This window comes from Harpegnathos saltator, unplaced genomic scaffold (assembly GCF_003227715.2).
Source record: "Harpegnathos saltator strain DR-91 unplaced genomic scaffold, Hsal_v8.6 scaffold684, whole genome shotgun sequence".
NCBI classification, from domain to species: domain Eukaryota; kingdom Metazoa; phylum Arthropoda; class Insecta; order Hymenoptera; family Formicidae; genus Harpegnathos; species Harpegnathos saltator.
The window spans coordinates 20,635-159,595 of record NW_020230520.1 but is presented as its reverse complement, the minus strand read 5'-3'; the positions used below and the strand labels follow the sequence as shown (position 1 = coordinate 159,595).

At 40.4% G+C, this 138,961-nt stretch overlaps 18 protein-coding genes across 40 annotated transcripts in view; 7 read left to right on the top strand and 11 right to left on the bottom strand.

Moving 5' to 3' along the window:
- The window catches only part of LOC105188468 (protein prickle), a 145,131-nt gene extending 114,092 nt beyond the window's left edge, over nt 1–31,039 (bottom strand). The window contains exons 1-2 of the mRNA XM_011149949.3: nt 30,972–31,039; nt 20,820–20,945 (exon numbers count right to left, since the gene is read on the bottom strand). Of these exons, the coding sequence (XP_011148251.1) occupies nt 20,820–20,944 (125 nt within the window). The 5' untranslated portion in view covers nt 20,945; nt 30,972–31,039. The remainder of the gene's footprint in view (nt 1–20,819; nt 20,946–30,971) is intronic.
- Nucleotides 31,040–34,312: 3,273 nt separating this feature from the next.
- On the top strand, nt 34,313–41,074 carry Taz (tafazzin, phospholipid-lysophospholipid transacylase). The gene is made up of 5 exons (XM_011149950.3): nt 34,313–34,589; nt 37,333–37,461; nt 38,607–38,850; nt 39,275–39,529; nt 39,646–41,074. The coding sequence occupies exons 1-5, from the start codon at nt 34,475–34,477 to the stop codon at nt 39,680–39,682; spliced, it is 780 nt and encodes a 259-aa protein (XP_011148252.1). The 5' UTR covers nt 34,313–34,474; the 3' UTR covers nt 39,683–41,074.
- LOC105188470 (PX domain-containing protein kinase-like protein) lies at nt 41,063–47,227 on the bottom strand. Of its 2 annotated transcripts, XM_019843787.2 has the most exons (9): nt 46,803–47,227; nt 46,215–46,403; nt 46,027–46,123; nt 45,353–45,777; nt 45,088–45,264; nt 44,420–44,830; nt 44,152–44,308; nt 44,030–44,074; nt 43,538–43,645 (listed from the first exon to the last, which is right to left on the bottom strand). In XM_019843787.2, the coding sequence occupies exons 1-8, from the start codon at nt 46,902–46,904 to the stop codon at nt 44,058–44,060; spliced, it is 1,575 nt and encodes a 524-aa protein (XP_019699346.1). In that variant the 5' UTR covers nt 46,905–47,227; the 3' UTR covers nt 43,538–43,645; nt 44,030–44,057. The 2 variants fall into 2 exon arrangements, with proteins under 2 accessions (XP_011148253.1, XP_019699346.1); XM_011149951.3 differs by lacking the exon at nt 44,030–44,074 and having other exon boundaries at nt 41,063–43,645; nt 46,803–47,225.
- A 529-nt stretch (nt 47,228–47,756) lies between these two features.
- Nucleotides 47,757–53,766, top strand: Hyccin (PI4KA lipid kinase complex subunit hyccin). Of its 5 annotated transcripts, XM_025305260.1 has the most exons (10): nt 47,761–48,494; nt 48,902–49,036; nt 49,393–49,518; nt 49,653–49,691; nt 49,783–50,000; nt 50,066–50,212; nt 50,409–50,539; nt 50,662–50,778; nt 51,715–52,216; nt 53,176–53,236. In XM_025305260.1, coding segments are annotated over exons 1-10 (1,566 nt in total). In that variant the 5' UTR covers nt 47,761–48,344; the 3' UTR covers nt 53,177–53,236. The 5 variants fall into 5 exon arrangements, with proteins under 5 accessions (XP_025161042.1, XP_025161045.1, XP_019699348.1 ...); XM_025305257.1 differs by lacking the exon at nt 53,176–53,236 and having other exon boundaries at nt 47,757–48,494; nt 51,715–53,169; XM_025305259.1 differs by lacking the exon at nt 51,715–52,216 and having other exon boundaries at nt 47,987–48,494; nt 53,176–53,766.
- A 2,830-nt stretch (nt 53,767–56,596) lies between these two features.
- Nucleotides 56,597–58,767, top strand: eIF2Balpha (eukaryotic translation initiation factor 2B subunit alpha). Of its 2 annotated transcripts, none has more exons than XM_019843779.2 (8): nt 56,597–56,924; nt 57,033–57,103; nt 57,183–57,322; nt 57,742–57,858; nt 57,953–58,065; nt 58,157–58,301; nt 58,378–58,503; nt 58,616–58,767. In XM_019843779.2, the coding sequence occupies exons 2-8, from the start codon at nt 57,058–57,060 to the stop codon at nt 58,763–58,765; spliced, it is 837 nt and encodes a 278-aa protein (XP_019699338.1). In that variant the 5' UTR covers nt 56,597–56,924; nt 57,033–57,057; the 3' UTR covers nt 58,766–58,767. The 2 variants fall into 2 exon arrangements, with proteins under 2 accessions (XP_019699338.1, XP_011148255.1); XM_011149953.3 differs by having other exon boundaries at nt 57,002–57,103.
- A 1,759-nt stretch (nt 58,768–60,526) lies between these two features.
- On the bottom strand, nt 60,527–67,918 carry FER (tyrosine-protein kinase Fer). Of its 7 annotated transcripts, none has more exons than XM_011149956.3 (16): nt 67,434–67,918; nt 66,944–67,364; nt 66,691–66,864; nt 66,445–66,541; nt 66,165–66,360; nt 65,775–65,912; nt 65,485–65,694; nt 65,108–65,291; nt 64,620–64,790; nt 63,805–64,038; nt 63,438–63,614; nt 63,146–63,359; nt 62,871–63,023; nt 62,379–62,501; nt 62,179–62,301; nt 60,527–61,795 (listed from the first exon to the last, which is right to left on the bottom strand). In XM_011149956.3, the coding sequence occupies exons 2-16, from the start codon at nt 67,154–67,156 to the stop codon at nt 61,653–61,655; spliced, it is 2,550 nt and encodes an 849-aa protein (XP_011148258.1). In that variant the 5' UTR covers nt 67,157–67,364; nt 67,434–67,918; the 3' UTR covers nt 60,527–61,652. The 7 variants fall into 7 exon arrangements, with proteins under 7 accessions (XP_011148258.1, XP_011148257.1, XP_019699359.1 ...); XM_011149955.3 differs by having other exon boundaries at nt 66,944–67,349; XM_019843800.2 differs by having other exon boundaries at nt 67,440–67,918.
- A 3,353-nt stretch (nt 67,919–71,271) lies between these two features.
- Nucleotides 71,272–78,687, top strand: Ns2 (nucleostemin 2). Its single transcript, XM_011149961.3, has 3 exons — nt 71,272–71,407; nt 71,674–73,938; nt 78,406–78,687. Exon 2 carries the CDS (start codon nt 71,677–71,679, stop codon nt 73,903–73,905), a length of 2,229 nt encoding a protein of 742 aa, XP_011148263.1. The 5' UTR covers nt 71,272–71,407; nt 71,674–71,676; the 3' UTR covers nt 73,906–73,938; nt 78,406–78,687.
- Nucleotides 73,913–77,607, bottom strand: LOC105188476 (uncharacterized). The gene is made up of 2 exons (XM_011149962.3): nt 76,924–77,607; nt 73,913–75,037 (listed from the first exon to the last, which is right to left on the bottom strand). The coding sequence occupies exons 1-2, from the start codon at nt 77,402–77,404 to the stop codon at nt 74,280–74,282; spliced, it is 1,239 nt and encodes a 412-aa protein (XP_011148264.1). The 5' UTR covers nt 77,405–77,607; the 3' UTR covers nt 73,913–74,279.
- Nucleotides 78,367–81,008, bottom strand: Oscillin (glucosamine-6-phosphate isomerase Oscillin). Of its 2 annotated transcripts, none has more exons than XM_011149964.3 (6): nt 80,821–81,008; nt 79,928–80,077; nt 79,461–79,745; nt 78,992–79,350; nt 78,718–78,799; nt 78,367–78,522 (listed from the first exon to the last, which is right to left on the bottom strand). In XM_011149964.3, exons 2-5 carry the CDS (start codon nt 80,049–80,051, stop codon nt 78,722–78,724), a joined length of 846 nt encoding a protein of 281 aa, XP_011148266.1. In that variant the 5' UTR covers nt 80,052–80,077; nt 80,821–81,008; the 3' UTR covers nt 78,367–78,522; nt 78,718–78,721. The 2 variants fall into 2 exon arrangements, with proteins under 2 accessions (XP_011148266.1, XP_025161038.1); XM_025305253.1 differs by lacking the exon at nt 80,821–81,008 and adding an exon at nt 80,621–80,814.
- Nucleotides 81,009–81,171: 163 nt separating this feature from the next.
- On the top strand, nt 81,172–85,396 carry Rtel1 (Regulator of telomere elongation helicase 1). Of its 2 annotated transcripts, none has more exons than XM_019843795.2 (12): nt 81,172–81,465; nt 81,653–82,070; nt 82,179–82,434; nt 82,547–82,804; nt 82,880–83,193; nt 83,271–83,477; nt 83,559–83,716; nt 83,819–84,063; nt 84,137–84,376; nt 84,448–84,909; nt 84,991–85,135; nt 85,201–85,396. In XM_019843795.2, the coding sequence occupies exons 1-12, from the start codon at nt 81,333–81,335 to the stop codon at nt 85,272–85,274; spliced, it is 2,910 nt and encodes a 969-aa protein (XP_019699354.1). In that variant the 5' UTR covers nt 81,172–81,332; the 3' UTR covers nt 85,275–85,396. The 2 variants fall into 2 exon arrangements, with proteins under 2 accessions (XP_019699354.1, XP_011148265.1); XM_011149963.3 differs by having other exon boundaries at nt 83,559–83,721; nt 83,806–84,063.
- Nucleotides 85,397–85,461: 65 nt separating this feature from the next.
- LOC105188479 (T-complex protein 11-like protein 1) lies at nt 85,462–89,126 on the bottom strand. Of its 3 annotated transcripts, none has more exons than XM_025305251.1 (9): nt 88,954–89,126; nt 88,757–88,851; nt 88,552–88,677; nt 87,818–87,946; nt 87,449–87,743; nt 86,849–87,370; nt 86,587–86,771; nt 86,274–86,440; nt 85,462–86,195 (listed from the first exon to the last, which is right to left on the bottom strand). In XM_025305251.1, the coding sequence occupies exons 3-9, from the start codon at nt 88,560–88,562 to the stop codon at nt 85,948–85,950; spliced, it is 1,557 nt and encodes a 518-aa protein (XP_025161036.1). In that variant the 5' UTR covers nt 88,563–88,677; nt 88,757–88,851; nt 88,954–89,126; the 3' UTR covers nt 85,462–85,947. The 3 variants fall into 3 exon arrangements, with proteins under 3 accessions (XP_025161036.1, XP_011148270.1, XP_025161037.1); XM_011149968.2 differs by having other exon boundaries at nt 88,757–88,872; nt 88,954–89,111; XM_025305252.1 differs by having other exon boundaries at nt 88,552–88,673; nt 88,757–88,872; nt 88,954–89,111.
- A 389-nt stretch (nt 89,127–89,515) lies between these two features.
- Nucleotides 89,516–96,438, bottom strand: Cat (catalase). The gene is made up of 8 exons (XM_011149970.3): nt 96,163–96,438; nt 92,084–92,258; nt 91,851–91,992; nt 91,441–91,591; nt 91,166–91,345; nt 90,879–91,070; nt 90,541–90,777; nt 89,516–90,335 (listed from the first exon to the last, which is right to left on the bottom strand). Exons 1-8 carry the CDS (start codon nt 96,421–96,423, stop codon nt 89,934–89,936), a joined length of 1,740 nt encoding a protein of 579 aa, XP_011148272.2. The 5' UTR covers nt 96,424–96,438; the 3' UTR covers nt 89,516–89,933.
- A 1,231-nt stretch (nt 96,439–97,669) lies between these two features.
- Nucleotides 97,670–107,912, bottom strand: syd (JNK-interacting protein syd). The gene is made up of 18 exons (XM_025305261.1): nt 107,584–107,912; nt 107,360–107,480; nt 106,508–106,915; nt 106,225–106,419; nt 106,093–106,128; nt 105,893–105,910; nt 105,527–105,584; nt 105,383–105,439; nt 104,967–105,302; nt 104,712–104,891; nt 103,548–103,595; nt 103,005–103,206; nt 102,039–102,937; nt 101,730–101,949; nt 101,285–101,570; nt 101,014–101,211; nt 100,808–100,897; nt 97,670–100,044 (listed from the first exon to the last, which is right to left on the bottom strand). Exons 1-18 carry the CDS (start codon nt 107,875–107,877, stop codon nt 99,911–99,913), a joined length of 3,780 nt encoding a protein of 1,259 aa, XP_025161046.1. The 5' UTR covers nt 107,878–107,912; the 3' UTR covers nt 97,670–99,910.
- On the bottom strand, nt 107,900–114,975 carry mle (dosage compensation regulator mle). Of its 2 annotated transcripts, XM_011149975.3 has the most exons (10): nt 114,726–114,975; nt 114,152–114,656; nt 113,521–113,567; nt 113,195–113,430; nt 111,430–113,074; nt 110,997–111,364; nt 110,639–110,908; nt 110,291–110,536; nt 108,160–110,120; nt 107,900–107,914 (listed from the first exon to the last, which is right to left on the bottom strand). In XM_011149975.3, the coding sequence occupies exons 1-9, from the start codon at nt 114,802–114,804 to the stop codon at nt 109,785–109,787; spliced, it is 3,732 nt and encodes a 1,243-aa protein (XP_011148277.1). In that variant the 5' UTR covers nt 114,805–114,975; the 3' UTR covers nt 107,900–107,914; nt 108,160–109,784. The 2 variants fall into 2 exon arrangements, with proteins under 2 accessions (XP_011148277.1, XP_019699351.1); XM_019843792.2 differs by lacking the exons at nt 114,152–114,656; nt 114,726–114,975 and adding an exon at nt 113,809–114,136.
- A 1,138-nt stretch (nt 114,976–116,113) lies between these two features.
- LOC105188483 (protein regulator of cytokinesis 1) lies at nt 116,114–118,355 on the bottom strand. Its single transcript, XM_011149976.3, has 2 exons — nt 118,263–118,355; nt 116,114–118,199 (listed from the first exon to the last, which is right to left on the bottom strand). Exon 2 carries the CDS (start codon nt 118,174–118,176, stop codon nt 116,257–116,259), a length of 1,920 nt encoding a protein of 639 aa, XP_011148278.1. The 5' UTR covers nt 118,177–118,199; nt 118,263–118,355; the 3' UTR covers nt 116,114–116,256.
- Nucleotides 118,356–118,621: 266 nt separating this feature from the next.
- Nucleotides 118,622–132,500, top strand: LOC105188484 (golgin subfamily B member 1). 2 transcript variants are annotated; one of them, XM_019843794.2, is made up of 13 exons: nt 118,622–118,760; nt 118,838–118,999; nt 119,157–119,361; nt 119,466–121,232; nt 121,314–121,539; nt 121,665–122,167; nt 122,298–122,521; nt 122,594–123,997; nt 124,298–124,461; nt 124,746–124,912; nt 124,985–128,915; nt 130,338–130,420; nt 130,497–132,500. In XM_019843794.2, exons 3-13 carry the CDS (start codon nt 119,230–119,232, stop codon nt 131,232–131,234), a joined length of 9,339 nt encoding a protein of 3,112 aa, XP_019699353.1. In that variant the 5' UTR covers nt 118,622–118,760; nt 118,838–118,999; nt 119,157–119,229; the 3' UTR covers nt 131,235–132,500. The 2 variants fall into 2 exon arrangements, with proteins under 2 accessions (XP_019699353.1, XP_011148280.1); XM_011149978.3 differs by having other exon boundaries at nt 118,622–118,999.
- A 1,553-nt stretch (nt 132,501–134,053) lies between these two features.
- LOC105188486 (uncharacterized) lies at nt 134,054–137,731 on the bottom strand. Of its 2 annotated transcripts, none has more exons than XM_019843799.2 (7): nt 137,643–137,731; nt 136,356–136,594; nt 136,010–136,202; nt 135,838–135,935; nt 135,593–135,729; nt 135,187–135,528; nt 134,054–135,059 (listed from the first exon to the last, which is right to left on the bottom strand). In XM_019843799.2, exons 2-7 carry the CDS (start codon nt 136,401–136,403, stop codon nt 134,744–134,746), a joined length of 1,134 nt encoding a protein of 377 aa, XP_019699358.1. In that variant the 5' UTR covers nt 136,404–136,594; nt 137,643–137,731; the 3' UTR covers nt 134,054–134,743. The 2 variants fall into 2 exon arrangements, with proteins under 2 accessions (XP_019699358.1, XP_011148281.1); XM_011149979.3 differs by lacking the exon at nt 137,643–137,731 and adding an exon at nt 137,108–137,278.
- A 26-nt stretch (nt 137,732–137,757) lies between these two features.
- Nucleotides 137,758–138,961, top strand: part of LOC105188487 (uncharacterized) — a 4,148-nt gene continuing 2,944 nt past the window's right edge. Inside the window, exons 1-3 of one of the 4 annotated variants that reach the window (XM_025305248.1) lie at nt 137,758–137,807; nt 138,469–138,586; nt 138,716–138,961. The exon at nt 138,716–138,961 is cut by the window's right edge and continues 42 nt beyond it. In XM_025305248.1, coding sequence (XP_025161033.1) covers nt 138,485–138,586; nt 138,716–138,961 — 348 coding nt within the window. In that variant the 5' untranslated portion in view covers nt 137,758–137,807; nt 138,469–138,484. The other 3 variants (XM_025305247.1, XM_019843797.2, XM_025305249.1) reach the window with 3 other exon arrangements.

Below are 138,961 nucleotides of genomic sequence, written 5' to 3'. Positions count from 1 at the left end.
CCTGCGTGCGGTGTTTGCGGGATTCGCGCGGCCGCGGCTGTTGACGTTCGAGCGCGCTTCGAGGATGACGCGTTCGTCGCGTTCGACGATCCTCGGCTTCTTCTTTTTCCGCGGAACACGCAGACGTCGACATGAGGACTCGCGTGAGGACGGCTCGGTGACGCCGAAACACCTCTCTCTCTCTCTCTCTCTCTCTCTCTCGACTTTGGCCTCCGTCGTGGTCGTTACGGAATCATTAAGCGCGGCGCGATGGCTATTTACGAGGAATAGATATATTGCGAAAGCGTCACGAAGTGACGATCACGGCAGGCACACGGCGACGTCAGATTTATTTCAACGCCGTAATTGCCGCGATCGATCCTACTTCTGGATAATTACGCGGATAGCGCGTTGAATTAATAACGTTACGCGCCGTATACGACGAGGCGCGGGGTAATCACGCGGACCTGAGAGAGGCAGGGACCGCTCTGAATGGCACGACCTGTAATCCATCATTATCTCTCGGAATGCCCCACGGCCGCCTCAAAGCCACTTATCGTTTTCTAAAGCCCGATCAATTTCGTCCCTACCGTTGTGTACGTCGCGATGACGCAAAGAGACGCGCGAGATTCTCCGCCGACAGGGAGAAAGAGAGAGAGAGAGACAGAGAGAGAGAGAGAGAGAGAGAGAGAGGAAACGAGAACATGCTTTCGCAAACAAAATTTTAATCCTGCTTTCAGCCTCAATTTTTCATCTAACGCTAAATTCATATTCTGAGGTCCACATTGACCCGTTCTTTTCCGAGAGAACAACTGGTGTACCTGCGGAATTTAAAAGGAAACAAGTACACTGCTGAGGTTTGGTGTTTAAAAATCATTTTTAATTATACAAGGTGGACACAAGGTATGACACAAATTGGAATTAAATAAATGTGATATAACATTGATGACATTTTTCTACATGCGAGCATACACGGCAGGCTTTGTGTGCTCAGCATGTCCCACGTCCCGGGAGCAGAATCGGGGCAAGTGGCGACTCTGCTCGAGGTTGGAAAAGGGGCCACCATTTCAGCTCAGAATAACTGATAATCTCTCGTCTCCACGAAATTGCCATTCGTCGAAATTGCAACGTGGTCTACATCGGAGATCGCGCCCAAATTGCCGCCGTTGCCTCTTCGCCGTGGAATCGATAACGCGCCTTCCCGCGCCTGGAACCTCGCGAACATTTGGCAGCGAAACTCTCTCTCTTTTTCCCTCTTTTCTCTCTCTTTCTCTCTCTCTCTCTCTCTCTCTTCTTTCCTCTCACCGACAGTCTCCGTCGACTTCCTTCCATTACAGCGGCCTTTTTCCTCCGCAACGGGACACGGTACTTGGCCGAAGTACCTCGAAAATACATAGGCACGTCTCTCACCGCCCTCGACTCTCCTCTCCTCCCTCGACTTGCTCTCCGTTTTCCGCCGTTTCGCCCGACAAATACCGCGGTCGTTGTCCCGGCAAGTCTAGGACGACCGGCGCCCGGCGTCCGCCGGCGTCTGCCGTCTCGGCGCCCGTTTTCCCACAGCCGCCGCCGCCGCCGCCGCTGCCTCCACCCTCGATCCTCGGGTCCAGCCGATCCAGTCGAGCCGCCGGCCTCGTTGAATGGACCGCGCGACTCGCGTCCGCGGAAAACACGACTGCCATTCTCTTTCTCTGTCGCTCTCTCTCTCTCCTCTCTCTCTCTCTCTCTCTCTCTCTCTCCCTCTCTCTCGTCGGGAGAATGCCGGCGTCGCGACGTCTGAACACTGAGCATCAGCGAGACTCGACGAGATGTAAGAAGGAGATACGAGGGGAGCGAGGAATAAATGCAGCCCGGCGTAAATTAAAGCGCAGGCAGCAGCGAGATCGAGATAAGGAGAAAAGGGCCGAGCCGAAACGAAACCGGGCCGAATTCGTAGCGCATTCCATCGCGAATTTCACATCATCACGTCGAAAAAATGCCAATCGCGTGTAACTGAATAGGAATCAGACGAAAAGTCCACGTCTGAGAAACGACGTATCTGCTTTTACCATCAGTACGAACAGCTCGTCTCAACACATTCAGACTGCATTGAAACTCGATTTAAATAACCGGGAGCGGGTTGATCGAGTGAAAGTCTCCTGTAGGAATATTCCGTTCCTGCAAACGAGTTTTCGTCTGGTCTCCAGGCAACGGAAAATTCAGTTACACTAACCGAGTGGTTTTCTCCGTGCGTGGGAAAAAAAGAAGTCGGCTCGTCCAGCCGAATGAGCACCGGGCGAAAATTCGGCGCCGCGAGACGACGTTTTGGTTACCGCGAGCGAAAAACACACACACGGTTGTATCAAAATTCGGTTGAGATAACTAAAACAATAATCATAATAATGGGACCACGGGAGGAAGCCGTTACCATCTGAAAACCATTAACTAATCAGAAAGAATCTCTGCAGTCGAATTTCCCACTTGGTCCCTATTCCTCCCAGGCAACGGAAAATTCAATTCCACTCACTTGCTCATTCCCTCGTCTGCAAAGTTTAAAAAGCTCTAAAGCCTGGCTCGAGTCATCGCTCGAGCGAGCGAGAGAGAGAGAGAGAGAGAGAGAGAGAGAGAGAGAGCTATATTGCGCTGTCCAGGGAGATTTTATAGAGGAGAAAATTACGATTCCAAAGTCCCCGGACGACGAGGATGTTTGTCGCGAACGTGGGCAACGAGTGTGGTGAGGATTTCGATGGCGTTGAGTTGGAATTTCAGTGACTACCGCGCGCGAGAGAGCTAAGACTTCTTCATGCGCGAATGACATCAACACCGCGCGCTCTAAAGTCGAGTTTCTCTCGGCGATGTCGTTGCGCTTTGCATCAAGCCTAGCAGCAGTCAGCCGTGGAGTTGAGATAAAGATAAGATAATCCTCATGGCATTTCGCGAGAATTTATGCAGGAGACGTGACAGACAGTCGATTATGCACGCCCGATTTCTGCACGTGTGTCAAGACAGCACGCGAGGAGAGTACCTCGCGCAGAACCTTGGCAGAACAAACACACACGCACACGCATCGCATCTAGCACGCGCGTACTTCCCAGCTCGCGCAAAAACTCCACGCTGACGCTGTGTAAACCTGGGAGGCAGAAAGAAACGTAGTTTCACTGGCATAATGTAGACAACATTCCTGAGGACTCGCACCGTTACGACTCGGTCAGGCCAGGCGCGAGCTCGAGCAACCGCGCTCCGCGCGGACATTAAGCAAGGAAATTAACCCTTCCGTCCCGCGCGCGCGCGCACACACTTCCAAATATATCTGCGCGTCCCGTCCACTGCGTCTCTAACGAGCGCAATTACCTTAATTGCGCGAGCGGGGAGATTGCGCGCGCGCGCGCGCGCGCTCGCGTGCGACGCGCTAACGCGCGAAAATTTGCATTACGCTCTCGAAAATCGCCGCGGCCTCCTGTTCGCTTGCGATTTCGAGCGTCGCTCGGTAGGAGGAGAAGAGAGAGAGAGAGAGAGAGAGAGAGAGATACGCGAGCACAGATAGACGGAGAGACGGTGAAGAGGGCGAGATGAGAGAGGAGGGAGGGATTCTCGCATACGTATAAAATTACATTAAGCTCTATCAAAAGTCACGGCCGCTAAAGCCCGCTCGCCTTTACCGGGGATATCCGGCAGGTTTCACGACTCTCTCGTCGATTACCTGCAGCACATTCCGCGCCGTTCTACCCATAGGGACGGCTCGTGATAACCTAACGAGTAGATCGAGTTCACAGCCGACACTTAAAGGGTTAACGGCCACGCGAAGATCGCCTCGTTTCTCCTCTCCTCTCCGTCCGGAGAGATAGCGAGAGAGCGGCGAGGATGAGGGGTACGCGGGGGGGGGGGGCAGTGTTGAATTTTTAGATCCGCTCTCGGGCCCCACGTCCAATCTTAATTCGCTCGTTGTCGATCGCCAAGACTGGGCTCCCTCCCTCATCCCTCCGTCGTTAAGGTAATGGCGCATAATTAATTATTACCACTGAAATAACCGGATTCGTGCGCGCGCGCGCGCGTTTCTTTTATCCGCTTCCTTCGAGCCGGTTTAACGCCACGGCAAAAACAATGCTTATGGGCACCCTAATTTTATCTGTTACACACAGGAGATCGGAATTGTTAGTCGGACTACCGCGCCGGCTCGCCGGCTAGATAAATCCGACGTGAGTTACGGATTTTGTGGGATTTACGAGTGAGATAGCCCGTGATTCGATGAGAAAATCTTTCCGCGGCCGGCGGGTAGTCTCTTACAGAGCTCTTGAAAGTTACGTCGCCATCACAGACTCCATTGCATTGATCGTTAACCAAAGGACGTAACACGTTGAAATTCCACTCGGCTAAGGTTTGCTCGTAACAATGGAATCGTCGGATCAGATTCTGTCGTCGACATTATCGCGTGCGGAGTCTTTACCCCGCGTCGCGATCGATGAAATTCTACCATGAAAACCTAACCCGCGTTTTGCATCGGAAGATCTGTTTTCGCTGTCATCGGTGAAAATTTTACAGGAAAGAAAATTAATTTAAGTTTAAGAAAATTGATTCTTCGAGGAAAAGGATCGAGATTTTCTGAAAATCCAATCGAGATCGAGACCCGTAATCAGCAAAAACGATCGATCGAAATATCAGGTGATCAATGCCCGACGTTGACATCAAGCTGCGGAAATTCCGCGGGAATTAGCGTGTTCTAATTTTACACGGGACAACGGTGGGAAAGTTGCGGGAGTGTGACAAATTATGCGGGTCAGCTGACCCGTCGCTCGTCACGCGCGGTGAAATACGACGGAATACTCAACATATTATTTCAGACGAGCGCGGTGTCTCGAACCTGATCTGAAATAGATAGCGCGGACGCTTGAGCTTGATTATGGGATGTAAATCGCTGTTATCAAGCCCGAGATCGCCGCGTCGCTGCGCCGCGTGGTGCGCGAATCGTTATTGCAACTCGCGCTATTACACGCTCGTGTGCGTGCCACGCTATTCGCTAATAGCGGAACACGCGCTTCAAAGCGACAAAGAAACGCGCGCTGACACGCATCGCGGGAACGATCCGTTTATTCCCGCGGTAAGTCAGCCGGCTCAACTTCGTCAGATACGGACGACGGATGGAGTATTCTCGCTTAAACTTTAAGTAACCGACCCGAGCTTAATCGGCACGGTGGTGTTAATTTCGAACAATTTACCGCGTATTAATCCCTCGTCAGGGAAATCAGAACACAGTCGAAGGTATTAGTTCAAAGCTAAGGCAGTCAAGATTATCGCTTCTTCGAAGCGTCTTCTTCTTCAGAGAGTTCAGGCTCAGATACTCATCCGTCTCAATTTCTCGTAAAATTATTCACTTCAGCAAACTGATCCCAGCTGCTTACTTTCACGTTTACGTGCGATACGAGCTGTGGAACTGTTCGTTTTAAATTAACCCCCGCTCGTTTCCAAGTGGCATTAATTGAAGTGAAGCAATTAACGAATCTTGAAAAACGAAGAGACCGAGTGGACGAGGGGACTGATGGGACTGAAAGTTTGTTCAGGGCAGCGAATTGCACCGACCGCGACCACGAGTGTGTGTGCGAAGCGAAGCGTGAGTAAGCACAGCTTTTCCATACAAACAAGCGCTCTGACTTTTTGTCATTTCCGCTCTGTGGGCGGACTGCTGAACGTGTTCTAGCGCAGAAGAGCGAAGGGGATGCATGAAGGAGCATCGAGCGCGCACCGCGAGGACATCGGGAGTGCGACGAGGAGGAAAGGGGGGGGGAGAGAGAGAGAGAGAGAGAGAGAGATGACAGGAGGAGGCAGAGAGGAAAAGAGTGGCCAGTGGTCCGACGCACAAGGCGCGTTTATGACGGGTCTGGTCTCTGAGTTACGATCTCAATACCGCAATAAGTGCTCTTAGCGGGGCCATGTTTTTTTCTCTCACTCTTTATCTCCCCCTCCTTTGCTCCCCCTCCTCTCTCTCTCTCTCTCTCTCTCTCTCTCTCTCTGTCCCTTTCCCCCTTCGAGATGCGATTTCCTCCCATGGCTCTTATCGTGAGCTTTACGCCGGTGCTTCCCGCGGGCTTCACCGAGAAATATTATTTAATTAACGGGAAGCGACCGCCGGCGTGGTCGAAGGAGGCCTGGATCTTCCTTCGGTCGTAAATAAAAACGGTACATTCGCGTAGTGGCTCCTCTCCCGGTAACCTTTGGCGGCCCTCCGTCTGTCCCTCTCGTGCCACTTTTCTCTCTCTCTCTCTCTCTCTCTCCCCCTCTGCCTCTCTTTCCGCTTTGCTCTTTCTCGCCCTTTCGGAGTCGCCTTTCTCCACGCCGACGAAGAAGAAAGAGAGAGAGAGAGAGAGAGAGAGAGAGAGAGAGACCTTTCCTCGCCACAACGATATTTTCGGTAATCGCCGCGGCGTTTCTGAAGGTCGGGGTAGAAAGGCCTTTAAGCGCGACATTACTTCCGCTAGGAACGCGCACTTTTGGTCGATTAGCCCTGCGGTGAATTTAAGCCGCCGCTCGAATCGGCCGCACCGTCGCCTACGGACGCGCGTCCCGACGCGTTTTCTCGCTTTCTCCTCCGCGTCCTCTCGTCCCGCAAGCCCGAAGAATTTCTTCCTTTAATTGTCCCCCAACCCCGAGACAGGGCGTAGGCGAAATATATACTGCACCTAGCCGACTCCGGAGTAAGAAACCGGGACTCGAACGACTCCGGAAAGTAATCTGCCTAATTACCCAGCAAGAGATTCATTCCGCCTGGAGAATCGGCGGAGGGTAGACCTCGCAGTAAAACGGCGGCGAACTCGTTCTCCCTCTGTCTCTCTCTCTCTCTTTCTCTCTCTCTCTCTCTCTCTCTCTCTCTCGTATGTACGACGTACGACGAGAGGAGATGATTTTCTCGAATAGCGCGAGACGCACCGCGCCGGTATATCCGCGCGCTCGCCGGCAGCGGTCGTCTTCGCCGACGAGCGGAATTCCATCGCGACGGCGATAGTCGAGAAGGTTGGATTAAAGGCGCCCGAAGGTGCCGCGCGCAAACTTATTTAACGCTTGGCTCTTGAACCGAGAGCCGTGAGACCGAATTAATTCGTTTACCGTCACCTCGACTATCCTCGAGACTTCCGAGTCGGGTTCGTGCGTTACGCGGGATTTCTTTTCGCTTGTAGTGCGTCAACGAGCGCGAGTCCCACATTTATCAAATCCCCTACTCTCGTACTCTTACCCCTACGTCTATGAAATTATTCAAGTTCACGCGCATCGCGTGATGTTAAGCGAGCTTTCATTTCGGCTGAAAAGAGATCGGTCCAATTTACGTAACGTAAGGAAGAAATTCTCTCTCCTTCGGCCAGAAGTGCGTTCGGCCCGTTCATTATCACGCCGATTCAACCGGCTTTCTTTCTCCGTGCGTCATTTTTTTTACGTGGCTGCATTCTCCCGGAAAGCATTTCCGTACCGCGGTGTAGCGCGGGAGTAATACGGCAAACTCGTGCGAAATTATTCCATCACCGCTCGCGTGTTGCTACTACCCGGACGAGATATGGCGGCGCGTCGTGCGCATTGCACAGCATTTTATACCGCGGTGATTCCGCTTTCCGGCTTGTTTCCACCTGACGCGCGAGTTACGCGGTCGCCCGGTCGTCGTCGTTTCGGCCGGCGCGCGAATAAGAGCGAAAAATACAGCGGGACCGTCTCTCTCGTTGTCGGCGCCACAATGGGACACGAGAATACGTATGTCCAGTATATGGGACACGCAGGCCGCCAACCCTGTCCCGACCGATCACGACGAACCGGATTCGTTGGTCGCCTTCCTTCTCTTATTCCTGCCCCCTCTTTTTCCTTTTCTCTCTCTCTCTCTCTCTCTCCCTCTCTCTCTCTCTGCTCTCCTTTCTTCTCTCCGCCTGTCCTCCTCACCCTGTCACGCTCCGTTCGCTCTTCCCGCTGCTGGGGTAACACCAACGACGAGGAGAAAATATTCATAATGCTGGATTAAGCGTGGGAGTACCCTCGGGTAGTCCTGCGACCCGGGGTGGATAGCCAAACTAATCAAGAGCCCGCCCCATTTAATTCCCACCCTCGCCCTCTCGCCGTCTCGCCGACCGTAACTGCACGCCAACGCGGCCGAGTGCCGCGACTCTTTTGCTCCGTTTCTCCTTATTACCTCTCTCCCGCTCACATCTTCCTTCCCCTTCGTCCTGCAGCCTTCGTGCGCACCTTCGCGTACACTCCCCTGCCCCCTTCGCGCCGCCTGTTCCCGCTCTTGCGCTTGCGCTTCTTCGAGGGGCCCGTTTTCTCTTTCTTCTTTTGCTCGCTCTCGGGCCGCGGAGATCGCCCGCCGGAGAGTTTCTTCTTCCTCTCCTCCTGTTTCTTCTATAATCATCAGCCCGGTATCGCGTATCGAACAGCTGCGATACAACTGCGTAACGAAGCTGCCCACGATATGGAAGGGCTCATACGCGAGGGGGCCCATTAAATCCCCTCATGCCCATTATCCCGAGGTCACTTTCGATCCTAGGCGTTCGGGGCATAAATTTTTCCAAGTGCTCATTACCCGCCCGACGTCGCGTCGTAACGCGAATGACGCGCGTAAAGCGCGTAAAGCCGCGCTGGAAACGCGCGACTTTTCTCCAGCCGCGGCGGACGTTCGCCCTGCGTGAACGTTGACGGGCAGGGAAATCGCATACCAAGGAACCAACGGAGAGTTTGTTGTCAAACGAAGAGAAGCATCGACAATGTTTCGTCCTCTTCGGCATTAGCGGCCTTAGTCGAAAAGAACCGGTCTGTAATCCCGCCAGCGGAAAAGCGACGCGAATATGCGCGAACGATGCTGGTGTTTTATTATTTTCAACGGGGACATTTCCGTTATGAAGAGCGAAACGGTCTCGCTCTCGATCTCGTGATCACGAGGTGAACACGCATTTGCGTATTCCACTATTTATATGGGTAAAGAGACGAAAAGACCGAGTAATTTAATATCCAATTAACAGCGGGACGGAGGGTGGCTCGATAACTTGCGCGGTAAAACGCGCTCGTTTGCTGCTCGTGTGTGCGAGAGGATGCCACGGGCGTGCGGACGTTTCCATTATCGCGCCTCTTTATCAAATGACGCACCGTCATGCATTATCGAATTCGCGACGAATTTCATCGGAATGCCGGCGCGCATTCCCCGAGTTACCTATCGCGTCATCGTAATCGTCGGCCAAGCCGACATTCGATTCGGATTTTACACGTCAGGCCTTGCCGCACGGCTTGCTCCGCCGCTCAAGCTACGGCGCAAGCTTCATCTCGAAATATGAAGTGCAAAACCAAAGCTACACAATAATCTTCGACGAGCAGCGCAATTAATGAACGCGTCTGTATCTGTAAACTGTCATTACTTTATTATTTTTCTCCTCCTCCCGGGCGTCTTTATCCGACAACACAGACGTGAGCCAAGGAGAAATGTCAAGGACTGAAAAATGATTCACTTAAGCAGACTTGGGAAGCTACACGAGGAGCAAAAAGTGTGCGAACAAAGTGAACGGTAGACAAGACGAATCGCACGAGAGAAGGTGATACGAACGGAAAACAAATTAATAACACCTAAATATATGGCGCTCAATTCCGATGTGCAAACAACAAGACTGGCGCAGAGTCGTCAGACGCTGGAATTTACGAGTCTCTCTCCAATCGGAGATTCTCGCGGAGATATCGCGAGAGGCAAGCGTGACATTCGCGCTGCGCAGGATCGACACCGATTACACCGAAGCTTCGCGCAACCCGTGACGAAAGAGAAAACAAAAATCAGAGAGAGAGAGAGAGACAGAGAGACAGAGAGAGAGAGAGAGAGAGAGTGAGAGGAAGAGAGACAGAGGATTACACGCGCGGGAATCCTTACTTTAATCCTACTTCACCCGGCACGTTTTATTAATCTGCCTTTGGAGGCTCAACGCTCTGCAGTTAACACGTACATAAATTGGATTCTGATGTTCACCGAACGCGCGCGCGCGGAAAAAACACGGACCGAGCGTACACGTATATGCGGGTTAGAGACATTCCTGTAATCCAGAATGTAACAAGAGCACGGCGGCCGCCGCTTCCCGCTCTCCGCAAAAATGTCGTCCGCGTTCGCAAAGCGCTCGGGCGAGTGATTAACTCGCCCGACAACTCGCGGCGGACTCGCGCGACCGCGCCTCGCAGTCGATTAGGTATGCCGGTGCGGCGTCAGTCCGTTAATAATCACGCGGCACTGGGCAAAAATGATCGCGTGCTCGACATAAATGTTCCCGCTGGAAAGAGAGAAACTGCGCGCGGGAGAGAGAGAGAGAGAGAGAGAGAGACAGAGGGAGAGGGCGAGTGAAAAATTCGCTAGCCGCCGCTCACCGCCGGCCGCGCGCTGCTTATCACTCGCGTGTATCGATCGCCAATCGATACGGCGGAGCCCGCATTAAAACGATGAGTCTGCGGGGACACACCGCGTATACGTACGCGCGATGCGACATGCGTATATGCGTGCGTGCGTGCATACGCCGGTGCAGTCAGAGTTAAAGCCGAACCAGACGCATTACTCAATGTGCGAACGAAGGCTGGGCGGCCGCTCTCTCTCTCTCTCTCTCTCTCTCTCTCTCTCTCGCTCTCTCTCTCTCTCTCTTTTCCTCTCTGAGGCCGCGTACGCAATGACCTCGGATTTTTATCGAGGGTGCTCGCTCTTTTTCTCTCTCTCTCTCTCTCTCTCTCTCTCTCTCTCTCTCTCTCTCTCTCTCTCTCTCTCTCTCTCGCTACTTCTCTAGCGACAATAGAACCGTCAGGTCCGGCGGGTGAGCGGCTGACCGCGCTCGCGGAATTGCGCCGTGTCGAGAACATTGTGAACAGGTTACTGACCGATCTGTGAAGTGCAAAATGTCGAACTACCTTGCGCCAGTCCTCCTCCCTTCCCCGTTTCAACAAGTCTCGACAGGTGCGTGGCACATATGTTTCCCTTCAAGTTTCGAAAATGTCCACTACTTGAAAGCTTAAGTAACTCGCGTCTGAGCAAACACGCGAGCGCGTTCGCGAAATCTCGCGCCCCCGCGCTCTCGACTCACACAATAATCCGCCGAGGAGGGTGCAGGGCGCAGGGCTCGTTAGGGTTCATCTCGGCGGACGATAGCGCCGTTGAAGAGCCGCCACGACGCCGCGGCGCGGCGCGGCGACGTGGCAGTACGGCGATGACGAAGTACCCGCCGCCGTTCTTCCTCGATACCGCGCGCGATGCGATGCAGCCGTCACGTCGTCGTCGTTGTCGTCGTCGCCGGGAGATCTCACGATCGATCGTCAAGCAGCGAAACGGGGCCCAATCAAGCGTGCCGCCGCGCACGGTTACGAACCGGTGTTACGTGTTCCCCCGAGCTTTTTCCCGCGCGATAGTCCCGGACGACGGCGCGGCGGCGAGCGGGCATTAGCGTGCATTAGCGTGCGCGCTACTTACGTTCGGTCGTGCTCCTTCTCCGGCGCGGCGCGGCGCAGCGGTTCGCCACGCGTTTTACGTCGAGGTCGCATGTGAATCAATTCGCGTAAAACGCGCGCAGTCGGCGCGATTCACGGAGAGAGATGCACGGAGAGAGAAATTTACGGCGACTTCCCGGCGAACGTCGCGTCGCTGCGTGCCGAGCGATTAATCGCCCTGTCTCTCTCTCTCTCTCTCTCTCTCCCATCGTTGCGGAAGACCGGGAAATGATATCGGCCGGTTGCTACGTTAACTTCGCATGGCATGGATCTCTCTCTCTCTCTCTCTCTCCCTCTCTCTCTCTCTCTCTCTCTCTCACTCCACGCTCTCGTCGTCGCCTGGCAGTTTTTTATACAGCCGATCGCCACTCGCTCTCTCGTCATGCGTGCGAATGTAGGACGTGTCACGGGTGTCTCATTATTTTAACGAGTCTCGCGCGGCACGCGAGAGCTGCGTCTCTCACTGCGAGGATCGCGTGCGCATTGCAAGGCTGAGTCGCGCGATGCTAAGCTGAAAGACACGAGCGTACACCTTGGTCTCGCTTCGATCGCTCCGGGCGTGCCGGTACCGCCGTCGCGTCGCGTCGCGTCGAAAGCCATTGACGGGGAATGGAAATTTCACTCGGCCAAATTTCGAGGACATCGATCGAGACGGGGGGGGGGGTGCACGTTAGGTGAGAGAGACGCGAGAGCGATCTCGACGATCGAGCGGTGGAAAACGAGTCGCGGAGCCATCGGTCGGCTCGCAATATGCAGTAAAGCACAAATGCAACAATGAGATCTCCCCCGCAGTGGGAGCGGAGAGAGGGTCCCCGCCGGGGGCCGGATATATATGAGGTGTCTCGTTAATCAAGAGAGCCGCGCTATCGGCCACGAGGTGTGGGGGAGAAAATGGGCGAGGAGCGAGGGTGAGCGGTGTTTAACGGTTGACAAACGACCGGCGAGGTACGCGGCCGCGTAAACAACGCGTCGCGGGTGAAACCGGCCGCACGCGCGAGCGGAAGGAAAACGCGGAAACGGCTGCTCGCGCGCGGCCGTCGGAACCGTTCCGACGCGACGGCAAAAACCCCGTAAATCTGCCGATTAAATTACGATTAACGATTTGCGGAAGGCACAGGACGCGCGAACGCACGGAACGCCGGCAAAACGCGCCGCACGCACGTACGTTGCGTACTTTTTGCCTTTTCGCGGTCGCGGTCGAGGCTCGCGTGCCGCTGCACAACGCCGAAGCGGCGCAGCTGTGCGAATGAAAATTTATTAACCCACCGGCCGGCCGGCCAGCCGGCCGGCCGCGCGCCGCACCGCGCCGCGGCGTAACAAAGAGACCTTCGCGACATTTTTTCGCGCGACGCCCGTCCACGCCTGTCCAGCTCGCCGAAGCTCGCGGTAATCGCGCTTAGACGCGCGAGAAATGCGCGCGAGGGCGCAGGAAGAAGCGCGAGAAGACGCTGCTCGCGATTTCAATGAGCATCTCTCCGACACATCCCAGATATATCTCGCGTGTCTACTGAAATTTCCCGTTTCCGTCTAAGGGAGAGCCTTCGGTCGCGTCGATCGATCGATTCTGTCGCTTTTCGGACGGAGAATCCAGGGTCCGATTATTAATAATCGTCACTTGACACTTCATCTTGCACGAGTACACGTGACACGTTTATGTTTGCGGCTCGACCGACTCACCTGAGAAACTCACGCCTGACTAAAAATCAAATCTGAATATTTCACTCGCAGAGACGCAGAGTTTCAAGCAAGCAACGACTGCGCGTTAATATACGCCCGAGACACCTGACTCCTTCGCGATTAGATTGAGATGTTCGATAATTATATATCGTCGCTTATAATAATCATAGCGATATCATAGCATCACTCCCGCTCAGCGTTCTCATCGACATTGGCATCGTCGAGTCGTGCGTGCGTACGTGCGACGGTTACTCGATGACGCCGGATTCTCTCCGTTTGATTAGGGACGCGCTTTATTAACTTCATCAGTGCGAACGGAGCCGTCCAGATAGCGAAGGGCGCATTGTATCATCGAAGCGACGCTGAGGGAAAGCATCCGGCGTGTACCGTTAACGCGTTTCTACACGCCTGCCCCTTCGGCGCTCCTTCGGCGCCGTCGATTCGCTCCCCGTATATACGTCCGAAATTCTTCCTCTCTTCGCCGGCGTAGCCGGGGAATTCCGGCTGCGCCGATCTGAGAAACTCTAACGACATCACGGTAACGGAAAACGGCCGGAATGCGACACTGAGCTCTAATGGTACGTGATGCCTCCACGTCGTGGCGATAATGATGTCGCGATGTCTTGGTATCTACGCGTCTCATCAGTCCTTCCGCGTCGAGATCTTAATTCCAAATTAAGCATCAGCGCGACTGCAGAGACTCGTGCCTTTCTTAGTCTCGTTTAGATACTCGTCCCCTCCGCGCGCACACCCCCCCCTTGCCGCGAATTAAAATACTTGCACGTAACGAAAACGAGCGCTCGAACTCCCGTTCGGACCCGTTGCGGAATATCGACGATCACGTGAAAGACGAATTCAAAGATTAAATCGTGACCCAACATCCCAAACAATATTCTCTTCGATTTCGAGCAATAGCTCGCGAGTCAAGTTTTGGACTTTTTCGCCTCGGTTGGAATAATTTCTAGGGCAAACGGATGACTCGCTTCCTGCAGAAATAATCCTGCGGAAATAATCGAGAATCGAGCACGATCTTAAGACATACTCCACTAGCGCAGGACTTGAGACTCACGTCGATGTAAACTCGACGATGTAAACGAAGAGTGAATATCTGTCGACTCAAAGACCCCTGAAAGCTTCCACTCTTCTCCACTAGCCTCTCCGCCAAAGGGAAGCATTCACGTTCGGTCCCATGAAACAACGATCACGAGACACGTTTGCGGCCTTGAACGCGATTTCGCGGCTGCATTGGGCCCGCGTGCGTGCGGTTTATATCGCGCGGATTTGAGATCGAGGCGAAAGCGGCGTTCGGGAACGCCGCGGTCGAACGAGGAGAATGGAAGACGAGGGCCCGAAGGAAGAAGAATGTCGCTCCCTGTTGCGGCTCTCGCATGCGTTCGACAAAAACTTGAAGACCTTTGGGTCCTCTCCTGACGTGCTCTGCGCAGCAACAGCAACACAGCAGTACAGCTGGCTCGTCCTCTTTCGCTTCGCGTGGCGTTCCTCCGCGACGGCAGGAAGAAGGCCAGGGGTGCTCGAGCGCAAGATCGACTTTTCGCTCGTCTTCGGCGATTTTGCGCTCGCCGATCGCCGCCGATCGGCGGACGCGAACGAAGCGCCTCCGCCTTCGCTCGCTTCTTTCCGTTATTTTCGCCGGCGCGACCGCGACCGCGAGAAATCGACGCGGCGCGGCGACGCGACGCGACGAGCCGTCCGGCAGTTCGGCAGAGCTGAAGTTTCGCTCGAGAATTGGCGGATTAATTAGCGATAATCTCAACACGACGACGTATGGAACGAACGTCTCCGGCGACACGACACGTCGTATTTATATGCGCGCTGTATCACCGCCTTAACAACCTCTTATCTGCCGTGAGCGCCGTGTCGCTTCCGAAGTACGTGGAGGAATGCGTATGCAAATCGCATATCCGTTACCGAGGATCACGCAGCAACGAAATGTTAATTATGAGAAAGACCGCTGTTGCAAACGTTTCACAGCCCGTAGCCTCAATCGACCGTAACGTGTTTCCGAATCAACCTTCAGGTCTTCGCGCCTCGCCTCGGAGTTTCAGCTTGCGAAGGTATCCGGCGCGCGCGACCGGCAGTGGAGAAGCTGCGAGAAGCGGCTCTCTTTCCCCGAGAGGGAAGAGGAGTCCTTCCGCGAACGCTTCTCTGAGCGACGTCTGAAACCGTAGTACGACTGCAAACGAAGCGAAAGTCTATTTATGATCGAACATGCTGCGAGCGAGACGGTTAGAGACGAACTCACGTAGTTCATCACGCGCGGCGCAGCGCGGCGCGGCGCGCGGCGTGAAAAAATTCATTATCCCGCTTGAACGCGTATAAATGGCTCTCGCGCGTCGAATATCTCTTTTCGTTAATGAGCAGGCCGGGCTTCGTTTATGTCCGTTAAGTGATTTAAAGGATCTCGATGATGAATGTCCGCGGCGTGAACGGCGCGCCGAGCTGATAGACACGATTGGGGCGCGTCGGCGCGCATGAGAAAACGCGCGCGCGCGCGCGCGCAGGAGCGGGCTTTTCCACGGTAAATTCCACGGGGCTCATTTAGCCTAAGCGCCCGCGTAAATTACACCGGCCGCCGATTAAAAAATGAGAGGCCGACGCGACCGACCGACCGACCGACCGACCGACCGACCGACCGACCAGGGATGCCTCCTGCCGGCTCGGAAACGCTCTTATCCCGGAATGATTTTTATGGCAACGGATCCGGCCGCTTTTTCTCGTTCTCTCCGAGCTCCTCCTCTCGCCGCGTCTCTTCGCCGGGATCCAGCGTGCCCTGCCTTTTACGGTACACCGCGCGACCGCTTCGGAAGCCGCTAATTAGGTCTACTCGCGCGTTCATCTCGGGACATTAAACCGTGGCGGCCTGCTCGTATTCACAGAGATGAAACCGGGTGCTGCCCGAAGTGCGCTGCGCTCCTCCGATCTCGAAATATCGCGCGACGCCGTTCGCCTCCTCGCGTACGTATTTGCACAGCAGCGCGCATCGCGCCGATCGACTCGGCCGGCTCCGGTTGTCCTGCATCCCGTGTGCGAGCCGACGACGGGAATCGGCCCCGGCGGTTGAGAACTGTGCGCGAGGAACCCACACGCGCACCTGCATCCTTAATCTCGCGGTTTCGGCCGAGCATCGAGAAGTGCGTGCGCGCGTCCACGCACTTCTCTCGGAAATGCGTTCGTTCGGAGGTCGATCGAGTGACCTTCTTCTGTTAAAATCATTTCAATGTTTTATACAAAGTGACCGATTTGAAATGTCCAGCTGGGATATATATATATATATATCTTGGGAGAAATGTCCTATATTGTCGAAAAATCTCCTGTATACGCGCGATTGAAGCAGCAGCGTTCCAACAGGGAGGAAACTTTAGTTCAGTAATTTCACAAGTTTCTAAAAAGAAGGAAGAATTGGTGCGGCTGTAATATGTAATATTTCGTTGCTATGTAAAATTTAAAATTACATGATACATGCGCGCGCACGTCCGGTCGCTTTGTGGAACGAGCCGATAAAATAACTCGCAAACTCGCGGTTAGCGGCCATGAATCAGGCGATTCCGCGGGCTTCCGCGTCTGCGTAATTTCACTTTCCCGCATCATCGGGACAAGACATCGACGATGATGATGGGAGACAACAACGTCGGCCGTAAAGAGCTCGACGTTTGAGCCCGGGCTCAAACGTCGAGAACGTCAAAGGCACTTCAGACGTCCATAGAGAGAGAGAGAGAGAGAGAGAGAGAGAGAGAGAGAGAGAGAGAAAGAGAGAGACTTGGACATTTTCGCGGCTATTCCCTCGTGACGAATCGAATTGGAAATAACGGATGTTCATTATGCGCTACTTTCCTCGTCAAGCTCGTCGAGCCGCCATTTCTTCCCAGGCAAGCTCGGCGAATCGCGCGAGACCTCTCTTTTTTTTTCAATACACCTGTATCACGCCGTGTAGTAAATGCGAAACACAACAATCGAAGGTCATAAAAAAACGGCTGCGCTATGGCGACCGATGATTGCCGGATCCCTCGAATGGTCATTTTTCAGTTATGGAGAACTTGATGATATTGACGAGCCGCGACGAAGTCAAACCGCAGACTATATAAGTGCGACGAAATTTTATAACGACGCAAGATCAAATCACCGACGTCAAATCAATGACGTCTTCCGCCGATTATTTGCAACGCTTCGGTAATCTTAGGTATATTGGCAGAGACTTCGACGTATTTAATCAGTACGATCTTTAAATTCGATAAGAAAGCCTAGTAACGTTTTCGTTTTATATTCGCTCCGTGTGTGCTCCTCGTGTTGAATAAAAAGTTAATTATGAGTAGAATTAACCCTTAGAAAGTCCTGCTCATTTTCACGTCAAACTGAAACGAGAGTGCTTGGCTGATAAGTGGCTTTTCCTTTGCGGTCTGTGCGAGAGAAACATACATTGCGCAGAATATTACGGTAATCAAGTAATCTCGCAGCGGAAATTTTTTCAAGGAGCTACGATTGAGAAATCAGCAGGTGGTGAAGCGCGGCGCAAGATCTCGGCGAATTTCAATGATAAGATCGGACTAAGCGGACGCAGCGCGTCGCAATTCTCCGATTCAGATTTGAGCGTCTGGCGTCGTGGCGGCTTAGAGCGGAGTTTCAAGCGCGACGTTTATGTAACGAGACATTTAGCGTTGGAAACGAAAGTCAGCCGCAGGAATTCATTATTCACTGGAAGAAACGTACACTGGAAGAGACGTTTGACACGCCTTGCGTAGCGCGATGCTCCGGATAAGATCGCAAGCTCGCGCGCGCCTTCCGCAATTAACGCAGCGTCAATGTGAGAGCGCACTACGTGCGTGGAGTACACTCGTGCTCGCGTCGAGCATTCGCGTTACTTTCATCATCAATGAAAGTAAAACGCCGACCATTAGAGCGTTTGCGTCAGTTCCGATTCAATGCCCACGATCGCGCTCCCTCCCCCCTCCTCTCTCCTCTCTCCTTTCTTCGGACAGGCGGAGATGATGCCATACATCAGCCAACTACTCTTCGTCTTTAGCAACGAGAGGGTAAACTCTCCCTCCCTCCCTCCCTCCCTCCCGCCCTCTCTCACTCTCTCTCTCTCTCTCTCTCTCTCTCTCTCTCTCTCTCTCTCTCTCTCTCTCTCTCTCTCTCTCTCTCGAATCGGCCACATCGGCCCGCGCATTAACGGGCGCGAGAAGGGCCGAGGATGTGAAATCCGTCGGCGCTGCTCCAAAGCGATAATGGTGGCTGGATGTTGCGCTACGAGGTGCGTTTCGCGAAGCAAGGAACGAACGACCCTGTGAACGAACGAACGAACGAACGAACGAACGAACGTACTGCCGACCGACCGGCCGGGCCAGCGCGCGCGCGCGTTCAAGGAAGGTTCGGTATGTTAATTACAGACCAACATACGTATCCCTCTCTCGTTCCAACGCGTCCCATCCCCCCCTCCCCGTCCCACTTGCCGTGGGTTACCTCGGTTGCCAGCCGATTCGTCTTGGAACGGCCCATCGCGCCGGTCTCGTTGCACGCAGGGCTCGCGTGAGACCGACGAGTCGACCCTACGACCCGAAGTCGAGAAACGCTCGTTTTGCCTTCTTTCGATCTCGCTGCGAGAGCAAAGCGGCTCCGAGAGGAACCTCGGCGAAGAACCCTCTCGGGCGCGCGCGCGGGCTCTCCTCTCCTAACCGCCTTCGCCGTCTCCTCTCGCCCGATTTCTCGCGCCGAAGGCTAACCTGATCGGGAGATCGGCGGCGGCGGCGACGGGAGAGTCGACGCGGCCGATGTCAGCCGGTGCATCAGAAACAAAACGCGACGACGGAGAGATCCGTTGAGAGCGCGTCGCGCGACATCCTCGAAGATGCCTCGCGGACGCGCTCGCGGACAAAGTCGGTCCCCCGACGGTGGTTTCTATAAATTAATTGAACCTCGGCGAATGGCTCGATTGTGCACCTGCTTGTTTGCGAGCGGCGAAAGCGCTCGTGCGAGAAACGCACGAATGTCATTAAGTCGACGCACGAAGTATTGAAAATAAACATGCGCAACGTCGAAATGGATTTTTAGGAGTCGATTTCAGGATACTTGCGGATATTTTTTCTCATACATCTGGCGAAATCTTTCTCTCTTCGCTTTTTTACGATACGAATGAAAAACCCCCCCGTCAGATTTATTTCAAGCAAAATTTACCTTTGAAAGATAGAGGGACGGCGCGACGGAGTTTTCGCACCTAAGATGATCGCACAAATATCGCGCATAATGGTTATTACGAGGACATGTCTAATCATTTTGTCTCATTTACGATCATTACAATCGCACGAAGGGAGAAAAAAAAGTCTCCTCAAAGTCTCCGTGAGTTAGCACGGTCTTGGGCGATGATAGAGAAAACCTGCCGCAGTCTAATCGCGGACTTTTTATCTCGAGTCTACGAACGACCGACGAATGTAAAAGCGGCCAACTCGCCGCTAAGCCGCGTTAATACGTGGAAACCTATGCTCTCGCTGGGTTTTACCCGAGATTGTAGGAGAAGATAATCATTGAACTAATCTATCTCTCACGCGGGGGGGGGGGAGTAACTACCATGTATGATAACGATCGGAGCCGGGGCTCGGAGGATCCTTACACGCGCGCATGGTACTAATTCGAAGCTATCGTCTATCACAAAACAAACGCAATCCATAATAATGGCCCATAATCGAAGTTCTCGCTCGCGGTGGCTTGTAATTAACCGAAAGCTGGCCCCGCATTATTAAATAGATCTTATTGAAAGTCGCTGCAGTGCGAAAGGAAGCGCGCGCGCGCTGGAGACGTAAGTGCCGCTCAAAGCTTCTCATCTCTCATCAGCGCGGTTCCTGCGTTCCCTTCTTGCTGCTCTCGGCAAGCGTGATTTCATAGTACGCGATAAACAGTTTCTATCCGTCCGTTCGTCCGTCCGTCCACCCATCCACCCATCCATCCATCCATGCATCCATCCATCCATCCATGCATCCATCCATCCATCTGTCCGTCCGTTCGTCCATCTACCGATCCGCAATTCCTCTCGCGCAAATTTGCGCGTTACTGCATCGGATACACTTATTCGAGATCGTAGATAGAGAGGCACATCGGACCGATTCACCCAGCGCGCAGAACGAGACGGGTGCCACCCATCGCAATCATTTTTCCGGTTTCGCGCGAGGAATGTTTTTATTTTCTTTTTTCTCTTTACTGACCTCTCTTTATCGATCCGCCCATCACGTGCGCAGGGCTGACCTCAAGATCTCAGCCAGGTCACCCCTCTCAGTCGAGATCTTTTTGCAACGTGACCTCGACCGTCCCCCTGCCGACTTGCGGCGGGAAAATCGACGGTTCGCACCTGCGCTTGTTTACGAGCGGCGAGGGCGCTTGCAAGAAACGCACGAACGTTATTAGATCGGTGCGAAAAATCGGCCGTACTCGTTGGAGAAAAATACAAAGGAGCGTGCGTACTTATCGTGCATCGGAATTAATTTTTAGAAACTCAGGTAGAGGAGCGGGGTTTTGCAGTATACTTTTTTCATGCACAGCCAGCGAGATCTCTCTCTCTCTCTCTCTCTCTCTCTCTCTCTCTCTTCCCCTTCACTCCTTTTATAACACACACACAGATGAAAAGTTTATTCAGTCAAATTTATTTCGGATGAAATTCAATGGGCAAAATTTTCGCACCGAGAGCTAACACAAAAGTATGCAAGCATGCAAGTGGTACTCACCGCCAGAAGTGCGGCACGTATCCGGCGGGGCACAAGTCTCGGCACTGACCGCACGGTGCTCCTTGGAGGACGACATTGCCGGAGGAGTAATTATTGGGCGGTGCGTCTTGTCCCGAGGACAGCATTCTGAAACAAACACGAATTTACGGTGAGCGTGACACTTTAGCATGCTTCTTCTTGATGGTCGACCCCTTTGCCCCCTTCGTTCTTTCCAAGAGTGTTTCTCAACCTCTCTCGACACGACAATAAATATATTACCGAATGACAAAAATATGATCGCGTAATGCATATAATCACACGACATGAAATTACTTCATGTCAGCTGCTGAATAATTTTTTTTTTTAAATTTTAAGAGGAAGCTACAGAAAGAATAATTTATATCGAAAATATAATTAAATCTTCGATCTTCTTTCCGTGACTTCTGATAGCTGCATTGAGAGGAAAAAGCATCTAAGAAATAAAAAATATTTACTCGGTGGATACTAGTAGCATACATTTTTTATATTAGAAAATGTATACTTCGTTAAGAACGTAGTTTTAATTAATTAATAATAACTAATAAGTATTTTTTCTTTTTAAATACTTTTCCTCTCTCAGTGTGCAGGTGTGCAGGAGGATCATAAGCGAAAGTGTGCCTTGTCACTATCGCAAAATACCAACTTGACCATCGTGCAAGGAAGGGATCCCGCTTAATTATCGTGTCACCGGGGTCATCGCGAGCAAATGAAATTAGTGCAAAGTGCACAGACACGCGTTCCGTCACGCCTGAGTAGACGATGAGTTCGTCTTCTCGCAACGCCGATCGGAGTACCCGCCGGCGACGTGAAATCGAAGGTATCTTCGTGCGAAGCCGCGAGCTCGCCTTACCTACAACGCGAGCGGAAACTCACATCCGATATAGCATTACCGTACTCGCGTAATTATCGTCATTTTGTGGACGAACGAGGTTTCCATGGTCTCGTTTAGCTGCGTTTAAAACCGTAACGGGACATTACGGGGCGTTAAAGTATCATTTCTTTTCCTTAATTCGACCCTTCCCCGCTATGCCCTGCTGTATGCCTCTTTTTACACCTCGTGATCATATTCGAACGCGCAGCCGCAAATGCTAACGTGTGCACGCATTAATTACGACGGATTTTACGTATTATCGTCGCGCAGGAGCCGTTTACGCAGCCGCTCTTGATCGCGCATAAATATTCATCAACGAGCAATTTGTCCGACTCTATATTTATTTATCATAATTAAGACGCTCATCCGTTTCCGATATCCGCGGGTGATTTCACGAGCTCGTAATTTATTCGTTTTCATTCGCAATCCTGTATCTCAGACGTGGCAAAAATAATTCGCTTAGTGTTACTTCATTTTCTTCTATTATCCTAAAGGCCGAATGAAAAAAATTTTGTTATAAATAACAGAAAGTTATATATATAACAGAAAGAAGAGAGATAACGGATTCCTACTTGATTAATTGCTTTCAGAGTTATCTCAGGTTCAAATATTGATGTGTGTTCTCGGCTCACGAACACAGCAGAGATGTCATTCCTCGTCACCGAGAGTTTTCGTCTGGTCCCCATTAAGTTACACGAATTCAGATCTTTTTTTCCATGCGGGAGTATCTGTCCCGTATTGATTTGCTACTACAATCTTCCAGAAAGTACTTTAGACTCAAGAGAACAATAGCTTTGATATTCCGGTCAAGGTCGAAAACTCGACGTGTCTTATCAGTACGGCACGAACCTATTCATGTGCATTCACACACGTGCAAATTGCTCGACTTATCGCAACATTCGGACGCACAGAGAGACGTAGACGATGTCCGATGATGTCGGACGCGCGAATCGGAGGAGACTCGCGGGTGCGCGCTATGAACTCCCCGCAACAGACAGATCCGCAACGGATCGAAACTGAAAGTTAGCCTAAGATTCTCGCGGAGAAGCGCATTCCTCAAACGCGATCACTTGGCGTTCATTAACCTCGTCGAAGAGTACGGCCGATCGTCGTAAAACATCGGGAGGCTCGGAAACAGGTTTGCAACGTGCGACGCGACCGACCGACCGACCGACCGACCGACCGACCGATCGATCGATCGACCGACCGATCGTTCCGCTGGTAGATGGATAGCTAGTTACATTAGACGGACTCATCGAATTAAGTCAGAGCCGCGTCCGTAATAAAGATCTCTCGACTTTGCGACTAACACGAACATGCGAGAGAGAGAGAGAGAGAGAGAGAGAGAGAGAGAGAGAGAGAGAGAGAGCGAGAGAGAGAGAGGGAGAGAGAGGGAAAACGCTCTCTCGCGAAAATCCTGGGCTCGGGTGTCAATCCAGGATGAACTTACGACCGTCGCCACACCCCTCGCACACGCAGCCTCGACGCAGCCGCATCGATCGTCGTCTTTTAAGTGTCTGCGCATTATGCGACAAGTCGTGTCTCGCGAAAATAATTAATTAACGGCGCTATCTAATACCGGGTACAGCGAGAGGAGGAGAGAGATGGCGAGGAGGGGAAGACGGTTATAGGCCTCGGCTTGAATTAATAACCGGGCGGCGTAATTAACGGGTGAGCGACATCGCGACGCAGCCTCCGATCGTCGTCGATTAACTGACGTCGCGTAATTACACCCTCTGGAACATTTTATTGGGACGGAAATCGCCGGCGACCTCGTCGCGCGCCTCCGCTCGCTAACTGCCTTGTTGCTGCTCGTTCGCTTGTTTGCTCCTCTCTATGGCATAATGCTAATAATATCAACATCTGCCATTCCGGTCGCATAATTTCACCCGGCTACGATGGCGATCATCGGCGAAAAAACCAGCGTAAGAAGAGAGTCCGGCTGATGAGATACGCCGGGAACGGGTCACGCGCGCGTACTAATCAGCGAGTCTCTAACGCGGCAACCTTAATGAAATGTAGCTCGTAACAACCTTTAGATGGAAACTCACGCCTGCGCGGGAAATGTGTAACAAAGATGACGCTTAAAGGGAATTTATGAAATGCGAGATGCATCGCGACGGAACGCGACGGTGCTCGCTGTTGGCGCGATTCACTTGAAGCGCCAACGTTCCGTATCTTATCACACGTGCGTTTTTGAATATTTTAATTTGTTAAGACCAATCTCTTTGCTCTTTTTCGCTCAATTTTCTCATACACAGATACTCTAGAGTGATGCGTGTATTTTAATAAGATGTATTTTGCGTTACTACTTTCAACAATTAGAACAACAGCAAACGAGAAAAGCTTCTCAGGAATGTAAATTTTCGCAAGGTGCAATTAAATGGCACTCGTAAAGTGTTCACTCTCTCACGTTGCAATTAACAATGGGCGATTACTGTCATCCGCTAAACCGCGTGAATGGTTTTCACGGATCATCATCGACTTTATATGTAAAATAAAATATGCAGATTCACACGCGATCGTCGCGAAACAGGCTGGTAGCCAGCAGACGTGCTAAACTATCCCAGAAGGAGAGCCGTCGGAGAGCGGTCTCATATTACACGATGTTCTCTCCGTAAAAGCGGACGGGGGGAGCGCTTATGTACCGAATGGTCTCGTACATATTCGCTTATGTGTATCACAATTGCAGAGCTGCTCGATCATGGAGTCGCTATCGCTGCCAACGTTTACGCGATTTTAAGCGACGATCTATACGCGGAAAGCGGACCAACGGTATCAAAACAGCTCGTTACGGCTGAGTTACGATTACTCGTGCGTACGCGGATAAATTTCATATACCGCGACGCGTACGCGCTGTCAATTTTTTCGAGCCGCTGTTGCCGCGCAATCGGAGCAAATCGAATCGTCTTGATTCAACTCGCGACAACGCGCGCAAAGAATGATCTCATTAGAGTGTAACTCTGGATTCTAACTGCGACCCTCTTGAGCTTAGATTACTCATTTGTGCGTTTATGTTTTGCGCTTTTACGACTAATGTACACGTATTTGCCGTTAATCGTCAAGAAAAAGATTGGCTGATGATAGCTTCGATTTCTTCATTTTTCAACTCGGGACTTGGATAGAGAACTATGATAGAGCTTCGATATTTTCGTGACAGTAAACTCAACGTCGCATTTCAGGACTCTAATTTTGTTCGTCACTTAAAAACATCCTACACCTCTTAATGTCTCCTCCATTTCGCCGTAATGTCCCCCCAGATTCGACTGAACTGGACTGAACGCCCACGTGTCGTGTATTATAAATCGTAGGACAGCCTTGAAAGACATCGCCACGTCACCTCGCTCGTGTCGAGAGAGTGCCCGCTTCTTTGTGTGACGAGCCTGGTAATGTAAATGCTTTCGCCTGTATTACATTACTCAATATTTTGATATCGACGATACACCGCTCGCGTCTCGCCGAGTCATTCGACCCGAAACATTCGTGTTCTTCTTAGGCTCGAATAATAACGTGAAACTCGATCCGATTATTAGCGTACGTCAATTGATACATTCGTCACAGAGATCAACTTAGTAGCTAATTTCTTCCAGAATTACAGATGCTTCAAAATAAATAATAGTTTCTAACGGGAATTTCTCTTGACTTGAATATAGAAAGTAACGAAACACGTTGAAACCAGTTTCTAATTATAGCCGCTTCTCAAAGAAAAGAGAAACTCTTATTTTAGAAATACTATAACACACAGTGCATTAATCACTATTCATTAGTTGAACACGACGGAGCTAACAAGGGAATGCAAGTGAAGTTATACTATCTTATAATTTAGCAATATTTGCGACACACACACACACACACACACACACGATTGATAATCAGTGCCGGTTTTACGCGCGAAATCGCGCGAGAAGCGCGGAAATAGGTAGAATAATTTGCTCGACTCTCTGAAATAAGGAAGATGCGAGTAACTTGCCGCTTGATTAGGTCTCATATCTTAACAGGATATATCCGGTATTAGCGACTTCGGTATTATTAATCATTGCGAACTCCACGTATGCGGTATTAGCGAGAGATTAAGCGTGCAATAAAAGACACGGGCGGTCCAAGAGTTTGTATGAGATCGCGACAGGTAGTACAAGGTTGACCGCGGTGAGTGTCACGCCGAGATTCGCGGATCTCGAAGGACATCGAGGGAAAAAAACGAGTAACGTAACCGCGTCGGATTATGGCACGCTCGCCGAACATCCACTTTCGCACAAGCATGCACACACACACACACACACACATGTACATACAGGTAACATTCTTCCAGCCACCGTTCGAATATACGTAGTCAACTTTTTATTCGGATATGCGAACGTAAGAGGCTTACTTTTGACATAATTGACGCGGGGACACGCGATGCGCTCTCTAGAAAAATTACCCGACTCTGTGACGACAGAGTGGAGTCATGAATCATAAGCTGTTTCTCACAGAGTCAATGAAATTTCTTCGCTTCTGCGACTAAAATTACAGCGCGGTTCGTCGTCCACGAGGATTAAACGGGAAGCCCTCCGACGTTAAGCGCTAGAAACAAATAAGATACCCCAGAGAGTCCATCTAGTTTGAAAACAAAATGTGAGATTATGATATCATCGTAATCTCTTTCCGCGATGGAAGAAGATACCGCTGAAAGATAAGATACCCGTCTCGCAACAACTCGATATAATTAGATCGAATTCAATGTTTTTCCGCTCGAATCGATATCACTTCCACGTCCAAAGGATTACGCGTACGCGTCGACGCGTAAGTACGTAAATGTGGAAATTCTGTTAAACTGAGACGCACTTGACTCTGCCATTACGTACGAAGAATAATCCACCCTTTGTCCGTGCAGCCGAACAAATGGCTACAGAGCTGCAGAGCGGAACCCTTAATTTTCGATGATGAATAACTCTGTAATCACGGTCACACACATACACAATTTTAGCCAACTAGAAATCATCTCGAGGCCGTAGAGGATGTATCTCTCTGCGAAATGGCTCACAGAGAGCGGCGCGCGGCCGCGTCGACTTTCCCGATGCATACCCTCCTCCCCCTCTGGCCGTATCTGCGCGCCTCTAATGCCCCGTATATCACGCACAAAAAGCCGGATACAATTGCAATCTGAACTCGATTCAAATAACCGCGGAATCTCAGCGGCGATAAGGGACGCCAGGCACCGCCGCAGTCCTGCCAGCGTCGGAGCCACCATGAGCCATTGAAATCTAATAGCATCACCGGAATTGAGCGATAGACGCTCCGCGCGGCTACAGCTGACGCCGCGCCGGAGAGCGCGCGCGCGCGCGCGCTCGCGCGAGTCTCTCTACCCTACCGCTACAAATTACACTCGGTAATTCAGTTCCTTGACCGCGAAGTCTCACAAGAAGTTAAGTCTATCTCGCGGCGAGTGAACGACCGCAGCTTCCCGTGTTGGTTCATAAGTCACTGTGTGCGCGCCGTTAGAGCGCGCAAAGCGCGAAAAGAAGTTGCCGAATGTCGGCCGCGCGCGAAATGCCTTCGCTGAGAGAGATGCCTTCGCGCGTCGTGAGATCGCGGTCGCGTCTCTTTTATAATCGAAAATGTGCATTCCCACGACGAAAGTCTTTCTCGCGGTTCAACTCGAGACACATCTAATCGCCCAACCACATTTCTACAATATAAATATGATGATATGATAGTACACAGAGGAGACATTCCTTTTACTCCAAATTTCAGAGACGAATTTCTTCTCTCCGAAGCAATACCACGAAATAGCGAATTACTCAAACAATGCTTTCACTACATAAATACGATACGAATATGAAAATATAAATAAATAAATAAATAGAAATACGACGCAGATAATGATCGAGAAATTCTTGGTCCGGTGCAAAACGGATTTTTTTCCAAACAAAAATCTCATAATTCGGCTGCGTTCGGCTGATGCAGAAAACCGAATATTTTTTTCGTTTACCTGAAAAAATCATTATTACAGAACAGAATTATTGCTCGACAAGTGAATGCTCGAGAGTTCAGGCCTCTGAGCGTTAATTTCTGAGCGGACATTTCAATGAAGGTGTCAGTAATTTCCTTTTCATACACTTGTATTGTGATAATATCGAGAAAGCTGGGACACGGGCGGGGATAAGAATCGCTACTTTATGCAGAAGTTAATGACCGCGAATGGTAGGGACCGCCGTATAACCGATCACTAGGAAACCGTATGCGCCTCGAGCTTTGTCTTAACGACTCGTATGCGCAAAGTTACCGCCGATCGTCGACTCATGCTCACGGACATGCTCCCCGCGTATACGTCATAACGCGAATCATCGCCACCGTACATGCGCACAGATCCGGACATGCGTTCGAGCGCGGATGCACGACAATTCGTCGCGAGAGCATGCGTGCAGTCATGAAAAGGGTCCGTAAAAAGAAACAAGCTTGTAAATGTCGAAGGCAATCTTATCGCGATGTACATGAGTTGCGTCGACGGAACGCCTCGTCTCACGATGTATTCCCTGAGCGATCAATGTACCAATTTGCATATTTTTTTTCGCGGGAGGAAATAATTATTTTCACGAAGAGACGAAAAATTTTCTTAAACTTTTCCTCGTGCAACATCTGTGTTTTGTGCAAAATCTAAAATCACCTTGCGAAAAAATAAAGAGGTGCTAAAAGACTAAAAAAAAACACCATTAGCAATGTTATCGCAGCGACGATATTGAGTACTAATCGGTTAAAATCACAACTGACTAAAGTAAGATCAATAATTGAAATTAATCAAACCAAAGTCATGTATGTAATTATGAATAATTTAACCGACGATGATGAAATTGATCGGTGGTCAGTCAGTGCGTGATCGATCAAATCAAAGTGATCGATTGAAACAATCATTATGTATAATCACGATTTACTCGATGTTAATTTGAATCGTTTTAGCCCGCCAAAATCGCCGATCGATCAGTGCCGAGTGTTGCCTTCATTTACAAGCGAAGAATTTCCTTGCCTGAACACCACCCCCCGTGTTCGCGATTAACAATGATGCGCGGTCATACGCGCCGCGGAGTCGATTACCATTTGCTTAAAATTTACAGCCTTGTTCGCTCTCGCGCGGAGAGAAAGAGAGAGAGAGAGAGAGAGAGAGAGAGAGAGGAGGAGGGAGAGGAGATATAGCAGGGGAGCTCATTCCGCGGACTAGCGCGCAATTAAACGCGCGAAGATAATTTATGCGCCCGGTCGGTGTCCGCCGCGGCTCCGCGGGCATTATATGCCGGGCTGGGGTCAGTTCGGGCTCGGGGGAGACTGCGTTGACTCCGAGTAAACAACGAGTCCTTCCCGCGCCAGATGTAATTTTCCGCACCGGCGAGCCTCGTCGTGGTCGCGCCAATGACGCGGCGCCGTCGTCGGCGTCGTCGGCGTCTCGGAAGGCTCATAGACGCGGCCGCGCGAGATTATCACAATTCTAAAATCATAATTTTCACCCCTCAAGTGCCGTAAGATAAATAAACGCTCGCGTAATTACACCGTAATTACCGTGGCACGGTCGGCCGCCTGAGAGAAGACGCGCGGAAAATAAGGAAAACGGGCCATGCGGCCCGCGCGACGACGCGCGGCCGCACGTCGTCAGTGGAGAAGAAAACTGCGCGGGGTTGCGGTCCGCGCGAGCGGCGGGGGAGGGGGAGGGAGAATAATTAGTATCTTTTTGCCGTCATTAGCGTTTAAGCGAAAAGAGCGACGTTGATGATAGCGCGAAGCGCAGGCATGTTAATGGGCGCGATAGAGAGTGCCCGGCGAGTTCCCGCGAGTGCTCTGCCTCGTTGTGCTTTATAATTCGTGAAACGACCAATTAACGTTCTGGAAGAAGGAGAGTAGGTGGTCTCCCCTCCGTCCTCCCTTTACTCGTTCACCGGCGAACCGCGCGTTTCGACCGCTCTGTGCAGGTGGCACGTTGGCTGATCGCCACGAACTTCTTCCGACGTTGAACTTTGCGTGCTTTTTTGCTCAGCTGCGCTCTGAACTATCTCAAGTAAAAACTATAAACACGAACTTCGGACGATCCGCAACGCGTGACGTAATTTCCAGCGAAATTCTATCTGTATTTGTGCGTCGCGTAATATAGAAAGTACCGAAAAACAGATATGACGGAGAATACATATGTGTATGATAATATATGAAAATATATTTATGAATCAATATAAACATGCTTGTGGAATTATGGATTTGCAAACGTGTTCCCTCTCTTTCCAATGTTTTCATATAAATATAATTCTGTCCCGACTTCTCCAGTGAAATATAGGTATTCGTCTGACGTAAACTTAACTGTGTAACTATCGTGCACCCAGTGCGTAACTGCGTCGTGCGTTTCTATTTTCTAGACAGCCCGGATAAAGATGAAAGTAATTGCATGTTAGGTTAGGTTAGATTAAGTTAAGTTAGGCCAGATCGGCTACTTCTGACGTCGGGTGCACGCGATTGTTCTTGTTTCTCGAGCAGAAACACGTCCCGACATTTTAATCTCAATAATTACGAGATACGTAAATTCGCGCGCGAGCGGACTTCGAGGAGCCTGGTCGTGGTATTCCAGGCAGATCGCAGGTGCATGAGAGAGAATCGCAAATCCGGATGGCGGACGATAGAGACGTATGTTGCGGGATACACTGTCAAGTTTCGGGTTAAAGACCACTGACAGGAGCCCATTAAAATCCCCGCAGCGTACGGCTGGATCGTCACGCATGACTCCGCGGTATCGGCGACGTTCACCAGGAGTCAGCAAACTATGACTCGCGCGTTTTCCCAGCACAAAGGCTCGCTCGCACAAGAGAAAAGGAGAGGAAAAGAGAAAGAGAGAGAGAGAGAGAGAGAGAGAGAGAGAGAGAGAGAGGGAGAGAGAGAGAGGGAGAGAGCGAGAGAGAGAGAGAGAGAGCGAAAATCCCATACCGATTCGTCGTCTACAAAACGCGGCTTGCAGATCGCGCCGCGAGATGCGTCTTATCTGCACTACGCCGAGCTTCGCTTCTTCCGCGACGAAAGAGGCTAGCACGCGTTCCGCAACCTCCGCCGCCGCCGTCGTTGAGTCGGGGCCGAGTAGAGTCGAGAGACGACTCTACGCGAACCGTCCGCGTCCGCGTTCGCGATATCTTCGATCGAGAGCATGCGCGCGCGCGCGCTTACAGCCCGAACGTCGTGCAACTCGAGGGAACTTCATGCGGCACTTGCATACACACACACGCACATGACATACGTTACATATACATGCGCATACGTACCTGTTGCTTTCCCTGTGCAGCGCGACGCACTGGTAGCGTCCGGCACGTCCGTGGCACGTCCAACGAGATCACCGGTGAACGATGCGGGCTCCCGTTGCGATCCCGCGATGCAACCCGGTGCCGACGAGGATGCCGACGCCGACGACGACGACGACGACGGCGACGCCGACGACGACGACGACGACGACGACGACGACGTCGGCGACGTCCACCAACACCACAACAACGACGACGATAATCCTCTGTCCGCGGCGTAATCGCGAGTCGCGGGGAAGCGTCGAACGGTTGACGACGCGGAGCTCAGGTCGCGGATGATTTCGCGTATCGCGTCCCGCATCGCCGGAAATCGCCGGAGCGAGCGTCGTTGCTCCGGACGGCACTGGCCGGTTTCGACGCACCTGCACCTGCACTTGACGCCGCGTCGCGCCGCGAGTTTACGGGCCGCCGTGTCGCCGTGCGATACCGGGACGCGAGCACGAGCCGCAACGGCGACGACAGCATTCTGGCGGCATCACCGCGCGCGGCGGTCCGCGCTTTTCTTCCCTCTCGTCGTCGTTTCTTGCCTCCGTGCTCCACCGCGCTCGCACAACAACAAACACACGCAGCAAACAAACGCCCGACTTCTGACCTCTGCCAAGCGCGGACCGATTCAGAGCGATCGGCGCACCACGCTATTGGCGCACGCGTATCGATGCGCGTCGACTCTCTCGCTCGCTTATGCGCCGGCAACTTCGCTCCGATGAAAGGGCCGGCGCGTCAAAGTCCTTTAACCAATAAATCTCGCTCGAGAGCGAAAGCGGAAAACTCACGAGAAACAAGACAAACGGGGGACAAACGTCTCGACAGTCACATCGCGGGGCTCACTCGTCAGGCTAACTTGACACCTCGAACGAGGAGACGGCTCAGGGCGATCGCGCAGATCGCGATGAGTGCACGCGAACGGGGCTGACACACGACGGCCAAGCGTACCGCGGTCAGGTCGTTGTCGATGATAATGTCGCGATCACTTGCGCAAAGAGAGAGAGAGAGAGAGAGAGAGAGAGAGAGAGAGAGAGAGAGAGAGAGAGATAGAGTGAGAGAGAGAGTGAGAGAGCACGAGCGCGCGACACGCACTCTGGAGTTCGCTCGCACGCCGCTGCGAGGCCGTCTGTGTGCCCTACGAGAGTGCACACGCTGGTGTTCGTCGCGATCGCGCACCGATTTACTCGCCAGGGATGCCCCTTGTTCGATGGCGCGGCAACACGCAGTCGAGAGAGCCCGAGTCGAACTGGCCCCCGAGATGAGGCCCGCAACTCCCTACTCCCGGTGCGCGAGCCTCGACTGGTCTCTTCTCTCCTCACATCGGGCCCCTCTTCATGCCCCTTCACTTCGTCCTGTTCTCCGGATGCCGCTGAACATTCTCCTTCCCCCGGCCTCCCTCGACTCACCTCTAACATCATTGTATATCTCCTCTCTGCGCCGGGCGCGCGCGCGCGCGCGAGCGCCGGCTCCGCTCTTGCTCTCCGAGTCCGAGCATTTTCCTCCTCCCTTCGCCTCGCTCTACCCCCCGAGACGTACGTTGTACGCGCGCGAATTTGAGCTCGTGACCGTAATGAACGTGCAATTCGAGTCGACGACCCGATAATATAGTTCGCGTGTCGGTTCTACACGCGCGCGTTTCACGGAAAGTTATCAGCGAGCTGCCGAACGTCCGAACGCGTAATGGATCCGAGACCCGGTTCCGTGAACACGGAATTAACAGTGATCGTCGTCGAGACTCGATCGCTGCTCTGATACCTCACATCGAAACCGGCTGCGATACGGACGACGTATCGCGGTTGACGATGTAATTGACTATGATTAGGAACTAACCGGCGTACAATGTCGCCTCGATGGGACTGCTCGCTCTCGTTGCGTTCTTTCTGCATACTTTCAACGCTTATGTTACAATGACGAATAGCGATCGCGCGCATTGACGAGAGGAAGAACGAAGGGTTCGGAATGATTCCCTTTTACTCAACTCTCGACTCGCTCTCTCTCGATGTTCGCCTCTCGCTTCTTCCTCCCTGTGCCCTGCTTCTTCTCTATATGCTTCTTTCCCACGCTTAATATTCCACGTTTGCCTTACCTTCCTACGCCACTTCGTTCTCTACTTTCTGCTCGCTCCGTTCCCGACACTGCGTGCCCGCTTCGTTACACGCCGCCATCTCTCGTTACACGCGACTTGACCCTTCAGCCAGCCTTCAGTTGCATAGCTGCAACACGCGAAAGAGACCTCCGTGAAACCACGATATCGAGCTACCTGTATCAGTTTAATTAAGTTTTATTAAGTTGTTGAAGTAATATCGCGTGGCTCTTCTCGACTAGCGTTAATAACTATATGCAAGTTGATAGGTACGGGGCTATGCCACAATTTGCTGCAAATGATGAAGATTGCCTTCGAATAAGCTGTTTGTGTACAAAATCCCCCAGTAGCACCCACTGGTTTCAGTTTTACATTTCGTCACTGAGATATTATTCAAGACGGAGACCAAGGGAAGTCAAAGGAAAAAGTGAAGTCAAATATACCTTACAAAGACGTAAAAGTCATCCTCCCTCGCTCCGAATTACTCGTTTTCAGTTTTTTCTCCTCATCTTATTGATTAATCATCTGATTGATTAAGAGATTTTAAGAGAGCGGCATCTTTTCAAGCGGTTTTTTCATCAAGTCGACTCGAGGGTGTCTCTTGGACTCTCTCGCTAATCTTTCCTCTCGAGTATCCTATCGAGTAACGTGTCGAGTAACACAAATAATGATAAAACACAGAGTGATCAAAAAGTCACAAATAATCGCGATCCAATAAAGCATACTTACATACGCAAATGCGTGACTCGCAACGAAGCATGACTAAGTTTCACCTTGACCGCCAGATCAAAGTGAAGCAAAAATGCGCTTGGCACTGCGTAATCGTTCGCGCGATCTTCCTGCATCGTCAACTAAGGACGCCATTGTATCCGATAGTGGCACCCCCTGAATACCAAATTTAAAATTTCGAATTTGAATTTAAAATAGCGCCACTCTCGGTTCCCACGCGTACTCGCGCGAACGAGAGCGAGATGAAACGCGACTTCAGTCGCGTGTCATTGTTCTGTTCTTTTTCCGCCGCGCTGCACTACACACCTCGCTGCACGCGCGACGAAGCGAGTCGTATACGCACACAAGCAAGCGAGCAAGAGAGCAAGAGAGCAGAGAGAGAGAGAGAAAGAGAGAGAGAGAATAAACGAGACGTGAAAGTGCGAAAAGTGCAGGTGGAACGAGCAGCTCGAACAAGTGTTGTGACGTGCGATACGCCGCTACGCGATGTCGCTCGCGCAGCCACGTGACTCACGTCGCAAAACATGGCTCGGACTCGCCAGGAAGATGGCTGCCACGCGTTACGAAAGAGCGGACGATTTCTTACGGGTAAGCCGCTGCCCGACCGTCCAGAAAACCGCCGCGTTGCCGTACGTCCTCTTAGTCACGCTCGGTGGTGGCTGTCGACGCGATGGTATATAACATTAAGTGGATCATACCGAAACTTCGGAACCCGTCGAGGCTCTGGAACATCGCGAGTAGCATAACCTTCGCAGCAGTGGGCATTTTCTCGAAAATCATCATAGGTAAGAGCTATTCGCTTGCCGGTTTCTGCCCGAGACTCGTCGGCTCGTCGACGTCGCGCGATTACCGACAGCGCGTACGAACGACGTAGCCGCCGGAATCGTCGCGATCCTCTTCGACGACGGGGTGCTGTGTATGTGCGTGAGACGGATTTCTCGACATATTAACGCGAGAGCCATTTGCACGTACCTTCCCTATGGGGCAACATCGCGCGAAGGTTAAATGAAAATATATAGCGCTCGTTATGGCATCTTGTTACGGTTGACATTGACGATGTCCGTCATCGCGCGGAAATGCAGATACGGCCGTTACGCTCGAAATGTACATGAGGAAAAATTAATTGTCAGTTACGACTCAGTTACGGAATAGACGCGTGGTACAATTGTATACGTTTGCTACCACGTACCAGCTGAGACGAACCTTGTCTAATGATAACACTCTTAGTAGACAGGGGCTTCAAAGTCACTATCTATTTAAAAGAACAGAGGTCTGATTGCTAGTCATTTAGCTTGATTGCATGTCATTAGCTGTGGTAGTATTGCTTACTGAATGCTTACGCAGAGCATGAGAGTTCTCAGAATGTGCCCTTTGTACTTACATATCATGTGCTGGTTTAACATCACAGTGACTATTGTAATATACTCCTTGCTAATAGATATATGTTATGTGTGTAATAGAGAGGGAGAGAAAAAGTTTCTAATTGGACGAACAAGGCCATGCATTCTTAATAGCCTATGAACTATTGTGCACAACTTGTCATGTAACATATAGTGTCACAGTATGTCCTAACCAATATATTCTTCGTAAAAGTAAGGAAATGATATATGATTTTTAATTAAAATTTAGTTTTAATTTATGTTCACTAGCAATTTTTTACATGATACTCGAAGCAAAAATCATTATATAATAAGGATATTTAAAATGATAAAACAAGAAAATTAGCAGAAAACAAAAAGTAACCACATATTATTTCCAGTTAAAATAAGGCTGACTCACTGAAGAAATAATATATGCCCATTTTAAGGTAACCTTTGACATAGCAGCTATTCAATAATTAATAAGCAGTGAACACTACAAAGAGCTGAATACTAATCATATTTCTGTTCTTTAAAAGCAACTTTCAGTTATGTCTTTTTAAATTTTCTAGCTTTGAAATAAATTTTACTATCTCAGAATAGTAAAATGTAAATGTAGTAGTGTTACAAATAAGTTATATTTGTCTTAGTGATATTATCAATCAACAATGTCTTCGTGTTTGTGTTTGACTTGAATTTAAATGCTAATATATATATTAACAGCATGACACTATCAGCAACCTCTTATCTCTATATTTTATTACAGTTATAAAAAGATATAATAGTTCTATATAAAGTGCTTGCTCACTTTGAGCTGAAGTTGAGCATTTTAAATTTCTCACTTGTTTTTGATAATAACGAAAAAAACGTCTAAAAAAAAGTTACGTTGTTTGAGTAAGTAATTATAATGACGTGAAATTTCTTTTTTCAAAAGATTTAAAAGTCAATGTAATCTTTTTAAATGGAGCTATATATTTATAGCCAACATCAAGAAGAGTTTAACGTTGACAACATGACCTCTAAATGATCTTGAACATGGAAAATTACATTTGATTGTTAAAAAGGAAAAGTCAAGCATTCGTGCTCTTTAACACGAAAATTTGTTTTAGGAGATTCGAAATAATGTTTCTCAACTTGAATATATTTTTTAATACAATATATAATTCATGCTCTTGTCCTTTCTATCATTTCAACATCAAACATAGATATCTATTATTATAGTATCAATATGATAGTTGCCCATCCATGTGCGATTGCAAATTCAGAAATGATATTAGTAATTTGTACGCTGAAGACACTCCATCGCATGCGAAGTTTTCCGAAATAAAGCTATCGTAATATGCACAGTTTGAGGTAAAATTTATATTTAACTCCTGGTCTGATTCCTGGATTGATACTGCGTCCATCGCGAATTTGTTTCCGATGTTTCGTGAACATTCCAGGAAGTTCACTTCTTCAGGAAAAGAAACAATCTAAAAATGCTTATATTTAAGCCTTCTCATACGTTCCCATTACTTGAAATGCTATGATAATCGGTAACATAGCGAATAAATTTTAAATAAATAAATAAATAAATGGATGACAATACTTGAATTTGTATGAGAATAGGTCATTCGCTTCTTGACATGTGACATTATGTTTATATGCAACAGTCATGCTGATTAATGTATAAAATCTAGTGCAACGATAACATTTCCAGTTGTTGATATTACGCTGTTGAAAAATAGAAGTGTATAATTTGTTGATAGAGATTCATATTTCATAGAGAATATAGGTTGCCGATAATTTTGCTTATTTATATAATTTTTGAAGCAATCGCAAGCGGAGCGTATAATTGCGCGCAGCGTCGCGATAACGACGTACTACCGCGTAACTACCGTAATACGTATAACATAAATCGATATACATTTTCAAGTGGAGAACTGATCCTCTCACGACGTTCCGGTCGTCTCATGTAGTCGGGGTGTCCGATTATGCATGGCGGCGTAGACGAGATTCTCCGGTTTCCCGCATCGGCAGGAAGCGGTCACGCGCGTTGAGTCGCGATCGCGAGGCGTGCTGATTAGACAGCCATTTAAGCGCCAGGGGTGGGCAATTTTGGGGACAGCTGGCCGGCTACTGCACGCACCCCCGGATTAATCTAACAAAGGATTTCTCCTCTGCATTCAAGAATGGCTGAACAAAACGACGGTGTACAACAAGCACATTATCGTGCGCGCCTTAGACGTCCGGCCGAAAGACGTCCCGCTCATTACCGTGTCGAATCATCACAGTTGCTTCGACGATCCAGGCATATGGGGTAAGCTTTTTCACTCGTTTGTTAAATGCCTTTCGGCGCGCATAACGCGCATCATCAATCCCGCGCGCGCCGGCGGGACGCGCGGAGCTCGCGCGCAGCTGTGATTTATCGTCGCGAGAAATCGAGGAGAAAGGAAAGAAAAAGAGCGGAAAAGAGGAGAAACAAATAAAACGCCGCGTACGAGAATCGTCGTCGTGCCAGGTGTAAAGCACCATTCGGCCGCCGTAAAACAGCATGCTCCGAGGTGCTTCTTTATGATCTCGAAGGCACTCAAGGCCGAGATACAATGAAACGCAAGAATAAAATTTAGTGTTGTACGTAGTACGAAATCGAAAATGAAATAGACTCGACTGGAGTGTCGGATAAAACGAAATTCAACGGAGGTATCGAATTGTTCAAGTCGGCCGCGAAAGATCGACGTCATTTCTGCGATGCAAATGCTGAATTGAATTTCATGAAATTATTTCAGTATCTCGTTTCTTATCAGTTGCTCGAGTCATTTTCATCTACATATTAGCTTTCGAGACGGTATGAAATTTTTTTTTTTTTTTAACTTTTGAGAATTCCTCAGAAACAAGTTCTCTCGTTGGACCATGAGAACAAAAGTGTTCCAAACCGTTTTGAAACTCAGTGTATGCGAACAATTTCCGCGAAATATCTTCTAAAGTGCGTAAATTCTATCTAACAAATCGATGTCTTACCGATGCATTGTGGTTGATATGCGATAAGATAATAGAAAAGGATTACAATCAAGATAGATAAAAAAACCGAACGTCTTTCGGTGATCAATGATATTCATTGTTTCTCGACGTTGATCTTAAAAGTCAGAATATAATAGGCGTGAGTCATATCTGACATCGTTTATTGGGCATTCTTACACAGTCGTTTCTTCCTTCCTTCCTGCCTCTTATCTCGTTCTTGATTCCATTGTGTCTCAGCCGTTTAATCATGCACGAGAAACCGTGCCTCTCATCATCTCGTTGTCTGGCCCTCTTGCTAAGATGAATTCTCGATTTTGTGTATTCTCGATGACTCTCGACGTGCATTCAGGTCCCCCTTCTGAGATGTATTTTTCTTTCTCAGAACGACGCCGATATGCAATCGAATGAAAGAATTTAAGACAGAAAATCTCTAAACTCATTTAGCATCACTAGACCTCCAGCATGGGTTCAATCGACGTAAGATGCGATGGTCGCTCGCTGCACACGACATTTGTTTCACAAATGTTTGGCATTCCTACTTTTTTATGCTTGGCAAGTGTATACCTGTCGTTAGAGGCGACGGCGTGTATCAGGAAGCCATGGACTTCTGCATCGAAAGGTTGGCCCTTGGGGAATGGGTGCACGTCTTCCCTGAAGGAAAAGTGAACATGCTCAAGGAAGACATCAGGTTCGTACTGAAAAGTTCTTGCTCAACTTTTTTCGATACTTTGAGAAATAACTCATGATGACGTTGCAGTTTGTTGTTTTATATATATATATATATATATATATATATTTATCTTGATATAATTAAAAATTTTTTAAATACACGGGACCGCTATTAAATAAAGATTGGGTAAAAACCATTAAATTAGAGTTAGAGCTAGAGTTCGTATCTGACGTGTTAGATCGTCGAATCAAATATTATGTATTATTCATTCCTGAGAAAACTTGTAGAACCGTAAAGATCATCGTTCATATTCAGTATAGTATATGCAGGAAACGAAGTATACTTGCAGATAAACATATTGTGTAATAGCAGAGATTTGATGTTACTAATACTAGGTACCCAGGTGTCGTTCGATGAGGACTAAATCGATGATACTGTTTAGGTTGAAATGGGGCGTGGGCAGATTAATATTAGAATCGCCCGTCACGCCTATCGTAATTCCTATCTGCCATCTCGGTATGGATCAAGTACTTCCTAACGAGCCGCCGTATATGTTAAAAACGGGGAAGAGAGTTACCATGAATTACGGCGAGCCCATAGACTTTAGCGGATTGTTGGACGAATTGCGGGTGTCGAAAGCGAGCGAAGTGGAAGCGCGGAAAGCGATAACCGATCGCATACAAGAGGAGCTTCAAAGGTAGGACGGGGCAATATCGAAAGTTTTTACATTACTTTATATACGTTGCCGTTTAGTGATAATTGCGAAAAGCTATGATGGAAGAGAAACACAGAAGGCATTTCGTACACTTTCAGATTGAAAGCAGCAACGGAAAAACTTCACAAGTTATGACGAAGATGATCTTTCTGCGTCATCTCTCCGTCTCTAGCCTTAATTTGCCAAATATTACAAAAGGAAATAACCATTCGTGTAGAAAATGAGACTTGTACGTGATATGTACGATCTGTATGATAATGATTAGTTTCCTTTTTTTTAAGTATATATTCGTATTGTAACTATATTCGTGACAATATCGATTAACGTAAGCATCTATTGTATAGAAAGTCGCTCTGTATGCTACGAAAATTTCATCGTTTCTAATTGTTTCTAACAAACTCTTCGCGAAAGATTATCTAATGCTGGTACATGTATTCGTACATGTTGAAGTTGCGTACCTTCTCGCAATTGTACGCATTCTTGAAATACGATATCGACCATTTTCCGATAAAAATCTTTAGACAAACGAGATTGATTGAATGGGATATTGATTTAATTTTAGGAAGTTGTTTTGGTAAAACTTTTTTACTTAAATTTACTTAATTTTTAACCTAATTAAATTCAATTTATCTGACTCATCACTAAGATATTTAGCGAGTTTTAGAAATTATGCGCGTTATTATCTATGATAATAATTCAACAGGTATTTAGCAGGTAATTAGCAGGAATAATGGACTGTGTAAACTCACTAAAAGAATCGCGAAAGAAATATGCAAGTTTTGATACACGTTACACATGCATTCATTCCGAGTCACACGTTTCTCGGGCGATGCACGCCTTGTAAAATAATTTATATATAAATATATATATGCATGTTACGGTGTAAAAGTGATTAACCGATGTTTTTATAAAACTGATCATTGGCACAATATATACGAAATATTGGCAATCCTGTAGAAACATAATCAACGCGCGCTGGTCACTTTCACCGTAACATATAAATCATACGTGTACATAGTACGATTAATAATCATAACTGACATACGTGCTCCTTTTATAATGATTGTCAATAAAAAATTTTGATAGTACAAGCGGGGAACACGTATAAAGTGAATATATAAAAGCTGTGCCAGTGTACCTCATTAATTATTCTATTTCCAAAGTCAATTTAAAGTGTCATTACAGTGCGGATGTAGCACACTTGGCCATTAATTATATACTCCGCGTCCTCGTTTACGAGCACCGTGCCAATTAACAGATTTGCATTTGTTTTTACTAAAGAACGCATAGTAAACGATCGCACAGTTAAGCAAGCACTAACGTACAGCGTGTCTCGTGTCTTATAATTAGAATGTTAGTACTGTTTTTGTAATAATATGACATGTGAATTTCTATGAAGAATCGTACGATAAACATATTAGCGAATATAAAATATAGCTAAAAAGTAAGCTGTATATCTTGTTTGTAATTGCTTGTGATGAAAACGATATGATTACTGGCTAATTACACGATTCGTTTTTTTTTTTTCGTTTTTGAATATTTATTGCAATATATTTAGGTTGCAACAACTGTCACGATGACAATCGCGTGTCTACATGCGTTCCCGTGCGTATATGCGCATATTGTTAATATACATACTTTTATACTATAAGTATAACACGGGCTGCTATCAAAATTCTGGGCTACCTGAACGTGATAAATTTATATAGATATTATATATTCTTGTTGAATATATTATTAGGTATTAAAATAGCGTTTCTTTCATCATGAAATAAAATCGTCTTGTTTGTTTGACCACTGTTTCGACGTTTCTCTTATTATCAGAAAACATAAAATTTGTTCCCTTTCCTAGAATACATAAGATCCTTATACAGCTTTTGCATGCTATATACACTAATTGTTTGTACAAATACGTAAGCTGTTGTGACTCTCTACAAGGTGAAATCTAAAATAACATATCGGAAGTACGCTATTCTCGAAGGACTCTAAGAGTTTGGTATCCATTGGTTCTAAAATTTTTATTACTATGTGCATAAACAGAATTATAACCATAAAAGAATAGTGTTTTTCTTGCCGGTAAATGCTAATTCTGTAACCTGTCGTTTGAGTTCATTGGATCAACAACAATTTTAAACAATCTTATGTAGTCGCACATATGAAATATTGGATTGCGGCAATGTCATATAGTGTTGTACGCATACGTGTAGATGGAATTTTGTTTAATATAAAATTTCATAATGTAATAAAATCTTGATGTATTTTTTCTTTTAATTTCTGAAAATGGATGTGGTTGATGCAGTGAACCCGAACGGCAGATTACGGCAGATTGACCGAATGGTCAATAATCTATTTCCATTTTATCATTGATACATTTTGTTGTTGTTATATCTTATACACCAAACGTCATATTTAACAAGAATGTCACACTGCTGTCATATGTATTTAAGACAAGTGGTAAGTGTATTAAAACGTATGGTGGTTATATTACAATTTTCGTTATAGCATCGACAGACAAACGTTATACGAGACATGTACTTATGATTGTGTTCTCTCGACATATAGAAATAGATCACACTATAGTCTACCGGTGTATCATATTATCCGTCAATACGAAGATCATATATCCCTTGGCACGTTTTTAATTCGTAAAACTGAACATTCTCCTGTCTCACGAGCGATACAAAAGCGGCGTACGATCCTCGCATTGCACTGCACGAACACGAGCACGAGAGAACTATATATGCGTTCATATATTTATATATATTATGTATATCATAAACTTTGTATAGACAGAACAGTAGATAAGTATAACGAGAGAAAATTCATTTAATATGCATACGTACTATCACCCCGTTGTATCACTCTTTTTCTTTAATTTTCACATTTTGTATCCAGAGAAATTTTATACTTATATACATGAAAGAAAAAGAATAAACGAGCCACGCGCGATTATTAATAATAATAATAATAAGTTATAAATCGATCGCGAAACTTGACTCGCATTTAAATTATACATATGTATATTATCAAATCCGTAAAATTCTATGGCGCTATCGATTGTTGTATAAGACCGGGATATGTATTGGACTAGAAAAACGTGATTGCTCGAAATGGTACACACGCTTGATTTTAATTCGTCGTAAACGAATGGTAAACGATCAAAACAAATCTAAAAGGGTCCGATTGCTCCCAGCAGAAATTACCGTACGTTCCACGTGTAAAGTCATTTTCATTTCATGATTTACTTCATGGTTTACTAACTAGATAATATATATATAATTGAATGGTCCTAATTATTATATATTATCCAGTATATCTTTGTAAATTAGCTAATCTCCTAAAACTCGTATACTCGTATAGTTATATATACCGGAAGAATATAAGATGATTCATAAAATGGCAAATTTTCAAAAGCATCTTGGTATTTTGATTGGTTGTTTCCGTTCGTTTAGGCTCGTTCCTGGACGGCAGGTCTAACACGGTGAAGCAAGCATTGTATTATATCTCATATAAACGTAGGCCAGACGCTAAAATGGACCAGTATATATGTATATCACAAATTTGATATATTGTACTCTCTTAATTTAATCGTGATAAGCTACAAAACCGCACGTATTTACGTGGCGCGAGCATCTATATGAATAATATATCGAAATCTGAAAAGTTTGTAAAATACAAGTATCGCGATCGAAATGAAAGTTACTCAGTACCATTAGGAGTCACGAGAAGCACGACGAAGCTATCATTCAGACAATCCCTTACAATCCAACGTAATAATCTATAGGTACACATCGTCTGTTCTAATTTAGCAGTTCTTTGTTCGTAATATAATTGTATCGCACCAGCAATCTCTTGCGGCGGATTCTTTTTTACATATCTGTTTTACCTAACGCATCTAACGATGTCCATTCGCGATCCTTCGCAGTCTAGTCTTGTCGAAATTGCAGATGCTACCGAGCAGAGCAGCGCGCTCGTTCGTCGATTTTGATACACTGTTCGACGCAACACCAGATGCTTCAGACGACGATGGCAGCGCAGGAGGTGGTGGTGGAATGGCTTTGCCAAGAACTGCATCTGCTGGCGGAATTTCTACGGAACCTTCAGCGAGAGAGAAAGACAGAGAATGTGATACAGTGGGCTGCGCTACGCTCTGTGTACGCGTTTCATTCTAAGGAATTCAGGAAGGAATCGTCTAAGAGTAGACTAATAGTCTAAATATTATCTAGAAATCTCTGAAAAATTGGATGAAGATACGGACAGAAATGTATATATGACAAAGATATATCACAGATAATATTAAAATATCTAAGATATGCAGAATAAGCTAAATAGCAGCTCAGTAGAAAAGGAAAGGATGAGACCACATAATCGACCTGTAATCAAAGCATTGATGAAGAAAAATCTTATAAAACAAACATGAGTGTAGCTATGAAGAATTTGATAGACATTTAGAAGAGAAATCTGAATGCTCGGGTGACCTACGTGAAAGGAATGACCTCAGTACGCGCCATCAACTTTTGTGCCCAGCTAATCAAGAGATGTAGAAACGTAAATGTCAATTAGCGTCAATGGCAAACAGCGTGAGGAGCATTGTGGTGACTTACGAAGCGACGGAGGAGTCAACGTTCCAACGCTGGTAGCCGTGGAAGTACTTGTCGGGCTGTCCGAGCGTTCTGGACTCTTACCGTTCACTTGTTTCATGCCGTTTGTACCCAGTTGCGATGCGGAACGTTGTTCTTGCGCCAATTTCTGCTCTTTCTTCTGCAAAGGTAGAAATCGCATTGACGCATCTCGTCTTTTGTTCAGCAACCGTTTGCTCTCCCGACGTTTACTTCTCCCCTCCTTATTTTTTTTTTCCCCCTATATACTCACCAATTTATGTTTTCGTTTCTTCATCTCTTCCTCGGAGCTCATCATCTCTTGAACCTTAACCAACCTCTTCTGATGCCGGGCGACTTTCTGTTCATCGCGCAGTCGTTGCTCGGCTTTATTTACAGCTTCCTGCAAAGCTTCCTTCAAATGATTGCTCAATTTGAAATGTGGCTTTTCCACGGCGCCGATAGCTAACGCGGCGCGCCTTGCCGATTCGAAAAATGGATGTTCCAATAGTCGAGCCACTATCGGCAAATCTTGTTTCAGAGCTTCCGGCGACAGGATCACTTCCAGTAAATTTTTTAGATTTGCTTCGCAATGGGGCAATTCGGAGCATGTAGCCTCTAAAAGTGGCCGTCCGAACGCCATTTCGTACAAAACGTGCCCGAATGAATACACATCAACTTGGGTCTGTTGCGAAAGACGTATACAAATGTACAAACTTCACAGAAGTTCTCGCAGGTTGCCTTGTACTTGATGATACAATCAAAGTGGTAATAATAATCTTATATGAAAGGACAAATATAAAATCTTTTCATATGAAATTTTTTTTAGAGAAAAATTTTTTAGAGAAAGATAGCATTGAATACTATAAAAAAAAAATCTTTTCTTTTTTGAAAAATTTGAGTGTACTATCGAGAATAATTTGAGATGATGTATTATATTACCGTGGCATGTAGCTTGCGCCTCTGCACTACATAAGGCCGATAAAATGCTGGCAATCCGAGCAATCCATTTTCTATGTCCAATAACTTGGCGCACCTCTGGGTCAAGAGTATATTACCAGTGTGCAAATGTCCGTAGGGTAATCCCTTCTCATGAAGGTATCCTAGAGCCTCCAATATCTACAAATGATATTATTATCGTTATATAGAACAGTTGTGTTCACACGTGTTGTTTTACCACGATTTTACTTGCGTAACGATTATTAACCTGATAACCATACGTAGCAACTTCTGACGTAATTAACGATTTGATTTGTTTCGGATTTCCATATTTCTTTATGAACGGTTGCTTAGGCTTGGTGACGCAAAGAATATCATGTAGAGTTCCGGCCGGATGGAAATTTCTTATTATTAGTGCCCCATTGTCCGTGACATGTTGATGTACCATCGGTTCGATGTAAGTGTGTCGTAGAGAACCTAAAGTTTTAAAAACTCCTTGTATATCCTTGTCTTGCAAATGTTTATCAGGACCGAATTCAACCCAGGCTAATAAAAGCTCCTGCTTCGGATTCTGTCGATTTTTCACTGTGTAGTAATGTTTTCTTAGTCGCCATCCCATATCAGGGATGGGCTTACATACTTCATAATTCGCATCACTTCGCAACGCTAATGACACTTGTTGCAGTGCAATTTCTATAAAAAAATAATTCTTACATTAGTACTTAGATGCTGTACACAACAAAAAATATATAAACCAAGTAATCTTTTCTCTTAGCAGTCGACATTTTTCTCCTACGTATTTAGAATTTGGAATCAGATTATTTTTGTAACATCCTAATCACTTTCCCAAAGTTATATGAAGACCAATCCAATATCAGTTTAACAATTTATATTGTACATTACTCCCTATTACTTTACTCCATTTATTGTCCAGAAACTTACCATGTAACGGTGCTGTATAATTCTCAGGGTCTAAAAACCTTTTCATAGGAAGTGAAGATGCAAGTATAGGATTCATTAGTACTATGTTTAGATAATTCTGAAAGAGAAAAGGAAGACTGTCATATGTTCCGCTCAGCAGTTCTGTGTAAATATGCGTAAAAATAGGATATCCTACATATCCAACAAACCTGCAGTGCTATTTGTCGCTGAGCTATAAAGTCCGGTTCCATATTACCAATAATTCTTTTTGGTGGTAATGGCAGATCAAAGCCAGATATGGATAAAGCTGTATTGAGCTGTACGAAATCATTGTAGCGTCTGCTGACTCTCCAAGATCTTTCAGGAAGTGGACCTCTTTGTGTTTTTATAACGTATTCCTGAATAATACAAACGGCACACGGTGCGCGTTATTAATGCGAGGCGTATTTATTGCGTCAACGCAAAAGTGAAAACAAACTTCAAAAATACAACATGGCAGCTGAACTGTCGAACAGAATATTCTTTTGTACACAAGGTTGACGTCTGTGTTGTAACAATATACAACTATAGTCCCATTAGGGACCGACGATCCCTATATACGCACACTTTAATTAAACGAGACAAACAAATTAAGGTAATGATAGGATAAAACGAAAAGGTAGGAGAGAGAGACGAAGACAACGAGAGAGAGAGAGAGAGAGAGAGAGAGAGAGAGAGAGAGAGAGAGAAAGAGCGAGAGAGAGAGAGAGAGGGGGGGAGGGTGACAGCGAAAAGCGAAAATATTGGAGAGTACATACCGTATGTCCATCGATGGTCCTCGCATTTTCGATTACGCTCATCAGCTGTTCCGTGTCATCTAACAGCACTTTATTCGTGTATCTCTTCTCGAATAAAGCCATTGATCGTTAGTCCGCAGGTAGGCAGGGCCCGTACGGGGCGAACTGCGTCTGTCTCTCGCACCGTCTACGCGCGTCGCCATACATGACGCGCTTCTGCTTCATTTCAACATCGGTGAACGCGCGGTGCGGCCACTTATCGCGGATAATTCTCAATGTCAGCTATGTCAGCAGCTCCGGAACGGTGCGCCGACACACGTAGGAGGAGCGAACGCACGATGCAACCACTATCTCCGGCGCGGTGTGACGTTCTATAGTCTCCGTCGACACACACTCACCTATCACTCACTTATCACTATCTGACGTCATCATTGTGCGCGCGGCCAGGCCAGGTAAGGTTTCTAGGGAAGTTATCTCGTTTCTCTGACTATACACCCGATCTCGCAAAACTGTCGTGAGCAAGCGCTCTCTCTCTCTCTCTCTCTCTCTCTCTCTCTCTCTCTCTCTCTCTCTCTCTCTCGGCCCGCCGCCGGTAGAGATCGATTTATCTCAATGCCATATCGCGCTGATTCCAACGCGAGGCTCGAATATCAAGCCCGGAAGCCAGAATAAGTTGCGAATAAGTGCAAACATCCAGTTGCGAGTTGCGAAAGATGGCAACCGCTAGTTACAAAGTGCTATTTTCGGTTGTGAGAGACAGTTGCGATTTACCGATTGCCGTCGCCAAGAAGTTACAAGTTGGGCAACTCTCTTTAAGCAACCGCAACTGTCTTACGATCGAAAATAACACTTTGTAACTAGTATAGTTGCCATTCTTCGCAACTTCGGATGTTTGCAAGCTATTCTGCTGGAAGCCCGCAGGGCTTCGCAGCGATAAAATGTATCTATGAATCGCAGATTATGATCATCGATATTATTCATAAAACATATATATCACACCAACTGCGATAATACGCAACGTAAAAATAAAAGATCGAGAATCACACGTCTCCGACTCAGCTGATTTATTCGAGGATGAAGGAAAGAAAAGGAGAAGGGAAACAGCAGCGGGGACAACAGGTACAGAAAGTGCAACTGGAAAGAACGAACCGCCAGGCCAGTCATGCCGCATGCGCGCGCGGCCGTCCAATGACATGTAACATTATCGGTGGGTATCGCGCGATCAGTTGCCAGCGACAGCGACTGGTAATAACGTGGCGTGAGTCGTTCCAGATCGCTCGCATGTAACGTGTACGAGCGTCCAGATCGAACGTCGCGCCGCGCGAGCGTATCAACGAGAAAGAAGCAAAAAAGCAAAAGAAAAACAGAACAGCCATCGACGAGACATGTAACCGAACTCGCGCAGCTCCGTTTTGTTCGTCTTGATGCAACGGTGCGTCGCGACAATTTCACGATAAACCTGTGTGATGATTGTCACGGTGACAGCCAGCGAGTCGAAGTCGAAGCCGCGATTTCTCATCAGCAAGATCCTGATTTATTGACGAAGGCGAGAGACGTCCGAAAATGACGGAGAGCTTGATAAACGAGTGGCTGGCGGACTGCAAGGATGTCTCGCAGTCGGAACTGCACACGTTCGCCAACACGCTCTCGCAGGATAACGAGATCGTGCGAGCACTCTATGTGCTTCTGGAAGAGCGCACTAAATATAGCGAGGTATAACAAGTGTGTCCACCACCTTTAATCGAATTAACGAGTGTTTACCTCTCGCCTAGGATCTCGGCCATCTCGTATCGCATGATGTCGAATGATTATATCTTGCTCTTCCAATAACAAGCTTCGTTTCTTATCGCTCTACCAACACTCATAAGCATTTTGACAGCTGGTGTGGTTTTATACACACCAGTTGAAAAACTGTCATATTCATTGAAGTTGTAGTAAATTGGTTGTAATAAATATGCAAATAATTTATATAATTCATAGTTATTTACGAATATATGTAACTTTATAATAACAATTTCAGATATTTGTTAGAAAGATTTTAAACATTGATTCATTGTATTGTAATATATTTGCATTCTGAGGTAAGGATGACTGTATTTCTTTAATCTTTTTGGTTACAGTTGATGGATACAGTATGTAATCAATTATATAATTTCTACCGATCTCGGGAAATAGAGTTACAAAGGTTCACTCTGCAATTTCTACCTACATTGATATATATTTATCTCAATTCTGCCGCACATGGTGATATTAAGGTAAGATTACACCTCTATTAAATTAGAAATAAAAATCATCGATAACAATGATATGTTGTCAACTTACTCATAAACTATATGACCTACCTATGGTTCTTTGTACAATCATGATATATGATTGATAGTTATGAGAAGTTACATAATATGAATGAAAATGTAACTTATACAACAAATAATCCCAATATCTTGTAGTATTTGGTTGTGATACAATAAAGAATAGGAAAGTTATTTAACTGGAAAATTTATTTATTTTAATTTTTTTTATTTCATTGTAGTTCTTATAAACGACTACTTCTGGACATATTAAATGAATTTAATAGCAAAATATAGTATACCTAATGTTTAATTTTCAACAGAGTTGTCGTTCCCTTGAAACTTTATTGATTGGATTATACAATTTAGAAGTAGTGGATAAATCAGGGCAACAAAAAGCAATCTCATTCAGATTACCATCTCTTGCTATGTTATCCATATTTCATCAGGTATGTTGATATATATATTTACGTTTGATACATAAAGTACAATCTATAGGAAACAGATAGAAATTAGAAGTCAAGAATTCTAGAATAAATAGAAATTATAAATAGAAATTAATAAGAATTCTTGCATAATTTAGATGCCTTTCTCTCAGCAAACTGCTGTAAACAGCAGTCTGGTAGGAAATTTCTTAATTTTATAAATCATGCACTTCTTATGAGCTCTTGGAATAATTATCTATGATTATATTGCAATATTCTTTGGAACAGCCTGAAACTCTAGCGCCAGCGTCATTAACAGTAAGTGCGGTACGTCGTTTTGAAGAATGCAACTCAAAACTTGTGAGCTGGGGTCCATTGCAACAAGTTGAGACATTGAATGCACAAAATCGATTAAAAGTCATGACAGCTTTACTTTTCATCTACAATCAGCAACTCGGTTATATAAATAAATTTGCCATGGAACAATTGTGTAAAGTTGCAACAAAGTGAGTTTAATTATAATTATTAATGAAATTATTCTGAATATATTAATATAATTCTGTCTTTGTAGGCTTGTCACTCAAGGATTTATGAAGCCAGGACATCATCAACGTTCTTCGTATGGCAGTGAATCTAGCTTTGTTCCAAGGCTTTTACCACGCATACCAGTATCTAGCCAGTTTCTATTGGAATTCTCACATGCTGTATATTTTGCCATGTATGTGACATACATTTACTGCAGATTTTATGAAATTTCTTAATCCATATTTTAACATTGATAGAACATTGATTTTACTACGTATCTTAATTAGTTATTTTGATGAAATATAACATTTTGGAATTAATATCGTTCTCATAGAGTATTTTTTCTTAAAAGATGGAAGTATATTTCACAATGGAATATCATTTTTTAGGTACAACGAATGTTGGTATGTGGCAAATCAAGCCATAGAAGATATTCATAATAGAGCATGTTATGAAGCATATCCGAGTGTAATGTTAGTTACTAATGCTATACGCAATTCTGCCAGTTCTGGAGCACCAGGTAATTAATTTAATAACATAACATGATGCGTCTAATGTCAATTCTAGTTAGAGAAATTTACTACATTAACATTTGGCATGTACGAAAATAGATATTTTACAGCCTATTTTATTATTTCACAGGTCAAGCGAATGATGGACCAATTGGAATTAGCGTTGCATTGTCTCCAGCAACCACTACACCAACTGTTTCAAAGTCTATGATCACAAATGCTTCTTTCCGTACTAAGAAATTACCAGGTATGTTCATATATTTTGTATATCTCTACTATAAAATATTAATCTGGTGTATGACGTGTCGCGTAAGATAAAAATTTTATAACGGCAACAAACAAACAAACAATGTATTAAATTTTGAGAAGATATATATATATATATTGTTTTAATATTATGTGTATTAAGTAACACTTTAAAATTATTATCTAAATACATAAATACGCGATAAGAAACATCTAATCTGCCTACATTTCTATTAAATTTCTATTTAATTTCTCTGGTATTTCTCCAAAAAATTTATTTCATTTTCTCGATTACGCTCAAAATTAATTTGTAAAACCAAGTATGATTAATGTATTTGATACAAATTTTGTACATTGGCAAATATTATTGGTGGCTAATAAAGGTATCAAATCACTAACAATCAGTAACATCACAGCTATGTTCCATTAAAATAGCTAACACGCATAAATAAGATTTTAATGGTGTGTTTAAATATTAGCTGCCATACACATCCTAATATATATAACAGGCATAACTAATACACAAAGCAGATATGCATGGACATGAATGTGTCGAGTATTTTTAGGCCCAAGCTTGCATGTGACATCCCTCTGAGTTTTATAAAATTATTGCTGAATTGAAAACGTTTCTTTTTTTTCCATGAGTGAATAGTTGCCCATTAATAAGCAGATATCGATACAATACTTGCCCACATTTTTGTGAAAACCATGTGCAATGTACTATTTACATTTCCTCACGTTTGTATTGTGTGATACCCTTATACTAATAGATCGCAAATCGTACTATACATTTACATTATAGACACGTACGAAATATCGATCCGTGAATTCGCATATTACGAAGTATTTGATCTTAAAATATGTATATCATAAGTTAGAGTTACAAACGAAAACGAAAAGAATCCAACAAATGTGGATTGCGCGCCTGTGTCATTAGACGATCTGGATGAGAAGTTATTTGCGGTCGAATTGAGCAATTGTCAAGTCGAGAAGCAACAGCAACCGACAGTGTCCGGGAGCAGCAAACGTCGGCCGTGGCATTGGAAGCACACGCTTCCAAGTTCCGTTGACATTAAGAAGGACATGGGCGTAGGAAAGGCGCAATCTTCCTCTTCATTGGAAGGCTCCAGACGTGGCAGTGTATGCAGCAGCCACAGCTCGCCGATAAAGTCCTCTCCTAAAAAGAGCAAAGATCAACAGTCAAAGAAAGCGACTCACGAGAATAAGGACGACGCGAGTCAGAAAGCTAGAAAAGATAGTAACGTAAAGTGTGATTCTACCTTTGCCGACGATAGATTGGCCACTAACGCGCATCTGTATAGCGTATTAGAGGAGCAGGCGTTGGGAGAGATCATTCGAGAGTCGGTGGAAAATTTGTATACGGAAGGCAATAGATCGATCAATTATTGCGCTACTGCCGCACTGTCATCAAACATATGGTATTGTCACTTCAGTTACAACACTGTAGGATGGCGTAAATCTCATCACGCTACAATTCTTCATCAAACTTTACAATTATGTTTTCACTTGGTGTACACTAGCACACACAAAATCAGCTGATATATACATATATATGATACCATATATAAGTGATTCATGTGATCGTGGATGTATTCCTTTCAGAAACACCAATCCCAGCTATAACCAGACATTCGCATAAAAAACAGAGTCTAAACAGAAACGTGCATGACCGGGAAAATATGCATGTCGACACGGCACATTTATCCACCCGCACCGAAAAGTTTCAAGTACATTGCTTGACTAGAAAATGTATTTGATATTTCTTTCCTACTCTAATTGTACCTACTTCTTGTATGTTTCTTCGCAAAATCCTTGTTTGAATGTTATCTTTACTTGCAATCTTTTCTTTCTCTTTCGTTGGATTGTAACTTCTTTTGCACTGTATACTCTGTCAGACAAGTGTTTAATATTATTTATATAATAATACTCCTTATGTTCGACGTGTTTTTCAAACGGTCGAGAGCCCATTCCCCTACCAAACGATATATCTAACATATTATAAAAATAAACGCGATCAATAGAAAAGAGAGACGCCGATTGGTGAAATATTTCCATTGAGAACGAAGATGCATTTCTCTATCGTATGTACACGATACGATATGCTACTTAAATAATTAATTTTATCTTCCTCACGTGTCGTTGCCAACATACTATATTATAGAACAAATTACATCTGTACGGAGTGTCATATCTCACACGCGTAAATTAAGCCGATCATTGTGTAGAATGTATCGATATGTATGTTTCTCCTTGCCTCTATCTGAGATGCTTATCAATTTTTAATATCGCTTTTATTATTGCCAAGTCCAATTTGACGGTAAATGCTTCCCTTCCTACGGAAAACAATATTGTATAAAAAATTCTCTTTTGCCTTCAGATGACATACCGATACAAGTTGTAAAAGATGATGCTACTGGAGAAGGTAAAAGTAACCTGGTATCGATCACGGAGGAGCAAGAAACAACGGAGCCGAATCGCGTTGGTTCCATGAGACAATCAAAGGATCAAAAGACTGTTTCGAAGATTACCAATTTTCCAGTACTCGGTAAGAAACCCAAAGAGAAAGAAAGCAAGGTAACGAAGAACGCTCATCTGATGTCCGACAAGGAGAAGAAACTGGACTCTCAGACGACGTCGCGGGAGAACATCAAGGGGAGCTTGTCGATGTTGAACAATGATCAGACGGAGGTAGACGGGAATGTTAACGGATGCGCGATCCGGAAGAAGAACAACAGTATGGAAAACAACGCGATCATAATAGACCCGAATGTTTCGTTGATAGATAGCGAAAGACTGGCGTCGTTAAGCGGTGACGCTAACGACGGTGGTAGTATCGAAAACTCCATGAATCTAAGAGCGCATAACGAAACGGAATCTATGGCTTCTTCGATTCAAGTTAGTTCAGTTTAACGAGGACAGACATGTCTGTCCGACGGCGGAAACGTTACCAATAGTAATGGGCTGAACACAAATTAAACAGATAAACTCTTCCATCTAGCAGATCTTGAATCCGTGTTTAACGTGTACATGTTGTCTTTTTTCGTAGAATTGTTTAAGATCACGCACCAATGGGGGGTCTCTTTATTATACCACTGCAATACTTAGGATAAGAATCGCATATCTCTATTTTATTACACATAGTCGTTTTTCAGTCAGTCCATTACTCCACTGATCTCTCCATGGTATATCGGGAAAAGAAAGAAAAAAAGGAAATGAAAAGGAAAATGGGAGCGGGAACAATGAATTAAAAGTGGTGCGCTGTTGTTTTGTTAAGTGACTTGTAAGACTTGTGTATACTGGGATATATATAGAGTAGTTTTTATAATTTATTCGATATATTTTATAAGTATACGCCGGTATTTAACACACACATCATATACACACAAACATACACACACACACATACACACATATATATTTGACATTGTGTAACGTCTTTGTTCATAAATATGGTTATTGAGTTTCACTTGTAGAGATTATAAATTATTATGACGACGGAAAGAAAAAAAGAAAGATCGTTACATTGCAATACATATAATGTTCTATACACATGTGTTTCGCCCAGATGTGCCTGAATACTTGGAGTATTTTTTCTTCCATATCTCGAATGTGTAAATAAATTTGTGTCTAAAAATACGCGTTACACTGCCGAGAGAGCAGTACAAAGAAAAAGATGGAGATAAAAACGTGACGTTTAAAGTACAGTCGCGTTGTCACTTAATTTTAAATAAGATGAAGATGCGCATTACGACAAAAGTATCAGGCGGCATATCTGGGATGAAGAATAGAAACCTGCTATTACTTTCTGTCATAATTGTTCCAATATGATATTGATAATTCGTGGTGAGAACAATCTGTTTTGCAAATATAGTTATGAATATTGATATATATATATATGTATGTATGTATGTATATATGTATGTGTATGTGTGTGTGTGTGTGTGTATGTGTGTGTGTGTGTATATATATATATGTATGTAATTGTTGGAAATAATTACGAGACTCTCGGACTCGAAGAGACTTTATCCTTATGTGAAAGTTGACTCACGTCGAAAATAGTCAACTATACGGGAAGTTACGCCTTTTGGGCATGGAGAAGCAGGAATCGTTTAATGGAGACGCATTGTTTAACATTTCTCCGCACTCGATACTCCTTCGTGTTTCACTGTAGATTTGCGTTTGAACTCGTCTAAAAAGTGGGCAAACTGTGTGATCGTGTATATCGATCTCATGAGAAACTGTCTTTGTGTGGGGTCGATATGCAACTTTCTAAACTTTCGTAAACTTTGTACTGGATTGATGACGTAACGTTGACGAGAGACAGTAGAAAGTAAAGCTTCCAGACGCATTACGAAGTTCTGTGTTTACATGAATAACAAAAACGTTCTATTATGTATGCGTGAACACAAAACTTCATGATACGTTATAAAAATTAATATTACTCATACAAGTTTTTTTAACTCTATTATGTCTTTACATGTCTTTTTATCAAAAGATAAGTAAATATTGACAAAATTGACAAGCATGTATCTGTAGCTAAAAGAGAAATATTTATTCTATATATATATATACATTATAGTTAAAACTTAATATTTTATTGAAAAGAAACTTTCCACAGTCGTGAAAAGATATCGTGATTTCTTCTGTCAGTTCCCGCTACTCTATGCTCATTTTGGGCAAAATTGTACTAATCTATTAACGCGCGTGTAAATATAAAATGAATAATGTATAGAAAAAGACAAAAAAGTTTGATTCAGATGTAAAAGGATCATAATATATCGAAAACTGCATTTGTTAAAATATAGGTCGAATAAGTGTTCCAAACTATGAAATAATATATTGTGTGAGAATGAAGCAAAGCAAAATTAAGCTTTGCTCGTTTCAAGGATCAGTTATTAATTGAATTACCCTATGGCCTACATTGTATATTAATTAAAATGTAACATGAAATGTAAAAATATACTGAAGTTATTGGAAAAAAAGCAATGATAATAGCAGTAATAAAAATAAATGCTATTCTATTTACACAAACCTTTTTAAAATAACTTATAAATAATATCATATGCATTATATATATATATATATATATATATATATATATATATCACACACACACAGTCTCACGTGTATTACATAATTAATTTATTTTCAATTTTTTATTGCATATTCGCGAAATTCTCAGATTTTATAATTATTTACAGAAATTAAAACATTTTTTCTTTTGACAATGGAAACTAAGCAAAATTTAAAGTTATAACTTTGGGAAAAATAATGGTAACGAGTTGATTCAAGAAAAATTTTACAAATTGAAGTACCTAATTTTCAGTCGTAATGTCGAATATGAAATCTACTTATATGCTCTTTTACAAAACTACATGAATATAAATCAAAATTCATTAAAGATTTTTAAGATATCTTTCAAACCTTATTCACCATGTGCACTTTGCTTCTTGTTTCTTGATATATATATGTATAAATGAGCGCACATGCATGGGTTTAAATATAGCGCGTATCCTTATTCCGTGTCACGTGATCTATTTTAATTTAAACACATCCGGGTACAGACGATGGTGGCGCTGAAAAACTTGTCATACTCGTTACCACCCAAAGAATCTGGTGGTCTGTTCTTTTCAGCTGCACTACTGAACTGGTGCAATAAGTTAAAGTGAGAAAAAATATAGTTGTCTCATGTTAACTTATTGCACTAGTTCCGCAGTGTAGCTGAAAAGAACAGACCATCTGTCTGTTCTTTACAGCTGCACTGCTGAACTAATGCAATAAGTTAACATGAGACAACTATATTTTTTCTCACCCTAACTTATTGCACTAGTTCGACAGTGCAGCTATAAAGAACAGACCCTCTGTATCCCCTACTCTGTTTCAATTTGGCAACGTGATTAAACACATGGGCATAGATGTGACACTATCAACAACTACTAACATATTTAGTCAATAACAAGAAATAGATTTTGCAATATTAACGTTGATTTAATATATTGCATAAAATAACTATTAGCTTAATTAATTACCAGAATAACAGTTGTTACAAAACTAAGACGAAACGAGTGATAGATATTAACAACCAAGAACCAGAGGATTAATAAATTAAGACAATGGAAAAAGACGGTATATATTGATGTTCTATGTTGTTTCTCTCTGTTGTTTTTGTTAGATAATGAAATAAGTCCAAAAAATATTTTCAGAGATTCGTCAATATTTTAATGATATCATTAGAAATGAAACGGATGTATCTGCTGGTATGGCTGCTATTCGTACTTTATTAAAAGTTTTGGAACGTTCCAAGTGTAAGTGTATTATTAACTAAAGAAGAAGGCAGAACTTTGCTATTTACTCTACTATCATATATTGCTATTTTTATTGCAGCAGAAACAGTTCAAGAACTTCGGATTTGCTTACAAGATGCAATCGATGCAATCTGTTCTACAGAAAATCCTGTTACTCCAATTGCTTCTGGAAGTGAATTGTTTCTTCGTTTCATCACATTAGCAACACTAGATACACCTGTAATAATCCTTTATTAATATTGTATGACACTTTATAGTAGTTTTTTGCTAAACAATCTTTTTAAGATATATTGCCACTATCTTCTGAAACTTGCATTGAGACTCGGTGGATAGCTTATTAATCATTTTTTTCATGCAATTTTTCTGATGTAATAAGTATAAATTATTAGCTATTGCGTCACATACTTATACTATGAATTGTGCAATATGAAGTATCAAACATCAATTGCAGTACTATTTGTTAGATATATCCAGTAGTAAAGCATATATACAACAATAAAATTCTATGTTGAGCTAAGTTAACTGTAGCCAAAGGATCAATGATAAATTGCTTATCATTGCTTAGATATTGCTTAGACTATTACAAGTAAATTTGCTGAAATTTTTTATATCTAAATGATATTTTATTTATGTTTTAGTCATTTGCAGTGTGTAAACGTATTATGTTGGACAGAGGTAAGGTGTTTTATGAGAAACTTGTTGCTGCGCGAGGAAAAATTGCAAAAGTAGCAGCCCAGTTTATTACGGATGGCTCAGTAAGTTAAATATGCATCAATTGTGAAGAAATTTTATGTATATCAAATATCTTAAATATATCAGTCTTCTGTTTATACTGTACTTATGTTTCAGATTATACTCACACATTCGAAATCAAGAGTAGTACTGCAGGCAATGAAAGAAGCTGCTGCGAGCAACAAAATATTTGAAGTATATGTGACATCATCATCACCTGATAATAGCGGGTATAAAAGTTCACTTTAATCTTATGACATGTAATAACTACATTTATTGCAACTATTATGAATTCTGAGATTTGCATTTTATCTTAAACAGAGAAGAGATGTGTCAAAACTTGACAAAACTAGGAATATCTTGCACAGTAATCTTGGATTCTGCAATGGGATATGTAATGGAAAAAGTAGATATGGTAATGGTTGGAGCAGAAGGTGTTGCAGAGAGTGGTGGTGTAATCAATAAGGTATAGCGATAATTTAATTAAACAACAACGCGAAAATTCTTATAGTCTAAAAGTATTTTTTCTGATCTTTCTACAGATAGGTACATATACAATGGCTATATGTGCAAGAGAGATGAAGAAACCATTTTATGTATTGACAGAAAGTTTCAAATTTTCAAGAATTTATCCTTTGAATCAGGTAGACCTACCAAATGAATTTAAGGTAAATTGGAAAATATATATACATTGTTCCTTTGGTAGATGGTTTCTTAATGAAAAGTATGCAAGAAATTTGATATGATTAAGTAAAAAGTAATTGTCATTTTTTGTTTCAGTACACATCCAGTACTTTAAGTAAAAACCTAGAGAAAGAACATCCCTTAGTGGATTATACACCACCCCAATACATTAATTTGTTGTTCACTGACTTAGGAATTCTGACACCTTCAGCAGTTAGTGACGAACTTATTAAATTATATTTATAATTCTTAGAGCAGTTGTCATTTACCTCCTTGGTATGATTAAGCAAATTTTTCTAGGAAAAAACAAAAGATATTTCATACTTTTATAAAATATTCTCCATAATTAATAATTAATATACAATCTTTATTGACGTTTTGTGTACATTGAGTATTCCTATAAAACAAAATAAAGATAAGTATTTTCTCTTCTTTTTTTGTATTGCACACATTCTATATGATAATAATTGATAAACTCATTTATATATATATATATGTATAATTATATGCCATAATGTAAGATTGAGTTTCTTTAAAATTCTTCATTGGTTACTTGCAAATACAATGTATTTGTATATTATATGATTCTTACGTATCTATTCACAAGGACTGTCCGCAATTATGTGCAATATATAAACAGATGTTAATACAAAAGTATGCAAAATCTAATACTAAGTTTAATAATTGCAAGAACTTCAAGTTATCAAGTGTAATGGAAAGTGTCAAAAATGTCATAATATATATAGATTTTATATATTTATAATACAAACGATATATGCATTTACATTTCATTTGTACACCTTGCTCATATATTGCACACAACGATAGTGAATAATAAAATTATCATTACGGGAAAGTATTTCTTATACATTAAAATACTATACTGCGAGATTCTTAATTCTAGTTCTTTTTTCTGTTTGTTTACCTAACAGTATAGTTTACATATGAATATAATGTACAAAAAAGATTCAAGTTATTAACATAGCCTTTTTATTAACTTGTAACATTCCATATATTTATTTTTTACATATGATATGTTACAAGTCAGCTTGGTATTCACACACTGTTCGTGTACAGTTGACTTTTTTCTTCAATTCTTTTATCATATATATATATATATTTATCATGTATATATGTGAGAAAAAAAGTCTATAAAATAATTGAACTTGATATCAAATATTCACGTTTAATTATTGGCAATATTCACTATTCTTATTAAACAAAATTTAATTTATACAAATATACAACTGTATTGATTTTCTAATATTTGACTAATTTTGAGTATGCAGTAACATGAATGGTCAACATGTATTGCATAAAAAGTCATTTACTATTTTGTAAACGACTATGTAAGATTTAGAGTTATTAATATATATTAACAACTCGAAATATTTAATTAATCATTAATAATTTATATTTAATAATTAATGAGATAACTTTTTTATCGCCTGCATCAACTAACGCGAGTAATAAGTTATTGCTTTTTAGAACATCGTTCGAATAAGTTTTGAGTCTCTCATCCATCGTCGTCAGAAGATTGTCAGTTCAAATAAGACATCCTCTATATACAAATGTAGCAAAATACAAAATTTATAAAATCCTAATTGCATATTTCATATACAAAATTTGAGATGTTTCAACTGTGCTTTTGATTCTTATGTAAAATACAGAAAATTTATAATTTAACGTTATAGAATAATATATGATTAAAAATATGTATATATATATATATATATAGACACACACACACACACACATATACATACACACATTGCTCATTACAACATATTAATTAGAACACAGACGATGCAAGAACTAAATAAATAAAGCTTATCTGTTCATATACTATGAAAAATAATACATAATAATACAAAATATATGCGTGTGCATAGGGTTGTCTTGCCTCTTTATTATAAAAAAGATCTTGTTCCATAGATAAGTTGAAAATAAAAACCTCAATGAAAATCGCAACTAATGTATTTTACAAATAATAAATCATTAAAGTTGTCTAATCACACAATGACAATTCGCGCATTTATTTATGGTACACTTTTAGACAGAAACGTTTTTTGTCCCACTTTCATATACATTTTCTTTATATAAAATGAAAAAGAAATTCTGCTTCCTGCATCTGCACCAATTTCAGTTAGATCAAGGCTATTATTAGTACTTCTCCCGGTGTTATTCTGATTGTGACATCAGAAAACGACACGCTGTGTGTGAAAATTCTTTTCCATCGCTCTTATAAAATAGAATAGAATAAAATAGAATTCGTTCTGAAATGTAACGAGAAAAGCAAGACAACTTTCCTGTTGCGATATGTACAACATAACTTGTACTTGACGAAGGCGAACTTATACATCACCCCATTTTTCACACATACAGGATATAAATGTACGCCTATTACAAATTTTCAAAACATATAAGTTCAGAAATTATTTCTTTCTGTCATATTTCTTTCTACCGTGCCTTGAAATTTGTAATGAATATTTATTTATATCCTGTATGTATGTGCATATATTCAAATACTATCAAAATAATACAACAGTAATGACTCGTTGTAACACAAGCTGAAATACATATGGACGGAAAGAAATATAATATAATTTATAACATCGCCAATATAAAACATGATCATTACGTGGTATTCGTAGTTGACATGATTTTATATACAATGGCTTATTAACAATTATATATACATTTTGCAAATTCACAAGTGTACTCAGTTTCAATACGATTTAAACACATCTTTTTTTTCTCGATGAAATTTGGAACGCACCTGTTAAAGTTAATTTTAGAAGTTAAAAGCATTCAAACCGTACAGAAACTGAATATGTACACAGATATATATTCAAATATTATAAAAACTATATGCACAACGATTTGTGCACGCTTTTCTCGATAAAGTCACTAGCATCAAATACAAACGAGCAACAACAAATTAATAAAATATAATCACGATAAATCACGATAATTTTGTACATTTAAGTTCCAAATTCTGTATACTGTCGTGTGAGATTTCAGTAATAATATGTAAATATACAAAATGATGGTCAGCGAACTCGATGTCAAGAAAAACTAGCACCAACTTGATACACTGCTTCTCTGTATTCATAAGAAATACCTCTAGTACTCACAGATACGCTTGAGACAGTGTCTCAACCACTGTATATATCTGATCAAAATGCGGCCGTTTCTCCGGTTCATATTCCCAGCATCGCAACATTAAACGGTAAATCTCGTCGGGTGTTCCATCCGGAGCAGGCATTCGATATCCTAACAGAAAAATATGCATTAATCAACAAAATACAGAAAAAGATGGTCGGGAACGCTTTCTCATAGGAATTTTTCTGAACTGATTTGAAATTGGTATACGCGTTTACCAACTTTAAATCAGTTTGGAGAAAAACCCTCTGAGAAAACATTTTTGAGCACTCAGTATAACGAAAGTATATATATGTATATAAAAAAAAAATATATAAATGTATATAAAAATTCTAATTATTCATAATTCAAACGTTATAATATACATAGATATATTGATTCGTAATCAATTACTCGTCAGTCTCTATTTCTCTCTCTCTCTCTCTCTCTCTCTCTCTCTCTCTCTCTCTCTCTCTCTCTCTCTCTCTCTCTCTCTCTCTCTCTCTCTCTCTTACCTGCATCTATCTTTTCGCGTGCTTGTGAATTCGACATACCGCTGTATGGATTGCCGCCTTTGGAAAATATCTCCCATATCAAGATTCCGTAGCTCCACACGTCGCAGAGCGATGTGTATTTGCCTATAACAAGTTTAAACATACTGTTAATTAATATGTAACACTTCACAATAATATGACTTCACATTAAAGTGACTTACCGAAATTTAGTGCCTCCGGTGCGGTCCACTTGATGGGAATTTGTTTCATGCCGCCTGAAACTATGTATTCTTCCTCCTCCCGTGACATGCCGAAGTCGGAAATTTTTACTATGCATTCGTATCCTGTGGAAAGTCATTTTCAACATTATATACGGCTCCATTCGTCACATTCAATCGACGAATCCTCGTGCAATTGTCATAAAGTTCATTTAAAATATAAAAGTAAAGTATGACAAGAGCCAAATTGCAGATTTAGTTTGCATTTATTGAAAATTTTCTGTATTCTGCAGGTACAATTTATTGTTGAAATGTTTCGATCATACATTGTGGCCATTTTTACCTGACTATCAACATTAAAAAATATTGCCGACGCTTTCATAAAACCTTCTCCCATAAACTATACCTACTACTGGCTCTTAAAGTGTTCTTCATCTCCATATTTTGATTTTAATCGAAGAGTTTTACAATTTTTCATTTAAAGTTCACATTTACCTACGAGACAATTGCGAGCCGCCAAGTCTCTATGAATACAATACTTAGATTCCAAGTAGCGCATACCAGCTGCAGCATCCTTACACATACGCAGCTCTTCTCGTTGCGTTATTGTACTAGCGTTTTTTCGCAAATATGTGAGTAACGAGCCACCTAAAGTTAGCGATTAGTCCTCATAAATTCCAACATTTCTTCGTTACAACATAATGACTATTCGTGTTACCGCTATGTTAACGTGATAAAACATCATTATCGGAATAAAACAATCGTCTTACCAGGCACTAATTCCATCACGATCATGATTGGCTGTTTCTGCACGCATATACCGATAAGTTTAACTATATTTGGATGATCATATTGCTTTAGTATTCTCCCTTCTTGTAGGAACTTGCGTTTCTGCTCGTCCGGTAACGTTACTTTGCAGGTTTTCACGGCCACATCGGTCTTGCAAGTTTTCAATTGTGCTTTATAAACATCCCCAAAATTCCCCTGTACGTCAAATCGACCGCGTCGTTATATTGCGTCATATAAAATGCCAGGATAGAAAGCTATTGTCGGTATACTTACTCGACCTATTTTCTCCAAAAGAATGACATCATCGTTATTAAGTTCCCAGCGCTCGCGCAAAATTGGCGTCTTAAGAATAGCACCAGATCGACTAGTCACCGGTAGACTCGACAACCATTGATGCTTGATCAACTCTTGGATAGATGGAAATGTGGGTCCTTCGAACCTATAATGTCCCTATAATAGCATGCTTTAAATGTAATTTGTTTCCTTAATGTAAAGAAATTCTATGCTATCACAACTATAATCACAAATTTTCTTTTTATATAATATTAAAAAAAATAATACACACACACACACACAATATTTAAAAATTATGTCGAAATTACATATAAAATAACTTTATATGACTTTAAAATTTTCTTACCTCTGGCGTAGTTTGTACAATAAAATGCTTGTGACCATCCCAACATACGGATAAAACTATCTGACATTCGTCATTCCTTGTCGTTTCGCGTACCAAAAAGTCCCCCTCATTGACGAGTAATCTTACAACTTCTTCCCTCGGTAATACTCCGTGAAACCACTCCTCTTCCATAAGCCCACCATTGCCGTTACTTTTTTGGTTATTAGTTAAATGGGAAATTCCGCGCAATGGTACCTACAAGACAGATTTAATTTATGAAAACGAACGGAATCTCACTTAGCATCATAGTACTCGAAATACATTTCTACATAAAATATAGAAAAGCCTATACATAGTAAAAGATTAGTGTTAAAACATTCACTTGCATGCATGAAATTCTTCTCATGCTTGTAAAATTAATGAAATATCATAATTGAACATATATCAAACAATATGCATATCTATTGAACATGCAACGCATTTTGTAATTATAATAAATTGTACAACTATAACTTCACACGGTACATAAAAACACGACGACAAGACGTTTATTTGTAAATCTCTCTCTCTCTCTCTTTCTCTCTCGCGCGTCATCTATAATAATTATAAAAACATATCCTTGAGAAAGATACTGCCTTAATTTGTGTGATAGTATCATGATATAAGCACCACTATGGAGTAGAAGCTGAGATAAATGTATTGTGTATTGAGAAGTCTGTATCACATTCTTGATACAAAACACATCGATTGTTTGTAGAATGTCACTTTTTGCAATCGGCCACAAGAAACATATATGAGCACTCAGACACCACGCGGATAAAATTTATAACACATACAACAGGGGGAATATTGTCTGCTTTGACTGTAGGTCCTTCACTATTCGCCCTAATCACTCCATTTTTTGAATCATTAATTGTTGGCAAAGATTTGAAAGGTGATTTAAATATTGTCATGAATCGTTGGTTTCTTCTTAACGTAAATAGACCACTGTCTGGGATTGTGTTTCTCTGTAATATCACTAAATCTAACTAACTTGTAATTCTGAACAATGTTGAAAAAAACTAATTGAGAGCAAGAACGTTTTTACATTTATATACAATATTAGTTTATTACAGATCGCAAAAAAATGTTTCGTTTTTCCTGAATACCGAGATCTGATTACGACCAAAACCTAACTATTCTTATATGGATATCAATATTAAGAATTGGGATACAGTAATATAATACACACACTATGTACTATTGACTTCATATATCGATAAAATCGTTTCGTTTTGTTAAGATAAATAGAATAAGAAAAAATAATACTTGAAGATTTACTTACTTTGCTAATGGCAGGTGAATCGGTGAAAGAACCTTCCATGGAAAGGTCACAACCCGAAGGTAACTCTTCACAGCCTAATTCATTGAGAGCACCTCTTATGACATCTATTTGCCTCTGTAACTTCTTTTCCTGACAACGTAATCTCAATTCTTCTCTTTCACGAGAATAATCCAAGATTGAGATTCTGGTGACATAACATACAAAGATAGGTTGGTTAAAGATTTTATAATTAAAACTGAAAAACTCGAAAATTCGAACTATAAAGCATACTGCTGTATAGCCGGATCAGTACAGATCAATAGACAGAACAAAAATTGCATAAATAGAACGATATTAACAAACAATTTAATATGCCATATTAATGCGACAATTCATACTTAGAATCACTGTTGTTTTCTTGTAGGAATTGCGGACTTTGTCGATTTTGTTGTGTGGTCTTGAGAGAAGTTTCGAGTTCTGTCAGACGACTTCTCAACCAATCTATAGTCAAATTATCCACGGTCAATTTGTTCGGTGATAATTTTCCTGAAGTGTCATCTACAAGATTCTCATCAAATGTGAATCTGATTGGAGACACCGGCCTAGTTCTACATTAACACCAGGACTCGTGACATTTAGGTAAATGTATATAAATCAATATATATAAAAATGAGTAAATAATACATACCTATGTTTTCCAATAAAATCTCTATACTCTTCGATAGGCTTCACACTATCGACTGCCTTTTGCATTCGTATATGTATTTCTAAGAACTTTTCTGTTGTAAAATCACAATATTTTACAATATCATGAAGTATTCCTTTCCTGAAAAAGTATAAAAAACATATTGTACGTTACGAATGAGAATAACAATTAATTTGCGTAATGATTATTTTACCTTCTCCATTCTAGTAGCATGCAAATGAGAATCAAGAAGAATATTAAAACCTTGCTTAGAATCAAGAATAATGGGAGAAATAAAATTATGCTTTATTGATACTTTGATATGAATGTTTATATATATATATATATATATATATATTGGATATTGTACTAATACTATAAAACGTAACTCACCATGAAGTTATAAATTCTTGGTGAATAGCTTGTTGCCGATGAAGCAAGCTTGGCAAGTAGCAAGTTCTTAAATCATGCTCACATTCTGTCACAGCACCCAATAATAATACATATTCATTGTGTGTTAAATGAAGTTTCCTGCATGCTTTCTGGTACTTTTCTCTCACTTCGTCTAACTTGCGACCACCTCTACCAGCTAAAACATATTACTATATTATTTTTTCATGAAGCAGATATGATTCTGATAATCATTATATCAAGACCAATACAAAACACCTACATTTAACATAATGTTCTTCAAATCGTGACCTCATCAATTTATACATTTCCAGATTCTTCTGATATTCCATTTTTTTCCTAGCTACATCATCTGTTAACTGAATAACAGATCAGATAAAACAAAATTAAATTCATTGAATAAAGAACAAATATAGGCAACAAATAGTTTCTGTTAAGATTCACCCAAATTACTAATTTATTTTATCCAACATCATTTGCATTTCATTATATATTCTATTTTACTTACTTGTTGAAACTGGTTATTCAGCCAAGTCTGCTCCTCTTGATACAACTTTCTGGCTCTTCTCCTTTCTGCATACAATGCACTTAATTGATCCACTACAATATTCTCAATAGAGTCAGCCTGTAGTTTAATTAACTTTGCTGTCTGATCAATAGAGTCCATTATGTCTTTCCAGCTCTACAACATACAGCAATGTATAGCTTTAGATTTTTATATACATCAGATATTCAACAGCAACATATACAAGATGAACTACCTGTACTATAAGACTCCCAACAAGATCTTCGTTACGATCAATCTTCTTCCCCTGAGTAGTAAGTGAGGAAATAGTAGAAGCATACTCGCGGTCAGACTTGATCTTTGTTGTGAGACATCTTCTCATAGTCTCCAGCAATTTGATTTCAGCATCTTGGCGACCCAGCAATGCCTCATGTGATGCCTGACCTTGTAGGCTTGTGGAGAAGCCCATCCTTGCTTACTATGACCATATATGGTTGTCAGCAATATATATTCAACTGTAGTTCACCCTCGATCTTATCAAAATAGAATATCCTGATTCTGTCATTCGCAGATATTCTGACATTTTTCTTCCTTATACTAATGAATATCTGTCTTAGGTTGGGACTACAATATTACTGTATCTCTTTCTCCTGTCTTTATCCCTGTTCAAATATCGTCTGTATTCATATATCATTAGGATAAAAGTTAATCTTTAAGATCTTCCTCATAAATATCGTTGAACTTACACGTACTGAACGATAGTCGACCCAAGAAATAGTTTCCTAGAAATAGTCGGCGGACAGGTTGCCTGACCAGTCCTCACGTTTCAGAAATACGGCATCAAATTGAGTGCTCCAATTTATCGATTTAAACAATCTATTAATTGTATTCAGTACTCTGCGATTCGAATTATCGATGGAGAGACAATATTCCAACATTCAACTAAAAAATCTTGGCCTCGGCGCGTCGAACTGCTCGCACCCGTTCGCTCGCTCGCTCGTTTGTGAAACGACGACGACGTATCCGGGATCGTTACATGACCAGCGTCGCCAACGACATGCCGATGTTACTCAATTCCGGCGCGTCCTCGCGCTCGCGCGCAGCTCTGAGATCAACATTTATATTTATAGTCGTATCCCAAAATTATGGAAAAGTTCACTTTTACCAGTGAAATACCGCCATGGGCTGCGTCGCACAATGATATCGATCACGAAGCAAGTTCACCGACTCCTCCTACCTCTTATTCGTATTGAAACAAGCATCAACGAAATAACACTAAAGATCGTTAACCTTGTAAGCTTATTTTGTAACTTTTAACGATAACGGCTGCATTCAGCAGACTCAACAGTTGGACAACATTACTAGATTTTCCACTGAATCTCGCTCCTGATTGGTACATACTTCTGGGTCTATGAAGAATCTAAAAGAATGCTCCAATCACAGACAATAATCACTAAGCGCTCTCTGATCAATTTTTCTGAACGCGGCCAATGGCTGTGTTCTAATATTCACTGCCAGCACTGAAATTCTATAGTATACGCAGAGAGTAACCTGAGAGCGGCCAATACGACATTTTCTGCGACACCGACTTTCCGCAATGGGAAAGGACGCCATCTGCATCCATTTTGAGAGGGGAACTACGATAGTACATCCACTTTCAGGTCTCGGTGGTAAAATCTGCATGTGGTGGAAGTCCATGCTACATCCACTTTCAGGCGGTTTATGTCCGTGCTGCAATGACAGTTGCCATCTCTATGCCAGACTATGTCCGGTGGTCTAAAAAGAGCGGAGGAGTGGGGAGAGGAGCTGAAAAAATATAGTCCTATATCAACCCTACTTTGTCCATAAAGCTCGACTTTCAATTCACAGTAGAAACGGAGATATTAACATCACAAGTTAAACATTTTAGCTTACTATATCTCCTAATCGGTTTAAGATACAGGAACGCGCTCTTGCCACAATGTAGTCCTATACCAACTCTAATCTTACTATAAATTTCCACTTTCAATTCCCAGTAGAAGCGGAGATATCAACGGAGAAATTGATATCAACGGAGAAAGGTTGGAAAACTTTAACCTTCGATATCTCCTAAACGGTTAGAGATACAGGCCTCGGTCTGGCACCAAATTAAAGTCCTCTCAAAACCCTACATTTTGCCGTAAATGGCGACTCTCTACTCCCAGTAGAAGCGGAGATATCAACGGAGAAAGGTTGGAAAACTTTAATCTTCGATATCTCCTAAACGGTTAGAGATACAGGCCTGGCTCTGGTACCAAATTAAAGTCCTCTCAAAACCCTACATTTTCGACTACATGGACGAATCTCTACTCCCAGTAGAAGCGGAGATATCGACGGAGGAAGGCTGGAAATCGACGGAGAAAGGCTGGAAAACTTTAACCTTCGATATCTCCTAAACGGTTAGAGATACAGGCCTCGGTCTGGCACCAAAATAAAGTCCTCTCAAAATCCTACATTTTCGACTACATGGACGACTCTCTACTCCCAGTAGAAGCGGAGATATCGACGGAGGAAGGCTGGATATCGACGGAGAAAAGCTGGAAATCTTTGACCTTCGATATCTCCTAAACGGTTAGAGATAAAGGCCTGGTTCTGACACCAAATTAAAGTCCTCTCAAAACCCTACATTTTGCCGTAAATGGCGACTCTCTACTCCCGGTAGAAGCGGAGATATCGACGGAGAAATGTTGGAAGACGGATCTCTTTCTTTAAAGGTTTGCAAACTCTAGAACTCTGCGAGGGGCATTCAGATCTCTAATAATTTTTTTCAAATTTGAAGAATGAAGGGCCATCTTCACAGAGGTGATGGAGCGAACACATTCTCTGTCTCTCTTTTGCTTGGCTCGTCGAAACAAGTGTAGCGGAGGGCGGGGTCTCAGAGGAAGTGTCATCGACGTAACGTGCAATGCTTGCGATGCCCGTGTGTTGTATGCAATACGTGCATTTGCTTAAAAAATGAAAAAAAATTTATTGTGATACACGTATGTTGTATGCAACATGTGCATTTTCCTAAAAAACGAAAAAAAAAATAATTGGCGAAAAAGGACAACGCCAACCGCCAAGGAAATGCGAACCACCGACCTCAACCCCGCGAGTCCAGCGTACTTCCGCCAAGCCACACGCTCTTTGAGAATCTCACTCCTTCATTTGGTTTATGAAGCACTCGCGATTTTCAATCGCGACTTTCTTGCAAACGCTTCAATGCTACGCCGTATCTTTAAGTGCAGTGTTAATTTGTCATGCAAATCTATCGACACAACGAGTTTAGTCGAAATCGATTGCTATTGATCATCTCGTTGGATTCACGCCGAGAGTGAAACGTCAGTCTCGGCCGTGTGTCGGGAAGCACAATCTCGGCAACGTTGCGAATCAGAGCGAGATGGAGAGAACACATTCCCTCTTTCTCTCTCTTTCGCTTGTCTCGTCAAAACAAGCCGAGCGTAGGGCGGGACTTCAGACGGATAGACGGGAGCAGTTTCTCTGTGTGTGTGTGCCGACTACATTCTTATATAGAAACGTACGGCAATTGAAAATGTTTAAGCATATACCCTGAGATTCTATCTGTTGCGTATGACACGTGTGTGTGTGTGTGTGTGTGTGAGTGCGTATATGCACACGTACGTCACACACACTTTCAATGCAACACATGCACACGGACACAACAGCGCTAAAAAACGCCTGCCGGAGTATAAATAAATACTAAAGTAACGCTGAAATATTTTGGAAAATAATTTTGGATACACACAAAATATTATCTTATTATCATATATTTATATATCGATCGTATATAATCTTATGCGATAAAATTAAACGATAAATCGTATATAATCTTCATGATATTAATCATATACAATCTAAATTCTTTTTTTTTTTGTGCATGTTAACATGTTAATTCATGTTACAAATGCATAACAATGCGCGAGACCGTGCTTGTCAAGTACGCTATTATGGTTGTAGCACGGATATAAACCGCCTGAAAGTGGATGTAGCACGGACAGCCACCAGATGCAGGTTTTACCGTTGAGACCTAAAAGTGGATGTAGCATCGTAGTTCCCCTCTCAAAATGGATGCAGATAGCACCCATTCCCAGTGCGAAAAATCGGTGTCGCCGAAAACGCCGTGTTGGCCGCTCTCAGCTTCCTCTCTGGTATACGTGACATAAACTATGTATTTTCAGTACTGGCAATGAATTTCGGAATGCAGCCATGCTAATGACATTTGGTCTGTTCTTTGTAGCTGCACTGTGGAACTAGTGCAATAAGTTAGAATGAGACAACTATATTTTTTCTCACTTTAACTTATTGCACCAGTTTAGTAGTGCAGCTAAAAAGAACAGACCAATAGGCTGCGTTCCGAAATCCACTGTCAGTACTGAAAATATATAATTTATGTCACATATACTATAGATTTTCATTGCTGGCAGTGAATATGGGAACGCAGCCATAATAGAAAAGGTTTCGACCAATTGCGTTACTCATTTCAAACTGTTACGGACGGTTACAAATCGAGCAATTCAATTGGTCGAATCTGTCATACCTTGCGGAAAGTATGTATAATGGCCTTAATAAAAGGAATGACACGTGGCCGTAATATTTAACGTTTAGAATCTGTATAGGTTTCGTGCATCATTCGATATATACGTTGAACGATTATTAAAGTTGTAAACTACTTACATAATTTAAGAGAAACAATATATAATTGGTAAATATATTTGTCAATTTTCATTTAATATCTTTTTTATTTGTCCCGATTATATAGGTCCTTGTCCGAGTTTAGGTTATATATTGGTTATTCAATAGGTTAGTTCACAAATAGAAAAATATTGGTTTTTATTTATAATTTATAGGAACAATTTTATTTAATTAAATATTTGAATTAATAATTACAAAATATTTAATATCAATTATAGCGTTACTTTTTTTTTATATTTCATACTCTATATATTAAAAATTATACATTTATTACAGACAATGGCAAAATCACGAGCTACTAATAAACCTCCGCGGAAGCAAGGTTTTAATCGTTCAGGACATAGCATGAATCCTGAACGTCCTACAGAAGGACTGAAAGGTGTTGCTAAAGTACGAAGCAAAGCAACTATAAAAAGATTACAGATGTATCGCAATCAGAAACCTAAACGTAATCGTGTTGGTGAAATCATTAGCCCTGCACCGTTTCAAGGTTGGCATAGTTCTGGTACCATGTCACGTGTGGAACCATCTCGAAGATGGTTTGGAAACTCAAGAGTTATTTCTCAAAATGCTTTACAAAAGTTTCAAGCTGAATTAGGCTCTGTTATGAAAGATCCCTATAAAGTTGTCATGAAACCTACTCAATTGCCTGTAACTTTGCTTCAGCAGAAAGCAGCAAACACAAAAGTACATCTATTAGATACAGAGAGTTTTGAAAGTGTATTTGGTCCAAAAAAGCTTAGGAAGAGGCCAAATTTAACAGTAACTTCATACGACGAGCTACAAAAACTAGCTGAGGAAAAAGAAGATACTTACAACAAAGATAAAAATACCAAAGATCATGATCTTATTCGTGAAGACACGGGTGTAAAGGATGCGCAGAGAGACTGGGTGATGGCAGCAGGACAAAGCAAACGGATATGGAACGAACTGTACAAAGTTATCGACTCCTCCGACGTTGTCTTACAGATATTAGACGCGAGAGACCCGATAGGCACTAGATCTCCGCCTGTGGAGAAATACCTGAAGACCGAGAAATCGCACAAGCATCTGATATTCATTTTAAATAAAGTGGATTTGGTACCGACGTGGGCCACACAGAGATGGGTCGCTATTCTGAGCAAGGAACATCCAACGATTGCGTTCCACGCTTCCCTCACGCATCCTTTCGGTAAAGGCTCTTTGATCAATCTGCTGAGACAGTTTGCTAAGTTGCATGTTGATAAGAAACAGATCAGTGTAGGTTTCATAGGATATCCCAATACGGGGAAAAGCTCCGTCATAAATACCCTGCGCTCCAAAAAAGTCTGCAAAGTAGCACCTATCGCTGGCGAGACGAAAGTGTGGCAATATATAACTCTAATGCGCCGCATCTATCTGATAGATTGTCCCGGTGTTGTTTATCCCTCAGCAGAAACTGATACAGAGAAAGTGTTGAAGGGAGTCGTAAGGGTGGAACTTGTTCAGAACCCGGAAGATTACGTGTCATCCGTTTTGGAGAGAGTGAAGCCCGAATACATGCGAAAAACTTACAAGATCGAGGAGTGGGAGGATCATATTGATTTCTTAGAAAAGTTGGCGCGTCGCAGCGGTAAACTTTTAAAGAAGGGAGAACCCGACATCACGATCGCGGCGCGTATGGTATTGAACGATTGGCAACGTGGTAAATTACCGTTTTATGTCCTACCTGTGGGTTTCGAAGAACCGCTATCTAAACAGCCAGTAATTGACAACACAGCAATTGAGCAAGATAAGATAGCAAAACTGATTTATAACGAAGGGATAGAAGAAGTTGATAGTCAGTCTCAGCAGAAGTCAATGAAAAACCCAATAACAGTAATGCAAGATTTTAGAAAGATTCGCGTCGGCTTGCAATATTCCGGCGACGATGTCAAGAATGATCTCTACGTGAATCAGGATAAATCTCTTCAAGTAGAGGGTGAAAGTGACATGGAGAGTGAGTCGGAATCAGCAGATGAATTGGAATTGAAGGAAGATAGCTCCTGTACAACAAAAGATAAAACTAATACAGATCCACAGGAATCGGATAATTTAAATAATTTAGAAGATAAAGAATGCCATTATCCTAACGACGAAAATAACGATGAGGACAACGATAACGTTATTGAAAAGAGTGACGAAAAGACAGAGAAGGAAGTATCAGCTGTGAATAAAGACGATAATGACCATTCTGATACAGAAATTCGATTGCCTATTGAAGAAGACAATTTAAAACAGAATGTGTTTGACATGGCAAACAAAGATTACGATTCCAGCGACAGTGAGATGTTTGCTACCGAGACAGTCTGCAGCAGCGGTACGTTCGCTATCTCATCCGAATGTTCTGCAAATAAAGAAAAAACATTGGAGAAGAAATTAACGAGCAAACAGCGAAGAGCTCTAGAACGTGCTAATAAGAGAAAAAAAGTTGGAAACAATTTCTACGAAGTCACGAACGTGAAGAACAGGAATAGAAACAGGAAAATTCCAAAGATCAAGAGGAAATAATAAAGCGTTTCGTCGAAAAATGACTGCATTTAGGTTTGTAATATATAAGATACATGTACATAGCAAAAATACATATTTATACATAGCACATGGTCAAAGGAAAACAATATTTTTTCTTTCTCATAATTATTGAGTTTGTAAAATTATACGTCCACCTCTTTCATGTAATTCATCGTCGCATTTTAGCGCGGTTCTATAAATTTCATACATGTATATATATATATATATATAATATATATAATACACACATCACATTATCGCGCGACAGATGAATGCACCATCAGCGATAATATACGATAGGGAACACCTTTTTGTATAGCAAATAGAGATAATGCGTTTGATATACCAGAGAACGAATTATCTACTGTTTTATCCTAGATCCAATCGTGTTCAACAAAATACAACACAATTTGTCGTAATCGTTGTAATAATGCTTGATTGCCCGAGTATGAATGCATGACATTTTTTATCTTATCATAGTTGAACTCAGTCTCCTTTGCGTCCAGCGTAAGAACTTTGAGCATGAAACATAAGTGCATGAATTCGAGCTGGGCATCACTCGACAACTTAGCATCGAATTCTTTCCTTGAGTACGGTCGTGTGTCGCAACCCATATGTTCCAACACGCTCGTCAGCGTGTCGTGATAGAGGTCTATCAGTTCCTCTACATGATTTCTCTGCACCTCATCCGTCGTGCTAGAGAATAGGTAGAAGACCATTTCGCGCACCGGACTGAGGAACAGATAATTCTGAAAGTCCACGAACTTAATGTCATCCACGTGGCCTTCTTCGTCACGGTGAAACATGATGTTGTTCACCCAAAAGTCCGAGTGAATAATGCTGGACCACGGCTCGTCGGGTATGGCGGTGAACAGAGAATTCGTATCATCCACCGCGGTGGACAAAACCGCTGTGCATCGATCGATATGTACGTTTATCACCGGATCCTCTTGCATCTTGTTCAGTATCTGCATATGTATTTCCTTGAAGTCGCGAGTATCGAACTCCAAGCATTTAGCGCGTTTTTTCAGCTCCTCGAAGTATTCCGGTCTCTTCTCCTTGGTCGCCATGCCCAATGCGTGGAACCTCGCCATCGCGCGTATCGCGACTTTCGAATGCTCGAGGTCGTAGCCTGCTCGTGCAAACAAAAAGTTAATACGCTTATTATGTCTTGATATGTATTGAGTAATAATATCACAAAGAAGATTAGTAACTTCAACTTCAGTTGAATTTGCAAACATGTCATAAAAGGAGGAGGGTCCCTAAGGCCTGTTTTCGGCATCCTTCAAAATTGGGCCAAAATGGCTGGAATCACTTCCTTATACCCTTGGAAGTAATATTTAGTCAATTCCAGCCTAAACGGAAGTATTTAGAGTGTATACTTCAAGTATACATGGTGCATCAGCACGCCCGTATCAAGCATTTCTTTGGAAAACTAAGCGTTTCTGAGAAAAATGTTTCAGATAAAAGTTGGATGGTTTCAAGGGGGACATAAGATGGTGTCATTGGTTTGACCTTGGATAATTAATAATTATTAATAATTAATAATAATTAATAATTATGCAAGATTAAAAACTAAAAAAGGAGAAAAAATAAAGAAGAAAAACTCAAAAATAACAAGATATCTTCTTGCGTAATAAGAAAATTTCGAGAAGCAGCTCTAACAAGAACTAATTTTATTTTTATTATAACCAGGTCCCTGGATACGCGCATACACGCATTTTGTGTATCTCTGACATTAAGATGTGAGATCGGGTCCGATATAAGGCCATGGACATAAGCAAGACTTGGTCTATTGAATTAAAAGCTTAAGGATCGTAGTTGCTCAAAAAGGTACTTACAGTTCTTAAAATAGTTCTTTTCAAAACTTAGTATTAGTAGCCTTGCGGCAGAAAATACGTCAGTCATTTCTTTCAGAAGTATTTGTAATAAATGTTTCTACGTGATCTACGATAGTGTTTTGGAAAGCTCTCGAGATAAGCTACAAGATATGTAAAAATAGGGGGTTCTATATAAAATATTGAAATCGACATTCACGTGACCTTCAAATGACTATCCAAGGTCAAACCAATGACACCATCTTATGTCCCCCTTGAAACCATATAACTTTTATCTGAAACATTTTTCTCAGAAACGCTTAGTTTTCCAAAGAAATGCTTGATACGGGCGCGCTGATACACCATGTATACTTAAAGTATACACTCTAAATACTTCCGTTTAGGCTGGAATTGACTAAATATTACTTCCAAGGGTATAAGGAAGTGATTCCAGCCATTTTGGTCCAATTTTGAAGAGTGCCGAAAACAGGCCTTAGGGACCCTCCTACTTTATAACTCGCATCTTGAAAGTCGAATGAGATTCATACAAAATTACGAAGAAAAACGTTTATCCAATTATCAACGCAACAATTTACACGATTTATAGCCCTCATTACTAAGGCCATAAATTGTGCTTACGATAAGAGGATAGATATCATCATGTTACACGACAATGTGAGACGAATCTTTATAATTGATTTATCAAACGCATTTCTATAATTCAGCTTCAGTTCCATTCCTGCGTTCATTGTTTGTTCTATATTTACTATCCGTTTGACGTAACGTTCTTAATGTTTGAATGACGTAACGTTCTTAATGTTTAAATGACGTAACGGTCTAATGTTTTCTGTTACGAAATAAAAAACAAATGACTAATATGAAAAAGAGAAAATACATGTCTGCAATTTAGAAGATGCATAGTTGCGCAATATGGTACGTTAATAACGCGCTTGTATAAAAAAGCCGACTTATCTATTAATTTTTTACAAAAGTATTCTCAGATAATGACATTGAGAAATGAATATTCCACGAAATACTTCATATTTCATATCGGGATACATTGGAGTGCAAAGTGCTTATTCACGGTTGAGACTTCATGTGACAACACAGATACTGCATTCATATATCGAGTGTTTCCAAAGTGCGTTCCATTGTCGTTCCGAACAGCAATATAAGTGATGACGCAAAGAATCAACACTACCTTTGGTCCTGTCGCCGATGTAGTAACCACGCGCCGTTAAATTCTCCATTAAAATAACTGCGTCGTCGTCAAAATCGACCTTCGGGTCCAGCGACATCCGGGACTGATAATACTTGGGCAGTATGTTGAACAGTTGATTCTCCTTTACACCGCTCTCTCTCTCCATTTGATTGTAGTTAGGTATTATGTTCTCGTACATGAAAATCTCTTTTCTGAAAGTATATGGACTGTCAAAGATGTTCCGCTGATAAATTGTGGGCGGTGACATCTTCGCCACAAGGTGAAGATCCTCCTCGTCCGCATTGTCGTCGCGTTTGATGATGGCGTGAACGCTCAGAATGGTGCTGCCGTAATTCTCGCCGGGCGGTAGCAGGTTCTTTGTTATATAACGCACCACAATTAGGCGATCGTCAAATGTACGCCTCAGTAACGGCTGCAGTTCACGCAACTCAATCGTCTTCAGCTGATGTTCGTCGCCCATAGTCGCAAGGAAAGAATCCGTTCACCTGTCTTACACCTTGTCGTTTCTCGTGTCGGACCGACACTGCTGATGACAACGGCTGAGTTAGTCTGAGCATAAAGTCTCATGCGCTTTTGCTCCCACCAGCGAGAGTTACTGCTCCCACTAAGTAATCATTCCATAATGTCCAGAGAAACCACTCGATTCGTCTCCCCTATCATCTAATCAATCTTTGCATCACGCTTAGTCATCATTATGTAATCGTATAGTTACACATATCGTGACACGTATATGCTTCGGCGCCTCTCTGTACCATGAAGTCTATAATGTAGACCATGAAAGAAGGAGGGCGTATTAGGTGGTGACAGGACCTGCATCATATTTTCGTCCCGAAGAGAGAAAAATATCGAGAGCACGGTAGTCACCAGACCGGGAATCTAACCCGGGTCTTTCGCTTGCCGGACGACTGCTCTAAACCACTGACGCTCCACGCTCACGACACTCTCCTCTCCCTAGCTAACGTTAAGAGATGAGATTGATCTTTGGGAAAGAGGCGTTGCTTTGCCGATTCGTGCGCTATTCATCAGCTGACTAACTCAACGTCATCACTGGTCTACCACGCCTGCGGTGTTAAAACGTATCACTAATTCCCCGTTTCTCTCGGTCGTTCAATCCATTTGACCTCGTTCATGGAGGTCTTTCAGTTTCTCTCAAATGATTCATATAGACATTACGCTTCGCTTGCCGTTTGGCCAATGACAGTCATCTCTTGATCAAAATATTTATCACGTCGAAATAATTATTCCTATATAAGAAACTCCTGCAATATACATATACGCATGTACGATATAAAGAATACATTTATTTTGGAAAAAGTAGAACGATAATACAAAAATATATTTCCCTGATATTTATATATGGCAGTAAAATAGCGTATAGAATTAAAATATTTTTATATATAAAATATGATTAAAATAATGAATGTAAAAATGTTGCGTCATATTTTATAATTTCTTTCACAGCGTGATTGTGCCTGTACTCCTGATTATTTGGGATTTTTTCCGTGTAAATCCATTATGATTGAATTCTTATTCTCATAATTCTTATTCAACCTGTTGATTACGAGTATCTGCTAACAACTACAAGAAAGAAAACATGGTAAATTGTGGATGAATTCTCTGGAACTATAATTACGATTTACACAAAGTATGACAAAATTTATGAGAATAAATACATGTAGTATAACATATGACAAATTGTTACGGAAAAAAATGAAAATGAATATATGGATTTTACCAGTGAAATTTATTGATTAAAAAATCTCTCATAAATACCATTTTAATCGTTTTGCACCGCACGGCGGGGGATTGCAGGTCCATCTTCTTCAATCAATTTGAGATGTACATCACTAAGAGCCTAAACAGCATATAAAGTACGTACGAATATGTAAATACAGATACATATATAAACATATAAATTGAATAAGTAAATATAAATTTCTGACGGTATATACAAATTATATATACATAATCCATTTCACCGACTTAACATATTTCCAATTTACCACACAGAGACTAGTACCCAAAAAAGGTACGCGTTATAGATTACCTTGAAATATTTCACCGTTTTCACACGTAACTCTAGAGTCGCGTCCTCATCACAGATTATGAGTGTACGAGGATGTTGTTGAAACGCAGATACCGTCCACATATGATTAATACCTTCTTCAATCGCTTTGTACAGTGCAAATGCTTTATGAGAGCCAGTGATAAGAATCATTACTTCCTTAGCATCCATTACAGTACCGACTCCTACGGTTAACGCCTGCTTCGGTACTTTAGCAATATCGTTGCCAAAGAATCTCGCATTAGCTTCCAAGGTATCTTGCGCGAGAGTCTTCACTCTCGTGCGAGAAGCTAACGATGAGCCCGGCTCATTGAAAGCTATATGTCCGTCTGGACCGATACCTGATTTCGCAAAATTAGTATTGTAACTAGTTAATATCCTCGAACATTCATTCAGACTCATTAACATTTATGGATCCGTTACTTTCGCATTTTCATAAATATTACCGTACCTCCAATAAATAATTCTATTCCACCGGCCTCTTTGATCTTCTTTTCAAAATCGTCACATTCTTTCTCAAGATCTGGCGCGTTTCCATCGAGTATATGCACATTTTTCGGATCGATGTCTATATGTTTAAAAAAATTATGGTGCATATAATGATGATAAGATTCCGGATGATCTCTTGGTAAATCGACATATTCATCCATGTTGAAAGTCTTAACATACTTGAAGGAGAGTTTGCCTGCTTTATGAAATTCTATGAGCTTTTTGTACATTCCCAAAGGTGTACCACCTGGATAATTTGAACAAAAAAGACATACAAGCTTAATAAAATCTTCTATGTACTTTCTCTAACTGATACTGATTAGTTCAACCTTTACAAGTGTTCTAAATTTATATACATACAGTCAAATTATTTTTCATGTATCATAATGAGAAAAGTACAATATATGAAGTATAAAAATCATCATATACCTGTAGGTAAGCCAAGTACAAAATACTTGTTTTCATTGGGATTAAAATCTTTGATTCTCTTTAAAACATATTTTGCAGACCATTCTGCAACATGATCCACTGTGTCACAAATTACTAGACGCATTATGAGTACTTAATTATAATTACACACTGCAAGAAAAGAAAAAGATAAACAAATAACAGAATTAACATATCTATTCAATATATAATTGTATAAAAATAATCGGATAATTATATAATCAAAAATGAAACGTATATATTTTATTCTGAATATAAAACATATAACAAAACGAAATTAAAGTACATAATATTACAAACTAATTAATTAAGCATACTAATATTTAATAGAAACATCAAAATGTAGATAATAAGCACAAGTTGCCTTAACACATACACGTCTTTAAGATAAGCTTTCGACATCGACCTTTTATCTTGTACTGATACTGAAAAGTGTCGAGTTCATCGGCATATTTAGCAACTAAATGTGTTAAAATGGATCGCTTTTGAATATTATTCAGCAAAATTACATTTTGTTAAATTATTGAAAATGAAATATTTTTATATAACACACACAAAATTATAACAGAATACACATAGATATCTGTTATATTTTAAATAAACAAAATATCACGTGTGTATTGTGCAGTAAAAATTTTAAATTTTAACTTTTGAAGTTCTTAAATATTACGCTACCTTCTTTGTCATTCTTCGACCATTTATGGAATATTGTTTTCGAGGTCAACTAACGCTGTGGTTGACCTTCAACTTATATGTAGCAAGCAAAATTGCTCTGTTATTTCTCCAATTCATTTTTTCCGCTTACATCATGATAGACCAATGGATCCATTTACTAATAAATAAACTGATAAGAAGTAATTTTAAAAAACACAAACCTGTTATGTGAGAATGTCGTATCTGCTATTCGCAGCTGTTCCACCGGTTAGTGAATGATCAGCTGATCAGCACTAACTCAGTCTCAAGCTGCTCCTTTCGTATGTGTTCAGTTCATTAAATTTTTTAATAGTTAGCACACTTGTTTCATTGCGACGAAGTTTCTTATCACAACGTTATCATCCAGATATAGACACAATCTAAAGTTCTTCCACTGTGTCGTACTTCTCATTGGTTAAACTTAAACTAAACAATGAGACAAATTTGACAAATCATGAGCTGCAATGAGGTTAAGAAACAAATAGCTCAACTTAGCTGCACTTTCTACACTTTATATTCTTCTTTCTTCAATGATCCCTGAACTTTCTGGAACTTTCTGCATTGGTGTACATTCCGATTCTCTAAAGTGTTCTCTTCATCGAAATGAGGTTTGGTTAGGTTCTCAGGCGGGAAAACTGTTGTTGAATACTGTGAAATATCGTTGATATAAATAAGTTTTTAATTAATTTGCAAGATGCCAGACATCACAATTAATGATATTATTGTCAGTTTCCCTTTTAAACCATATTCTGTACAAGAGGAATATATGCGTAAAGTGATAGAATGCCTACAAAATGGTCAACACGGTGTTCTGGAATCTCCCACAGGTATATATACTTATATGCATACATATGTATATATTGATTGAGTAGTTTAGCCTGCAAACAAGATATTTGAATAATAATAATATCCTGAAAAAATAATATTTGAACCGTCTATTTTTTTAAGTGGAATATTTATATATTGTAATATTTTCTACATTAGTTTTTTATTAATAGATTAAATGTTGTACAGGTACTGGGAAAACTCTCAGTCTACTATGTTCTTCCTTAAGTTGGCTCTTAGCAAAAAAAGCTCAATTACAAGCTCAAGTAATAGCAATTGAAAAGAAAGATCTTGGAGGGAATTTTTTTAAGCATTTAACTAGTGGGCTTGAAAAAGCAGCAGGAGTACCTGATAATCCTCAAAATTTTGGTTGGGCTATGCCCAAAATTATTTATGCATCTCGAACACATTCCCAACTTTCTCAAGCTATGCATGAGTTGAAAAGAACCTCTTATAAACATATACCCACAGCTGTGCTGGGATCTCGAGACCAATTGTGTATACATCCAGAGGTTTCTAAAGAACCAACAACTTTTAATAAAATACATATGTGCCATTCTAAAGTAAAGTCAAGAACTTGTTTTTATTTCAATAATGTTGAGGCTAGGTATGTATAACATCTAATTATCTGAAATAAATTTCAGTATAAAAATGTGATACATGTGTGTGTATATATATATATATATATATATCTTTTCTTTTTTAATACTTTTAGAAAGGATGATCCCACCTTTAGACAAGAAGTATTAGACATAGAAGACTTAGTTAAAGCTGGACAGAAGCATAAATGTTGCCCTTATTTCTTAGCAAAGGAATTAAAGCAGAGTGCAGATATTGTTTTTATGCCTTATAATTATCTATTGGACCCTAAAACACGAAAGTCACAGGGTATAGATTTACAAAATACTGTAGTTTTGCTGGATGAAGCTCACAATGTTGAAAAAGTTTGTGAGGAAGCAGCATCACTACAGGTGCAAAAACCAATGTTTCTCCATGATATTAATCTATTATATATGTATATAATTCCTTGATATTTAATCCATTACATATTTTTATATATATTTCCATTATATATATTTACAGATAAGTAGTACAGATGTTGCAATGTGCATCGATGAAGTAACTGGAGTAATGCGAGATATATCTAAGGAAGTAGAATTACAGAATGACTTTTTAACAGAGAATAATGTTCAAAAAGATTTCACAGCAGAAGATTTGTGTATCTTAAAAGCAATGTTTTTGGAACTGGAGAAAGCAATTGATTCTATTGAACTGAAGAATCGTAATGAAGGAGACACCTTGCCGGGTGGATTCATTTTTGAACTACTTGAAAAAGCACAGGTAACCAGTTTCAATGTCTTTTAATGTTATATTATTAATATGAAATATACCGTTGATGTATAATTTTCGTAATAGTTAACACATGGCAAAGAGCAAATTGTGGTGGAGAAATTGGAGAAGATTATTTTGTATCTGACAACTATCAGTACTTCGCCATTTACAAGAAAAGGAAACGCGCTACAAAAATTCAGTGATTTACTGAAAACTGCTTTTAATAGCGGTATTTCTGTCGCGCGTCACAAGGAAAAAGTGATGCGCTGTTACAAGGTTCATATACAGATAGAAGAGCAAAAAAAGAACTACAAGAATGACGTTTGGGAGAGCAAAAAAACAACGACAAAGACGGATGGAAAACTTATCAGTTATTGGTGTTTCAGTCCTGGCTTTGGGTATATCAATAGAATCAACAGTAAAATGTATTATTTGCATCATATCGAAATACTACAACGATAAATATACTTTGCAGGATGCAACAAATGGTAGAACAGGGAGTACGTTCAGTAGTACTTACGAGTGGTACATTGTCTCCGTTAAAACCATTTATATCTGAACTTGGTATACCAATCGCCGTCCAATTAGAGAACCCACACATTGTAACAAAGGAACAAGTGTGTGTTGGTGTCCTCAGTCAAGGGCCGGATAACCATCCGCTTAATTCATCTTATAATACAAGGTACAGACGCTACTGTATAATAATCGTGATAATATTTTTATCCTTTATCATCCTTATTATATTATTCTTATATCTTTATAGGAATGATCCGAAATATATTGCATCTCTAGGAAGAACGTTGTATAACTTCAGTTGTATCGTACCACATGGTTTATTAATATTTTTCCCTTCGTATCCAATCATGAGGAAGTGTAGAGATGAGTGGCAAAATATGGGTCTATGGACGCAAATTTCCGAACGTAAGGTAACGAGCATGCAAGTATAGTTATTATAAAATAATGTATGTTTTTCATGAAATATCATTTTTAAACTAATTATCGGATAACAGCCTATTTATGTAGAACCCAATTCCAAGGATGGTTTTGTCAATGTGATGAATGAATATTACCAAAAGATTAAAGACCCGTTGTGTAAAGGTGCTATTTTTATGGCAGTATGCAGAGGTAAAGTCAGCGAAGGTCTAGACTTTGCAAATGCAAACGGTAGAGCTGTATTAATCATCGGTCTTCCATTTCCACCTTTGAAGGATCCACGAGTTATGTTGAAGCAAAGGTATTTGGAAGAAATAAGGACTACAGAGAAACAGGTACAAAAATTAATTTTCATCAATTTTGATATTTATATATTATTTTAATGAGACTGACAAGTTTCATATTCAGGGTTTAACCGGACAAGAATGGTATCAACTCGAAGCATCACGGGCTGTTAATCAAGCTATTGGTCGAATAATAAGACATAAAAACGACTATGGTGCTGTGATACTCTGTGATTGTAGATTTGAAAATCCAAACTTTAAAAAACAATTATCTGCTTGGCTTAGACCGTACATAAAAAAATTTACGAATTTCGGAATAATCACAAAAGAATTGCGAGAATTCTTTAAATATGCAGAAAGTACTGTAAGTTTTTACACGTTAATTAAATACAATTAATCGCATAATTATTAAATAATTTTAACTCAATTTTCCAGTTGCCACAACCTGGTATCACTCATTCACAATATGGAAATGATGTTATTTCACTACCTGCTGTGGGTGCTACCTTTGAAACAACAGTGCCTCGCTCGCTTAAACAGAAAGCGGAAACTAGTACCCTTATGACAAAATCTACGAACGATAGTTTTAACATAAATACGTATTTAGATGAAAGTGCAAAAGATAAACAGTCACTGAAGCCACAATCCTCAATCAATTTTAGTAGTTGCAAATTAAAAGACTATCAAAGTACTTGTGAACTAGCAAAACACATCGATGAACCAGCCATAAAACGAAGAAAAATTAATATTTTGCCATCCAAAATTGATGCATATTTTTCTGGCCCTTCAACGGTTCCGTTGACAGATCCAGAAAGTAATACTGCAGGTCCTATACAAATTAATAAGGAAACGGATAAGAGTGATAAAAAGACATTAGGAAAACAATACTTAAAAGATGTAAGTGCACAATTGTTCAATCATATTTTTATAATTTTATAATGAAAAATATAACTTTAATTTAAACTATATGCTTCTTAGGTAAAACAAACATTATCAGAGAGTGATTATAAATTATTTGCGACAATGATACAAAGTTATACACAAAGTGGCGATTTTGAAAAATTATTAAAAACATTGTCGATTTTATTTCCACCAACTGGCCGGTTGCAATATTTGTTTACAGGTAAGTATATAAGATATTTTTTAAACAAAACGAATTAACTGGAAAATGTTTTTGATTATTTTCAGGGTTTAAAAGTTTTTTAAAGAAACAACATATAGCAACTTTTGAGAATTATACGAAGAATATAAGACATCCTTAATTCAATCAGTTTGGAATATTTACCAGACATAATGCAAATGTTAAGTATACATGTATATATTCTTATTTATTTAATTAAACTATTTTTAGTGTAGATTAATAAAAGTAAACATTTTTTATTAATACTTATACTACCATTTCTTTTAAACGATAAATAAATATATATATAATTAATTTATTTTGAAGTGTCAAATGAAGGAAAGGAAATTGTCACTGATATATTTCATTAATTTCGGTAGTAGATATACACCATACATCAATGTACGTCTCATAAATAAGTGCATTATAGCAAAAAAAAGATATACTATTGATGTCACCATCGTCATTGTAGCGATCATAAGTAGCAATAATAAATACATACCTTTTCTACTTTATTAATTACATATATAATTTATTAATATCGTCCATCATATAATTAAATGGACATAAATATGAAAAAAATTATATACACTCGTACCTCGATACAGCGCGTTACAATATTTAAAGAGAAAAAAAGAGGATCAACTCTTTATTTTATGTCACTCGTCCGCAGTACAAAACTGGATTAGTAAAAGTTGAGATGCATAGCAGAGAGAAATCGAAATAATTAAAATTCCAACTTCAGAAACGACCATAGCGAGATCCAAGCATATTAACAATACTTATACATATCTGAACTCATTTTTCTATTCTTTTTACAGTTCCATAGTATGCGTTCCGTGTATCTCTTTGTTATTGTCAACATCACTTTTCGCGAGCGCATTTGCAACAATATCTTGATAATACTCTCCGAATACGCTTCGATTATGTGCAACAAGTATAACAAATCGAGCAGCGATCGCTGTTAGTTCCTCCTGCAGCGAGGAGAGACCTGGCGGAACTTGTTGAGGCGCAGTAGATTGTGAGAGTATAATCTTCTGCAGAAACTGCCTAATTCGCAAGCCTAAAAAAGATATTTATTTTAAGCAAGATTTTATTTTAGGCAGAAGATATTAATCGTTATACTGAATATTATACTCACTGACAAGATATCTGATCTTATGTTGCGTGTCTATCAGATCGGTTATTTGACCCTCCAATAATGTTTCCAGCTCCGGAGACAAATCAGGAGCGTTGACCTCCTGTAATGTTTTTTTGAGATCTGTTTTCACTTGTAACACAATATTTGGCACTGCAGTTTCAAGATCCCTGAAAAGAAAATATAAATTATATTAATAAATCCTGCGCGTGATATAAAGGAAATCTTTATGTAAATTTAAGATATGAACAGAAAGATATGACAGAAATAATTAACATGTTATAATTTGTCTTCCATGTATTACGACTGAACATACTTGTTAGAATGTACAGAGTCCAGTAATATATTCAGATGCTCCTTAATATTCTTTTTAAAGCTTGAAACCCCGTGAATCGGTGCACCAATCGTATTATTGACCAACAATATCACAGCACCAACGATACTCAATCTACTAGTTATATCGCGTAATTCCAGGAGTCTCCCTTGGTCCAACATCAATGTCTAGTTAAGTAAAATGTCAAATTTATAACAAGCTGAATAAAATAAAATTTCATAATACAATGAAACTAATTTCATACTTCAGCGTCTGGGCTGAAATCCCATTCTAGAAGATCAAGGTATGCCTCTGTCAATAAGGAGTGAGTAAGTTGTCTTATGTTACCAGTACCAGAGGTCGATGAACCTGTGATTTTCTCCGGATCGAAATGTCTTAATAACCACTTCTCTGTATATTGTAAGCCGTTTGAATTAATTTTTAAAAATTCAGCGAACTTTGCTTTCTCGTACTCAATACTCGAGGCGATGATATTTGGTCTCATCATAGTAATGGTAAAATTTGCCAAGTCCAATCTCATTAATTGTAACAATTCCATAACGCCTTTGAACGTCTCGATAATGTCCGTTTGATGTGTAAGTTCTTTAATCTTCTCATCTCTGACTGGTGCACATATCTTACTCATTATAGAGATTATATATTGGGCATAATGCTGAAAATCTAGAACACCCTTTTCTGCTTGTTGCTTGATTAAGTCTAAGTCAAGCACCTCTCTAATATTATCTTTGATTCTCGAATTTTGTGGTGGTACCAACTCATCCAGTGACTAAAATAAAAAAGGAAATACCGTTAGGTAACGTTTGACATTTCCTTTTGCTGTTATAAACGAAAAAAAAATTATTACTTCTTTAATTTCTTTCAATAAAACCAGTGCATGTGAATAATCTGGTGGGTCTTCGGCCAACTGCTCTGCTAATAGATTCCAAAAAGCTTTATGCATTATTTCTTTTACTCGCCTATGAAAACTACCATCTTCTGGTTCCAGTTTCTGCAGTTGGAAATTTTTGTCCACTGCGATTTCGTGCGCTAAGGCCATATTTTTCATTCCATTGGCAGCTTTTATAATTTCGTCGAAAGACACAAATTTTGGTGGTGACACTCCTGTCAATCCACCCACCATAAAATTTGATGTTGGTTGCCTGCAGATAAAAATATTTTCTTATATATTGTTTTAATTATAAACTCTGTTTTATTATAAATTCTAACTACATACCTAGACGGCAAACTAGGTAATTGCCCCTCATTTTGTGTAGTTTTATGTACATTAGTATCACAGTCTATTGATGTATTAGCATCGTTGACATTAGGTTCCTGTTTATCTTCGTTCTCCATCTTTTGATTACTATATAACAAAAAAGTTTTTATGGAAGATGAAAGATAAGCATGTAGAAAGTATATTAAATTAGATTATTCAAGTCAAAATTTAAAATGATGTTTAAGGAACAAATGTTACTGGTAAAAGTTATATTATAAAAATAATATAATAAAACCTTCAATTGTTATATTTAATTAGATATCCAAAAGATCACTATCAAAATTTTTATATTCTATTATTCTCTGTGATTAGTAACAAACTAAACACAAAATCCTATGAATATTGCATTGTTATCAGATAATGATTAACTGACCGACATAAGATGGCAGGAATAAAATTTAACAATGCCATGGGTCTCAACTTGCGACTAAACAAAAGACAGCAAAGAGTTACACCCCATATTAATCCAGCACCAACCAAAACTTTGCTCCTGACAAAATATAGATTATATATACTAATAAATATTACAGAATACGAATGAATCAGTCACATATTTTCGTAAAAGTAATTGAACAATATGCTGCTAGAAAATGTAAAGGACTGGACGAAATACTTTAGATTTTACTTGTGAAGAAATAAAGGTATAAGTCTGAACCACTGAATCTTTGGTATAAACATAGCTTGATATATACCTGTCTGGCATAGCGTTGGGTGTCAATGTATATACTGTTTAAAAGGCTGAATGTAGCATGATCTGTACGCAGGAGAGGCTGCTAGTCGAATACTCTCTTCAAGTGGCGAAAGAGGTCAGAGCCTATCTATAAAAAGAATATCCACGATGAAGCTGTAGCCAAAAACTGTAAATACGCGCGCCGTGCGAGCAAATATGTTTTTTACCAGTTGACTAGTGTACAGGTTAATCGCACGATGCTAAATTAACTGTTGCAATCCCCCAGAGAAAAGGAACCTCCGACTTTCCAGCAGCTTCAGACCTGTCAACACATTGGATTTATCTGCAAATACGCATGCTTGTTGGCAACATCTCGCGTTGATCACACACAATTTTGAATCACAGCTGTAAATTGTGTACTTACAACATTTCGGACTGTCAGATAAGAAGCTCGACCGGAAGTGTCATGCCGAAGCGCGCATTCAAACGTGAGCAATACACTCGACTTTTCAACTTTCTATCGATCCTTAACGCGATTTCCCGCTTACACCATATCTTAAAATAGATCTGCAACTTTCCATATAGCTTTATTCTCTTTGAGTTTTGTTTATAATTAATTATCAAGTGCACAAATGTCCGCACAAAATAAGATATCGTGTCACAGAACCATACCTGTCGCAAATCTCACGAGACTTTCCATTCGACTCTAAAATGACAAGTGAGAGCGAACGTAATTTGGATGTAGTTTAAATGCAGTTCAAGTGGCTTTGTTGTGTCTTGTGCACAAGTTACCTTAGTTGGCTGTGTGACTCATTGCCGCTTACCTTGAATTCGAGCAAAGGTAAAATCGGGTATTTCTTTTAATCTATTTGTCAAAGGATAGGAATGAGCGAGGAACAGACATTACGGATACGTCGAGAAATAACGCATTCATAACGTTTTCAGATTTTATTTATATACAAACCCTTGCCGCGTTGCTTTTTAGAAGAACTACAAAATTTTACAATAAACATGTATATTGTAATTTGTAGCAAAATGTAATATCCTATAATATTGTATAACTGTAGATGCATCTTAATCTTCTTCAAACAATTAGTGTGTATTATAGATATAGCTACCGTTTATTATGCAAGCACCATATTATTGTCACCATCGATAGTTATATACCCACACCCTTGTAAGAAAAAGAAAAGTGTTACATTAAGTATAATTAACGTGTATTAACATGTATTAACACTAATTACGCTCAAAGCGATGTACAATAGCTCGAATATGCGAAATAGTCTCAGTGGTAATCCGACAAACATGTTCAATCAATGCGAAATATTGTGTATCATGTGATCAGTGTGATCGGTCTTTGTGGTATAAAATGTGAAAGTTGAGTGGGACAATCATACAGCCTCTTCAGAGATTAGCCGTTCTGCCCAAAGCGTTTATGAGCATTCCTTTCTTACGCAAGCCTTCTGTTAATCTCTGCGCGAGATCGACGTCCACCTGGGCGAAGTTTCGCACGGCTCTCTCGACAATGAACGTCGAGGCGCCACTCAAACTTGCAACCATGTTATTCACCAATCTCTCTTTAGCGGACTTATCGAGAACTTTCTGCCAGAACGTCGTGACCTGACCAAAGTCATCCTCGTCCTTGGGATCGTAGCGATCGACGTCTCCACTCACCGGGAAACTCGGTGAACGTACTGTCGGACATTCCTTCGGACCGTTGAAGCTGTTCGGATAATAATTTGGCGCACCACCTTGGTTGTACAAAGGCATATTGCCGTCTCGTTGATAGTTCATTGCAGAGATCGTCTATGGTAATATGGTATAAAAACAAAAAAATGTATATCAACTAAAAAGAATTATTTCGAAAAATATATGTTATAAGTTTATAATTTTCCTTGAAAAGATAAAATCCGCTACTAAAGAAATTGTAGCCAAGAACCATCACAACTAGAAACTCGTATGTTTCACTGACCAATAGTTCCAGTTGAAACTTACTTAGTTGAAAACTTACCTTATACGGGCAATTTACTGGCAACTGAAGGTGATTCGGACCAAGGCGATGCCTGTGAGTATCGCCATAGGCGAAGAGACGACCCTGTAACATTTTGTCGGGACTCGGCTCTATACCAGGTACCATATGCGCCGGATCGAAAGCCATTTGCTCCACGTCGGCGAAGTAGTTTTCAGGATTGCGATCCAACACCAACTTGCCTACCGGTATCAAGGGGAACTCCTTATGCGGCCAAATCTAACAAAAATGTATAGAATTTTTTAAATCTATCACATTATATTTACTATAGTCACGTAAATAATTATTATTAATTATTTAGTGAATTAAGTGATAATTACCTTCGTCAGATCAAACGGATTCCACTTCAAAGTCTTTGATTGTTCAGCAGTCATCACTTGGATGTATAGAGTCCAGGACGGATAGTCTCCTTTACTGATGGCGTTGTAAAGATCTCTAATCGAATAATCGGGATCACAAGAACTGAGCTCGGCGGCCTTCTCTGCGAGAATATTCTTGATTCCTTGATTGGTCTGCAATTGCATTATCAAATATTAATAATCAGCTACATTTGCAGATAAAATGAGCAATACATTTATTTGTTCCTTTCTAAAACACGAAAACATACCTTGTAGTGGAATTTGCAGTATACCATCTCGTTCTTACTGTTCACCAGCTTGAATGTATGAGAACCGTAGCCATTCATATGACGGTAGCCATCGGGAATACCGCGATCGCCGAAGAGAAACATAACTTGGTGCGTCGTTTCGGGCCTGAGAGAAATGAAGTCCCAAAACATGTCAGCGTCCTATGCAAAAAATGTCACATTAACACGTTTTCCAAATTACAATATGTATGATTTTGAGGATTGTTACGCAAAATTATGTATATATACGTACGTACCTTCAAATGCGTCGCAGGGTTTCTCTTTTGAGTATGTATGAAACTCGGGAAAAAAAGAGGATCCTTGATGAAGAAAATGGGCGTGTTGTTACCAACGAGATCCCAAATACCCTCTTCGGTGTAGAACTTCACAGCAAAACCACGTGGATCTCTGAAAACAACAGATAACGATATATCAATAATAATTAGAGAAACATATATATGAGAAACTTCAAATTGTTTTTATTTCGACTTTGAAAAATAAAAAAGAATAGGCAGGAAAATCTTATCGATGCACATGGTAATGCAATAGAAAGAAAATAGTTGAAGGAGATAACAACAGTCACCTCTTTTGAATACCTTTACTACATCATTTGCGTCAAAGTTAAATAGCATCCTGTTACAACATTGGCATTTTCATTATTTATTACCTAACAGTGTCGGCAGAACCGCTTTCACCACCGACGGTGGAACATCTTATAGCGATCGGAGTTCTCTTTCCAATACTGGAAAACACTTTAGCCTTGCAATACTTGCTGATGTCATGTGTAACTTCGAAATAGCCAAACGCACCTGAGAATTACGTATAAAGTCAATAAGCAATTGCCAGTAAAGTGATATCATTTTTGTTATCAGTTTTTAAGTAGTTTGTTTGCGAATATACCCGCTCCTTTCGCATGTACAACTCGCTCCGGGATTCTCTCTCTGGCGAAGTGCGACATTTCGTCCAGGTAAACGAAATCTTGCAACAACATGGGCCCACGAGGACCAACCGTGAGGCTGGCCTTCTTCTCAGAGATAGGCGCTCCATTTGCAGTCAACAATACAGGTGCTTCACCCTGTAAAAACATTATGTTTATAAGCACAAATTATTAATTAATGTATGCGTTAGCATGAAAAAGATTTATTTTGCGTATTGACACTTCTATATTATATTATAAATTTTGTCCAATTTCTTATATATGAAACTAAATAAATTACACAATCGGATTTCTCCTCGCGAACATGTTTCTTCTTTTTCTTCCGAAATAAAAGAAAGAAACTACTACGATGAAAAGGGCATTTCTTATCGCTACTCATTCTGCTAATAAACCGGAGTGTAGAGTCGAGTAGGTGTTTTATAGAATAAACGTTGCATTATCATGCGGCGATCACAGGTACACAAACTCTGGGGGAGTGGTTATCTTTCGAAATCCTTCAGTTATCTCTCATCTCAAGAGCGACGAACCACTTCAACATCTAGTTACCGTAATTATCGTTCATGTTAGCGCTGAGGAAGCTTTCGTGCCATGACGCGTCGCTGCTTTTTATTATTCGCAATAACAGTCGAAAAGAAAGGAACTTTTCTAATCGGGTTACAAAACACCAGTTTTCTTCAACGAACGATTGCCACAATTAGCTACTACAAAGTTAGTAATTGCTTATGTAAGAGAATAAGCATGTAAGAGAATAAGCAACAAGAATTATTCTACGCGAACGAGCTCTACGATCTATAAATTTTTTATGTTTTCAATAACGTCATTTATCTTTTCAAAATAAAAAAATTTTCTCCGCATGTTAAATATCTTTGATAGCTAAATATTTTCGCGCTTGAGTTTTATTTAATATATATATTATATATATATAAAATAATATAATAATATTATTAATATATAGAATGTATATGGCTGTTATAAGTCAATTGTGTTATTATTTGTCTCGTTTATATTCAACTTATCTCTAAAAATTTATGTATTTATTAAATTTCGCGAATTCCGCTTATTATACATATATATATATATATATATATATATATACCATTGCAGTATTCGGCAAATCGCGATGCTACAAGGACATTGCGCGAAAACAATCGATTATTATCTTCGCGAAAGTTGATCAGCGGAGCGTCGCGATTAATTTACCGTGAGTCCATTGATTACTACTGCAAAACGCCTCGTTGCGTTTAATATTGCACGATTTTAAAGAATGAGTAACAAGCGCTGAATACTAATGCCCCTGGAAAGTTTTTTTCGAACATGACGCAGCATACATTGTTTTTACATTATCACTATCGAATGTATTCGACTCAGGTCGTTGCTAACTTTTTTGAAATGTAAATTACACGTGCGCAAGCGCAAATTTTAAAACACAATGGATGGAAAAATTGGCCGCGATAAATATTTCACCTGGAAACGCGCTATTTTGCCGATATTTCGCGCAATAAAATTGTTAAGTCAGTTATTTTATTGGATTAACGTGATAAATGCGAAAAATATATTATATATTTGTCGACAAAATATTTAGTTTATTCGTATTATCTCTTTATCACGCTGTAATGACATAGTTTCAACTATTTTCACGATTGTGTCCATGAAAAGGAGTTCAACGCAACTTAACGTACAAAGTAAATACAAAATAAAACGTTCCATTGTATGAAAGATTTTCTAACACTGCTTATGCTTGATATTTAATTATCTCTCTGTAAGAGCGACAAACACAGATAAAGATAACACAATTTTATTATCTAAACGTTTCAAGATATCTGTCAAGGGTTGTGAACCGCGCTATGTTACCGCAATAAAGTCGCAAAATGGCTCTCTCGCGATTAATCAAGGCCGCACGTAAAGTGCTGCATTGTAAACACTTTAGAAATCCTATCGGATTCTTCCGACACACACGACATGCAAACTTTTAATTTTAGATATAAATATTTCTTCATTGCGCTTTTTTTACGCAAGAAGCGTGTGTGTGGATAGAGAAAAGAAAAAAAAGGTAAAACGGATATAAGTTAAAATAATTTCACCAACTCCTACGATCAGAGAAAATAATGCAGTAAAACTTGCATTCTACTGTTATATCACATCTTTCTTGTACAAATCTGTACAAAAATAGATAATTTAATGAAATTACTAAGCAATTTCAACACTTATTTTATTGTATTCTAGGGAAAAAATATCGCACGGTTATATCATGTCTGCATGGTTCCGATTGAATATTCTTTCGCATGCAAATAGCATGCATAAGTGATAATGTCTTTCTTATCGCACGATATGCGCTTCTATTTTATGAAACTAGAAATAAAACATATATGCGACTAGAACTGAGTTTTACTGGGCGTATTTTGACTAATTTTCTCACGAGTTATAATCAATATTTCTATAAATTAGGATAGAGCTGGTAAAATATTATTCTAACTTGTATTATTATCTTTTAAGGACGTCAATATACGATTGAGCTGATAGAAAAGGTTCAAACACACGATAAAAACACGTTTATATTTTTGTATTTAATTTCACTGACTACCAATTTCGATCGCACGACGTGCCCTCTTGCCGAGGTGCAGGAGTCAGCAGATTAGCAAGTCACCGAAATTACTCGTTTCATCCTTAGTGAATATTTAAACGGCGGTCTAATCGCGAAGCTCTTACATATTAAAAGATTGAACATTCTGGTAAATCATTGGTATTGTGACGGCGTAAATACGCACCTGATAAATATTGCGTGTTAACTTTCATGACGTGATACAATAATTATACGCTGACACATAAACGTTATAGACCGTAAGTTTCGTCTGATGGAATTTTCCACGAAAAAAATTTCCTTTTCTATTTGCTTTAGTGCGAAATTGTCACACAGATAAACAACTTGTATGGAATAATATGGCGTATACGATCTGACCTAATATGATGGTCCCATTTTTTAACGCATCTCTCGCGTGTCACAAGGCACTAATCGATAAGATCGTTGGATAATCGTTGAATAATAAAAACATTGCTGCGGCAATTGTACGGATGTAATGTCTTGTTCAAAACAACATATCAAACTTTAATCTCATCAATTGTTTAAATGCGAATACGATGCGTCTTTTCTCCTAAGTCATCGCGTATCCATTATTGTGATAACTGACGATAAATCGACATCTTGATTGAACAACCTGATGCAAGCGAATATAGACAGCATTCCATTCGAGCAGCTTAGTAATATCAATTGCTTACATAACGGCGTTAAGATATCATTAATCGTAATTGAAGAAAGATTATTTTAAAAAAGAAAAGAGGGAAAGAGAGAGAGAGCGATAAATGCAGAAGTATTGAATTTTTACGCACATATTTCGTCAGTGATTACTCAATACTTGCTAGATACATTATTTAATGCGTTAGCATTCGCAGAAAACTGAGCGAATTCTTTGTAACTGCGCAAACATATTCCTACGCAAAAATGCATATTACGTCCGTAATATATTCCTTGGTTTTGCTACGAGCACAAAGTAGCTCAGTCATTCTTGCTTCAAGTCGCTCGGGTTATTTAGTGCCTTATGTTTATTAGTTGATACGACTCGGAACATTGAAGAACTTATGCAACAGGAGGGAAGTTCTGAGACAGTCAGATCTTTTTATTCGTCTCTGATACGATATCTTAACGCGCAATAAGTCGACAGAACTAGTACACCAGTTAGAAGTTCGCTATAAGCGAATGCTGCATCTCCGTTCTCGAGGAGAGTGCAAAGTTCATCTTTAGAAATGAATTAGGAAGAGCTCGAGCATTCCTATACTAAAGGGGCAATTGAAAAAGACATTGATTTCCTTGGCGCAACAATTAAAATCGCGCGTCATTAGATAGCGAGGAGCGCTGATTTAAGCACCGCTGATCGCGCAATCTCGTTTATTAGCTAACTCCACTCCTACACCTGACCCCGTCGACAGGCTGAACATACGCGTGCATATGCAATGCGACAAAGCGCTCCGCGAACATCACTGCGCGTACCTTGTAATTCTTCTTGTAATTGTTCAATTGCTCCGACGCGGGGTCTCGGGCTGGGCAGGCCATTTTGTTGTCGGTCGTTTTTCCGCAGCTGCTGTAACTTCTGACGATGAAGGCGGCGAATGCGTCTCCCGGCGTCTCGTAACGGCGTGACCAATGGAAACAACTCACCGACGGCAGCCGTGGCGTGCTTATATCGTGTCCGTGTCCGTGTAACATCGACGCGGCCAATGATGGGTGGGAACGCATACACATTGCAGCCATGCGATAACGATAGAGTGGCGGCGGGATTATTCGAAAAAGGCGGACGAGATGCGCGCACACCTTCGGCATCCTTCGGGTGAATTCGCGGATCCCTTTAATCTGAACTTTGTCGCGGTCGTCGATCCGGTTGCGCTTTTCGTCCACAATTTTTTCTTGTCTCTCGCGTCTCTCTAAAATGGATCCGATAAATCTTAGTTTATAGATTTTACTTTTCCGCATATTATGACGATAAATAGATGCGTGTGTTTCTTTCAGTTTTTTATATTTATATGTTCTTTCTACCTCTTCGTGATATTCAAATATGCTTAGTGTCGCACTTCTGAAACGTGACTATTGTTTAATGTCAATCGTAGGTTTCATTGTGTTTTGATAAATTATTTATCTCTATATTTGCATTAGGAGCTATACATATGTGTAAATTATGCGCAACGTCAAAATAAATATAAAGGATCATGATAAATTACCCACGGATAAAGGGGAGACATTTAAAAGATATATCTTACCAATTAATATATCGTTCAATAAAAATCGTATTATATGACAAATAAAAATATCTTATACTAATAATAAAAATATCAACAATTCTTCTTTGAAATAATCAAGAAGACGGAGAAATAAATAACATAAAATCTTTTGATATGCTGATATGTTGACGTTTCATAGGTTAATATGATAAAATCATCAAAAAATAGAGAAAGAACGATATCGCGTACCTTGGATCTTCTATACGATGATTAGATTATCGTAATAAATATCGTTATCTCTTCTCACGTCGAAAATACAACTATAGCTAATTAAATCGAACGAAGTACAAATGAGCCATTCAAGATTTGCATCAACTGATCATCACATTTTATGCACTAAAAATAATACTTCACGTCCCTCATGTAACTTCCCTATAGACATATTTCGCTGTGATTTAAAAGTGATTCAAGGAAATGCGATAAATCGATCAATCTAACGTTAGAACTAAAATGTTTATAAATATTTCTGTATTCAAGATTTAGATATTGGAAAGTTTTTAGAAAAATTGCAGATATATTCGCTATATCAATGTAGCGAATTCAATATATTAAAAATAAAAAAATATATTCATGCCACAAATAATCATGAAGCGCGCATATTATAAACTCTGACATTTTTCATTTTAGAAGTATGGCTTGCAAAGTAAACTTCAGGTTATTTGTTCGCGCGCGAATATTTGATTTCGATGATGTGCAACGACGAAAAGATGGTGGCGAGGAAATCTGTTTCCGCAACTTCGTTTATTAATGCCGTTACAACGCCACCCGAGCCAGGTACAATTCCGAGCTCGACATCGAAAGCCAGCTCAGCACGATAATTACGCAGTTCTTCTATCGTATCCTAAACCGTTGTGCCGCGTCGCGCACCTCGACGTGGGAACTTTACAAAACTTTATCATCACCGGATCAATATCATCAGAGATACCGTCGACTGTCGAAAGATGTAAACGCCCCATGACTCGCGAGGCCACGCAAAAATACAAAACATATCCATCCAGATGGTCAAATCTGCAAGAGCAGATTTTGCATAGTACTTGCTGCAGACTTTGTCAGCAGTTTGCTATCAGAAATACAACAAGATTTATACAAGCAGATTCTGTCGACAAAACACAAGCCGAATACGGATACAGATGCCTATGAATCTGTCGACAGAACCTGATTGAATCTGTCGTCAATCTGCTAACAGATTGCTCACTGGGATACAGTTTCTTCGTCGCAATTTATATAAACAACATAATCGAATTATTACATTTCACCTCTTTGGTAGTACACTGTGGGTGATGTTAGGGTCACAAAAACAGAGGACACTGGGTTTACAGGCATGTAAAATTACTCCGCTCTTTCGTTCACCGACGCGAAACAAATTCAATTACGGATCTACAAACACATACACACACGGCGCTATATTAACGTAGTATTATGTACATCGTCGGCCTTGTCGTTCCTAACGATCGCATGAGCCGCCAAAAGACGCTACGTTTAGCCGAGTAAGATTCTAACTGCTTAATCAAAAAGTAAAAGTAAAATAAATTTCATTTAAATAATAAACGTTACGGTTATTTATACCATTACTTATTTATAATACTGCTGCTCTTACTGCTGCCGACAAGAATACAGACAAAAAAGCAGCGGTCTCTGGTTTCCACTGTATTTTAGTTAGCAGTTGCTCGCACATCGTGTATATCACGCAGCTGATTTTTGTCAATTCGATCAAATTTTTGTTTTTAGTTACACTATTCAGCATATGTTATATTCTCTTATTTTCCCCTTGTACGGAATCTTTCGCTTGACGTACGTAAAACGATCAGCCCATGCAGCTGACGCGAAAAAATAATTAAAAGATCACGGATCTACACACAGAGCGCTATATAAACATATTATTTACACCATCGACGCTTGATCAAGAAGAGAAACGGAATATATATTATTTTGTTAATATTATTATATTAATATTATTATATTATTATCGTTATGCTCGATACGTTGTATGCGAATAAAAGCGATTAGATCAAGGAAATAATATACTGCCCGACATAAGATAACGTAACATAATGATTACATAACAATTAGATAACGTAAGATTACATTATGCTTAAAAGTCTGCCTGAGTCGCACGCACCTTATTACATTTCCTTCGCACATACCGCGTGTACAAACAGCGATTATGCAGGATATCGCGAACAGGCACATACATACGCGAGGTACTTTGAACAAATGATGAACAATTTTTATTGCGGTGATGTGTGTAGCAAATGTGTGTCACGGCAGCATCTCGTCGAAATTTATCGCCTCGTGTATTAACATCTTCGTCGTATTATCACAATGATTGCCGGAAATTACGGTCGACGGACTTGTCAACATTTCCGTCCGTGGAGCACGATATTCCGAAATGAACACTCGTCTGACTAACATCGGCACGAGAAAGATCTCGACGCGCCTCGCGTAAGATAATTCAATTCGATTGAATTTTTATATAATTCGATTCTATCTCTCGTCGCGCTCGATTCCTACGTAAAAGCTTAAAGGTCGGGGTGCGGCTTAACGCGAGAAAAGCGAGAAGTTGTCGGCATTGAGAAGGATTGAGATTCTAGTCATGGCGCGGAGAGACTTGTGGAGTCTTCCGACGCACTTCTGTTGCGAGATAAAACAGCACGATTGCTCGTAAAATTCCGAAAAAGTAAGTGACTCGGTACGTCGTCAGCGCCGTGATTGCTCCGCTAACGCGAGATCGCACTAGTTACTTCAGAATTTATTAACGTACTCCGCTACGATCGTTACACAAGTATTTATATTTAGGTGAATAGATAGGTAGCACATTAGTTCGCGACGACGAAAACAGCTTGCTCGGGTACAATTGCGTCCCACAATCCACAATCTACGATCCAATGATCGTTCGTCAACGACGTTGCGTCGTCGTAAGCCGGATCGTCCGTCGGCTCGCGCTCGTTACCTCTGTCCGTAGGCTAGCCATTCATTGGCATCGATAAAGGACACTGCACCTGCCATACGATCAGATGACTCTGCTCGCCGTGTTCTTCCGTGTTGTTAACTGCGGCATTCGATCGGTCCATACCCTCCTCTGTTTCATCCCCGTCACCTGAAAAATGATCATAGCGAGTTTATCACTGTCCGTATCGAATAAACGTCGTCGCCCGAATGATAAAAGTCCGTGCAAGATATAAATAGCACTTTTATACAAGACACGATGCATGACAGGTGGGAAAGCCCAACCCCCAGAGAATAAAAGAAGCAATGTATAATGCTTTTTTTACAATTGCATAAGAAGTCGGAATGCCAAGTTCCTTCTCTTACACTCGAATAATTCGAAAACTTAACGTTAAACTTCGCGCGTGTGCATTAGATGTATTTGTATGTATGCTCAGTGTAAAGAATGATGAGATCGTTTTGCATTATTTTGAGATGTCTAGGTTGTAGAGATGCTGTTAGTCGACTTTATTGTACCGTGCAACAGTAGGAAACGTCGTTCTGTTAGTTAAGGATGCACCAATTAATGATGAAACATTCGTTTCAAGACAGGACAGGGTAAAGAATGTTGAATGAAATTAATAACAGGGATCAGTTACTTCTTGCTTCTCTCTGGGGGCATACCTGACCATCTGCCACACAATTAGGTGTGTCGCCACATCACTCTCGTCTTCGGCTTCCTCTGCTGAAATTACAATAACCGTTTATTAAAAAATACAAAAATTTCTACTGATTTTCTTATAAAAATAAGGAAAAACGATGTGGTAATAATAATAAAAAAGAAGGATTTGTGTTTCTCTACGATGATTTCTACACAATTTATCTGAGATTCGTCATTGGACAGATGTACCTTGTAACACGCAAAATTTACTTACCAACCCTAAAGTCAATATAACCCTCACCGCCGGAAAGAACAAGCATCGCAGGCTGTGTTCCGTCCGTTATCGCGCTCTGACCACCATGACCTAAAAAAAAGAGATAATGTGGGAAAGCTCTCTCGTTTAAGAAGCCATTGTTTTCTTCAGATATTCGATACACGGTAACAATGACAATTCTTCTCACTAATATTTAAAACACTTACCAGGTACGGCAACGAACATTTTCACAGCGTCTCTGTGTCCATGAAAGCTGAGCTGCGCATGAGCCATGCTGCAGTAGGGTATGAAGCTTCCCGGAGTGACCCCACGATCCGACGCGAAGATTCTGACGCCAACTCCAGGCGCGTCACTTTTATTATTTCCTGCCTGCACTCTGGATACCGCCATTGAACCGCCCGCACCTACGGAACATAACGTCGAATTAGCGAATGTCGATGCCGAGGTATAATTCTTACACTTAATTGTTGCACTCACTTTCTGACAGCGGCACCGATATTATCACACCATTGCCGGTACCGATCCACAGCCTATTTGAAGAAATTAGTAAGGCAGTAATGCGCACGAAGGAGAATCCGAGCTTGCCCGTACCGAGCATCTTGCTGACGTACGGCTCTATATCGACGTCTTGCAAATGTTGATAGGTATGAGCGTGATAAAGCCTTAGCGTCGAATCGAGTCTGATGCTGACCCACACACCCTCACCCAACCAGGCGAGCTGCCGCACTTGAGACTCTCTACGAGGATGCGCATCGACTGTGCACTGTGAAAAATCGTTTTATATTAATTAGGTATCAATAAAACGGTGAGGGGGGCTTATATCGATCGAATCTATAGAAAACTTCCTGCATTCTTTGAGAATATGGATCTCAGACGGATCGTGGAAATATGTTTTTTAATCTTGTCAGCGTTCACTTCGTACCTCGAGGGTCATTGAAATAGGATCGATCACGTGAATCTTGTTTCTGTATCCGCACCAAACAGTCTTTCCGCTAACCGCGGTCATGCACCTGATGGAATGTTGAGGACTACCTAACGTAATCACATGGTACTGGGACAAATCCCATTGTCCATCTGCGCCTCTGCGAAATATCGTAACGGTGCCATCCGCCAGAGCAACCAGGACTCGACCTTGCACGTGTCTAACGAAAAGAAAGAACAAAGAGGATTTTTATCCATCGTGTCGAAGACCGCAAACGAAATCTCGATTATCATTCAAGGAGTTACGTACACAATAGCTAACGCTGCATCTCTCAGTTTCACGGAATGCAAGCACACTGACCACTTGGCCACGGCTGAATGAACGAAAACTGCGCCGTTCTGAGCACCGAGCCACATGGTCGGTTGTATAGACGACATCTTCTCGATGGGCGTCTCTTCGCCGACCTCTTCTTCCTTCGTCTCCTCGTTCACGGTGTCCTTGCCGTTCAACCGCGACGGGAACACATCAGCACTGCAACGTACAAAATGAACCTTTCCTAGGTTCGCCGTTTCGCTGTCTATACTTTCCAGACTCTGGGGTTCGTTCGTCGAATTCTGATCTGTCTCGGCAGTCTTCTCGGTGTTCTCGTTCGCTTGATCATCAGACGGATTGTCGGATTCGCTCTTGCTCTTGTCAACAAGAAGTTCACCGTCCTGATGATTTTTCTGACCGTTCTGCTCGTTACTCTCGTTCGCGTTCGTAACGTCCTCGTTAACACCGTTGTTGTTCTCGCTGTCGTTAGTCCCATTCGTCGTACGAATTGAATTTTCATTCGAGGACTGGGTATAGTCGCTCTCTTTGGCACCGGGCACACTAGCGATGCAAAGCAAATGTCCCTGACAAACGTTGAACACTTCCAGAATGTCTGCCGGATTATTCGCATCTATTACAGTGACTTTCGACATCTTCTGCGTCGAAGTGCAGATCCAGACGAGCGAGCTAAGCTGCTGATCCCATCGTTCCGCCTCGAGTCGCCGGTTCTCGTTTTCCTGCAGCTCTTTGTCCAGATGTTCAACCGCGTCCTCGGCATCCGTCTTCGTGTTGCTCGTTTCTCGCGCCTCAGCGGCGTAAAACACACTACCGCCGATCATGCAACCGCCGTCGCGCGTCTTACCGCCGCTCAGGTTGACACCGGCACCGCACCAGATCTGCGCCGACGACGTTTCAATTTTACCAATTTTTTAATTATTTTTACCTCATGAACACAATACGTACCTTCATACCTGGCTCGGTTTCTTGCAGCGGTCGGCAGTAGACTGGCACTGGGACAGGCTGTCTGACAGGCGCACTCGGTTTTCCTGGCAAGCTCCACCCGTATGCCTGAAGACGACCATCCTCTTTCCTGACGTGCGCTCGCACCTGGCGATACTGCTCTCTTCGTTCGCTTGCACGTCTCGCTACGAGTTTTTCGGACGATCTGTAAAGAGGACACGGATAGATGCGTTAATAATCACATGCTCGAGAGCTTTTATTCGAAAAGGGAGAAGACAATTGTAACTTTTCCGAGTTAATATACTGTGACTGCTGTTCATTGCGCACTACCATCTCCATTTCCATCACACATATCCTCGATCATTTGGTTCCATCCTCATTGATACAGCAATGACAATACAACATCTCTCACTCTTGCGAATTTGTTAATACATAGAACGCTTGTACATTAGGTACATAAAACAGATACATTTTATGATATAGTACTTCTTATGTTGTTCTGATGTTGAAGCGGAAAGTTAAAAGAGTAGAGCGGAACAGATTTACCTGCTGACCAACAAGCACCCCACCGAAAGCCAGAAAAACCAGGTATCTCTTGACAACACCACGAAGGAGAGGCAAGGACGTAACCCGAACGAAAAGACCAAAAGCGCAGTAACAAGAGTGAAATAAAAGCCAAGTTTATAACGTAATCAAAACTTCATTTATTTCTTTCGATCAATAACGATCGTATATTATTATTTTTCCAAAAATTGTACAAATTCGTATTTACAAAATTATTTTCCTTTTTCTCCAAACATTACTGTGAAAAATTGATAAATAATTTATCGGACAGCCTAATGTGCATTTCTTGCACACTTATGAGCGATATAATCATATATGTCATCATAGTACAATATACAAACCATGCCAAAATTCTCGATAATATTTAAAAGGGTCTTCTGTTTGCGAGGGATGTAATAGTAAAGATAGATATATAGTGAACAGAATAAAATAGAAAAAGAAGAATAACTCGAATTTGTCATGAAACGTTTCGCCGTTTCAATTTGGACGATCCGATCTTTTCAAAGATGCGATGAATAAAGTTAAATCCGATGTATTCTGTTCTTCAGATACACCCATTAATCAATGTCAAACGGTATCATAAAACTGTAGGAGGACTGGTTAGTACATGTACTGCAGCGATGCGCGCAAACCGATCAATTACATAGGCAATATTATCTAGAAAAAAACTCACATCTCTCTTTAGAGCAATTGAGACTAATAACCGAATCGTGACACAAAAGAGTTTATGGATCCCAACTGACCAAAGAGGATTCTAATCTGTAAAGATGAGCAATTTAGAAAGTTACGCCGGAACGGTCTGCTTCGTTCTTTCTGTTTTCATGGCTTTGCCCCAAGTGAATTACGATAAAACAGCATTACCTTTTGTGTATATTCGTTATCATGATTTTCATATCAAAGAGCAATCGGAGCAAAAGTTACATATTGAATTGAACCTATGTAGCATTGTGCACCCACGAGAAAAATAATCTCCTTGGTAAAAAGTGAACTCATGATTATTAAATATAGATGAGATAAAAAGAAAGCACATAATATGAAGAAGAGAAATAGAAATATCATCTAACTAATCAGGTAAAATTAAGCAGGTCCCGAAGTCGAATCGATCTAATATCTACGTGCATATATAAAATTTGATTGATTTCTCACATGGTGTCTCCTTGGTCGAGAAAGTCTTGACGACTTTTCAACGTACGTCTACGCATGGCATCCAAAGGCGGCGCTGGTACGACCTGGTTAGCCGGAGCACTATAACGTACATGCGGTAATGTGTGGGTAGAACGCACCAAGGTCCCTCGATCGGCCGGTCCCGTGAAGAGATTACTAAAACTAAAACGCCGGATTAATCTTTTTCTTTTCCTTGGTCCCTTTTAGTTCGGTAAACGCTATGTGTAGTAAACGTACAACTTCCACACTGAACCTTTCGCTCCCGAGATACTGGAAGGGTCGGTTTTACTGGCTCGTATCATCTCCGTCCACCTGACAGCCTCTTGAAGCTCCATAAATCTTTCTTTATATTGATTTCGTTCCATGAGCACCCTCGCCATCTCCACTCGCGTAAATCGCTTTCTCTGTGACAGTGGCACGTCTTCCTCGTCGTCGCTTTTCGTCGCTTTAGCCGCTGCTTCCGCTTCCTCCTTGGTTTTCTTCAGCTCCTCTTCGAGTGCGACGACTCGTTGCCGTAATCGATCCCGTGCCTGTTTTAATCCTCGAACTTCTTCGCGTAATATCTCTTGCTCACTAGAAATTTTACATATTATCCAATAACGTTCTAAAATCATAATGATCTTGCATACGAAAAAATTTTGACAATAACTCACCTCGTCAATTCATCCACCTTAACAATTAGATCATCTTTGACAACATTAAGCGCATTTCTGTAAAAAAATGTATAACGTTAGACTATGAAATTTCACATACATTTAACAAGTATATTTTTACCTGGGTATTAGTATAGAACTTACTTTGTGGCTAGCAGCTCATTGTTCTCCATAATAAGATTTTCTACTTCTTTCCCCATACCTAAAAAATACAACAAAATGTACAATATATCTACAATACAAATTAACGCTAATATACAAAGTTAAATATTTTACACCTGAAATCCCTATCTTAATTATGATATACATGCATAGCGGAGAATTAGAAAGGATATTTTGCAATAGAAACAATATGTGTATCTATTGTAATTGTGACCGTCCATTTTTATTGATAATTAGTTCTCATGTAGAAAGCAATAATTATTTCATTTATTAGTTTTAACATAACGTTAATTACTGCAGAAAGATATATATGGTTGAATAGGACATTATTAATGACATATATCTTACCAAAGAAGTTGTCATTGACTGCATGATGAGTTAGTGCCATGCAATCGCGCGTTGGAGATGAGTCAGCATAGGAGATGCGAAGGCACAAACAATGGAACACAAATACAAGTTAAAGAAATCGTTAATTCGAGAAATGGATGAATATATAAATGGATAAATATATACACATATGAAAGGTTCTATCTTTTTAATCAACATACCTGATGAAGCATATTCGCCAGGATGAACTAAACTTCCTGTAAGATTATGAGTTGGTTAGTTTCATGAGAATGGTTAGTTGATTTAATTCCGCACGAGAAACATTAAAATAATATCTCCTTATAATGTAATACCAGTAATATCAGCTCCTTCGTCCATCTCGCCGAGAGCATCCGCATCCTGAAAGCTTAGTTCTTGATACAACGTATTGCCGCTTCGTTGTTCTCTTTCAGTTCTGCTTCTACCACTTGGTGTAGTAGCAAACTTTTCCACAGTAGGTGTTGTTGGCGTAACTAAAGTTGGCGGTACTTCAGTTTCCGGACTTTCGTCTGCACAAGTACATTCTTATGGTAAAAACTTTGAACTTGTAGAATAGAAAAACCTACAACAACAAAATACTGTTAACGAAATACATACGTCTAGATATAGCTGTAGTCTTGTTTTCTTGTACTGGTTGATCAGTTAGTTGGCTTTTGTCAGACGTTTCAATAGCAGCTTCACTGCTGCTATCCAACATCTCCGTTCTTAAATTAGCGGTATTTGGTACGATATCCTCGTGGACATCTTCGGCATTTATACTAGCTTCCAAACTCTGGAAACCATAACTCAACGGGCCGGAACTACGCGACATATGAGCAAGTCCAAGGGAAGGTAACCTGGATGGTGCACGGCCAGCAGATACACTTTCTAATCTTTCTGTGCTACCAACCAACATCTTGGTCCTTTCCATATAATCGACATGAGTCTTGAATAGTTCTGTATATCGGTCGTGCAGCCGGGAATACTCGCGTTTCAGTTCTGCTTCTTTTTCTTCGAGACGTCCAACTGAGAGAAAATATATGTGTCTAATGCAAATACAATCTATGAAGCAGTTTCAAATATGATAAAACATGCAAAACACATATAATAGACTGACACAAAGTTAAATCAAGTAAAAGATTTGCAGTTAAAACATCACTTGTTAATTTTATTATCAAGTTAAAGTTAAAGAAAAGAGCAATTATTTATCATGCATTAGAAAAAACACAGTGGTATATATATAGTAAATGAATATCAAATAATAAAATAAAAAGATAACCAAAACAAATGTAGAAGTAAACAAAATTTAAATCCCATATCCTTTGCATACAATTCTTACCATAAAACATAATATTATGTATAAATACATGTATGAACAATGAGCAACATAAATGTAGAAAACAAAATAATCTACTCTACTGTAAAAAGAATTGTGTATTGGTAGGCTGGAAGCACTATTGACATTTGTACCATGATCATGTGAATTCTTGGTCTTGAGCTCCAACATTCTTACAATAGATTCTAAGCTATCAATTTTTGACAGAAGCTCTTTTCTCTCATCTTCGGAAACATCTTCCAACTCCAGAAGTTTCTAACAGAAAAAAATGTTTAATTATATGTAATTATATTATATATTGAACACAATATAATTTGTAAATTACAGAGTAACTTGATTTATAGGAAAGAAGCATTACCTGATCTGATGCTTTTCTTAATTGCTTTTCTCTTTCATATTGTGTGACAAGCTGTTCATTATCTTCCCTTAATAACTCTAGTTCAACTTCACGTTCTTGGTTTTCAGTATACGATATATCCAAACATTCTAACACATTGACTAGCAGTGGCATTAAGTCTTTCACTACATCCTCATCATATCTAGCTATCATCTTTTCAAATTCTTGATAGATACTGCCTGCCAGAGACTGTACCTTCTCTGACATGACAACATGGCTATCTTCGTGTGTGCCGTAGACCGTTTCTTGATCCATTTTGACCAGTGTTTTATGTATGTATATATCTATATATCTATGAGAGTAACACAGAAGAACATTGTGTTACAAAAACGAATTTGTACAAGTTTATAAATACATTTGCTCTAAACCAAAATATTATTATCAGGACACTTGACATACATTATATAAATTTAGTGATATAACAGCTATATTATTTCAACATTTTAGAAAGCAATATCAATATTTCAAAACACCTTTATCACAATACTTAGGCAATAAACGGAAGATGAAGAAACCAAAATTTATGCATTACTCAACTCTTTGGGCTTGATACAGTTATGTTGCACTTTTCACAGCCAGTTAAACGGACACCGCTCCACGAGACGTCGTTAAAGAGCGCCGAGGAGTGCGCATTTCTAACCGTACGTCGATCCGACTATCGGAGCACCTTCCACACCGTCCGTTTGCTCGATCTCGCAAGCGACTCAACAGTAACCCACCACGATCAACATTTGTCGGCGAGTAGAGCGACAGATAACGCATAACTGCATATATATGTATGTGTGTGTGTGTGTGTGTGTCTGTATATATATATATATAACCTCGCAAATATGTTCAAGGCTCGCACGGAGGATGACGAAAATGCTCAAACGTATTGAGATTATCGAGTTGAGCGGTCGAATATAGGAATAAGCATTATCCCTGGTCTTATCGTCGTCCTTATCACACTTCGTTCGTCGAAAATTCGTAATGCGAGATTTAAGAATAAACGAACAAACGGACGAATGGACGGATGGATGGATTAACTGATCAAAGACCCGTTGCGGGTCATAATGCGACTCCGCGTGACGTTTCGCAACCACCGAGCTGCGGAATCACTTTTTTTGGTCCTTCAAGCGAGCTCCAAGCGTGACAGTCAGCCGTGTTCACGGTCGCGCGACGCGTCGCCGCGGTAGCGAGTGACCCATTACAACGGATTTCTCGGCAGTCCTTTTTTTCTCTAGGTCTCGTCTGCCACTTCGGCACGGTGCAACTGTCAATCGACGATGAACGGTCACTCTCGCACCGTGCGGATTTTCGCCATTTTTCGTCAGCCAGCGACCTGCTGTCCACTTCGCTCCCGACGACGTGTTCGGAATCGGAAATAGATACACGACATCTCTATCCGACGATGTTGCTTTTTTGTCCTAATCTCGGTTCACTTCCGTTAGGTGGCTGCGGCATCGACGCGAAACGTCATCGGCGCGCGTCGGATGGCGGGCTAACTGATAGCGTGTTATCGTCGATAGGCAGATAAAAATCCACGCGGCACAATTACAATCGTTCTCGACCAAGTCGGTGCTGGAGATCCAAGAATTTGCTATTCTCACTTTGTGTATGTATAGCCTTTGTATATTTTAATAAATGATAAAATAATAACTATTTTAACAGCCACTCGAAGAATAGGTATCAGTATGTTATATATTTATTCATAAATAATTCCATGTTACACAGAAATCACGAATTATATATACTAACATCGTAATTGATTATACGATTATCAACCTTGCATATACATATTTAAAGTTGAAAATCGTATAAAATCGTGCAGCTATATTTTAATCTCAACCAGGTAATATATATACTTGATAAATGTTAAAGTATGATCACATACATATAACATTGACTAAATATCTCTACTGTAAGAAAAGAAGTGCTTTTATTTCATGAAAATTATAATGATATATGATGTATAGAGTAGTTATATCGAATGACGTATAATTGCAATCTAATAATTCGTTTTTACTATAATGGATAGCTATAAATTATTTATAATGAAGCAGTTTTTGAAAAAAAATTCAGATGCAGAAAGGAATGAATAATAAAAATCCTATTACAAAAACTGCAATAAGACTCTTATTAACCATTCTTTGTTGCGTATAGTTTTATTAATAATAAACAAATTAATAATATCCACGATAACCACCACTGCTACTGCCTCGGTATCCTCCATTTCCTCGACCACGTGGTCCGTTCATTCCATATCCTCTATTAAAGACGCTACTGCCGCCACCGGCACCTACTCCTCCTCTGTATCCACTGTAATTCCCATAACTGCTGCTACTGTATAAATTACGATAGGTATTATCTCCGCGCATTAATTTTGGAGGATTGCTATAAGTAGAAGGTTGAAAGTCAGGTCGCGGCGGGCGGTGTGACTGAAAACCGCCTCCACTTATTTGTTCCAATTCATAACGGCAAGCATTCATGCTGCATAACGATTTGATCACGTCCAGCACCTAATAGTAAAAATAATATAATTCTTTTGTCAGTAATCATCAATGTTTAAAAGATTGTATTATCGTTAGAAATAATATTATGTTAAATGTCTCCTTGTTATAATCCTTTTTTGTTAAATATTACGTTCCAAATATATTATTATATAATTGTTCCAGACTTTGACACCTACTTTTTCCTCAATAGAGCTCAACTCTAGAATTGTTTCCGGGTCTTTAGATGCCCTCACTACCAGACTCTCCAGAACGGGTCGCAGAGCAACAATTGCTGCTGCGTGTTGCGGATTCATATCCAGATTTATCCAATTGTCCAATCTTATAACATTGTCTATGTATTCCACCTTTCGGGAGCCGAAGAGTAACAAATGGATAGGTGACACCATGGTCATTTGCTTACAGGACACAGCTCTAGTACGAATCTGATAAAAAAAAAAAGAGGGTGATTGTTTAATAAGCAAGCATCGAATTATTTATTATATATTACTTACATCATCTTTAACAATATCTACTTTATATCCTACCTTTTCTCCGAACACGAAGAACGGAAACGGAAAGTTCTGTTCGTAGTTGCTGCAGTTGACCGACGTCTTGTGAATCAAAGCGGCTTTCGACTCCGTAGTGAGAACCTTTCGCTTCTCCTTATGATAACACACGTTGGGATAGAGGCCCATGCACAATAATGCTGTGATCGTGTCAAGACGGACGTCTGAACCAGCTTGATAATTTAACGGTGTCGCGCAAAGAGTTTCCTCGGGAAAACCGGCGCTTTGCAAGAGCGCTTGCAGTTGATTCTACAAACAGAAACATCCATCGTTACTGACATGTATGCGAGAAACGTCGTCGCATGATGTTCGATATACGATCGATTTTGCTAACAACCTTAGCTTCCCACGTTATGCGTAAAGTAGGTAAGCTCAAGTTCTTCGTCTCACAGAATATTTGTTCAGCATATTCGCCGTTAGCTCTCGTCTCCTCCCATGCTTGGAAAGCGTGCAGCATCGCGACGTGGTCGCTGTATCTCGCTCCGGCGAACCACTTCTGCTGCATCGTCAATCTCCTCACATCGGGCCCCATGTTGTACACCTCGGGAAAGGTAGTACTATTCGCTGCCATCGTCGAGAGTGAATCACCGACGCGGAACATACATCCTAGAATCATCATCTTTCCCAAACGCGGTTCTATTGGCAGACGCGCCAGAATCTTTCCGAGGGGCGTTAACTCATCATTGTTGTCCAAGCACTTCATCTCTGCAAAAAGATTTGGTAAATAGAACATTTCCAAAGAAAATGTAAAAATGCCAAGTAAAATGTACCTCTTAACATAACTTCCGCTTCGATCACAGCGTCGATAGGAGGCGGTTCGATTGCCTTCGACAAGAATCGCCCGATGTTGCCTAATCTCAACAGCTTGATACTCAGGGCCAGTTCGTGCAAAGGTGTTCTGAACATTTCTGGCGTCATGTGCTCATCCATCTTGTTGTATCTGGCCTTCGAGCATAGATGAAAGCAGAAGCCTGGTTTAACACGACCCGCTCTACCCTTGCGTTGCTCCAAATTGGTTTTGCTGGCCCAAACGGTCGCATAATTAGTCATATTGTTGTGAGACGTAAATAGTTTCATCTTGGCTTTACAAGAGTCTATGACATAGACAATGTCATCGATCGTAATCGAAGTTTCTGCGATATTCGTAGACAGAATAATCTTCGTTACGGTAGACGGTACAGGATCAAAAACTTTGCGCTGATCTTCTCTAGGTAACTGCGAGTGTAGCGGTATGACGAAGTAGGATGACCCGCCAAAGAGAGGATGCTGCTGAAGATGTTTCATTAGCGCGAATATCAAATTCCAGCCAGGAAGGAAGATTAGCACAGCGCCTGGAATATTCTGCGCCTTTATATATTTCAACAGTATTTCTATTAGCTCAAAGCTTATTTCCTTTTCTGTTAGCTGCGCCATAGCGTTTTTAGTTTGGAGCGAATATGAATTATCAATGATTTTATTTAGATTTTCATCAGGGTCACTGTCCAACGGCAGATCGTCCGTATCCTTGGACTTACGTTTGCCTGAAATCATCGGTGGTACGAACATCGTCAATTCTATACAGTCTTCCAAGAAATACTGTTTCACGGGATACGCTCTACCAGGTATCTCTATCACGGGACACTTGTTGAAGTAGTCGCTGAACAGCGTAGTGTCGATCGTTGCAGACATAAGAATAAGTCTGAGATCTGGATACATATGGATCATATCTCTGAGCACTACCATGATAAAATCAGAATTGACATCCCTCTCGTGAATCTCGTCCACGATAACGTGCGACACGCCTCTAAGACCGCCCTCTAATTTTCGTAAAAGTACGCCAACAGTGCAAAACATTATACTGGCATAAGGTCTCGGTAGACAGGATTCGAATCTTACGGAATATCCGACCGATTGTCCCAAACTCTCACATCTTTCTGCGGCAACTCTGTCAGCCACGGACACGGCTGAGATTCGTCTTGGCTGAGTGACAACTATACTGCAATACGCGCCTTGACTGGACGCGATATAATCGTCCAGAATAAACTGACAAACTTGCGTAGTTTTGCCGCAACCCGTATTACCGCGTATGATGACGATCGGATTTTCATTAATAGCGTTCATAATCTCGTTTTTCATGGAGGAAACAGGCAAGTTCGATCTAGCCTTGATTCTCGCTTGCAAGTTGGAATCGTCCTGCAACTTAGTTCGCTGTTCATTCATCAGGTCTTCCGACAGTTGATCTAAAGACGTCGTTGATAAAGGTCCTTCGTCAATGTTACATCCCGTCCATGGATTCCAATTTGCTTGAGGTGGTGACCAGCTTACAACGCCAGCAGGTTGCGGCACGGACGATATGAAGTCATCCAAAACTTGATTCGTCAATAAAGATATACCAGTATTCGATGAGCGGCTATTTTCTACTTTTATGTCCGCCACCTATAATGTGTGAGCAAATGCTTTAGCTTCAATCATTAATCAATTAAACGGTTCAGTAAAAGCAGCAAATTATATATACTACAAGCATAATTTGTAACATAGTTAAACAATATTTAGTACCATAGTAACACAAACTGGTTTTATATCCAACTTATTTAGAACTTCGTGAATCTGATTTTCCAGTTCTGGTGATATTTTAACAGGATAAGGTTTCAGTAGCTCAGTATCTTTGTTCTTCTTTAATGTACCACTAAATGCCTCAATAATACCCAAGTGGTACAATTGACGGACAATAGACAAAGCACAACTTTTTGAAGCAGTTTGCTTGTTTGATCCAGTTTCACGACCGGTGATATCTAATTCACATAACAATTCACATAACAATATCAAGGAATTTTGATCTAATATAGAATATTTAATATTTTTGCGAATAAAAATTAACATACTTCGTAGAAGCTGGGAAACATAAATTGTCATTTCTGCCATAAAACTCCTGTAAAATATGATTTCTATTATATAATAAACAATACATATATTATGCGTTATCACTGCAATTAATAATTAAGGGAACAAAAGAAAAAAAAATCCAAATTTCTTGTGGAGTTCACTGAAACAAAGAATCTCTATAAAAAATATTTAATTAAATCAATATTTGAAACAATTGCCTATTTTCAAGTTTACTATTTGGTTCCATTCATTCCCTTAATTAATTGCAACAAGTTACAATAACTTACCATTTGAAGATATCACAGACGACCAGATTGGAGTACATTAAAGAAAGTTCCTCGGGATAAATGCACCAAAACCATTATTAAATACTATCACTTTAATAAAAGTTTTGGTTATATGTGCCATCACAATTATCTGTGCACAAGAGAGTTAAAAAACTGCTCTCTTACACCAGCTTTGGATGTGCGTAAGCAAGCAATGTACTCCAAAGTGGTCTTGTAAAATTTCAAATGGTATAACAATCGGTAAATATTTTTTTTAGAAAACAATTGCAAAATGCAAGTTCAACTAATGTCACTGCATTGCAACTCCAGTCCTAGAAAAGGACTCCATTGCAAGACACCATACCTCGTATGATCCGGACCAACCGGAGTATACTTGTAATCAGTGTTAATTTTGTTAGTTTGCATAAACTGGTGGAGTTTGGATTTTGCATTCTCAATCGTCCAGTTGCCATGTATGCCAGAGTTTACATCAACATCCTCCGCATCTTCCACCTTCTTTTGGTCTGCCAATCTGTCCATGTATGTGTAGTTACTATGACCATGTTCACTGTAAGGCCTGTAAGCTTGACCAATGTCATTTGGTCCCATGCCTCCTTGATATACTGATACTGATTTCATCGGTATTGAAATAGGGTCGTTCACAATGCCATCGTTTGAAGTCGCTTGCGTCGTCAAAGCTTCTCTTGGCACATCGTTAGGATTCACACGACCCGTACGAACCAAGTAATTGACATAATCTTTAGCAGCGTTGCCCTGTGCATCCTTTTTATTAGTAGAATTGCCTGCACCGACATAGTCAAATCCCGATATTCGAAGTTCGCAGAGAAAGCGTTGTCTGTGCTTCGGTCCTAAGATACGTAAAATTAGGTATAATTTGTGTTAAAATCGAAGTAATAACCTAGGTTTCGGACAATTACCTGTTGGACGAACATCGAATTGTGGTTCTTTAGCGTTTTTTCCGCACCACTGATGGAAAAAAGATTTTATATCACCCATTTCTTCGATTTCCTTGTTGTCGCACTTTATTCGTTAGTTGGAAATGCAATCGCACACAATGAAAGAACCGTGGAATAATCGAGTCCTTCTGATTTCACCTCGAAAAGGACGAATGTACTAAGCGTTCCGATATTCAAGCCCGTTCTACATTAGTGCAAGACAGAACGCAAGTCGCAGAAATCCACCAATCATAGTCGAATGTTAAGAGAATATTCGACTGTGATTGGTGAATTCCTACGACTTGCAACTAATGTAGAACAGGCTGCACTACCAGTACTGAAAATCTATATATGTGTCATATCTATGTGTCATACGTGACACAAACCATGTATTTTCAATACTGGCAGTGAACCTCGGAACGCAGCCCCGATTCCACTCTAGCCAACTCCTGCTTCTTGTATCGAACACCAGAGTTCGTTACTAATTTCAAACACCTTTTAAGGATACTTTGTTAAATTTATTTTTAAAATATTATAGTAAATTTATGTTAAAATCACTATTAATCTTTGCGAAAACACATTTTATCATTTTAATATTATCATAAATCTTATTTACATTAAGCTAATTAACGTTACGTTAAAGCCACAGGAAAATTTCAATTTCATTTCCTTTCTACAGACAATCTAATTATACATACAAATACAATTACGTACACATATACGATCTGATGCATAAAATGTGATTATAATGTTTATAAACTATTTTATTTTACTTAATAACTATTAATTCTAGTTTTGCCAAAGAAAATATCCATTTGTGGCTACAAGTGAGATATTGTGCATTGATATTTTTCTATTTCTTTAATATATATTATTAGATATACATTAAGCATAATCAGAAAAGTATTAGACTATATCATATATATATATGTATGTGTGTGTGCTCAACAAAGAGACACACATACACACTCACATATATCCTAAACAAAATATTTAAAATATCATTATAAATATTCAAAGTTGTGTAAATCTTTACAATAAAAAAATCATATCCCACTTATGTATCAAATTATTTCAAAATCTTTAGAAAAATGTACAAACATTTTTCTAAATGTACAAACATTGAATTATTGTTAAATTACGGATAAGTACGAACGCAATCGCTTCGATTTACTTAATATATCAGCTGCATATGAAAATTGCATCGGATTACACTCCTGTTTATTGAAACAGTAATATCGCAAAAAACTGAAGTTAGTTTTAACTAATTTATATTAAGGTAATTAATTTATTTATTAATTTATTAATAATTATATTTATTAACTCAATACTTATAAATTAATCCTTCACTGGCTATATAAAAAACAATCCGTTTGTTATTTTTTATCTTCACCAGACAGTAATCTATATCAATTATTTATACTAGCACGATTACGATGTTAAAATTGAATTACTTTGCAGGTCACTCTTGTAGGTAAAATTTATTTTAGGATGTATCATCTTAAAAGTATTTTCAAAAAATAAAAGGTAAGTTACTTGGGGCTGTTGCTAATTTAGGGGTATTAACAATTCTAGGACTATGAGGTGATTTACGTGTCGAATTGTGACTGGCAGTCGTAATGATGTTAAGATTTTTCCTCAATGGCTTTGCAGGTGTCCGCACTGGTGTCTTCACATTAACCTTATTGGCATTTTTCAATATCTGTTCTGGTATCATTGAGCTATGTAATTCCTCTCTGCTTGTCATATGGCCTTGGAATTGATTATATGTGGTGTCCATTATACTGTTATTGGCTGATATTGAACCCTTGCTCCTTCTAGGAGTGTTCTTCTGTCCTTTTGAGGTGTGTCTTGTTAGTCTACCACTTCTTCGTATTTTAGATCCAGCAACAGTGGGCTTATTTTTGTCACCATTTTTATTCCTGCGTTTTGCTGATGTATTAGGAGATGGGCTAAACAATTTTCGTTTTGATAATCCCAGTGTTGGACCTTTGTGAATGCTCAGATAGGACATGCCAGGTGTCTTCTTTGAACTATTTAGAGGCGATTTTTTTACAGATTTATCTTTTGCCTCTCTCCTTCCTTTTCTGATGTTCTCTTTTTCATGATTAATATCTTCCCAAGACTCTGCTAAGATATTTTCTAATGATATACCATAGATGGTAAAAGTACAATTATGTTTTTTTTCATATTCATTTATCAACTGCTTCAATTCCTCTTCCATTTTGGGTAATTTCTTTTGTATTACTTTACGTTCCTTCTCCTCCATTAATAATTGGCCTCCACGATTATGGAAGCGATCTGGATTATTTTCTCGTTGAATCAATTCCTTTGTCTTTTTTAAAAGATTTTCACGCTGCTCCAGAAGCTCAAATATCACTCTGTTATCATTATAAAATTTACGTAATTTTTCCACTTCTATTTCATGCAGTGTCAACAAATCCTCTGTGTATGTACTAGAATGGAATGCTGCAAACGAGTTCCTCTCTGCTTCACAATATTTGCACAAATCCCACAGATTAACCAATTCAAATCTTAGCTGCATGACATACTTATAAATGTTTTCCTTTTTCTTCTCTTTGCAACGTTTGATTTCTGCATTCAGAGCACTTACAGTAGCAGCACAGTAACCAGGATACTTTTCAAGAAATGATTGACAAGTCTCAGGTTCATCAAGATATTTCCACAATATCAGTAAATCCTCTTTCATTCTTTCCACATGACCTTTTGTTTCCTCAACTTGTACTTTCAATTGATCCCTGAAATCTCTCAATTTTGTCATATTACTTGTGCTTAGTACAAAATCCTCAGGATTATTATAAACCAAGTGTTCAAATGATGAAGATGGAGCTATATCTAAATCTTTCATCATCTTAATTACAGAACAACGCATCTCAGTGAAAACATTTTCTAAACGATTCTTCTCATTTTCCTGTTTCTGAAGATATAGTTTAAAACTGTCAAGTTCTTGTACAGTAGGTAGTATATTTGCAGAGATACTTAATCTTTTAGCACCAAGCTTCGTCGTGATATCTAGTTCCTTTGCTAATAATTCTTTTAAAACCAGCAAGCGTTCCTTTTTCACACATTCCAGATTTTCCAGATCTGCACGGAGCATTTGTTCTACCTCACTCAAGGGTATTTTATCATAAGTATTGGGTACCATGTCCAGATGTAATTCTGTATACAATATTGTTGTTTGTTTCAACAGGTTCTTTATGCTGTCCAACAGTAGTTGCTTCTTGGCTTGCGATTCAGCTACCATGTCCTTTAGCAAGTCACTTATATGATTGTGCGCTTGATCGTAATACATTGTTCGGGTCTCCTTGCTGCATCCTATATCCTCCCAGGTCTTCTGCAGTTCGTCGAGCGCCTGTTCTAACTTCACAATAGTTTTCTGCACCATCGGCTTCCACTCATGTTGATCGGTCATCGTTATAAAGTTTAGTTTTTATTCTGCAGAAAGAAGTATAGCACGGTAACTTGCAACTATGTATGACATATACATCAAATACATACCTGAATCTTTGCACAACATCAATTTATTGCACGAAGGAAAGCCCGAATGTCGCCGTTGTGAGCAACGTGAGAAACTTATCCGTTACCTTTTTGAATTGAAGAAGCTTGAGGCGCCGTCATCGCAATATCGAGGTGACACAAAAGTAATCGAGCCAATCATCGCAAAGATACATAGTAGGCGACTCATGATTGGTCAAGTCAATGGTCAGGTCGGTATAAGCGGATATGTATGCCGGGCGCATGTCGCTCCATTGGAATGTGTACGGCGCATACGCATGTGACGCGAGTTGTGTAGTTTTTACAGCAATTTGTAAGTACGAATAGAAGAGAGGGAGTGAGAGAGAGAGAGAGAGAGAGAGAGAGAGACAGAAAAAAAGAGAAAGAAAGAAAGAGAGAGATCCTGCGGAATGTCAAAATACAGCCATACGACGGACTCGATCATGGTACAATAAAACGCCGGGCGTCTTATTGTTGTACACGTATATCGTGCACAGAAAAGTACGTCACTTTCCGTCAGGTGTATATACGGGTCTCCTCATGTATCACCTTTGTATTATCGATCATTCGTTAACCAGTGTAGTCCTCGTCGTTGCCATGTTTCATCGAACAAGTAGCAAGTCCTACCGTACCACGTGATCGCAGTTTACAAACGACCGTTGTGACAAACTGCTGAGAACGCTGTGGTATCGTATACGTGATGTATGCTTGTTAAAAATTGTGAAATCAATTTCGCATTGGTAAGTGAGATTGATTTTTAGATTAAGATTACAAGTGCCTAGCAAAAATAATTGATAACAAGGCAGCTAGGTTAAGTGTAAAGACGTCTTGAATAATTGAAGGATATCTCTTCAGTGATATTAAAGTAGATTATAATCTTTGTATACAATCTTGCAGTTCTTGCATCTCACTACGGTTACTTATGTACATGCATGAGGAATGTGGATAGAAGGTATAAACATTTTATGGGATGCTATCTACATGGTTGAAGAATGAGGATATGAAGAGTAGTTGCCAGAAAGAAGAGGCTGAAAATAAAAAAGGATATGTTTTCTTCTCAGATCCAGATGTTATTGTTAAACGTGCAGAAACCGTTGCTATTGTGAGTAATTCCTACTTTTTCTTCTTTCAATAAATAATTATATATACATATTGTTGTGCATATGCATACATGTATAAAATCTATATAATTTTTTTTTATTACAGGAAGCACAGATTAGGCGAGATTTTGAAGCACAGCAACAAGTTTTTGAAAAACAATCAATTAACTTGCCAGCACCTTCATCTGGCATAAAGAATTTAGAAAGTTTATTATCCTATCATCCTGTACAGCCATATCCTTTTACATTTATTAGTGCTGTCAAACAAAAACTTGCTTTAGGAACTCCATCTAATAACAGCACAGAAACATATTCAAACTTACAAGCAAAAAGCAACTTGATATCTCCTGTGTTGAAAACAAATTGTAAACAGAATCCATATCAAATTGTACAAAAAATGGATTTTTTTAAACCACTAAAAGTACCAGATTTAAAAATTTCTCCAAAAACATTGGACTTTTCTAGTAGAGAAAATTCTATCTCAAAAGAACTGCCTTCAACAAAGTCTGAGATAGCTGTAAAAGAATTATCACATGAAAGATTAGACAAAGCAACAAAAGTTAATGAAAGAGTACAGAGGAAATTAGATTTTTCTGCATCAGATGGTTCATCTGCTATTAATTGCGAAAGCATAGAACCACTGAAAGCACCGAATGTATCCATAGCTTCTAATTTGAGTAAAAAGAAGGAACATACACACATCAGGGATAGTTCTAGAGAAAAGGAAAATAGATCTAAGAGAATAAAAAAGGATGATTCCTTGTGTGCAAAAAAGGATGAGTCTGCACAAGACCAAGTAAAGCGCAGTAGAAGTCCAAGACATGTCTCCAGAAGAGACATGGTTGATAGTATGAATAGTATCATAACAACAAGATTGAAGAATGACCGAATACCATTTCATACTACAAAAAATATTGACTCTTTGTCCACAAAATCTAAGGTTAAAACTTTTGTAACATCTACTGCTAAGAAAGATAATGAGAAGAGACAAAGGTCTTTCAATGCACAATCTGTAGAATTAGCAAAAGACATTCCTCTAGAATCCAAGGGACGAACATGCAGTAGCAAAGTACCAGATTCTGTACTTTGGAAAGTACCAGATAAAGTTACAACGAGAGATAATAGTAGCATGATGGTTTTATCTAGTAATACTGAAAATAAACCTAAAGACATTTGCCATTTAAGGCAAGTAGAAGACTTAAAATATAAATGTGATTCAGATAATAGACTATTAAAGCAAGATAAACCAAATACTATACATAAGGAGCAAACAAAGAGAATATCTGAAAAGGGTAGAACTTTATCCAATAAAATTGAAGAGCAGACGCATAGTGCTATTTCTGAGCCATCAGAAGATATTGAGTGTATGTCTGAGACAAATAGTTCCAAAAATCGTATAAATGTTTATCCTATAAATTCTGTACAGCAGTCAAAGAGTGGAGATAGTGAAACAATGATAGAAAACAAGCAGAACATTAATTCTATCAGATCAGCTAAAATTGCAGAGAATTTTAAATATGCAGAACATTCTGTAACACAGTCCACAAGTGCAACTGCTACAAAAGACGAAGAGTTGTATTCTCAGAGTATCACTACAACTGGACAAACAACTATTAATGATGATACAAATGATGTAGATGTTACTATACTGCCAGAGGAATTATTCGATCCTAGAAGAATTTCTTTCAGGGATAACAGTTATTCTCAACAAGAGGAATTTCATAACTTAACTACACCAGACAAACTGGATTTTATCCCTAGATTTAAGCAAAGAAAATACTTGATACAGAGCAGTGATTCAGAAGTAGATGCGAGATGTCCAAAGTATAAATCAACAACAAAAGCTGAAAAGGAGCAAGAAAAGACACAGTTAGTAAGTACAAATATATTAGTATACATTTATTCAGTTACACTAGTATGTACTGGAAAATTAAAAATTCGTTACACAATTTAGAGACATCCAGAAGCTCTACGAATGACACTTCAAGCAGAATGTGAATTTTTTGAGTCTCTTAATGAAGCTTACAAAAATACCAAGGAAGTTGAAAAGTGTTTTTATCATAATATGAAACGCGAACAAGAGCAAAAGAATCCACAAGTAGAAAATGAGAAAGATGAAGAGATACAAGTTGAAGAAAGTCGAGTGATTGCTGCAGTCGATAATGATTTTGCTGAAAATGGTAAGAAGCTGTTGGTATAATATAACAATTAAAATACATCTGAAATGTAACATTACTACAATGTCAATATGCGTAAGCACAATAGAAGAGAATGTTATATTTCCTATATTACATATTTCTTACAGCTACATGGAAACCACTGAATTATGCAAAAAAAGATATTGCAAATACAAGAAAATTATATGCATGCGACGACATGCACTTTATTAGAGAGCATTATGCTTCAAATCAAGCGAGCGTCGATGAAACGAATGATAATTTCAAAGCCAAAATTATCAAAGTAGCGGAAGTACAAACTCAGACGGTGAACGATATAGCAACACAGACGGATACATATGTGGGAAAACGGAACGCGCAAAATAAATTATCGGATATCCCTATGTATGAACGGTCATCCTTAGGTGAGAACGAACGTCCTCATCTGTCTTTAGATTCGGCTGATCAATTCGAAGATTTGGATCAAGTAGAAGGGACATCAGTGACCAATAGAATAACCATGTCTGAGATTAGTGTACACGAAACTACTTCGTCGATAAAAACAGAAACTGGAAATGAGATTAGTATTTCAACCCGAGATTTAACGTGTTTAATTAGGAATAAAGAATTTAAGAAATATTTACAATTACATGTAAGTATATTTTACTGTATGTTTGGATCTATATGTATGCATATTAATTAGATATTCAATTGTTATTCTTTCATTTCTTTATTATTTTTTTCACTTATTAGACATTATATTATTTTTTTATTCTTTGTAGTTAGCGCAGTTGATAAAAGATGAAAAACAAAGATACGATAGATTAGAAATGCTATTTAAAGATCATGAGAAAAGTCTGAACGACAGAACTAGAAAATTGGTGCAATTAGAAGAGGAAAAACGCGCATTGAGAGATACAGGACAAGATAGTCTCATTAGTTCTGTGAAGAAGAAGCAGAGAGCCTTACTTTTGAAATTGAAGGAAGAGAAAGATGAAATGAATCGGTACATAGCATTCGCATGTATATATTGTATAGACATTTTTATATAAAAATTATGTAACATCTTCATTTACAGATTAAAAGAATTGCACGAAATTGCGAGCCAAGAACGAAAACTTATGTTACAAAAGCAAAGAGACATGTTTAATCCACAATTGTCAACGAAAAATATTTTAACGAAATTAAAGAGGAGCGCCGATAGTCAATCACCAAGAAGATTATCAGGTCCTATGAAGGGTTACGATATACGCAGTAATAGTTCTATAAGTTCCTTGATTGATTCGGATAAATCCCAGCACGATCGATCTCAGGCAGATGCACGTCTACAAGCATCCGAAAGCGACATACACTTATCCAAGCCTGATCTTGCCAAATCCGACAAATGTGAAAATTTGGCTGAGGAATCTAACACATCGGCGACCAGGTTTGATGATTTAGTTGAAAGTAATGAGTCACATGAGGAGAGTTCTCTGAAGCCGCAGAAGAAAAACGACGTTTCTAAGTATGAGTCAAAGTCTCGAAAATATGAAGAGAAAATGCCTAAAGCGGATATTTTGCGGCAGAAGCAGAATCAGCTTGATCTCGAATCAAAACGAATTCAAAGTCATTCTATGAATATCAAACGGCTCTTGGAAAATCAGAAATCGTTTGAGATGTCGTCGTCGTCGGTGTTGGGATTGGACGCATTAATAACTGATCATGTAAAATCCGAATCTGATACGTTAGTGGAAGAATTATCTAAGAAATCGAAAACATCGCAAATAGTGGATCCCTTTATTCAGACGGCAACAGTTCCAAAGGAGAAAGAGCTAGCTGTCAATATTATTGCTACCGATAGTAAGTCTATAGAGGAAGAAATAGATTCGGAAATTCAGGATATTATTTCGAAAGCAACAAAATCTTCGCAAGTCTGTGAGGATATATTGCAGACAAATAACACAAAGAACTCGAAAAAGATTGATAAATCAGTCACAAGTGATAGGGATCACATTTCTAAAAAGTTACAACACAGCGTTGAATTAAAAACAAGTTCCAAACGCAAAAGTTCCAAGCATCAAAAAGCAAAATCATCTTCCAGCGCATTAACGGAAAATCTATCGCGATTTAAATCTACCTCTCATGCATCAGAGAAGCCTGCCAAACATTACGATAAACGGACAAAATTGGATCTCAACGAAAGCCAAGATTCGCTTGAGGCGCTAGTTAGGCATTCCAAAGAAGTGAAAGATAAAAATTTGAAATTATTAAATGAGACAATTAATGATTACGAAAGTAAGGAGAACATATCCAGTCAAGCATCAAACAGAAAATTCGAAACCAATGAACGTCCACTTCGGAATGAACAAACTGTTCAAAATATATCTACATCTCAAATTAGCGCTCTTCCAATTTATCCTCACAGCTCTGAGGAAAGCGAGAAAAATATGTCTGTGGTCCTTAGATCGCAAGATAGAAATTTCAAGGCAAAAAAGTTCGGACAGTAAGTATCATGTGCACACGTACGTGATGTTCATTATTTTTTCTTTTCCATTTCAATATTGCGCACGTCTTTTCGAAAAATACCATTAAACAAGATACGAGAAATATGTTCTGCTAATAAAATCTGAATCACTAAAGTCATGTGTGTTGGGTGGTCTAATAATAAACTGTGCATTCACACCGCATCAGGGAAAGCATTGTAAAAATAGATTCTGTACAGAGGCAATCCGCGTGTCCGGCATGCACGCATGCATTCTTAAACATTCTTAGATCCGCGCAAATTCTTCTTCGTTACCCTCAGAATCTTAACCGCACGTGAAACTGCACTTGCATCGCGGAAGAACACTGTCGAGGACTGGATGGCGTGGCACACAAGGTTAAGAGCAGAAGAGGAACGTGTGAATCGCATGGAACAAGCGGCACTGAAAATTGTTGCGGCAACTTCTAATGTCTTGTCTCAACAAGGTAATACATGGTGTGCACACATAGCTGTATAGCCGGTTTGAAAACCTTTGAGTGATGACATCGTAATATTTATGTATGCAATAAATTTGAGATTAATGGAAACCGATGCCTTGTGGATATCAAGACAAGATCGCTTTAATATATTAAATTTTTCTGAAGAAGAAGGTCGATTCCCCTCAGTTTGTTCGAGGATGTAGTATGAGATTTTTCTTGACTTCCATTAAATATCGATTAAGCATCGATTAAAGTTACAGTCAGAGAGAAATAGATGTGTCTTTCTGTAGATACTACTGTTTCATCCGATATGAGCGACGTTGAGGGAAGAATAGAAATTCTCACTGAGAAATTGGCTGAACGACGTATGGAGATGTCGCGTTTAAAAAAAGAAGCGAGAAAGCAGGCCAAGCAAAGGCTACGTGCTATGGAAGCAAATTTGCTGAATCAAATTAAGGTAAGTGTATGTGAAAGATGATATAAATAAAGATTGTATTTCTCTTATAAAATGTCTTTTTTTATTTGACAGAGATATGATACAACCATCCACGAGATGCGCAAGAAACTGGAATCGAAGAAAGCTATTAAAGACAGTGATAAGTTAGCTATAGAGCCAAAGTCGTTGGCTGACTTTAAAGTACCTGAGATACCGCTCAAGAGAATACAAGACATCTACAAGAGCAGCGACCTGCTGAGGTCTAGATCGGAGTCCGACCTTCTGACGACAAGGAATCAGCAAAGGGATTTGTTGAAGATCGTGACTGCCGCAATATACGACGACAGACATGAGAAGAACAGTTCTCAGCAATCTGTGAGGTCTACGGATATCAGAAGCGCGAACGCCTCGGAATTAAAGAGTACCACGAATACTAATCATACCGCTCAGTCTATGTTTGAAGAATATACATTGACAGAAGTCAATAGTAAACCTCAGACAGCTACTTCAGTGTCGTCGAATGATGCAGGTTCCGAAAGGTACAATGTTCTTGCGTCAGACACAGTTGAGAAGCAGCTCGAAGAATCTGTCACTATCGAGACAAAACAAGACAGCATATCGCGCGATGCGGAAGACATTCAAACGATTATCAACACGGTGCGCTCGGAATTGGAAGCGCAGACGATATCGGATATCAGATCTTCCAAAAATCGTAGTACCATTAGCACCGAGTCAGAGAATGACAAAGTAATTAGTCACACCAGCATCGATTATCCTCAGTCAAAGGCGCTCGCGACACAATCTGAGATTCTTGAAGAAATAGATAACGTTGACTATTCAAAATCTATTCCGAGCAAATCCGATTATGCAACAGAAAGGGTTGCTGCTTCCAATCAGGATGCACTCACTTTCTCAGAGAAATTGGACTTCCTGCAGTTAAATAATAAGAATTTAAACGAGAATATAAGCTCTCTTGAGAATGGACTGAAAGTACTTTCAGAAATTATGTCGCGCTTTAGTAACAAAACAGACAAAGAATCTAAAATAGATAACGACGAAAAAAGCACGTCTCAAGATATCTCGGAGATAATGTCCAAATCAGTTTTTAGCGACAGAGTTATTCCTGTTGAGAGGGAAGGACAAGAAGCGATATCTTCTGAGAGAGAAATTAATACCGAATCTCCTTCCAATTTGACAAGTGACAGAAGATCCAAGTCTTCTAATGATTTAAGCCATGATAAATATACGTCGGAAAAAGCAGATAACGACATTTCAGCAATAATACCAGAAGTAACACCCGCTCTTTCCAATTCAGCTTACGAGATTGATTATGAAGCCAAGAGCAGAGAGATCATGAATGAAATTGAAAAATCGATATTGTCGGAACACAACAAAGTGATACGCGGCGATTATAATGTCAGTTCGGTATTGGAAAATGATATGCAAAACTTGCGTAAAGACAACGAAGAATTACTGAACGATTTGATTTCATTGGAACTCGATGTAAAATCGATTTCCCAGATTCTCTCTAAGGTATCAGAGAGTAGGAGAAGTCTTAATCTCGCGACGAATACTACAACGCAGATAATCGATCACCCGAAAGAAAATGCAAGTGCGCAAAGTGATTTGAACAAGGCGAGTGTAGAAGAGAACTCCGTGAAGGATCAAGTAAGTGCAACGCATTCATCGAAATCCTTCGAACAATTGAGTATTGCATCAGTGCATTCTCCTATCATCGCGGGCCATCGTTCGAAGGAAAGCAACGAGACAAACTTACATAGTGCACTTACAAATCAAACTTCGCGTATCGCCATCAGCGAAGACTACTCGAAGTCATCAGAGAAGATTCCTGAACTACCGGGAATCGAAACGAGTATAATTGACGACATGGGAATATCAAGTAACTTGCAGCGCGTTAAAGATATTCAAACGTCGATGGTTGACAATACTGTGAATTCAACGACGACAGCTTCTAACGTCGAACGAGATCGCTCGCGTACAATTAGCACGAGTAATGTTTCTCAGGATAAAGACGACTGGACGACATCTGATTCATTCGAGATGCCTGAGAGCAAAATCAGCACTGGAGTGGCGGAAGAAGAACAAGAAGACTCAGAATCCGAGAGTTCGAGATCACATTTGGATCATATGCATGACACTTCGAATAGTTCTCTGAAAGAAAGGAACATATCGCGCATTGAAGCCGCGATAAATCAAAACGTCGAAGTGAGCTCGACAAGTTATGTAGATATGTCGGCATTTATTCCAAAAGGAGAATCTACCAATATAGAGGCATCTGATATTACATTTGCCAATATAATAGCAGAACCTCATGTGATGAAAAGTAACGACGAACTTGATGATATATTGGATATAATTGCTAGAGAAAACAATCAGAAAGAAAGCATCCCTGATAATGAGAACGAAAAGTTTAATAACATAATCTGTAATTCCGTAACTGACTTGTTAGAGAAAGTTGAGGATATTGGCGATAATAATGAAGCAACCGTAAGTAGTCATCTTAAAGGAATTCCATGCAACAATGAAATCGATATCCCTACAGATGAACGATCTGAAGCAGTTTCAATATTTAATGACGAGATGCAAAATAGAGCAAACATAGAAGATATAAGCGACAATAATATAGATTCCGCGAGTAAATCTAACGATGATAAATCAATCAATCGTCAAGAAACAATAGATTTCTCGCCGCGAGCGGTTAATGAGACCGGCGATAAATCTTCCATTAATATAAATTTACACGTGGCAATTGATAATGAAGAGAGTCTGCGTGAAGCGATATCAGAAGGTCAGGAAATTATAATAACCGAACTGGATTCAGATAGCGTGGATGATCACGTTTTACCGGAACTCGAAATCGATGCTAAAATCGAATTGGCCGAAGATGTTAGTGCAAACGATGCAAATGAAAAGCAAAGCAGAGGTATCGCTCCAGTAGAGATACAAGAATGCTTGGAGCCAATTTTGGAGCAGGATAGTTCGGATGGCGAGCAACTGGACAATTTAGTGGAAGTCGCTGAAAGCGGATTAGATACTGTAGAGAAAGTCGTTATACCACCACGAGCCTCTGTTGAATCAGCTGCGGACGATGAAGAGGTTTCTATACAAGCTCAGGGAAAAACGACAGATAACGTAATCGATGCGAATACGTCTGTAAAGAATAAAAGCGACAATGCTTCGATGTTGGACGAGCCAATAGTCGATAATATCAACAAAACTTTTGATATACTAAAAGATCCAGACTACGAAGACATCTCTGAGGAGAGTCTCGAGGTGTCTGAGATTTTAGATAAGAATGAATTATCAAAAACAAATATCATGAAAAAATCTACCAACTTACCAGAGAAATATCAGGCTACGCAAAGGTCGGACGAGGTGCTGAGAATATTGGACGAAATCTCGCAGAAATCGTCGCCCGATTTCATAAACAATTCGTCGAAAGACGAGAAGGACACGCAAAGCACGACGGAAGAGATCAGCGAAGTCTTGGGTGCGGAAGTGTCCACAGAGGACAATGTTTTGTCTCTTGAGCCGACTAAGGCGAAGGATAAAATCGAAGAAGAATTTTATGAGAATGAATCGAAGGGTCGATTCATGGAAGAGGCAGTATCGCGGAAAAAACAACCACCACAGGCGACGAACGAGATAGACTTAGCTGAAGAGAAGAGCATCGGAGTTTACTCGAAATTGAACGAGGGTTTGCAGGAGGACAAATCCCAAATAATATATGAACTACATGAGAGAGTCTCGCAGCTGCAAGAGCAGGATGGCTCGTCTGAATCTAGCGAAGCCGGCGATACTCCGAAAGGTGTGTCCGAAATCGAGATGGACTCACCAAGGGACTTCAACGATTCTAGATTGGACATCGATATTCTAGACGATGATCTGTTAAGCGGCACTAAGGCGGTGAATCAGAATGTCGACATGAAGAGCAATTTCCATTCTGCGTCTATCGTTACTACGTCCGAGAAGGACATCGAGGCCATGATCTATAAGTTAAAAGGTATTATCGTTATTCTGTTATTAATCAATGAAAGTCATCTATTAAAGTCACGAGATTAGAGACATGGATTAGACAATATACGGAGCCATTCGAATCAATTACTCAGTTTTACCGTATATTAACTTGAGCTCTCTCTTCTCTCCTCCCTCTCTCTCTCTCTCTCTCTCTCTCTCTCTCTCTCTCTCTCTCTCTCTCTCTCTCTCTCTCTCTCTCTCTCTCTCTCTCTCTCTCTCTTTCTCTCTCTCTCTCTCTTTTTCTCTCTCTCTCTCTCTCTTTTTCTCTCTCTCTCTCTACACACTATATATATATATATATGTATCTGATATATATATATATATATATATCTGATGTATGAATCAGTATTAACTTTATGTTATAGTATTCGTTCATCTAACTGTACATATTTTTCAAACTTGAAACGTTGTGTATACCAATGTATGTTGTTGAGAGCTATGAGATTATCGTGGCTCAATCGACGTTGTCGTCGAATGGGTGTTTATCTTTTTCTCTTTTGGTTCCACATGCAAGACCAAAGTATGTTACAGAGTAATTACTTTCTTTTCTTGTTTGGAAGATGCTATTCGAGCGATCATAAAAGTTGCGAAAATCGAATAACATATTTCAAGTAAGACCAACCTGCATATGTTAAGAGATAGTGTGTGAATCTTTTTCTTTCTTTTTTACAAATGATCGTTGTCATTCTCAATCGAAATCATGCGATGCAATTTTATGTGGGCTGATCATCTCTCAGAGATACACTCGATACATATTTTACACACATCTCAATTATATCATACTACAGAAACACCATTTTTGTTTTTATAATGGCTGTGTGCTCCTGTGCGAAAGCGTTGCCTGGTATAGCCATGTGTTGTTTATTTTCAGAATAGCAAAGTCGAGATTATATTTGTCTAAAGGTAATACACGAAACTACGAATGGATACGAACATTGACTTGTTATCTCTGTACAAATGTCAGTGTCGCATGAATGCTTGATATCTTTTGACTATGGTCCGTATGCGCACAAGAAAGGCCTGTAAATATCGTGCATCACACATTCGTTCATCAACTACTACTTATCTACCTTCTCTTTAAATATACTTCCTTTGAATCTGTCAGAAAAGATTTCTTACTGTGTACAGATGTTATTCATATGGAATGTCCAACTTCTCTTGTCACAGCTTATCGTTTTATTCGTGCATTGAAGAGATCTCTTTCCTCGATACATATCTTCATATATCTATTTTTCTTAATGTCTCTCCTATTTTCTCCTTCCCCCCCTCCAGTTTCCTCCGAGCACTCAACTCAAGTAAAACTGTTAACCCCTGATGTAATGTGAAGACTCGTGTTGCTTTTCCCGAGGAACTTGTATCTCACAGCTTCTGTCGTACTTATCGATATATTTCTCGCTACTTCGTACAGCTTCACTGGAGCAACCCGGTTTGGAGGTGGCAGAGTTGGAAGCCAAGTTGCTCCATATCGAACAGCTGGAAATCGAATTGGAGGTACATAATATACGCATTACCTCTTTCTTTCTCTCGTTACGTTTGTAATATTTTACTAATTTAATATTATTTTTAGATCAAGAAACTGGAAGCGGAGGAGGTGTCTTACTATGTTCGAGAAATACCGAATAAACCTCCACCACCATACACCCCGCCCGAAGACGGCAGGTTATCGAGCTCGCTCGGCTCACCCTCGCTGTTGACCGCAGTGATCCCATCGAACGTCGAAGAGCTGACATCGTTCACCGAGAAAGCCACGGCTCTGATATACAACGCCAAAATAGCCGGCGAGGACGTCGCAAGTCTCGAAGCGCCTCCTGAAATTTACGAACTGAGCAAGGAGAAGAACGAGATCGTGAGGAAGGACAGACGGATCTACAATAGCTTTCTCTTTGATCTGTGCAAAGAGACCGTTGCGGAGGTTTATCGTGCGGAATATGAGAAGCCTGGTCCCAGCTGGACAAAGCCAAACGTGAAGACGAAACCGACCGTGAAGATTCCGAAAACTGTCGAGGAGCTCACCGAATACGTCGGCAAGGAAGTCGCGACGCTCTTCGGTTTTAAGACAAAGCTGCAGCGAGAGAACATGGTGATGCGTTGGAGCAGGAAACGCAGGGACAGGGTGGACGAGTTGTTGGCGAGAGAGGCCCAGGCCGAAGAGGATGAGTGGACCAAGTTTCATCACGACGAGCTGGCAGTGAAGAACGGACTCGCGGTAACTATACTGGACACCCTCGTAATGGAAACCGCGAATATAGTGAAGTTAGCGTATGGTAAGAAGAGGAGACTGATGGTCTCAATTATGGATGGATAACAATTATGGCTCGACGATTAAACATCCGAAGAACGCTTATTGGCGCCCATTATACTCCAATAATGAACGTTTTCTCAGGATTGCAGGATCCGTGCGAATCTCGCGTTAATCAGATGTCACGTCGTCTGCCATACGATTCATCATGTGTTTCATCAGTTCTAGTACCTTATGTATGTAACGTATAGTTGGTTCCTATTTATTTGTTGATGCGATTTGTTGCCTTTTTTCTTCTCATCTTTTTTTTCAATCGAGCTGACATGTATGCGAATACCTGAGTGATACACAAAACAGGGGACAAACGTCGTTGGACGTGGGCAAGATAAAATAGACGGGAAATGAGCTAGAGCAAGCAAATGTAAGAACACTTGACCGACGCGAGCGACCGCAATTTGATAATCAAATGTCTTAGTTCAGTTTTAAATTTTATCTCTCGTTACGAACGAGACTTTAGGCGAGTCTCTTAGCGTTAGCAAATAATGTAATCATATATATACATATATATAGATATATATATATATATGTGCATATAAGAAGTATCATAAGACGCATAAGGTTAACGCATAAGGAATATCAGATAATTCGTTTCAGAACGAAAATGAGCCAAACGTTGATCATCGAATAACAATAACACAATAACGAAAAATTATAACACAAAGTGTTTCGTTCAATTAGTTTTGCGCGAAGAGTTAGACTAGATTAATTATGATTATTTAATGTATATTATTTCTCGTTATAGAAACCGTACAAGTTTTATATTCCGCTTCTTAGACGAAGTCTGTAAACATCGTTAAATATATTGCGGTTTAATAATTGCACGATATACTCTGCTGTAATAATTACGATTAACGTATCGTAGCACGATATCTTTTCGTAGCATTGTAATTGAACGAAATGCTCTCCCGATCGCTATATGTAAATTGTATTTTAACGACACGTAGAACATAAGTAGTTGAGAGTTTCCAATAAGTCACATCGGAGATCAGTCGTATGCTCAATTACTCGTAATGAAATTAACAAAATTCAGACGGAAAGACTGATACTTTGGGGCCATCTTAATCGAAATTATAAACCGTTAAACAAAGTACATAGATCGAGGATGTGGTAGTAGACATCGGCTATACAGGGTGAGGTGTATAAGCACTTTATTGCGGAGAACGTGTTCCTTTTCTTTCTTTCTGTCAACTCCCGCTGATTTCCGGATACTTAAGAGAATATTGTTTTTATGTATTTTTCTCCTGCGTATTAACTTTCAACTTTCGGATGAAATCGAGGAGTTTTTTTTCATCCGTTTTATCAATTTGAATGCAGCCCCCATTGATTGTGCAGGAAGAGAATACAGTCTCACTATCAAGTCCTATGCAGTCATTACATTATCGATCAAACTACCTGCTACTTCATTTCTCAATGGACTGATAATTGATCGCATGCGTTTTAGTTCGCGGTATCCTCGGTCGACCATATATTGTTTCACTTAATTTTACGTTTGTGGTTGTGATGTAATAAACGTAAAGCTTACAGGATCACGAATGATAGCACGTTGACTGTTTGACACATTCAACTATAACGCATGAACGTAAAGTTCATAAAGAGTTTTCCTCGTTTTTCTCGTTACGTCCTGTACGCTTTAGGGATGTAAATATTACAACGCTCAAATATACGTTCAGCGTTGTTCCTTTACACACCGGTAATAGTTATATATCGGTATAGTTTAATTTTAACCAAGAACGCGAAGTTTGTTAAATTCGACATATAGGTTGCCCTGAAGAGCCTTCCTCTTTATTTATAGGGTAAGTTTTTCGTGTTTTCCGCATACTCTTTTATGTCAGCACGGTCAGCTCGCATCTTTTCGACCGTGTTTGTAGTTGTTGCATATATATATAAGAAAAGTGTGTATATATATGTATATGTGTATATATATATATGTACACACAAAGAGATTGTTTACGTATGTAGTGTTGGATATGTACTTAATTAAGGTATAATATATTTTATAATAAACTTTTTCGGAAAAGAGAAAGAATTATTTTATTTTACGTACACGAGGAGAGGGAGATAGATGCATAAAATGTTTATTATTATAGTATCGCGAAAAAGGTCTTTTGAAGAATAGATTACTTAACAATTTTTACATGTATCGTATAATTTTAATGATTCATCCATTTAAGCGTACAAGATTTTATATAATTATAAAGTATTTTCCTGTATATCATATCGTAATCTGTGATTAATAATGTGAAAATTTTTCTCACGTTATTCCATCGAGTAATCTGCAAATTCCTAAGATGAAGAAATCTGATAATGCCACGTAGAGTCTCGCTATGTTTCAAATTCAAGGATTTATTTCAAACGTAAATAGAAACGAAAATAATTTTAAAATCTCATAATTGGAGCAAACAAGACCCGCTTCTTAACTTTCATTCAACCAAAGTATGTAGAGAAAAAGATAGGAGGAAACTCGGAAAAATAGAATGAAATTTACAATTAAGGAAGAATCTCGTTTATTTTTATGAAAAAAAAAACTTAGGACGCGTCTCATCAAAATTAAATAATGTGTTTTCTCTGGAAGTATGATGTATCTTACATGTGCAACAAAATATATATCAACGATATAGACTAAATAGAGATGCGTAAAATCAATAAAAAAATATAAGAATATATACATATGTATTCTATATCTATATCTGTGTATATGTGTATATATATATATATATATGTATGTATATGTATGTATATATGTATATGTGTGATGATGTGTACGCGTATGTGTATACACACACACACATATATATATAACATACATACATGTATGTATACATATGTATATATATATATATGTGTGTGTGTGTATATATATATATATATCAATAGCAAGATCGTTCAACGATTTGCTGTTTTAAGAATGGAATACATGAAAATGACTAGATTTCACTTAGAATCTCCTCTTCGATGCTGCATCATCGAGAAAAAATGTAATACACGCACACGTATATGCATGGACAGCATTATCTTTTAACACTGCACGCGTATTAAGCTCGAGTCCGTCCAATTCAAATGTCAGTCGGGAAAGCTAATATTTAGTGAGTTATTTGGTCGTGTTTCAACCGTCGTCCATAAGAAGGGAAAGGTCTTCTTGTCTATCAAAGTCTTTCGCTAAATATTGTTGATAATCATCCATCTACAAAGCGCGAGCTCTATTACTCCTTTATGGCAGCCTATAACGGGTAAAATTGGGTATACAGACTAGACATTGTGTTCCATCGAAAATCGTACAGCTTATGTTCGTTCATCTTCGCTATCCTATTACAAGCTACAATATGCACGAAACTGACGTGATTAATCAGCACCAGAATGTGTACAAGAAAACATCGATCACACTCGTTTATCGTTAACTTTTACATAACTTGTATCGAAATCGCCGATGCCTCTTTTACGCGTCATCAACACGCGAATAACTAAAGCTCGCCGTCATTCGCGATTTCTACAAATCGGCAACGATATACTTCACGACTCTACTGCCTCCGAGAATTATTGACGTCTTTCGACCCTTCACCGGAATCGCCCGCGTCTCTCGGGCGATCCTTGGAGTTTCTGTCTTTGAAGTCACGCGAGTGGTAATAGTGATTGCTGTCTCTTCGCGATGCTTGTCCTCTATACTTGCGATTACCACCGTCGCGAGAATAATTGCGATACTCGCATGATCGGTACGACTGTGGCTCGGCGGAACTGGCTCCTTCTGATTTAACGCTACCGTTCTGGAGTTGTGGTAAAACGGTCGTGTCTGCATCCGCCTGATGATCCTGCTTTTCATGCCGACTCGTACTGTATCTGTAATAATTCATAAGCAAATCAAGTATATAACTTGATGTTTAACATATAACAATTAAATGCTTGAAAAAAGAGGCGTCTTTCTTGATTACTTTGACGTTTCTAATAAAAACTTCGTTTACTATACCTCGGTGATCTGCGATGCCAATAACTCGGTATTGGTAACGGCGGAAATTTACGAGAACTCTGTTCCTGCGTCGAATCCGTAGGTGAACCACGGCTATGATGACCGTTGTTACCGTCACGTGAACGCCCACCTCTGCTGGGACCACCGTTGTTTGCCGAAGAAGCTGCTCTCAACGAAGCTATCTCCTTCTTCTGATCCAGATTTTCTTTGTGTAACCGTTTCACCATTGCATAAGATTCTTCCAAAAGCACGACCAAGCTTGCTTGCACTGGATCGCCGACTTGGATTCCCACATCCGTCACCTCGAGTTTACTTTTCTGGTCTTCAGTAATATCTAATCTTCTGCAAGAAGAGAAAATTTTAGCTTATTGTTAGTATATAATATTCTGCTATAGAAGATACTGACTTTTTTTGTTGTTCTATAATATTTGACAAATACTGGTTATGTGTTTTTGCATCTTGCAGTGACACCTTAATATCTTGTAAATCTTTCTCCAAAAGTTCCACTTGGAGAGGTGTAATATTGACACATACTGGGCTACCCTGTAAGTGTAAAGAAAATAATTTATCAGATACATTTTAGTAAAAGAGAATATGTGAAAGAGTAATTCAATTATTATCAGATTGGTTTATAAGAAATGTCATAAATACCTTTGATTTCGCAAACCCATTTCCATTATCTTCAGGCGAAGAAGGACTGCTAGGCACACAATGTGCTCTTTTGGAAAATACCAATTGAAATTGTAAATCTGTAAGTATTTGGAAAACAAATTAGAACCAAAGTGCATAAAGAAAGTAACTATAATTCAAATATATTCCTTACCTCTGTTTCTCTGGCGCAAAGCCTCTACTTCTTGATGTAAAGCAATCAAAGTTGCCTGATGTTGTTCTTGTAAAAATTTCATATTCTGCTCAAGTTGGGCTGCTCGATCTATATTCAATCCTTGGTGTCTGACTTGTGCATGTCCATCGTTTCTCTCAGTCAAGGAAACTAGATCAGGTGTTGTCTTCTTCCCCTGTAGAGCAAACCATCAAATAAGCTACATAAGCTATGTAGTTGGAAATGTAGAACTTTTTCTAATATAAAGAATATGATTATTGTGTGATAAACTTTATAAATCGCTATAAATTATATTTAGCTTCTCAGTGCTCAATTAAGATTTACTCACTTGAGGGAAGGGCACCGTTGGAAGTTTCATTAATACTTTAGATGTCATTTTGAAGTTGTCAGCACCAACTACGTAAGCTTCTAATTGCTTTGCCTTCACCTACTTGCAGTCTCTATTATATTCACAACCTGGTTTAAAAAATTTCTCACATTCGAACCATACGTCACGCAATCACGCAATTCAAACTCGTTAATGAAAATGAAGCTTTCTCAATGTTTATGCGTTTTACCATTGACAACCTAGGAGAAAAACAAAATTTTATGTGTATAATTTACAATCCTGAGCATCCATATGCATCTAATCGCGAAACAATCCCTCATGTCTCTCAAGAATCTTATTCCATTTTCTGAAAAACAAATTTAGAAAAATGATATCATAGACATTTTAAGTCTTACAAAGTAACTAATGAAGGAAAATAAGCAGAACGAATAAAATCCAATAGCATTAATTTAATAAATTCGATCACTTTGTATAAAAACTGATTTTTAAATTAAACGTGCTACAAATGTAAAGATTATCATGTTCCGTTCATACGACGTTCGCAAAAGCAACAGCTGAAAATTGCAGAATCCGAAAATACTCCCTTCGAATCTTGTAACGCCATGTAAGTGAATCTTTTAACCGTGTTCCAAGAAACGATCGCAGGAAAAATCGACAACAAGACGAATACATTGACGCGTTGTTTGCGAATCTTTAAATTCGTGTCAAGATATTGGAGAAAACGAATTCACGCTAGAGGTAAAATGCCTTACCGAGTATATTTAAGCTTGCGGAGAGTTCGTGAGACGAAAAGCGAAGTAAATCACGAGAGCAGCGAAATCCGAAGGTTGAATAAGAACGTCCTGCGCGCGCATAATGACGTCACTCTATTGCACGCGTCGATTGGCTGATGACATTTCAACACGACGCGTTTCGAATTTGGAGATCTGAATTTTTTACACATAACTCTCTATAAAAAGATTTATTTTACAGTCGCGACAATAATCGTCTCGAAATTAGCTGCTTAACGCGCAATTTAAATTCCTACCTGAGCTCTTGTGTTGTCGAAGAAAGTCATTAAGAATTTCTATCGTAATTTTACGTACATGTTCGCGTTTCGCGCGCTTTTCTCGGTGAATTGTGTCCGCCATTTTTTCGCAACATGTTCTCAACCTAATAAACGACTCCAACGCGATGAGTCAGTCGTGTCTAAATTAATTCTGTATTAATCGAAGTGGTAGATAGAGAGAAGGAGAGGCAGAAAAGGGAAAGTAATAGAAGTGAATATCATGACGATTCTATACTAACGTGAGGACGATGCAGACAAGCAGGAAAGTCAGCAAGAAAATATGCGATGAGAACCATCGACCGACGACGCATCTCGTTCGTCACAAGTAAACCCAGCGTTTACGAACCTTGGCCGCGGGAGTATTGATCCGGACACGCACAGCCGCGCCCACGCCTTTTCCGATGGTATCGTCGGTACTACTGTCGCCTCCAAACAGACCGCAATAAAAACAACCCTTACTCTAATATTTATCTTTTGTTTTGTGACCAGCGCGACGGAGATTTTTATTATTACTATTCCCATGCGATTTAATTGCATTCTAGATTGGGTGCACGATTCCAGCTCGTGCTTCAAATTAAAATTCAAATCACCGAAAATGAGCTGATAATATTCAGGTTTGCGTATATATATATATATATATATCTCATAACATTATATATATATATATATATATACACATGATCAGTGATCAAGGTGTAATGTAAGCCTTTTTATTATTAATTTGTTTCCGTTTCTTAAACTTTAGACTGAGCCAGCCTGCATTTTGTAGAGTATGTTTTTGAAAAAATTAATGCATCGTCATTTGAGCATAGTCTCGAATACTCGAATTGCTTCCGAGAATCTGACGGGAAAAGATATATCGATTTTACATCACTAATTTCAGTCCGATCCGAGAGAGAAAAACTTATGACAATATTTTTCATTCGCCGCGTTCAAAGAAACGTGTGCCTCGATATTCTATTTTATAAAATTATACCTGCTGCCCTTTTGATATCTCTCGTTTATGGCACGACCGGGAAAACGCGAATGAATGCACGTAACCACAACAACCCCTCAATACATTAGACATAACCAAGAAAGAATGTCATTTCTTTTGAACACTGAGGAACCTGTTTACCTAAATGACAACGAGACAAGAAACTCGTTTCTTTCCGAAGATGAAAATGATGACTACAATTTTAAGGTAGACTTATTTGATCTTGGATATATCTGTAAAACACATCATTCCACCTTTATATTTACATTATGTTTCTACCATATTTTTGCTGCTGCTTTAAGAAAGAATATTCACTTTGTTTTCTTTGCGTTAAAGTACGTACCTGCAAATCACTTTAAGTATATAGTAAAGGATGTACGCAGACAAAGATGCAGAGAGGAGGAAGAGAATATATGGGCTTCGTTTGTCAAGCAACAAGAGTTACATAATTTAGTATATAAAAAAAATAGCATTCATCCATCTATCCAAAGCATTAAGGAACTATTGGATGAAGGTATGAAAGAAGCAGATAAAGAACTTAAAAGACTAGAGACAGATATTTTGTTGGATGAAGCAAAAAAA

What these genes read in the sequence shown, in the direction of transcription:
- Taz (XM_011149950.3), top strand. Translation starts at nt 34,475, where the DNA reads ATGGTATATAACATTAAGTGGATCATACCGAAACTTCGGAACCCGTCG. An exon ending in CGACGATCCAGGCATATGGG is followed by an intron (nt 37,462 to 38,606) that starts GTAAGCTTTTTC and finishes AAACTCATTTAG; the next exon opens with CATCACTAGACCTCCAGCAT. An exon ending in ATGCTCAAGGAAGACATCAG is followed by an intron (nt 38,851 to 39,274) that starts GTTCGTACTGAA and finishes GATACTGTTTAG; the next exon opens with GTTGAAATGGGGCGTGGGCA.
- LOC105188470 (XM_011149951.3), bottom strand. Translation starts at nt 46,904, where the DNA reads ATGGCTTTATTCGAGAAGAGATACACGAATAAAGTGCTGTTAGATGAC. An exon ending in GGACCATCGATGGACATACG is followed by an intron (nt 46,404 to 46,802) that starts GTATGTACTCTC and finishes TGTATTATTCAG; the next exon opens with GAATACGTTATAAAAACACA. An exon ending in GGCGCAAGCTACATGCCACG is followed by an intron (nt 44,831 to 45,087) that starts GTAATATAATAC and finishes CTTTCGCAACAG; the next exon opens with ACCCAAGTTGATGTGTATTC.
- Hyccin (XM_025305257.1), top strand. Translation starts at nt 48,345, where the DNA reads ATGACGGAGAGCTTGATAAACGAGTGGCTGGCGGACTGCAAGGATGTC. An exon ending in AGCGCACTAAATATAGCGAG is followed by an intron (nt 48,495 to 48,901) that starts GTATAACAAGTG and finishes TTTTGGTTACAG; the next exon opens with TTGATGGATACAGTATGTAA. An exon ending in CTGCTGTAAACAGCAGTCTG is followed by an intron (nt 49,692 to 49,782) that starts GTAGGAAATTTC and finishes TCTTTGGAACAG; the next exon opens with CCTGAAACTCTAGCGCCAGC.
- eIF2Balpha (XM_011149953.3), top strand. An exon ending in TAGCAACACTAGATACACCT is followed by an intron (nt 57,323 to 57,741) that starts GTAATAATCCTT and finishes TTTATGTTTTAG; the next exon opens with TCATTTGCAGTGTGTAAACG. An exon ending in GTGGTGGTGTAATCAATAAG is followed by an intron (nt 58,302 to 58,377) that starts GTATAGCGATAA and finishes ATCTTTCTACAG; the next exon opens with ATAGGTACATATACAATGGC.
- FER (XM_011149956.3), bottom strand. Translation starts at nt 67,156, where the DNA reads ATGGGCTTCTCCACAAGCCTACAAGGTCAGGCATCACATGAGGCATTG. An exon ending in TGAATAACCAGTTTCAACAA is followed by an intron (nt 66,542 to 66,690) that starts GTAAGTAAAATA and finishes TCTGTTATTCAG; the next exon opens with TTAACAGATGATGTAGCTAG. An exon ending in ACGCGAAAAGATAGATGCAG is followed by an intron (nt 61,796 to 62,178) that starts GTAAGAGAGAGA and finishes TTTTTCTGTTAG; the next exon opens with GATATCGAATGCCTGCTCCG.
- Ns2 (XM_011149961.3), top strand. Translation starts at nt 71,677, where the DNA reads ATGGCAAAATCACGAGCTACTAATAAACCTCCGCGGAAGCAAGGTTTT.
- LOC105188476 (XM_011149962.3), bottom strand. Translation starts at nt 77,404, where the DNA reads ATGGGCGACGAACATCAGCTGAAGACGATTGAGTTGCGTGAACTGCAG. An exon ending in CATCGGCGACAGGACCAAAG is followed by an intron (nt 75,038 to 76,923) that starts GTAGTGTTGATT and finishes TTGCACGAGCAG; the next exon opens with GCTACGACCTCGAGCATTCG.
- Oscillin (XM_011149964.3), bottom strand. Translation starts at nt 80,051, where the DNA reads ATGCGTCTAGTAATTTGTGACACAGTGGATCATGTTGCAGAATGGTCT. An exon ending in TGTACTTGGCTTACCTACAG is followed by an intron (nt 79,746 to 79,927) that starts GTATATGATGAT and finishes CAAATTATCCAG; the next exon opens with GTGGTACACCTTTGGGAATG. An exon ending in AATAGAATTATTTATTGGAG is followed by an intron (nt 79,351 to 79,460) that starts GTACGGTAATAT and finishes TTGCGAAATCAG; the next exon opens with GTATCGGTCCAGACGGACAT.
- Rtel1 (XM_011149963.3), top strand. Translation starts at nt 81,333, where the DNA reads ATGCCAGACATCACAATTAATGATATTATTGTCAGTTTCCCTTTTAAA. An exon ending in TTCAATAATGTTGAGGCTAG is followed by an intron (nt 82,071 to 82,178) that starts GTATGTATAACA and finishes TAATACTTTTAG; the next exon opens with AAAGGATGATCCCACCTTTA. An exon ending in AATTCATCTTATAATACAAG is followed by an intron (nt 83,478 to 83,558) that starts GTACAGACGCTA and finishes ATATCTTTATAG; the next exon opens with GAATGATCCGAAATATATTG.
- LOC105188479 (XM_025305251.1), bottom strand. An exon ending in TTACCTAGTTTGCCGTCTAG is followed by an intron (nt 87,744 to 87,817) that starts GTATGTAGTTAG and finishes TTTTATCTGCAG; the next exon opens with GCAACCAACATCAAATTTTA. An exon ending in ATTTCAGCCCAGACGCTGAA is followed by an intron (nt 86,772 to 86,848) that starts GTATGAAATTAG and finishes TTACTTAACTAG; the next exon opens with ACATTGATGTTGGACCAAGG.
- Cat (XM_011149970.3), bottom strand. Translation starts at nt 96,423, where the DNA reads ATGGCTGCAATGTGTATGCGTTCCCACCCATCATTGGCCGCGTCGATG. An exon ending in ATTACAAGAAGAATTACAAG is followed by an intron (nt 92,259 to 96,162) that starts GTACGCGCAGTG and finishes ATGTTTTTACAG; the next exon opens with GGTGAAGCACCTGTATTGTT. An exon ending in ACCCTGCGACGCATTTGAAG is followed by an intron (nt 91,346 to 91,440) that starts GTACGTACGTAT and finishes TTTTTTGCATAG; the next exon opens with GACGCTGACATGTTTTGGGA.
- syd (XM_025305261.1), bottom strand. Translation starts at nt 107,877, where the DNA reads ATGGATCAAGAAACGGTCTACGGCACACACGAAGATAGCCATGTTGTC. An exon ending in AAGGTGGATGAATTGACGAG is followed by an intron (nt 105,303 to 105,382) that starts GTGAGTTATTGT and finishes TAAAATTTCTAG; the next exon opens with TGAGCAAGAGATATTACGCG. An exon ending in AAAGGTTCAGTGTGGAAGTT is followed by an intron (nt 104,892 to 104,966) that starts GTACGTTTACTA and finishes CCGGCGTTTTAG; the next exon opens with TTTTAGTAATCTCTTCACGG.
- mle (XM_011149975.3), bottom strand. Translation starts at nt 114,804, where the DNA reads ATGGGTGATATAAAATCTTTTTTCCATCAGTGGTGCGGAAAAAACGCT. An exon ending in ATTCGATGTTCGTCCAACAG is followed by an intron (nt 114,657 to 114,725) that starts GTAATTGTCCGA and finishes TACGTATCTTAG; the next exon opens with GACCGAAGCACAGACAACGC. An exon ending in AGCGGAAGTTATGTTAAGAG is followed by an intron (nt 111,365 to 111,429) that starts GTACATTTTACT and finishes ATCTTTTTGCAG; the next exon opens with AGATGAAGTGCTTGGACAAC.
- LOC105188483 (XM_011149976.3), bottom strand. Translation starts at nt 118,176, where the DNA reads ATGACCGATCAACATGAGTGGAAGCCGATGGTGCAGAAAACTATTGTG.
- LOC105188484 (XM_019843794.2), top strand. Translation starts at nt 119,230, where the DNA reads ATGCTATCTACATGGTTGAAGAATGAGGATATGAAGAGTAGTTGCCAG. An exon ending in AAGGCAAAAAAGTTCGGACA is followed by an intron (nt 123,998 to 124,297) that starts GTAAGTATCATG and finishes CGTTACCCTCAG; the next exon opens with AATCTTAACCGCACGTGAAA. An exon ending in CATGATCTATAAGTTAAAAG is followed by an intron (nt 128,916 to 130,337) that starts GTATTATCGTTA and finishes TACTTCGTACAG; the next exon opens with CTTCACTGGAGCAACCCGGT.
- LOC105188486 (XM_019843799.2), bottom strand. Translation starts at nt 136,403, where the DNA reads ATGACATCTAAAGTATTAATGAAACTTCCAACGGTGCCCTTCCCTCAA. An exon ending in CAACGGTGCCCTTCCCTCAA is followed by an intron (nt 136,203 to 136,355) that starts GTGAGTAAATCT and finishes TTTGCTCTACAG; the next exon opens with GGGAAGAAGACAACACCTGA. An exon ending in TTTGCGCCAGAGAAACAGAG is followed by an intron (nt 135,936 to 136,009) that starts GTAAGGAATATA and finishes AAATACTTACAG; the next exon opens with ATTTACAATTTCAATTGGTA.